A 144,179-nucleotide genomic window follows, 5' to 3' on the forward strand; every position below is an offset into this window, starting at 1 on the left:
CTTTACCCCCACATTACCGCCTAATTGCGGTAGTGCTTATATTTTCCCCAGCACCCATGTTGTGTGCGTACAGGTGTGAGAGACAGTGTACAAATTGTTATTCAATTTCCACCACCAGGAAGAAAGGAAACACCAGGGTGGCCAGTGACAAGCAGTGCCCTTCTCAGAGGGCATTGCTGCGTGATCAAACAGTGAAGGGGTGGGCAGGGATTAAATCAAAATAGAGTTGGAGAAGGAAATAATATACTCCACTCCCTGGGATGCCCACCTCTTCCTGAAAATCTTTCAGGGTGTTGGTGGAGACCACGTGCTCCTTCGCCAGGGACGCCTGTGCTCTAACATAACCACAGAAGAGGGACAGGCAATTGGCCATAACTACCCCTCCACTGCCCGCTGCCTGGAACTGTCTATGGCCAGACCCACGAGGTCCTCTGACCTAGCCTTCCTCCTCCGCATGGGGTGCTCAAAGATCAGGAGCGTGGGATTGAAGTGCAACCAAAAACAGAAGGATTTAAGGCAAATCAGAAAGGGACTGTAAATATCCACATGTAAATACCCTGTAAATATACATGATCCACGGACTCCACAGCACCACAGAACAAGCCATTTGGCTGAGAGTCGGTAAACCATCGCAATCTGCGGTTGCAGGGGACCGCTGCATGCAGCACCTTCCACCCCATATCCCTGAGAGAGAGGGAGAGGACTCCCGCGGAGAGAGCCCTCCACTGAGGGAGCATTTTGCTTTTATTGTGCTTGGTAGTTCACCCTCACTCCTACTTTACAATAAATGTTATTTTGCTTCCGGATGAATGACACTTGACAGTGTTTTCTTTCGTTTGAAATAACTGTTGCGACAAACTCTCAGTACCTGCTGCCATGATTAGCTAAACAGCACCTTTTGTTTTCTTTTAGTCAGTGGAAAGCTAATCGTGCTGGTTGCCAGCTTGTTCCGCAGCTGCGGTATCAGCTTCTACTTCCTGCTCGCGGCCCCCGGGCTCGGGTTCCATTCCCCTCCAGCGCTCGCGGCCCCCGGGCTCGGGTTCCATTCCCCTCCAGCGCTCGCGGCCCTCGGGCTCGGGTTCCATTCCCCTCCAGCGCTCGCGACCCCCGAGGGCTCGGGTTCCATTCCCCTCCAGCGCTCGCGGCCCCCGGGCTCGGGTTCCATTCCCCTCCAGCGCTCGCGACCCCCGAGGGCTCGGGTTCCATTCCCCTCCAGCGCTCGCGGCCCCCGGGCTCGGGTTCCATTCCCCTCCAGCGCTCGCGGCCCCCGGGCTCGGGTCCCATTCCCCTCCAGCGCTCGCGGCCCCCGGGCTCGGGTCCCATTCCCCTCCAGCGCTCGCGGCCCCCGGGCTCGGGTCCCATTCCCCTCCAGCGCTCGCGGCCCCCGAAGGCTCGGGCTTCACAACATTTCCGGGTAAGCGCATCATGCGGCCTTCTGTCCAGGGCGTCTAGTCTCCTCCCCTTCCGCAGGTCAAGGGCCTGGAGAGATGGAGTAGGAATTCCGTGGCTGACGACTAACTTTGGACAGTTCATCGTGAGAATGGTGGACAGTGCCTTAGTTAAAACCTTCCGGGTGCCTGCACGACACGGTTATGCCGTGGAGCTCTCTCCTTATTTCCCCTCCAGGCTGGCCTGCGCTACCTCTCAATACTATGGAATAGCAGGTACTGTGCTGGGCAGTGTATGGGAGAACGAGCTCGTTTGTGTCTTAACTCAACTGTCAGGGAAATGCTCGATGCGTCTGTGACCTACGCTGTCTCACGTCGTTTAGTAGGTGGAATTGTAAGTTAAGAGTTGAGGAAACGTTCAAACACAGATGACATTTTCACATCAAGAATGAGCAGTCAATTCAGAAGTACCATAATGGAATTTGATAGGCCATATTAATTGGCAATATTAATGCACTGCCGAAGAATATTATTTTGCATTTTTGCATACTATGTCATTATTAGAGATGAAAATAGTAATGAGTTTCTCCAGCGTTTTCTGTTTTGTTTCAGTTTTCAGCATCTGCAGTTCTGTGTTTTATTTCGCTTTCAAATAATTCTGTTACAAACGTTTGATTAAAACGGCATTAAACGAATAACAGGGTTCATTTTGGGAACACAGCTATGTGAATTTCTTTATTAAATTACTGATTCCAACAAGTCAGCGTGTTTTACTCAGATGTTGGAGCTTTATGAGGTGTTTCTTGTTACTCGCCATGGGGATGGTGGACGAATAGATTGACATTGTTACTCGGCAGCGCTCAGAAAGCTAGTACTTCCAAATAAACCTGTTGGAGTATAAACTGGTGTTGTGTGATTTTCAACTTTGTACACCCCAGTCGAACATCGGCACCTCCAAACCATGAGGATATAGACCATTCCTAGCTCTTTAGAAATAATATTGCACGATGAAAGACATTTTTATGCCTCTTTAACTAAAGTTATTCAAATTATTATTTTTTCTGAAACTAAATATTAACTATCTCCTTTTGTAAATGAAGAGACTTTTACAGTGTATTTTCTTTAGGAATTAGGACTGTACACTAAACCCCAGAGTAATGAAACTCTGGTAGAATAATCTCGTTTACTAATTCAGAATGCAAAGTAAAGATTTTTTTGTGGCAAAAAAGATTAATACTAGACATTTCACTGACCAAACATATGGCATGATATACAAGTTCAGCACATTTTGGTTTTAACTTTCCATTCATTCTAGATCTTCTGGGGTCTTTTGTTTTGGTTCCATGAACTTGGTTTCTTGACGTACAATGTCTTTTGAAATATTAGGTTAGCCGATTGAACTGTAAGTGCATATAATCCCCAACCTGTGACAGTCATTTTAGTCACTTTTGGATTCTTATGGCAACCCCAAGTCCAGACCAAAAAAACATTCATTGGCAATGTCATATGTAAATACTGACTACCAAATGTGCATACCTAATTTGGATTCCCCTCACAAATTTGCCTGAACAAAACTGTAAACAATTTTGTTGGAGAACTGAAATAACTTCACGGAGTCCAGTATCTCTTCATTAAGTTACCCTTGGGGCGGCACTGTGGCTCAGTATATAGCACTGCTGCCTCATAGCACCAGGGACCTGGGTTCGATTCCAGCCAGCCTGCATGGAGTTTGCACATTCTCCCTGTGTCTATGTGGGTTTCTTCTGGGTGCTCCAGTTTCCTCCCACAGTGCAAAGATATACAGGTTAGGTGAATTGGTTGTGCTAAATTACCCATACTGTTCAGGAATGTGTAGGTTAGATGCGTTAGTCAGGAGTAAATATAGGGTAGGGGAATGGTTCTGGGTGGGTTATTCCTTGGAGGGTTGGTGTGGACTTGTTGGGCTGAATGGCTTGTTTCCACAACGTAGGGTTTGTATGATCTATTTACATGTGGGAAGTCCTTGATGCTGGCAAAGCCTCATCAGAATCAGCACCCAGTGTCAGAATCTCTGGCACTGTTTTTATTTGTCAGCCACGGCTCCTTGATTGGATCAGATTAACAGCCCCAATCAGGGAACTCTTATTCTGTAAAGTCCAACTGGCTGACTTTGTTACAATCATGACAATAAATTCTAAATAAACAGTACTTCAGAAGTTTGATTTAATGGAAATAAATGGAGTGACAAATGTCTAAAGAGAACAGTGATTTAGATGTGCAGCAGTTATGAAGCCATTTGTTCTTTAAGACAAAGCAAGATTTCACAAATGTATGCAAACTCCTGAAATAACGTTTCAGAAACCTCACGCTTTTGTGAAAAAGCTGAGTTGATAATACTGAGACACTATATTTTGAGAGCACTGTCTATATAGTAGACTTTATTTCAAAACCTTGTCTTTTAAAGGTAGCTTCCAACATTAAGTAGGTTTCGGCCTTGATTCAGTTACAGCATCTTTGTGTCTTGATCTAAGGTTGCTGGTTCAAGTCTCACTCTAGGTTTCAAGTGACAGTGATGGGCAGTTGATGGAGAAGATCCGTCATTGGCAATGAGGTTAAGTTGTTGAGAGGACAATTTGGAAAGGTCATGTGGAGGAGGTGGGGAGCGGCGGGGGCAGTGGTGGGGAGGTGGCGGGGGAGGGGGGGGCGGGGCGGTGGTGGTGGCGGGGGGGTGCGGGTGGGCGGGGGAGTATGCAGTAAATGGTGGAACCCTTAGCAGCATTGACAAACAGAGGGATCATGGCCTAGGAATCCAGAGTTTCCTGAAAGTGGCAACACCAGTGGAAAAGACGGGCAAGAAGGTGTGGGTACATTTACAACATTTAAAGGCATCTGGTTGTGTATATAAATAGGAAGGGTTTAGAGGGTTATGGGCCAGATCCTGTCAAATGCAACCAGGTTAAATTTGGATGTCTAGTTGATGCAGATGGGTTGGATGGGAGGGTCTGTTTTCCTGGTGTATGACTCTATAACTTTTCAACCCTTCATCACAGTTTTGGTACTTAAAGAGACAAAACGCTTTTCGTCACTAAACGCATGCACAATATAATTTGATAATCTTAAACCTTATTAATTACAAAAATAAATCAATAAGTGAACTCTTAACATTTTTCTTAGAATATTGTTCACAGCATTGCTTGGTTTTTAGAACATAATGTTTTCAATTTATAGACTTGGGGCTCGCTGCTGTCAGTGGTGACATATCCCACTACACTGGTATTATGGGCATTGGTTCTGGTATTGGAACAGTCATGCTTGATGTTGATGTTGTGTCACTAGTTGGTGACCATGTTGGTGTTGCTGGTATTGTTGATGATCTTTTCTGCTTTCCCAGCTCAGGTTTGGGTGGGTTATGGGCTCTGTTCCTTCTAATTTGGTTACCAGTTTCAATTTCAACAACTTATGGGCTTGGAGTTGAGACTTCACTGACGATGTTTGTTGGGTGTTCAGATTTTTGTGACTGGAACTTGAACACTTAACGTTTGTCCTTTTCAACAACTCAGGTAGGGCTTAGGCATACCTGTTGAAGCTTTGACCACCCTCTCTTGTGTATCTGTGAGTTGTTGCCTTTATTCCTTCGACTCATTTAGAGGGGGTATCTTGCTCCATGAAGTTGTCATACTTTATTCCAGTGAACAGCTCTGTAGGCAATTTTCATGATGGCCATGAAAGATATAGATCCGAATGACAATAGACAACGATGTTCCTTTACCCCTTGGCATTTTGTGAAAGTTCTCTTGACCATCTGGACATACCTTTCTGTAACTCGTGTACCCAAAGGTAATGTGCTGACATTGGACCCATACTGTTCATTGAATTCCTTAAACTCTCTGTCACTTATTGGGCCATATAGACTGTAGAAGAGAGATCTGCATTTCTCCGAGGAGATTCCGCCGAGGGCTCTCTCTGAAATGCAGAGTTGTACTTCCATCCTGACAGTTCTTTCCTAGTGCAGAACTGTCCGAGAAAGGCAAACCACACCCCCTATTCACAGCAGTCAGTTACTTTATTCTGAAATTTCAAACTGCTGTCAAAGGTTAAGTGTACAATGTAAGTATAGTATGCACAAAATCATGAGGGGCATGGATAGGGTAAATATACAAGGTCTTTTCCCTGTGATGAGGGAGTCCAGTACTAGAGGAAATAGGTTTAGGATGAGAGAAAAAATTTAAAAGGGAGTTAAGGGGCAATGTTTTCACGCGAATGGTGGTGCTTGTATGGAATGAGCTGACAGTGGAAGTGGTGGAGACTGGTACAATTACAACATTTAAGAGGCATCTGGATGGGTATATGAATAGGAAGGGTTTAGAGGAATATGGGCCAAAGGCTGCCAAATGGGACTAGATTAGTTTAGAATATCTGGTTGGCATGGATGAGTTGGAATGAAGGGTCTGTTTGCATGCTGTATACCTCTGAGTCTATGACAGCGAGTATAAGGATCTTGTGGTACAGTGATGGTGTCCCTACCTTTGGGCTAGAAGATCCAGGTTCAATCCTCTCTGATCCAGATATGTTATAATACTATATATCAGAAGGTTGATTAAAAAATATCTGCACTCCTATTATTTTTCCAGGCACCCCTTGCTGAGCAAATAATACTCAAACTACTGAGGTGATCTTTGTCATTTTCATATGTTACACCTTTTGAATAAAAGACATGGACAGGTACATGAATAGGAAAGGTTTCGAGGGATATGGGCCAAATGCAGTCAAATGGGACAACTCCAGTTAGGAAACCTGGATGGCATGGACAAGTTGGGCTGAAGGGTCTGTTCCTGTGCTGTATGCCTCTGTAACTCTACAAAAGAAGATTTGGGCAGTAGTCTGCAATATAGAGACACCATTTTTGATTATATGTGAATACATTGGATTCGCTGAGCTGCAGTTTTGAAGCATAAGCACTTCTGCTCCCCAGTGATGCTGATAAAGACATCTGAGCAGAGCATCTTCAGTGGAAGTACTAATAGTTGTTGTGATATTCTACCAGGTGGTATCTGGAAAGGATGAAGTGGACAGTATCCCGTAGTAACAAATAAAGGAAAAATATCCAAGAAAAATGGGATCTAAAAGAGAATCTAAACTAGGCAGTTGAAGTCATAAAGCACAGCTACCTAATATTTTGGGTATTTATGCCGAAAACTAACTCTCCCCAGAAGGGTGAAATTGGATGAAATGTTCAGTCCTACCCAATTCATTTAACTGAGTCGGGTTAATATGGAGTTTATTTTCTGAATGGTTTTGTTTGAAAAATGGATGTAACACCGAGATATCTGTGAGTCTATCAATGTAGTTGAAATTCATCCCATCCCATTACTATGCAAGTGTCTTTCATCTTGGTGACTTCTGATAGCTAAGGCTCATCTCTTTGCAGGTGATATCTTTGTGGCATGCATTGGTGGAGACTCTGAAGGAATAGCTGAGCAAACATTTTTACATTCTTAGTTGTGAGTGTGCTGCAGCTGAAAGAAACTAAGATGCAGTTTTCAGAAAATCCTATTTTGAAGAGAGAGGAATTACTCTGTTTGGTGTTGAAGTTATGGTAGAGCAGCTGCCTGAAATGAAACTAGTCAATACTATTTGAGGGTTTTATGGATTTGGCTGTAACATACTGATAACTTGGGTAGATTGCAGTAAATTCTGCTGTTTTTCATAAATGTGCATGCCTGATCTGCATTTAGTTACTTATCATATGAAATGATTCTGAAAATGTTTTGTTACTATCTTTTGAACTATAGAATAACTCCAAATTGGCTGTATAATGCAATTGTATAATTCCTGCAAATTTGAATTTAAGTTATTTTATCAAGATTTCAGTGATTATGTGATCACTTTGATTCTGCCCTTGTAATTAGTTGTGCTGTATGTGAAGTGCTGCTGTCCTGCTAATAAAAAAGAACATGGAATTAAGTGAATGAAATTAATAGAGCAGATTAACATCTTCGAGTAACAAATAACCTCTTGGAATTTGTGCATTTGCTAACTGCTTAAAAAAAAGATTTTCTTGACTTTTATTGCTTGATACGTTTTGTATGCATTACTTTTCAGGCTGTGGAACGTTAGTAGTGCTGGAACAGACAGAGGCTGGAATTATCCCTTTCAGGAGGTACTGTAAAATGAACAAGCAGCCTTTTGTTTTCTCTAATATCAAATATTGTCATGAAGTATTAGCAGAAAAAAGCTGAGTAAAGTTGGGCTTTTGAAATGTGCAGGGTATGGTAATTTGATTTTTTATTGTATGTATTCTGTTCCTTTTTTAAAAAAAAATCTAATTCTAATACTAAGTTTGTGATGCTAATAATGACAAGTGGTATGAAAATGAATAAAGCATCTATTTATTTATAACTGTCATTTAATCCTTAGATTTCGAGCAGCAGAAAGTCTCCCTATCCATTATGCAGTGGACATTATGCACTCATTTTAGAAAATAGATTTGTAAATTAATTTTAAAAAAGTTTTTCTCCTGTCTAGTTTTGACTGGAATGATAGCCTTTTTGACGTTACTTGGAGTGAGAACAATGAGCATGTCCTGGTCACTGGTAGTGGAGATGGGTCTCTGCAGATCTGGGACACTGCAAACCCTACTGGACCATTACAGGTCTTCAAAGAGCACTCTCAAGAGGTAAACAAAAGTTGCTTGTCAAATTTATATAGTAAATTCCCTTTCTGAATGAATTGTAGCCTTAATTCGGCAAATTTAATTGATTCAGATTTTTGATTGCCAACCGTTTGACTTGTTATTCAGAAGTTTTATGTTATTTGTCAGAGTTTACTGGACCAGATATTGCATCAATGGCAAGCTTGGCCATGAATGATGTTAGTTGGACTTTTCTGCTCAATATTGACTTTGCAGTATTTATGAATTGCAAACGGCTGAATGTGATCCAATAATGGTGCACTGTTTGGGATCTTGTGGTGACATTTTGCAAAACTGGTTATCTTCTAACCAGTTAAATAATATGATATATAAACAATAAGTAATGTCAAAAGAACTGGCTATATGCACTTTAAATGAAATATATATAGATTTGGAGATGCTAGTGTTGGATTGGGGTGGACAAAATTAAAAATCACACAACGCCAGGTTATAGTCCAACAAGTTTATTTGGAGGCACTAGCTTTCGAAGTGCTGTTGCTTCATCCGGTGGTTGTGGAGTATATATAGAGTTAGAGAGTAAAGAGGAACAAACGAGAGGAGAATAAATGGGATTTAGTAAATAGACAAAAGTAAATGCATTTTAAAAAGAACAAACAGAGACAATAGTAACTCAGAATCGTTGAATAGTTACGCACTGAAAGAGGCTACTCAGCCTGTTGTGTCCATGATGACCCTCTACAGGGAACAGTCTAACTCACGCCACTGCCCCAACCTTTACCAGTAGCCCTACACATTCTTCCTTCATAGATAACGATCCTGTTCCCTTTTGGTTGCTGCCTCCATTATTCTTTGAGTTAGTGTATTCCAGATCCTGATCTCTCTCTGCGTAAAAATATTTTTTCTTGCTGTTGTCATTGATTCTTTTGCTAATAAGTTTAAATCTGTGGGTCTCAATTCTTTGACCAAGGGAAACAGTGTTTTTCTATGTTCTCTGTCAAGATCTCTCATGATTTGAATACCTCGATCACTTCTCCTCTCAAGCTTTTATTCAACAAGGAAAACGGTTCCAGCTTCTCCAATCTGTAACTGAAGTCCTTCATCTCTGCAATGATTCCTGGGAATAATTTCTGGATCCTCTTTAATACCTTCATATTTTTCCAAATATATGGTGCCCAAAACTGCATGTAATACTCTGAGACTTAATCTCATACAGGTTTAACATCATTTCCTTGCTTTTGTGTTCTATGCCGCAATTTATAAAATTTAGAACGTCTTTTTATTCTATATAGTCTAATTTTGCTGAAACTTCTATTGAACAGTTCTTTATCAAATGACTGTTGGAGGTCCATGTTGGATAAGTAGGTGCCGAAAGGCGAGGAGTCTAGGATTAAATTGCACATCTTTCGTTGAAGGGTTAACATAAACTTGGGTATGAGGAATCCAAAGGCTGCTATTTGTGATATAAATTATCCACTTTCCCTTCAAACCTGCTGCTATCTTTGGGCGGCATGGTGGCTCAGTGGTTAGCACTGCTGCCTCACAGCGCCAGGGACCCGGGTTCAATTCCCGCCTTGGGCAACTGTCTGTGCGGAGTTTGCACATTCTCCCCGTGTCTGCATGGGTTTCCTCCGGGTGCTCCGGTTTCCTCCCACAGTCCAAAGATGTGCAGGTTAGGTGAATTGGACATGCTCATTTGCCTGTAGTGTTAGGTGCATTAGTCAGGGGTGAACGTAGGGGAATGGGTCTGGGTGGGTTGTTCTTCAGAGGGTCGGTGTGGACTTGTTGGGCCTGTTTCCACACTGTAGGGAATCTAATCTAATCTAATGTACATCAATGCCCTCATTTCTGTAAACTCATCAGAAAACCTCAAGTCAATTCGATAGGATTTATCCTTTCTAAAATGTTAACATATTTTTCAAATCAACCTGTTCAGAGATACACCTCTGGAACAGATGGGACTTCAAGCCAGGGCTCTCAGTCCAGGGGTAGGGACATTGCCAGTGTGCTACAAGAGGGCCCTCAGGTTTTGTCCTTTATTAATTGTTCTTCCAACCTGTTCAGCTGTCTTCAATGATATGCACTCTGATTAAGCAAGGATTCTTATGGCGCAGTGGTATCACCAAATGTTAATTTCTGAAGGAAGTCTACTTAATTTAATTTGTATTTAAATGAGTGACCCACTTTTGACTGTCAGAATATCTCCTCCTGGCACAATGACACACAGAGAAAATCTTAACTCGGGGGTAGTGTGTGAAACTGCTCAGCAATGCAAAGCAGAAAAATTATACTGTGATTTGCTGAGGAAACTATAAAATAGAATTTGCTAATAACTCTGAGATTTTCCCAGCACTGTAATATAAAGCCCTATGAAAAAAAGTCTAAAGAATTCACACTGTAGGTTAGATTCCTTGGGATATTTACATGTATATAATTATTGACATATTGTAAACTGTGGACAAACCATGGGGCCCCTATTTAAAAATCAGGGGTTTCTTATTCAAAACATAAGGAAAAATATTTTCTCCGTTATTTGGGAGTCTTTGGAACTCCCTTCCTTCATGATCAAGTGTTTGAAGCTGAGTCCTTGAATATTTTTAAGACAAAGGTAGATTGAGTCTTGCTCAACAATGAGGTGAAAAATTAGCAGGGGTAGGTGGAAATGAGGATTTGAGGGCACAATTAGATCAGCCATGATTTTACTGTGTGTTGGAGCAGTCTTACTCCTGTTCCTTGTTCATATGTGAGAGACATGATAAACAAATTATATGCATCCTGCTGATGCTGATATGGTTTTCAAATTAAGTGTGTGTAAATAGAGTTGTAAACTAATCTTTCTCCCTTCCAAAATGGCAGTGTCTGTTGACATCTTCAACTGTGGCTCGCGGTGCATGCACACAAATCTGGAAATGTGCATGTGCACAATTCCAGACCCAAAACCTTATGTCTTTTGCAAAGGCCACACCTTTCATGTGCACAGAAGAAACATAATTTTGAAACTAGGTTCCATGGTGAAGTGAAGACAGGATGGGGAGCAGGCATGGGAGGTTCCCAGCTCCCATCACTTCCTCCATATCGTCTCCATCCCGCTGTTTTGTCAACTACTCTCCTGGATCTGTGTGTGTTTTTCTCCACCCCCCCAACACCCCCACTCCATCTCCATTCCAACTCCTGTTTCCTCATTCTCCTGCCATCTCTCTTTTCTCTTGAAAAAAGTCTTCCATGTTCTATTTTCATCCATCCACAGGTAAATTCTCTGATTAATAACTGAGCATTTTCTCTGCTATGGTAGGTTTACAGTGTTGATTGGAGTCAGACACGAGGAGAACATCTGATTGTATCTGGTTCGTGGGATCAAACAATAAAAATAGTAAGTTTATTTTTCTTGCAAGTTAAATAACGGATAAACAACAGTCTTGCTATAGGCTCTTTTTTAAGCACCAGAAAATTGGAAATATAATCAAGTGATTCCTTTTTTAAAAATACTGCATTAAAGCTGAGTGGTAGACATTTTTTATGGAGTGCAGAGATAGCATCACTGTAGGATAGCACATTGAATTTTCACTAGATACATTTTTTCACATAAAAGTCAGTTTAAAGACTACTGTTGTGGCTCAAGCCACTCGCCTGCAACTATAATAACTGGATAATAATTATTGATGATTAAGTACAAGAGAATACTCATGAATGTGATTTTTTGGTGAAAAGTGCATTTTATTTTGCTTACATTGTCCTGTGATTGACTTCAGTTCAAAACATGATTAAAGTGATAATTATACCACAGTCGAGAGTGTGGTGCTGGAAAAGCACAGCAGATCAGGCAGCATCCAAGGAGCAGGAAAATTATACCACAGTATAGCTCTCCTTGCTCCATGCCTTGTAAAGAAAAGAAAAGTAAGCAGTAGCTCAAGATAGATTTATTTGGATGCTTACTGTTATAAAGAATCATAATTATAAAGAAAGTGTTGAAAAATTGATATTTTTGTGGCCATTTTTTATCCCTCAGTCAGTATCACATGGACAGTTATCTGGTCCCTATCATGTTGCTATTTGTGGAAGTTTGCTGTGATCATGTTGCTTGCTATGTTTCCTACATTACAACTGTTACTATACTTCAAAAGTATTTCATTCACTTTCAAATGATTTGAAATGTCCTGTGGTTGTGAACGATAATATAAAAATGCAATGTCATTTTTTATTTCTATTTGATAAAGTTATTTAAAATTATGATGTCATGAGGCTGATACATAAAATTGAGTGATTGCAAAGAAGGAAGTCTAAATGTAAGTTATTTTGTTTTGCAAGCTATAGAAGTCTTTTTAAACAGTATTGCGAGGCTTTGAAACGCACTGTTAGTGGTTGAAACAGTGAAGACGTTAACATTTAAAACAGTTTATACAGGTAGCTGAAGGGAAGAGATAGATATGAAAAAGGAAGGTACATAGCGTTGGGACTACTCCCAATATAAAGGTTAAATGCTAATGTGGATAAGTTGATCAACTGGTCTGTTTCAGTGTCCTACCAGGTTTATAATTCTGTGAACTAGGTTCTCTTAACAAAAGAAATGTCAATTATGCAGCCTTTGTTTATCTTCCTACCACAATTGGGCCTGTGTGGTATTTACATTTGCAAAGACAGAGTGTTGACATTTGGATGTGATTCACATTCATCCCCAGACCCTTTCGGTGCAAAAACAATGGGAAGTTGTTTCTGAAATTTGGAAGACTGCTTGAATTTCTCTTAACTAGTTCACAACCCAAAACAGTTCTGTCATTACCAGTAAAAGCTTCTACAAAGCAGTTTTTAATCCTATGTGATAATGAATTGCTCTGGCTGCTCTACTGTTACAGGCACGTAGATGACAATTCAGTAATATTTCCGTGCAGGACAGCAAGGAAGCATTCAATGCATTACAAGCACTGAGAATCTGACAGAGTTGCTTACTCAGTACATAGTTTTATGTTTAAATAAACTGGCAAACTAATGGAAAGAGTTTTGAGCAGTGTGCATTTAGAACAATTGTTATTTTCCTGTAAAGGTGTGGAAATTCTACAGAAAAGTACCATGCCTCTTTGATCGATCATAACACACTTCAAAAAATTTTTTTTTCAACTTCTTAGAGACTTGTGCTTTCATTTTCATCGACACATTTTGTTCTGATGAAACATTTGGGTTCTTGCCAGAATAATAACAAACTAAAATCTTAACATCACTGAACCCTTTACATAGGGCAAGTGTTCCAATATCTACTTGGGATTGCTTTTTAAAGAAGGATGTTGGTTTGCCTGATTTTTCTGAGCCTATGGGGAACAAGCAGAAAGCTGAAATTCTTCTGGTACAGTAAGTCCTTTCATCCTGCAGACCAGCAGGAGGCATCAATGCAATAACCAGACTGCCACATTTGGCAATCTGACATGCTTTCTGGGGGAAAAATATAGAGTAAAGATGAATGGAAATGCAGAATTGCCATTACCTTTGCATTCAAGAAGCCATCTCAGAGCCTGTTCAAATTGAACTTTTTTAAATTTAAAAAAAAAAGTCCCAGCAACACATTTACAAAAATGTCAGTGAACAAACTGTGTCAGTTAACCTTGAATATGGCAGTGAATTCTGAGTTTGGATACCAATTCTCTTCACCTTTGTTGAACAAGAGGTCAGTGATCCAACAGTAAATCGTACATCTGATACAGCAGTTTTCAAGAGAGTTGAAATTAAGACAGTAAGGTAACAAGAGAAAGTAATTGGAGAATATGAAAAGAGAACGAGACAAAGTGATGTTAAGAAACTTTTTTTAAAATTGATTAGAACTTTTAAAAAAAAGTGTATGTGGCAAACATTAATTGGATCAAGGAGAAAGGAAAATGAAGCACAAATATAGGAGATGTTAGGTAGAGACAAAGAGTTTAAGTTATCTGTAACTTGAAGCTTTGACAAACAATAGAGTCCTTTTACTAATGAGGAACTTACTAGGGCAGAAGTGACAACTTTATCATTAATCTTTTGAATTTTGTTTCTATAAACTCTTAGCTAATGACTGAGTCGCTATCCAAGCAAATAATTTAAATAATTAGTAGTCAACTGGATTTATTTAAAAAACTTAAATAGATAAAGAGTTGAGCACTTGGAAATGCATGAAGTTTCAACCCTAGATGAAGAATTAATTAATTTTTTGATTTCATTACTTTATAAAGTATTTTGTAATGTTTCACAGCAATGTGTCAATTTTATTTTCTCAAAGTTCACCATCAGTAATCAAGTGGTCCGAAATCCAGCCTGATATTCATGAAAAGGGGGATTGTGAAATGCAAGGGATCTTAAAAACAGAATTTATATTCTACACAGTCTGCCTGAGTATGCTGTGTGCTGTCATATGAATTTCCTGTGATTTCTGACAGGAAGTTGCATAAATACTCATACCAAATCAAGACTGTGGCTTTGGACCAATAACTTACAATATAGAAAAAAGTGGGAACTGCAGATGCTGGAGATTAGAGTCAGAAAGTGTGGTGCTGGAAAAGTACAGCAGGTCAGACAGCATCCGAGGAGCAAGAGTCAACATTCTGGGCATAAGCCCTTCATCATGAATGTGGGAGAGGAGGTCCATGGGGCTGAGACATAAATAGGAGGGGGGTGGGTGGAGCTGGGGGGAGGGTACCTAGGAAGGTGATAGATAGATGGATGGAGATGGGGTGGGGGGGGGTGATGGTGATAGATCGGAGCAGAGGGTAGAGCGGATAGGTGGGAAGGAAGATGGACAGGTGGGACGACATTGTACATACAATAAGCGTGACACAATGGATTTTATAATTTACTATTCTCTTGGATGCAGTGACTTGATTTTTCCCTAAAATCATAATTTCCAAGCCAGAATCTATCTTTATTACCCTTTCCAAAGCTATTTTTCATAGTTCAGAACTCCTAGCTTTCTGGTGAAAATTTACATTCACAATAATGCCTTGAAAACTCCCTGTGGATTCTCATATAATTCCTATAAGATGAAATCTCTATCTCCAAAAACTGTTTGCAATGAAGGCTCTTTCCAATCAATGAACCTAGATTATTCTCAAAAGATATTGAAACAACTGTCAAATTCAGTGTATCAATTTGAAGCTTATTATTTAAATAATGGTCGTTTGTGAGTAGCTCAACAGGTTGCCTGACAGAAACTATTTATTTGAAGTACCAACTACATTTGTTATGGGCATGGCGTTATCTGTAGAGACATTTATCAGTATTATATCTATGTTTCTCATAGTGGGATCCGATGGTTAACAATTCAGTGTCTACGTTCCATGGCCATGCAAGTGTCATTTACAGCACAATCTGGTCACCACACATCCCAGGTTGCTTTGCCTCAGCCTCAGGTACATTTTTTATTCTTCCAAGTTGATACATTAAAATAATATTTTGCGTCACATTTTGCTAGTAAGGGCAGGAATAATTGAATAAAAAGACATTTGGCACATTTAGCTTAATTGCTCAGTCCTTTGAGAAAGGAGTTGGAAAATTATGTTGAGGTTGTACAGTGCATTGGTGAGGCCTTTTCTATTATACTCTCTCTAGTTTTGGATGCCCAGTTATAGGGAAAATACTATTAAACTAGAGAGAGTTCAGAAGAGATTTACCAGGATGTTGCTGGCTAGGTTTGAATTATAAAGAAATACTGGATAGTCTGGGACCTTTTTCTCTGGAACATAGGACATTGAGAGGCCACCTTATAAAATAATGGGGGGTATAGATACAGTTAATGGTAGTTGTCCTTTCCCTAGAATAGGGGATTTAAAGACTAGGTGGGACATTTTTAAGGTGAGAAGAGAGAGACTTAGAAAAGATGTGAAAGGCATATTTTTTACACAGAAGGTGGTTCGCGTGTGGAATGCACTTCCTGAGAAAGTGGTTGATGTGGGAACAATTACAACATTTAAAAGATATTTGGATAAGTACATGAATAGGAAAGGTTTGGAGGGGTATGGGCCAGGAGCAGGCAGGAGGGACTAGTTTAGTTTGGGATTATGTTCAGCAATGTACGGGATATTGGATTCTCACAGGAATGTAGCACGAACAGCCAAGTTTCTGGTATTGAGACTGGCTCTAATGCCATGAGGAGTACGTCGGGTTCCAAAAGATCAATTATGTTAGGGACTGTTTAGTCTGAAGTACTGACAGATGTTTCTGTAGCCAGCAATGAAAAATCAGAATTGTGTGTTGCTTCCCTGGTGCCAGGATCAAGGATATCTCAGAGGGTACAGAATGTTTTCAAGGGGGAGAGGGGCTAGCAGGAGGTTATTGTACACATTGGAACCAATGACATATGGAAGGAAAAGGTTGAGAGACTGAAGGGAGATTACAGAGACTTAGGTAGGAATTTAAAAAGGAGGTTCTTGAGAGTAGTAATATCTGGATTATTCCAGATGCTGGTAAGGTGCTATGAGCTAGTGAGGGCAGGAATAGGAGGATAGAGCAGATGAATGCATGGCTGAGAAGCTGGTATATGGGAGAGGGATTCACATTTTTGGATCATTGGAAACTCTTTTGGGTTGGAAGTGACCTCTACAAGAAGGATGGGTTGCACCAAAATTGGAAGGGGACAAATATACTGCCTGACAGATTTGCTAGAGCTGCTCAGGAGGAATTAAACTTGTAATGTTGGGGTGGGGGGAGAGATGTGATGAGGAAGACCCAGGGAGATAGTGAGGAAGGCGATCAATCTGAGACTTGTACAGTTGAGAACAAAGGCGAGTCAAACAGTCAGGGCAGGCAGAGACAAAGCAGAAAACAAAGTAGGACTGATAAATTAAACTGCATTTATTTCAATGCAAGAGGCCTAACAGGGAAGGCAGATGAACTCAGGGCAAGGCTAGGAACAGGGGACTGGGATATCATAGCAATTACAGAAACATGGCTCAGGGATGGACAGGACTGGCAGCTGAATGTTCCAGGATACAAATGCTACAGGAAGGACAGAAAGGGAGGCAAGACAGGAGGGGGAGTGGCGTTTTTGATAAGGGATAGCATTACAGGTGTACTGAGGGAGGATATTCCTGGAAATACATCCATAGAAGTTATTTATGTGGAACTGAGAAATAAGAAAGGGATGATCACCTTATTGGGATTGTATTATAGACCTCCTAATAGCCAGAGGGAATTTGAGAAACAAACTTGTAAGGAGATCTCAGTTATCTATAAGAATAACTTTCCGAGCATAGCCATAGTGTTAAGGGTTTAGATGGAGAAGAATTTGTGAAGTGTGTACAAGAAAATTTTCAGATTCAGTATGTGGATGTACCAACAGAGAACGTGCAAAACTTGACCTACTCTTGGGAAATAAGGCACGGCAGGTGACTGAGGTGTCAGTGGGGGAGCACTTTGGGGCCAGCGACCATAATTCTATTAGTTTTAAAATAGTGATGGAAAAGAATAGATCGGATCTCAAAGTTGAAGTTCTAAATTGGAAAAAGGCCAATTTGACAGTTTTAGGCAAGAACTTTCAAAAGCTGATTGGAGGCAGATGTTCGCAGGTAAAGGGACAGCTGGAAAATGGGAAGCCTTCAGAAATGAGGTAACAAGAATCCAGAGAAAATATATTCCTGTAAGAGTGAAAGGAAAGGCTGGTAAGCATCAAGAATGCTGGATGAGTAAAGAAATTGAGGGTTTGGTTAAGAAAAAGAAGGAAGTATAAGTCAGGTGTAGACAGGATAGATCGAGTCAATCCTTAGAGTAAAAAGACAGTAGGAGTATACTTAAGAGGGAAATCAGGAGGGCAAAAGCGGACATGAGATAGCTTTGGCAAATAGAGTTAAGGAGAATCCAAAGGGTTTTTACAAATACATTAAGGACAAAAGGGTAACTAGGGAGAGAAGAGGGCCCCTCCAAGATCAGCAAGGCAGCCTTTGTGTGGAGCCACAGGAGATCAGGGAGATACTAAACGAGTATTTTGCATCAGTGTTTACTGTGGAAAAGGACATGGAAGATATAGAATGTAGGGAAATGTAGGCATCTTGAAAAATGTCCATATTACAGGAAGTGCTGGATCTCTTGAAATGCATAAAGGTAGATAAGTCTCCAGGACTTGATCAGGTATGCCCTAGGACTCTGTGGGAAGCTAGGGAAGTGATTGCTGGGCCTCTTACTGAAATATTTGCATCATCGATAGTCACAGGTGAGGTGCCGCAAGACTGGAGGCTAACATGGTGCAGCTGTTTAAGAAGGGTGGTAAGGACAAGCCAGTGAGCCTGATGTTGGTGGTGTTCAAGTTGTTGGAAGGAATCCTGAGGGACAGGATTTCGAAAGGCAAGGACTGATTAGGGATAGTCAACATGGCTTTGTGCATTGGAAATCATGTATCAGAAACTTGATTGAGTTTTTTGAAGAAGTAACAAAGAAGATTGATGAGGGCAGAGCAGTAGATGTGATCTATAGACGTTTGACAAGGTTCCCCATGGGACACTGGTTAGCAAGGGTAGATCTCATGGAAGGTAAAAACAATGACTGCAGATACTGAAAACCAAATACTGGATTAGTGGTGCTGGAAGAGCACAGCAGTTCAGGCAGCATCCAACGAGCAGCGAAATCGACGTTTCGGGCAAAAGCCCTTCATCAGGATCTAATCCAGTAGATCTCATGGAATACAGGTAGAACTAGCCATTTGAATACAGAACTGGCTCAAAGGTAGAAGACAGAGGGTGGTGGTGGTGGAGGGTTGTTTTTCAGACTGGAGGCCTGTGACCAGTGGAGTGCCACAAGGATCCGTGCTGGGTCCACCACTATTCATCATTTACATAAATGATTTGGATGTGAGCATAAGAGGTACAGTTAGTAAGTTTGCTAATGACACCAAAATTGGAGGTGTCGTGGACAGCGAAGAAGGTTACCTCCGATTACAACAGGATCTGGACCAGATCGGCCAATGGGCTGAGAAGTGGCAGATGGAATTTAATTTAGGTAAGTGTGAGATGCTGCATTTTGGGAAAGCAAATCTTAGCGGGACTTATACACTTAACGGTAAGGTCCTAGAGAGTGTTGCTGAACAAAGAGAGCTTGGAGTGCAGGTTCATAGTTCCTTGAAAGTAGAGTCGCAGGTAGATAGGATAGTGAAGAAAAGGATATAGTATGGTCCTTTATTGGTCAGAGTATTGAGTACAGGAGTTGGGAGGACATGTTGCAGCTGTACAGGACATTGGTTAGGCCATTGTTGGAATATTGCGTGCAATTCTGGTCTCCTTCCTGTTGGAAAGATGTTGTGAAACTTGAAAGGGTTCAGAAAAGATTTACAAGGATGTGCCAGGTTTGGAGCTATAGGGAGAGGTTGAATAGGCTGGGGCTGTTTTCCCTGGAGCATTGGAGGCTGAGGGGTGACCTAATAGAGGTTTCTAAAATCGTGAGGGGCATGGATAGGATAAATAGGTAAAGTCTTTTCCCTGGGGCAGGGGAGTCCAGAAGTAGAAAGCATAGGTTTAGGGTGAGAGGGGAAAGCCAAGAAAAAGACCAAAGGGACAACATTTTCACGCAGAGGGTGGTACGTGTATGGAATGAGCTGCCAGAGGAAGTGGTGGAGACTGGTACAATTGCAACATTTAAAAGGCATTTGGATGGGTATATGAATAGGAAGGGTTTGGAGGGATATGAGCCGGGTGCTGGCAGATGGGACTAGATTGGGTTGGGATATGTGGTTGGCATGGATGAGTTGAACCGAAGGGTCCGTCTTTGCGGTACAGCTCTATGACTCTGTGACTGGTTTGACAAAAGGGTCTGTTTCCGTGCTGTATGACTCTATATCAAGTGATCCTTGATCCTTTCACTGCACAATGATTTTTTTTTTGAAGCATTTATAAAATTTCCAGATAAGATATATTTGCAGTTTGTTTTCTAAAATGATATTTTACAGTTTCCCTGTAATGTACAGTAAATATTGCTCTATGGATTGCATTATGTTGTCACCCCAGTATGAACTTACAATATTCAGTAATGCATAATTGGAATGAAACTTTGAACGCTTAAAGGTTTTATTGAACTGCTAAGAAATCCCTAAATCTGCTTGAGGTTTGGCTGAGTTCGTGATGCCTCTGAGCTCTTTGAAGATTATTTTGCACTTTTGGAAATGTAATCATTAAGCAATTATGGTCACATATGTCAAATTAAACCATTTCATGTTTTGATACTGCTTTACTTTTGTGAGATAGTTGGGTGCTATGTGGAAGACTACTTCATCACAGTACACTTTTAAACATATTCACATGAGCTATCTTTGGGTCAATCCTATAGATTGAAGATTGATTAGAAGTGGATAATTTCTTTGAAAATAGTAAACTTTTATTCATAGTTTAGTTAATTCTGAATTTTCATATTGGAGAACATCACCACTTCTCACTACCAGATGTATTATGCTCCACGATCAGAATTAATACATTCGTCGTTAGCGTGAAACCTGATTTATTCTCGGTGTTCTTTGGTAGAAATCCTTTTTTTAAAAAAAGGTTCTGTTTCTACTTATTTTACGCTCCACCATTCAATATAATTATGGCTGATCTTGTGTTTTAGCTTCACTCCCGCACGCTCACCATAATTGACCAAAGATCTTTCTATTCCAACACGGGTGAATCTCCATCTGTCTGGGGTAGAAAATTCCAAAGATTCACAATCCTTTGAGTAAAGGCATTTCTTCCCACTTTCATCCTAAATGATCAAGGTTTTATCTTGAAACTCTGCCTCCTTGTTCTAGATTCTTCAGCCAAGGGGAGCACGTCTTCAGTACCTGTCCTGACAATCCACTTTAGAATCTTTGTTGTTTCTATGAAATTGCCTTTTGTCTTCTCAACTCCAGTGAATACAGGGACCAGGTTACTCTGCTTCATCATATAGCCCAATTGAGTAAACCTTAACTTTTTTTTTAAGCTAATTAACTGGGAAAGAATCCAGAAAACTGCAGCACAGAAGGATTTGGGACTCCTCGTGCGTGAATCACAAAAAGCTAGCATCCAAGTTCATCAGGTTATAGGGAAGGCCTTTATTTCAAATCAACTGAAGTATAAAAATAGGGAAGGCTTACTAAAACAATGCTTAATGCTAGTCAGACCACATCAAGAACATGGAATAATTTTAGTCCTCTTGTCGAAGGAAAGATCTTCTGCATTGAGGGCAGACTATAGAAGGTTCACTAGGTTAATCATGTAAGTAGAAACATTTTCTTATGATAAGAGGCTAAATAGACTGGGCTTGTACACAGTGGAGTTTAGATAAGTATGAGGAATACCTTACTGAAACATAGATTTTTAGGGGCTGGGCAGGATAGACGAGGGAAATAATTTTCTCCTTGTGGAAGAGTGTAAGACCTGAAGTCATAATCTAAAAGTGAGAGGTCATCCATTTAAGATAGAGATGAAGTGGATTTATTTTTCCTCTGAGGGTAGTGAATCTGTGGAATTCTATACTGCAAAGAACTGTTGACGTTGAGCTGTTAAGTACCTTCAAGACTGCGATAGACAAATTTCGAATTATTAAGGGTATCAAATGTTTTGGGATAAAGCAGGAAAGTGGAATTGAAGATGATCAGATCAGCCATGATCTCATTGAATGTCAATTAGATTTTATGGGCTGAATGGCCTACTTCTGCTCCTGTGTCCTATGGTCTTATCTGTTATATCTCAAATGCAAGTGTATCCTGCCTACATATGGAAACTAAAACTGCAAACTGTATTGCTGTTGTATAGCTGTAGTAAACTTTCTCATTCTTGAATTCTAAACCGCTTACAATGATGGCTAAAATGCCATTTTCCCTAGTTTTCACTGCAAGCTAGCTTTCTCAATAACTTTATACCAGGTGTAAGTAACAGGTTTGGTAACGAGAAACCAATAGATGTCACTTCTTCCTTTCCTGCCTTACCAACCAGTACCCTTCCACTGACTCCCTTCTTCGACTGACTGAACTGGTCCTCACTCTGAACAACTTCTCTTTCCAATCCTCCCACTTCCTCCAAACCAAAGGAGTAGCCATGGGCACCCGCATGGGCCCCAGCTATGCCTGCCTCTTCATGGGATATGTGGAAACAGTCCATCTTCCGCAGCTACACTGGCACCACCCCCGATCTTTTTCCTCCGCTACATCGATGACTGTATCGGCACTGCCTCGTGCTCCCACGAGGAGGTTGAACTGTTCATCCACTTTACCAACACCTTCCACCCCTGACCTCAAATTTACCTGGACCATCTCAGACTCCTACCTCCCCTTCCAAGACCTCTCCATTTCTATCTCGGGCGACCGAATCAACACGGACATTTACTATAAACCTACCGACTCACACAGCTACCTAGACTACACCTCCTCCCACCCTTCCCTCTGTAAAAACGCCATTCCATATTCCCAATTACTTCGTCTCCGCCGCATCTGCTCCCAGGAGGACCAGTTCCAATACTGTATAACCCAGATGGCCTCCTTCTTCAAAGACCGCAATTTCCCCCTAGACGTGATCGACGATGCTCTCCACCGCATCTCCTCCACTTCCTGCTCCTCCGCCCTTGAGCCCCGCCCCTCCAATCGCCACCAGGACAGAACCCCACTGGTCCTCACCTACCACCCCACCAACCTCGATATACATCGTATCATCTGTCGTCATTTCGGCCATGTCCAAACGGACCCCACCACCAGGGATATATTTCCCTCCCCTCCCCTATCAGCGTCCCGAAAAGACCACTCCCTCCGTGACACCCTCGTCAGGTCCACACCCCCCACCAACCCAACCTCCACTCCCAGCACCTTCCCCTGCAACCGCAAGAAATGCAAAACTTACGCCCACCCCTCCCCCCCTTACTTCCCTCCAAGGCACCAAGGGATCCTTCCATATCCGCCACAAATTCACCTGCACCTCGACACACATCATTTACTGCATCCGCTGCACCGATGTGGCCTTCTCTATATTGGGGAGAAAGGCCGCCTACTTGCGGAACATTTCAGAGAACACCTCTGGGACACCCGGACCAACCAACCCAACCACCCTGTGGTTCAACACTTCAACTCCCCCCTCCCACTCCACCAAGGACATGCAGGTCCTTGGACTCCTCCATCGCCAGACCATAGCAACACGACGGCTGGAGGAAGAGCGCCTCATCTTCCGCCTAGGAACCCTCCAACCACAAGGGATGAACTCAGATTTCTCCAGTTTCCTCATTTCCCCTCCCCCCACCTTGTCTCAGTCCCAACCCTCGAATTCAGCACCACCTTCCTAACCTGCAATCTTCTTTCTGACCTCTCCGCCCCCACCCCCACTCCAGCCTATCACCCTCACCTTTACGTCAATCCACCTATCGCATTTCCAACGCCCCTCCCCCAAGTCCCTCCTCCCTACCTTTTATCTTAGCCTGCTTGGCACACCCTCCTCATTCCTGAAGAAGGGCTCATGCCTGAAACGTCGATTCTCATGCTCCTTGGATGTTGCCTGACCTGCTGCGCTTTTCCAGCAACACATTTTCAGCAATAGATATTGTGTGCCTAGATTTGAAAAACACATTTGATAAGTCACCATGCCAAAATTTAATAGGCAGAACAAGATCTCATGGAGTTGGGGCTAATATATTGACATGGATAGAAGATTAATTAACAGAAAAGAAAAGATACTGCATAAATGGTACTCTAAACTTGGCAGACTATAACTAGTGGAATACATCAAGGGTCAGTGCTGGAGCTTCAGTTATTTTCAACTTATGTAATTAACTTGGAACAATAGTAATACATCTATGCTTACTGACATTACAAAGGTAGGTTGGAATGTAAGCTGTGAGGTGGAAACAGCAAGGCAGTAAGGAGGGATTGCAAGTGAGTATGCAACAAGATGACATGGATTATAAATGTGGTATAAAATTTAAAGCATGCAACTTTGATACTTTCTTTTGCATTAATTTTGAAGAACAAAATATTCATTGTATTTGTTTCATTAATGTTAATTTGGTCATGAATTTGTCTTGATTATCTTCTATTCAATAAATAGCAAATGTAATTTTAGGGGGTTAAGGTTAAGAATTCTATATCGGTTTTCCAAACTCATTGATTTGAAGAGCATCTTAAATTATGCAAAGTGAAATTTTTTTGGTTGAATTGAATTTTTCATTGAATTGTCCCATATGGGGCTCTGCAAACCATGACATCTCCCACCCCTCAGAACCTCACGTAGGTACCATCGACGTATCTAGGACTAAGCAAGAATTGAATTGAATTGAGTTTATTGTCACGTGTACCGAAGCACAGTGAAAAGCATTGTCTTGTGAGCAATACAGGCAGATTACGTATTTAAGCAGCATCGATACGTAAATAATAGGTAAACAGCGGCAAAAACAAAAACACAGGTACAGGCGAATGTTAAGAGTTTGTGAGTTCATTCAGTATTCCAACAACAGTAGGGTAGAAACTGTTTTGAAACCGGCTGGTGCGTGTGTTCAGGCTTCTGTACCTTCTCCCCGATGGTAGAGGTTGTAGAAAAACATTGCCATGATGGGATGGATCTTTGAGAATGCTGGCGGCCTTTCCTTGACAGTGGGCCTGGTAGATGGATTCTATAGATGGGAGGTTGGCCTTTGGGACTGTCCAGGCTGAGTTCACCACTCTCTGTCACTGTCTCTGATCTTGAATGGTACAGTTGCCATACCAGGTAGTGATATATCCAGACAGAATGCTCTTGATGGTGCACCTATAAAAGTAGGCAAGGGTATTCACCATCATGCTAAATTTCCTCAGCTGCCTGAGGAAGAAGAGATGTTCTTAGGCCTCTGTAACCAATGCGTCTACATGAAGAGTCCAAGAAAGCTTGTTGTGGATGACCACTCCCAGGAGCATGACACTCTCAACTTGTTCCACCATCTGTGCTGTTAATGTATAGGGGGGCATGAGTAACATCCTGCCGAAAGTCTTGGTTTTGCCAGCATTGAGAGCTAGATTGTTCTCATTGCATCATTTTTCCAGATCTTCCATCCCTCATCTGTAGTCTGTTTTGTCAGCATCTGAGATTCGACCAACTATGGTGGTGTCATCAGTGAACTTGTAGATGGCTTTAGTCTGGTATTTGGTGACACAGTCATGGGTATACAGTGAGTACAGTAGGGGGCTGAGTACGCACCCCTGGGGGGCTCCAATGTTAGTGAGGATGAAACATTGACCCCAATCTTCACTGATTGTGGCCTGTGGGTCAGGAAACTGAGGATCCAGTTGCGGAGAGTGGGGCTTAGAGGTTCTGTTGATGGATTATGAGCAGTACAGAGTTAAATAAGAAAAAAACGCATAGAATAAGAATCTCTAGATTGGCACAAGGTAAATTGTCTTTTACCACCTTCATCAAAATGCTGTAAATGCTCAAAATCAGGTTAAAATGGGAAAATGTCCAAGTTGTAGGCATAGCTTTCAGCAGAACTGTAAGAGGTTGTTAATAAAGAAATAGTGAGATAATGGTTCGGAAAGGTAAACAAAAGAAAGAAAAAATGAACTGTGAATAGCATAACTGGTAAAGTAGATTAGAAACATAAGAAACATATAAAAGTTCAAAGAATGTGCAAATAATGAAAGCAGGTTGTTAAGTTTCAAAAAGTTCAAAGGTCATGTAAGCAGAGCATCTGTTTTGTGCTGTGATTATGTTGGGAATAGACAATTATCTGTCAAATATAGGGACTGATGCAGTGGGAATTTTTTTGATTTCAAAAATATACTTTATTCATAAAATTATTTGGATCTCTATACAATTGGTCATGCCATTCTTGTGCACACATTACATTGCTCCACATACAGACATCGCAATTTATTTTTCCTATATACAAGTCTGTACATTTACTATCCAGCTCTTCTGCTGAGGCGTCAGCGGAGCCCAAATGACTGGGTGGGCCCCCTGTTCTTTAGGCAGGCAGACATTACACGGTGGTCTTTCCCCACCGCGCCTTGGCGGCAGCTGCCCCAAGCTTCAGCGCGTCTCTCAACACGTAGTCCTGGACCTTGGAATGTGCCAGTCTGCAACACTCAGGCAGGGTCAACTCCTTCAGCTGGAAGATCAACAGGTTTTGGACCGCCCAAAGAGCGTCTTTCACCGAGTTGATGATCCTCCAGGCACAGTTGATGTTCGTCTCGGTGTGCATAGAGCACGGAGTCCCGCGTCATAGAGCTGCTCGGGATGAACCTCGACAAGCACCACTGCATTCCTCTCCAGACTTCCTCTGCATAGGCACATTCCAGAAGGAGGTGTGTGACAGTCTCGTTCCCCCCCCCGCAGCCGCGTTGAGGGCAGCGTGCGGTGCGGCGGAGGGTCCGGGCGTGCATAAAGGATCTCACAGGCAGAGCCCTTCTCACCACCAGCCAAGCCATGTCTTCGTGCTTGCTGCAAAGTTCTGGCGATGAGGCATTCTGCCAAATGACTTTGACAGTCTGCTCAGGGAACCGCTTGATAGGATCTGCCCTCTCCTTTTCCTGAAGGGTCTCAAGGACACTACGTGCTGACCACTTCCCGATGGACTTGTGGTCAAAGGTGTTTTTCTTCGTAAACTTCTCCACGAAGGACAGGTGGTACGGAACGGTCCAACTACTTGGAGCGTTCCGCGGCAGCGAGGCCAGACCCATCCTTCGCAACACTGGGGACAGGTAGAACCTCAGTATGTAGTGACACTTGATGTTTGCGTACTGGAGATCCACGCATAGCTTGATGCAGCCACGCACAAAGGTGGCCATCAAGGTGAGGATGGCATTGGGTGTGTTTTTTCCCTCATTGCCCAGATCGAGACCCTTCGGACCTGGTCCATCTTTGATCTCCATATAAAATGGAAGATGGCCCAGGTGACTGTAGCGCCACAGGTTCTGGGAATAGGCCAGACCTGTTCCACGTACGACAGCAATGACAGTGCCTCACACCTGATTACCAGGTTTTTTCCCGTGATGGAGAGCGACCGTAGCTTCCATCTGCCCAGTTTCTGTCTCACTTTGCTGATACGCTCCTCTCAAGACTTGGCGCACGCCCCAGCCCCCCCATACCAAATACTCAGCACGTTCAGGTGGTCGGTCCTGACGGTGAAGGGAATCGAAGATTGGTCGGCCCAGTTCCCGAAGAGCGTGGCCTCATTCTTGCCTCGGTTTACCTTGGCCCCTGAGAACTGGTCACATATGCACATAAGTGTGCACGGATAGCGGATCCGAGCAGAAAATGGTGACGTCATCCATGTACAGGGAGGCCTTAACTTGTAGGCCCCAGCTGCCAGGAATAGTCACCCCTCTCAGGCTCTCATTCTTCCTGATGGACTTGGCAAATGGCTCTATGTAGCGCACACACAAGGCAGGAGAGAGAGGGCAGCCCTGCCTGACTCCAGATCTGACTGGGAAGCTATCTGATTCCCACCCATTGATTGAGACTGCACTGACAATGTTGGTGTAGAGCAGTCTGATCCAATTGTAGACTCCCTCCCCAAAGCCCATTTTGGAGAGAACATCTCTCATATACGTGTGTGATATCCTGTCAAAGGCTTTCTCCTCGTCCAGGCTGATGAGGCAGGTGTCCAGCCCCCTGTCCTGCATGGAGGCGATCGTATCCCTGAGGAGTGCGAGACTCTCATCAATCTTCCTGCCCGGTACAGCACAGGTTTGGTCAGGGTGAATCACTGACCCCAGATCAGATCTGACCCAGTTGGCGATAACCTTTGACAAAATTTTGTAATCCGCATTCAATAGTGAGATTGGTCTCCTCCAATTTCTGAGTTCCTCCCTCTCCCCCTTCCGCTTGTAGATGAGGGTGATGATGCCTTTCCTCATGGATTCACTCATGGTACCTGCCAGAAGCATATTGACATACACCTCCAGCAGGTCCTGGCCAATCAAGTCCCACAGAGCGGAATAGAGCTCGACTGGTAAGCTGTTGTGGGAAATTAATAATTGTGACGTTGGAAGAGGAAAGAACAGTTTGAGAATCGAAGTATGGAAATGAGAGACCAAGTCGAGCTTCTTGTCTATCACAGTGATACAAGCTCCTAGCTTTCCCATTGTTCTGGTATAGGAGGTAATACTTTATGAGGAGAGGTGACAGAAAGAGTTGAGAAAATGGAAGAAGTGAATGTTGTCCCTCCATAAAATGGGTCTCTGCCTTAAGCATTCCAGAAGGACCTCTCCTTTGTGATTCACTATTGCACTCTGCCAGAATCTCCAACAGCTTCCTTGATTGCCTGCAAGTGCTGTTGTTGTAACATTTGTTCATTTGCTTCATCCCATGGCTTGACCAGTGTTCTAAGCATTTCTTTGAAGATAGCAATTAAGTTGTATCTCTGTCAACTTAGTGGATTGGGTTTGGTGCTCAAGATGCAGTTTTCTCTGTATTGTGAAGGCCAGACACATATAGATGTTTTATATATATACAAATTAGATGATTTGATTTGTTCCATATCTTTGTGCTGTATGCAGATGTAATTCTGAAAATGTTACAATTTTAATCTTCCATCACACTCTCACTCTGAACTTGATGACCTCTGGTGAAAGTCAGTGTTGGCTTGTATTTCTAGTATTCATATAATTGACTTTATCAACACAAAATATCAATTTAAAGCTTGCTGTCTATTTCTGACAAAAGTGCGAACAAAGTAGGTTGTGTTTCCAGGTATGGCAGAAGGAAGGTTGATGCTCATGATGTGTATTCCTCTGCTGCAGCATCCATCAGGATGGTTTGAACTCCGATCTTAAGAGACATTTTTTCTTCCATCAAGCAAATGGGCCACTAGCACCTACTTTGCTTTGCAAGGTTTCAACACTGAGATATTGATAGGTTAGGTGAGTGGGCAAAAAGTTGACAAATGAAGCACAAATGTGGGAAATGTGAAGTTCATTTTGGAAGGGAGAACAAAAGAACGAAGCATTATTCAAATAGAGAAAAACTGCACAACGTTGCACCCGGAGGGACTTATGCACAAAACACAGAGAGCTAGCATACAAGGTTTCTGTGTTTTGGAGGCAAAACACAGGTAATCAGGAAGGCCAATGGAATGTTGGCCCTTATTTCAAGAGAGCTGGGGTGAAAGAGTGAGGAAGTTGTATTGTAACTTAACAAGGTGCTGGTGGGACCACATCTGTAGTACTGTGAATGGGTTTGGTCCCCTTATTTAAAGAGAGACACAATTTCATTGGAGGCAGTTTGGAAAAGGTTTACTCGGATGATCCCTGCTCCGGAGGGATTGTCTCATGAGCAAAAGCTAAGGATTCTACTCACTGGAAGTTTGAAGAGTGAGAGGTGATTTCATTAAAATATACAGTATTTTTAAGGGGCTTGACGGTGTAAATGCTTGACAGAGGATTGTTTCCTGTCGTGGGAGAGTCTGGGAGCAAAGGGCATGAATTAAGGGGCACCTGTTTAAGATTGCCATGGGGAGGGATTTCTTCTCTTTGAGAGTTGAGATTCTTTGGAATTCCCTTGCGACAGAGTGTTGTGGAGGCAAAGACATTGTGTATATTTGTAACTAAGGTAGGTAGATTCTTGTCAATTAGTAAATCAAGGGTTACAGGAAAATGCAGGAACTGATTGACTGTGGTAGAAATGGTGGGATGCCAGCTTACACAAAAGGAGCAAATTGGGAGATGAAGTTGATAAGCAAGATCCTGGCAAATACAAATAGGTTCAAAAGCTACTAAGGCTCGATTAGCGTTCATCCTCTTCACTTCCTTTTCCGATTAGACCCCAGTTGATCACCTAAATAGTTTTCCACCTTTCCTCAGCACAAGGGTGTTCTCCCCTAAGTGCTTCCAAACTTGTGGAATGACCTTTCAGTGCTTCCAGATGCTCAGATATCTTCACTTTGACCCAACCCTCCTACTGGGACACCCTCAGAGCCCATTTTCTCTTGATGTACTGCTAAATGTTGAAATCCTTTCTCAACTGTAAACCATCTTTATAGGTCCCAAAGCTGTGTGTAATGTTTTGATTATAAATTCTCTAGCTCAATATGATCATCATTTTCCTTTTCTGTTGGCTTCTTCCACTTTACTTGGGGTCGCCAGACATCCTTTTGATCACTCATCTCCATCTGTACCTGTCAGTAATCCATTCTTTTTTTTATATAACTGTTTATTTAAAATCTTTTAAAGTCTTTTACAAAACATTTAATACAAAGAAAAGATAACACCATCAAAACAGAAAAAAAAGCAGTACAATAAAAGCCATAACACAGTACTATTGTTAATAAATGACCTACTATTCTACCAGAACAAACATATCTACTTAAATTAAACTAAACTGCAAATATATTAAATAAATACTAACCTAAACTAAATTCAAATAAATTAAATAATATCTCACTACTTTATTCTATCTCACTCATCACACCTCCACTGAGGCTCCCATTTCTGGGAGCACCATCTACAGTACCAGTCTTCCTTTTACCCCAGTCTCCTCTTCCCAGGGCCCCACAGGCACCCATACTAATTCCCATGGCTATACCACGGCCGTAATTAATATTGCTGATAAGTCAGCATGAATATAAATTAAAAAGGGCTGCCACATCTTGTAAAACTATTCCGTTTTGTGATGCACCATATTTGTGAGGTAGTCTTGGGATTGATGCTCTGTCACCAGCCTACACCACCCCATAAGATCTGGTGGCTTTTCTGACGTCCAATGCTCCAGAATTTTATTCCTCGCAAAGTGGGTCAGAATGTTACACAATCCCTTCCCATGTTCCTCCAGAGAGGGCAAATTTGGCAATCCCAAAAGCAGAAAACCAGAAACATGTTAATTTCAATCCCCAGTATGTCCTTTAGCTCCCTAACTATACCACTCCAGTATCTTCTGGATGTTACAGTAGGGCCAGTAGCAGTGTGTAAGAGTGCCTATGCTAATTTTACATTTGGGATACCCTGATGATTCTTCTTTCTGGACTTAAGCCTTTCTCTTCTCTTCCATCATTCACCTCCTTACTTTTCCCTTCTGTTTGCAACAGATGACCAAGCCATTTTGGTTTCTTCTTTGTTATTTTCTCCAATGTTCCCACAATCTTTATAGGCCCACTAATGTTCTGGATCTTGAGTTTCTCCTTTTCCTGTTATTGCCACACATCCATCTGGCTCAGCACAAGCAGCAGCACAAAATATTATCTCGAGTGTAATGATTGGACATTTGCTCTGGGATTGGATGTGCAGAAGCCAGGCAAAATCCCGGCTCTGGGATCCTTCCCTTTAAGAATGGCTACCCAGCTGAGGCTGCTGGATTAGAAATTGTGGTAGGTTGGTGAACCGTGAAGAAGTTACCAGGAGGAGACTGCCAAGCACAGAAGTTGGCTTGGCAGAACGTCAACTTCAGTGATCAGCTCCACAGTTTAAAAGTAAAGAATAAAATGTGATACATCCTTCGAGCCCTTACCCAATCACCTTGTCTCTATGCACTTCTCATGCCCCTTCCAAGTCAACCCACATTATTTCCTGTTCCTTACACACCCCCATACTACCCTATGCTCTTCTATCCACCTGTAATGCCCCAATCATCTACATGGTCCTTTGTAGTCCCTATGCCAACTCATGCTGAACCATGCCTAACACACACCACCCTTTGCTTTTACCCACTCTTTGTAAACGTACCTAGTATCCACCATAGGAATACCTCAGGGTCCATTCCGATGTAAAATAAAGTCATGTGTCTATTGATGTTATCACTTTTAAAGTGATACTTTATTTAAAAGCATAAGTATGGTGAAATACCTTTTAAACAATTTCTAATATGAACAAGCATTTCATTAATTCCCTTCCCAAAGGGATTTAGTGAAGACAAATGTTTCTATTCTATGCTAAAGCTATCAATCAAACCATTCACTTAACAAATACCCAAAGTGGCAAAGTCTGCAAATCCATATTAGACTTATCATCGCAGAACCAATGCAACCAGAGGGGAAACAAGTAATTCTCAGTTCTCAGGGATAGATAAAATTAGCATTTTTTTCTCAACAAAACTCATCTCTAAGCTGAACATTTTCTGCAACTGTGTACAATAGTGACAGGTCTGGTGAATGGATTATTGTTTATAATGGGAGGCTGCTGTAGCACAAATACTGTCACGAAGAGCATGTTAACATGGTTAATTGTGATACCTTATTTAATAAGAGAAGACAATATGGAAAACATGCAGAAGCAGTAAATGTAGGTTTGTGTCTTAATGGCGTGGATGTTGTGAAATTTAACATTTTCTATGTTTTCCATGACTAATGAATTATCCTCAAATAACTAGTATACTGCAGAAAAATAATTTTGGAAATATATAGTTGAACTTGCTTTAAAAATTGATTGTGTTAAAGCTGGGCGCACGTAAGCACTAACCTGCAGATACTTAGAGCCTGCTGCAGGCGATGCATTTCACTCCCATCTGCTTTTCATCATACTGTAGATAAAGTACTTTTTCTATGGGACTCAGTTTCAGATTTCAGTCATTGCCAAATAAGCTTAATAAAGTACTTCATCTCAAATGGGAACATGAGTTTTTTTTTGTCTTGATGGTGTCATAAGCAGGTTAACAGCAATAAGCCCAAACTCTAACTTTAAATTTGGACTGTGATTGGACTGTGAATCATTAGAATGTGATTAATGTTGGCTCTGCAAAGTTTATTCCTAGAGGCTGGTATAGTAATAGGAGAAAGTGAGGACTGCAGATGCTGGAGATCAGAGCTGAAAATGTGCTCCTGAAGAAGGGCTCATGCCCGAAACGTCGATTCTCCTGCTAACCTTGGATGCTGCCTGATCTGCTGCGCTTTTCCAGCAACACAATTTCAGCTGGTATAGTAATGGCTTCTTTAAAAAAAAATCTACATACACAGGAGAGAACCGCCAGGAATAAAGCTACATTTTAAGCCGACTTGGCAAACTACATGAGGCAAAATATATTGCACATGTTTACAAACTCTTACGTCATGAGTTATTACGATTATCAGATGTTTATCTGGGTTTGCCATGAACATTTTGTCTTAAATGTTCAGATACAGTTAAGGGAATAGGTGAGGTATGCACACACGCAATGGATGATGTGAATAGTCTTTTGTATTTCTTTAAGCGAATTTGCCAATAGTTTCAGAAAGATCCGTAAAGAAAAGTTTAAAAATATTGCATAATAAAATACAATATTGTCTCTGTCTCACTTGTCCCTATCTCTTTGAAGAGAAAACTCATTCAACTTCTAGCCTGAAACTTTGCTATGGGCTGACGGTCAAGACTGACCTTTGGATGGTGCAGAAATATCTTTGTGAGTCAAAATTTGGTTTTGAAAAATGTCAGTCTAATCTCAAATTAGACCTGTGGAAGGCACAGCAATGGCACTTGGGACAGCATATTCTGATACTAGAGAGCATGAGAAATAAGGTGGGACAAGGGAGCTTAATTAGGGACAAAGCCAAAATTTAGATTCCCGAAAGATATGATGTCACTAAGGCCCTGTACACCTCCAGTAAAACTTCCTTCCTCCTATATTCAAACCCTTTTGAAATGAAAGCCAACACCCTATTTGCTCTCCTGCCTGCTTACTGCACCTGCATGCTTATATTCAATGACCAGTATACAAGGACACACAGATCCCTATGTACATCAATATTTCCTAATCTATAATTATTTAAATAAAACTCTGTCACTCTGTTTTGCCCACCAAATTGTACAACTTCATACTTAATCCATGTAATAATGCGTATGCCAAATATTTGTTCGCTCACTTGTCTAAAACTTTTACTTGTTTAAATTGCCTTGAAATCTCTTTAAATCCTGTTCGCTACTCCCAGTCCCACTTAGCATTGTGATGTCAGCAAACATTTGATTCACTCATCTACATTTTCCGTTCTATTAAAGCTCCGATCCAGTAGCTTTAATGAGATGTGCACATCTTTTTAGCAAACGTAACGCGTGAAGGTGTAGTGTTAACGTCACTGCTGTAGTAGTACTGAGGTCCAGCTTCATGTTCTGGCGTGGGTTCAAATCCCAACATGTCAGCTGATTGGTGCAATTTAAATAAGCATAACGTAAATATTGTCAGTACCTACCTCCTTGAAGATGGATAAAAGAAAGCCAGGAGGAAATAGTAGGTGATCTGAGGATCATTTTGCATCCTCACTTGATACAGGTGAGGTGCCAGAGGATTGGAGGTATGTTAACGTCTTAACGTTATTCAAAAAAGGTGTGAAGATTCATGAGGATAGTGCAGTGGATGTTGTTTGAATTGAATTTTAACAGATTTTACCCTGGAGATGGGGATCATTCAGAGTCATTCTTTATGTATAAATTAGGATAGGGAGCCTGGCCATTCTCTTGTGTTTGTTTTTATGTGATTCACTAATTTCTCTCTGAATATGTGATAAAATCACACTTACTCTGACCATACAAAGACAACATAATTTAATCAACTAATGAGTGATAAATGGACATTATTATCTGAAATATTAATTTAAACTACTATTAACTGTACAAATATTTAGGAGGTAAAAACAATGGCTGCAGATGTTGGAAACCAGATTCTGGATTAGTGGTGCTGGAAGAGCACAGCAGTTCAGGCAGCATCCAAGGAGCAGCGAAATCGACGTTTCAATATTTATATCTTGCACTGTTTGGAGAGAATACCACCACCTTCAGTCTAATGCAAAGTTGCATTCTAAAGATGATCCATTGGTCTTCTAGAAATACAAAAATCAAAACTTAAAAAGAAATTGGAGATCCAATTCAATAGAACACAGAAAGTTATGATTTGATTGTGTTGAACAAAGTCGATAGAAACAGACTGTTCCTAGTTGTTGACGGGTCCGGTTGGAATAGGCTTTGATCAGATTTATTGCGAAATTCATCAGAGTGATGGAGAAACTTTGGCGGTGACACAGGATTGCAAGAATAGAAGCAGGTGTAAACCGTACAACCCACTGAGCCAGTTCCTCCATTTGATGAGAATCAGCTGAATTTCTGCATGAGCTCCACTGTCCCACTGTGTCCCCCTTATTCATGTTAAAAACATCGCACAACTCCCAAACTGGAGCTAGTCACTGGGCTCATCACATTGTGCAGAATTAGCAAACCGTTCCTGAAAATGTCATTCATGTGCATTTTACATTTTTAAGTTTTGCAGAGTATTTTGTTTTGAATATGACAGAAAGATTAAAAAGAACAGTAAGCCAGAAATTAACATTGTTAATAAAAGCAGGTAAGTTCTGATCTCTCAAATGACTTTCCTCTATTTGCTATTTTTTTGTAATAGCACAAATCCACTTTAGGTTAACCCCTGAATTCATAATGTGGACAAATAAATATAATATAATTTGATTCAGCACTTGTTGACAGTTGTCACCAGTAATAACTTCTAGTTTCATGTTGGAAAGTGTTTGAAATATGAACATACAAATATACAAATAGCTGCAGAAGTAGACCATTTGACCCCTCAAGCTCTGCCTTTCAATAAGGTTGATCTGTCTGTGTTTGGAATTCTACATTCCCAACAACTCCTGATAAGTTTTGATTCCCTTGCCTAACAAGAATCTATTCACCTATAATAAAAATATTTAATGATCTACCTTGATTGCCATCTGAGGCAGAGATTCCAAAATCTCTCAACCCTCGGAGTGAAAGAATTCCTCCTCTGACTTGAAAGGGTGATCCCTAATTTTAAAACAGTGCCCCCTTATTTGGGATTGACCTAGAAGAGGAAATGTCCTTACCACAACCATTTTATCAAGGCCCTTCAGGATCGTATACACATTGATTGAGTTGATCCTTACTTTTCTAACCTCCGGTGGAAACAAGCCCAGACTTTCAATCTAACATCATAAGACAACCCAATCATTCCAGTAAATCTGGGAAACCAATGCAGAACATTCCTGAAATAAGCAAATCAAATCTGCACGCAGATTTGAGATATTGTCTCACCAATGCCTATTTAACTGAATTGTAACATCCTTACTTTTATGTTCAATTCAACTCATAATAAAGGTGAGCATCCCATGGAGTTCTTGATTATGTGCTGTGCCTGCATACTAATGTCTTGTGACTCATACTAGAACAATATACTCAATATGACAGATTTTTATACACTCACTTGACCTGTCTATGTCCAGCCACGATCTCCTTATGTCTTCTTTACAAAATCTTTTTTTTCCTATCTTTGTGTCATCTGTACACTTTGCTTACACGACTTTGCTCCACTCATCTAAGTCATTGATGTAAATTGTAAAACATTTAAGCTTCAGCAATAACCACAGCAGGATTCCACTTGTCAAACACCGCCAATCAGTCAAAGAACCATTTAGAGTACAACATGGAATCAGACCCTTTGATCCAACTCATCCATACCAACCAGATATCCTAAATTAATCTAGTTGTCAGCATTTGGCCCATATCCCTTTTAAAGCCTGCCTATTCATATCCCCATCCAGATGCCTTTTAAGTATTGTAATTGCACCAGCCTCCACCACTTTCTTACTCATTATGAAAGATTTGCTCCTGAGGTCCTTTTTAAATCTTTCCCCTCTCACCATAAACCCATGCCCTCTCGTTTTGAATTCCCCCACCTTGGGGAAAAGACCTTGGTATTTACCCTATCCATGCCCATCACAATTTTATAAACCTCTATAATTTTATAAACCTCAGCCTCTGCCGCTCCAGGGAAAATAGCCCCAGCCTATTCAGTCTCTCCCTATAGCTCAAACTTTCCAACCCTGGCAACATCCATGTAAATCTTTTATGAACCCTTTCAAGTTTCACAACATCCTTCCAATAAGAGGGAGACCGGAATTACACACAATATTCTAAAAGTGACTTAACCAATGTCTTGTGCAGCTGCAACAAAACCTCCCAATTCCTATACTCTGTGCACTGACCAATGAAGGCAAGCATACCAAATGCCATCTTCACTATCCTGTCTACCTGCAACTCCACTTTCAAGGAGCTATGAACCTGCACTCCAAGGTCTCTTTGTTCAGCAACACTCCCCAGGATCTTACCATTTAAGTGTATAAGTCCTGCTCTCATTTTCTTTTCCAAAACGCAATACCTCCCAATTATCTAAATTAAACTCCATCTCCTACTCCTCTGCCCATTGGCCCATCTGATCAAGATCCTGTTGTACCTGAGGTAACCTTTGCTGTCCACTACACCTCCAATTTTTGTGTCATTTGCACATTTACTAACCATACCTCCTATGTTCACATCCAAATCCTTAACAGAGGAACCTTGATTATGTGGCATTTAATTATCCGTATTTTGGATTATCTGGCAAGATTGCAAAGTCCAGATGTTTGGCTTCACTATGACACCTGGCATTTGATTAACCAAACGAAATATTTCCCGCCATTGTCCTTCGGATAATCAAGATTCCACTGTATATAAATGACAAAGCAGTGGACCTAGCACTGATCCTTGTGACACATCGCTGGTCACGCTGGCCTCCAGTATGAAAAGCAATCCTCCACTACCACTCTTTATCCTCTACCTTTGAGCCAGTTCTGTATCCAAATGGCTTATTCTGCCTGTACTCCATGTAATCTAACCTTGTTAACCAGCCTACCATGAGGAACCTTGTTGAACGTCTTACCGAGGTCCACATAAATTATGTCCACTGCTCTGTTTTCATCAAGCCTGTTTGTTACTATAAAAAACTCAATCAAGTTGTGTTTCTTCCTGCCAGCCAGCCAATCTTCAATCCATGCTAATATGTTACCCTCTATACCTTGAATATTTCATTTTCTGCATGATCTTTGATGAAACAAATGCCTTTTGGAAATCTGCTCCCTTTTATCCATCACAGAACACCAATAAATTGGTGCAACATGATTTCCCTTTGACAAAACCATGCTGACTCTTCCCAATTACCTTGAGGTTTTCTAAGTGCACAGCAGTAATCTCATTAGTAATAATTAAGCACTTCAACCATGACAGATGTCAGGCTAACTGGTTTATAGTTTCCTTGCTTTTCTATCTTCATTCCCTATTAACTAAAGGAGTTAACTTTGCTACCTTCCCTAAGGAAGTTTAGAAAATTAATGAGAATGCATGTACCACCCCAATCGCAATCTCTTTGAAGACCTTCGGATCAAGTCCATTTGGACCTGGAGATTTGTTAGCTCACAGCTCCATCAGTTTATTTAGTGCCACTTTCCTCATGGTAGAATTAACACAAAGTTCTTCTCTCCCTTCCTCCTGATTGACACCTATGTAAGTTCAGTGGTGATGACAGAAGCAAAATATTTGTTAGTTTTATCTGCCATTTCTTTATTATCTAATATTGATTCCTTATTTTCACTCCCTAGAGGATGAGCACTGACTCGACTCACTCTTTTCCTTTTTAAGTACCTGTAGAATCAGTTGGTTTGGACATTTTGTACTTCTAGTTAGCTTTGTCCCATACTCTTATTAGTTGCTCTCAATTAACCTTTCAGTCATTTCTGGCTGTTCTCTGTTTTCTGACCAGTCATCTGACCTGCTACTCATCATTGCATAATTATATGCTTTTTTCCTTAAGTTTGATTCTTTCATAGTCACAGATCATGAGTCCACCTTTAGAATTTTTCTTTAGAATAGGAATAGACTTATTCTGAGTATTCTGAAATATCCCCTTAAATATCTGCCATTGCTTATCTAGTCAGTATCCCCTAGTCTAGTATCCCAGAATACTTAATCAAACTCAGTTTTCATTCTTACATGGTTGCCCTTATCTAGGATTAAAATACGAGTTCAGATTCAATCTTTGCCTTTTCAAATTGGATATAAAATTTAATCACATTGCAATTGCTTTTACCTAAGGGTGTCTTTGCTCTGACATCACTAATTAATCCTGCCACATCACACAATGCTAAGTCTAACACAGACTGCTCTCTCTGGCTGCTTTCAGAATGAGCTACTGTAAACTACCTCAAGTTTCTTCTATCACTCCTTATCTAGACCATTGCCAATCTGATTTTTCCCATTCATATGTAGGTAAAAAATATCCATTATTTTAGGTGCCCCTTTATCATAAATACCTAATATATCTTCTTGTATACTTTGTTCCAGATTGTGGTTGCTATTCAGGGCCCTGTAGATCACTCCCACTAGTAATTTATTTCCCTTATTATTCTTTATCACTACACCAGCCAATTATATGTCATGATCTACTAAAACAATGTTATCTGTATATATTGCAGAAATGTAATATTGACAGTGCTACCCTTCCACCTTTGCTAGCTTTCTATTCTTCTTGAATGTCTGTTTGTGTTCCAAATTCCACATTCCCAACTACCTGATAACCTTTGATTCCCTTGTCTAACGTGAATCTATCTCTTTAAAAATATTCAATGAACATGCTCCCACTGCCTTCTGAAGCAGAGTTCAAGGTTTCACAGTATTTTTAGTGAAAAAAATCTTTTTGTCTCTGGCTTTGTTCGCTTGATTGGTACCTACCTAATATTGTCCACATTCACCCTGTTCAACATGGGTGCCCAGTGGCAGCAGAGTGTTCCCTCTACAAGATGCACTGCAACAACTTATCAAAGCTCCATAGACACCACCTTCCAAGCCTGTGGCCTCTACTGCCTAGAAAGACACAGGCAACAGAACAAAGGAAGGTCACTGTTTTTCACCTCACTGTTAGCTGGCAGCAGTTTTCTTCTAGAGTTGTGTTTGGTAGCCATGAGGTCTTGAGGCGCAGTCATAGTGACCCTATCTCTGGGGCAGAAGCTCAGAGTTCAACTCCCACTTCAGGGCTTGCTAATCAAGGAAGAAATATCATAACATAGTCAACCAGCTTGATTATTAATCTGTAAATTTTTCAAGATATGCCTCTAGCAGGTAGTAAGATCAGGAGAATTTCCTGGTCAATCAGAACTGTGTGGTAGCAGTAGCACAATGGTTTGCCCACATTAAAAGACTGTGCTCTCAAGTTCTTGCTATGCACGAATGTTATACTTGTTCCAAGGGACCGACACACGCAATTGTTTAATGCTTTGTGCTTCTAGAGGTGATCTGTAAGCAAGCAATACCAAAAGGATCCAACCAATCACATTGGAGAATCTTTACTAAGCCATGCAAAGTTCAAATTGGGAGTTTTGAGGCACTAATTATCAATTAGATTTTGTTGTGTGGACAACAAAATAAGGATGATTATCTCAGGGCATTGTAACATGAGACAGTATAATATGAAGTGCATATATTTAACAAGTTAAATAAGGGAAAGATATTCACAATGAATAGTAGGTTTCTGAGGAGTACTGAGGAACAAAGGGACTTTAGTGTAAAAATCCATAGATTCCTGAAGATGTCAGCAAAGGTACACAGGGTGGGGAAGAAAGTATTTGAGATGCTTGCCTTCATTAGCTGAGGCATATAATATAGGAACGAGAAAGTCTTGTTGCAACTTTATAAACATTGGTTCGGCCACAGATGGGCTACTGTTCGCAGTTTTGGTTGCCACACTATCAGAAGGAAGTGATTGCACTGTCCAGGGTGCTGAGGAGATTAATCAGGATGCTGCCTCTAGTGAAAAGTGTCAGTTACGAGGAGAGACTGGATAGGTTGGTTGTGTTGTTTGGAGCAGAAGAGGCTGAGGAGGGGTCTGATTGAGGTATAGAGAGACAAAGTAGATTATGAGAATGGTGGAGACAGGTAGACGAGAGACATTTAAGAAACATCTGGATGAATACCTAAAATACTGGGACATAGTAAACTGTGGTAAAAACAATGACTGCAGATGCTGGAAACCAAATACTGGATTAGTGGTGCTGGAAGAGCACAGCAGTTCAGGCAGCATCCAACGAGCAGCAAAATCGACGTTTCGGGCAAAAGCCCTTCATCAGGAATAAAGGCAGTGAGCCTGAAGCGTGGAGAGATAAGCTAGAGGAGGGTGGGGGTGGGGAGAGAGTAGGATAGAGTACAATGGGTGAGTTGGGGAGGAGATGAAGGTGATAGGTCAAGGAGGAGAGGGTGGAGTGGATAGGTGGAAAAGAAGATATGCAGGTCGGACAAGTCAAGGAGACAGTAACTGAGCTGGAAGTTTGAAACTAGGATGAGGTGGGGGAAGGGGAAATGAGGAAACTGTTGAAGTCCACATTGATGCCCTGGGGTTGAAGTGTTCCGAGGCGGGAGATGAGGCGTTCTTCCTCCAGGTGTCTGGTGGTGAGGGAGTGGCGGTGAAGGAGGCCCAGGACCTCCATGTCCTCGGCAGAGTGGGAGGGGGAGTTGAAATGTTGGGCCACGGGGCGGTTTGGTTGATTGGTGCGGGTGTCTCGGAGATGTTCCCTAAAGCGCTCTGCTAGGAGGCGCCCAGTCTCCCCAATGTAGAGGAGACCACATCGGGAGCAACGGATACAATAAATGATATTGGTGGATGTGCAGGTGAAACTTTGATGGATGTGGAAGGCTCCTTTAGGGACTTGGATAGAGGTGAGGGAGGAGGTGTGGGCACAGGTTTTACAGTTCCTGCGGTGGCAGGGGAAAAGTGCCAGAATGGGAGGGTGGGTCGTAGGGGGGTGTGGACCTGACCAGGTAGTCACGGAGGGAACGGTCTTTGCGGAAGGCGGAAAGGGGTTGGGAGGGAAATATATCCCTGGTGGTGGGGTCTTTTTGGAGGTGGCGGAAATGTCGGTGGATGATTTGGTTGATGCGAAGGTTTGTAGGGTGGAAGGTGAGCACCAGGGGCGTTCTGTCCTTGTTACGGTTGGAGGGGTGGGGTCTGAGGGCGGAGGTGCGGGATGTGGACGAGATGCGTTGGAGGGCATCTTTAACCACGTGGGAAGGGAAATTGCGGTCTCTAAAGAAGGAAGCCATCTGGTGTGTCCTATGGCGGAACTGGTCCTCCTGGGAGCAGATACAGCGGAGGCGGAGAAATTGGGAATACGGGATGGCATTTTTGCAAGAGATAGGGTGGGAAGAGGTGTAATCCAGGTAGCTATGGGAGTCAGTGGGTTTGTAAAAAATGTCAGTGTCAAGTCGGTCGTCACTAATGGAGATGGAGAGGTCCAGGAAGGGGAGCGAGGTGTCAGAGATAGTCCAGGTAAATTTAAGGTCGGGGTGGAATGTGTTGGTGAAGTTGATGAATTGCTCAACCTCCTCGCGGGAGCACGAGGTGGCGCCAATGCAGTCATCAATGTAGCGGAGGAAGAGGTGGGGAGTGGTGCCGGTGTAATTACGGAAGATCAACTGTTCTACATAGCCAACAAAGAGACAGGCATAGCTGGGGCCCATATGTGTGCCCATGGCTATGCCTTTGGTCTGGAGGAATTGGGAGGATTCAAAGGAGAAATTGTTAAGGGTGAGGACCAGTTCGGCCAAACGAATGAGAGTGTCAGTGGAAGGGTACTATTGGGGACGTCTGGAGAGGAAAAAATGGAGGGCTTGGAGGCCCTGGTCATGGCGAATGGAGGTGCAGAGGGATTGGATATCCATGGTGAAGATGAGGCGTTGGGGGCCGGGGAAACTGAAGTCTTGGAGGAGGTGGAGGGCGTGGGTGGTGTCTCGAACGTATGTGGGGAGTTCCTGGACTAGGGGATATAGGACAGTGTCAAGGTAGGTAGAGATGAGTTCAGTGGGGCAGGAGCATGCTGAGACAATGGGTCGGCCAGGGTGGTCAGGCTTGTGGATCTTGGGAAGGAGGTAGAACCGGGCAGTGCGGGGTTCCCGGACTCTGAGGTTGGAAGCTGTGGGTGGGAGATCTCCTGAGGTGATGAGGTTCTGTATGGTCTGGGAGATGATGGTTTGGTGATGGGGGGTGGGCTCATGGTCGAGGGAGCAGTAGGAAGAGGTGTCCTCGAGTTGGCGTTTGGCTTCAGCGGTGTAGAGGTCAGTGCGCCAGACTACCACTGCGCCCCCTTTTATCCGCTGGCTTGATGGTGAGGTTGGGATTGGAGCAGAGGGATTGGAGGGCTGCGCGTTTTGAGGGTGAGAGGTTGGAGTGGGGGAGGGGGGACGACAGGTTGAGGCGGTTAATGTCCCGGCGGCAGTTGGAAATGAAGAGGTCGAGGGCAGGTAATAGGCCAGCGCAGGGTATCCAGGTGGATGCAGTGTGTTGGAGATGGGCGAAGGGGTCCTCGGAAGGTGGGCGGGAGTCCTGATTGTGAAAGTAAGCTCGGAGGCGGAGGCAACGGAAGAATTGTTCGATGTCACGTCGTGTATTAAATTCATTGATGCATGGACGGAGGGGGATGAAGGTGAGTCCTTTGCTGAGGACTGATCGTTCGTCCTCAGTGAGTGGGAGGTCTGGAGGGATGGTGAAAACTCGGCAGGGCCGGGACCTGGGATCTGGTGCGGGTGTGGAGCTGGGAGTGGGATCGGAGCCAGTACCTGGAGTGGGTGTGATGGTGGGGGGAATGGGGGTGGAGGCATGAGCAGGGGTAATATCGCCCTCGGGGTTCTGGGGTGTGGGGATAGTGACAGTGGGGTCTGTGGGGGGCGTGTCAGCAGAATGCAGGTGAGTGGCGCTGGTGGAGGCGGAAGTGGTGGTGATCATGGCAGTAGGGGAAGTCACTGAGTGTGTGGCATCAGCGATGATGTGAGGGCTGGAAGTGGCTGTGGGAGTGACCATGATCGGGGCGGAAGTGACATCATCACTCAGCGTGGGGGTGGTAGCTGCATCAGCCACATGGCTAATGGCGTTTCCGAGGCCAGGGGAATCTTCTGGAATGTTTGAGGAGCGCTGGTTAGGGAGGTGGGTGGATAAAAGTTTGTTGTACTTACAGTTTTAAACTGTGACCAAGTAAAGTAAATGGGATTAGTAAAGCTTGGTGTTTGTTAGTTGACATAGACATGGTGGGCTGAAGGCTCTTGTTTTGATGCTGCATAACTCTAAGTTGATTTGATTTACTAATTTCAAAAAAAGGAAAGCAAGATGTGAAATTGTACATATTACAATGAAATAAAGAAAGGTTTTGGATAAGAAACTTCACCTGGATCTTCCATTGCAGGACAATGAGCCAATAAGCATCAATAACACAATAACTCCACCTTAGCAATATGGAAATTTGCTACTTCTAGCTTTTTAATGAAGGCTATTGCAGAAGATATTCAAAAATTAATCCCTTTGTACTGAGCACATTAAACTCCTTATTTCTAGTTAATGTTAAACCTGGAAGTTAGACTTGTAAGTGCCCTCAGCCTGTGTTCATTCTGTTGTCAAAACATTACAGTAGTGTCAATGGAGCTAAATCAGCAGAAACAAGCAGGTCAAGGAAAATGCCAAAACTGCGCCATATTTTCCTAATTGTGAAAATTAATATTTCAACAATTCATCCATCATTTATGTACATTAGGCACAGTGTGTTTAAGTACCTCTAATAATTAAACTTTTTAATTTTTAATGTAAGTTATACATCTATTATAAAGATTAAATGAAGCTGAAAATACAGTACAAATATCAGCGTGGCTAATAAATAAATTTGAAAAAATTGAAACATAACAAAAGTAAACTACTCTTTTCATTTATATATCTGAAAACCTGGTTGCAGTTTCAAGAGATCCTCCAAATACTTATAAGAATCTTACATACTAAAGCTTTCTGAGATGAAACCGTTATTATGGACAGAGATATGTTTAGCCAACGGAAGCAATTATAAATGATCATTGAGACTTCAGTATAGTTCATAACCAAGAATCGTCAATGTTTAAGCCATGCATGTGATTTATATCCGGATTAAGCATAAAGGATAAGATGAAGGATATTCTAGGCCTAGAATTTCAAATTTACAAATGTCATTTGATATGCATTATAGAGAACCAGGTTCATAAGACTGTAAGGTGTAAGTTCATGTGGGTTAGAAGCAGAGTTGTTGGTGAATTAGCTTGGCAATGGAAAGTAGATATGACTTCACATTTTTAGACCTTATAATAAAGATGAAACAAATTTCAGTTGTACTCTAGTGCTGTGCAACTCCAGTATCATTACACAAACTCTCTCAGGCATATACTCCGTCAAATTCGTGCACACACTCTACCAAGCATGTGCACGCATGCACACACATAATCACACTTACACATACTATCCCCCCACATACACACACGTCCCTCCCTCCCTCTTTCTCTCGCCCACCCCCCCCACACACACCCTCCCCTCCTCTCTCCTGAACACGCGCACGCACACACCCTTCTCTTTCTCTCTCCCAAGCACACACACACTCCCTCCCCCTTTCTCTCTCTCACACGCGCGTGCATGCACACACGCACACACACACTTACCCTCTCTCTCTTTCTCACACACACACATATAAGGCCTATGGGGTGAATTTGCATTTGCAGATACATTCTATTGTATTCAAAAAGCACACAATCTGTAGACAGTCAGTCAATGTGACATTTTATAAATTCCTACATATTATAAACCAATTTGACTCCAGGTTGGGATATAGATAGACTCTAACCTCACACCTTTAATTCATTGTCTGAGCAGAGATGTCACTTTTTTTCATCCACTGATAAAACTTTAAGTTATCTTGGGGCTGTGGCTTAAAATAAATTCTCGAATTTACATATTAATTAATCAATACCTGCGATCCATTCTGAGTGATTAAGATTTAGGTTTGTCTAATATGTTGTGTCAGTTGTATGTCACATTTTGATTTTTAAGAATAAATTCTGTGTCCTACGTACCTGCCCCAGTAGCTACCTGATGAAGAAGCATCACTGTGAAAGCTTGTACTTCCAAATAAACCTGTTGGACTATAACCTGGTGTTGTATGATTTGTAATTTTGTATACCCCAGTCCAATACCGGCATCTCCACATCATATAAACAGTTTAGTATTTATAAAGTTAATTATATTGAACATGTTCCCACAGCAAAAATTTCCAAATGTTACAATTTATTGTTTTACATTCAATCATCCTATATATCATAATTAATCTAAACCTCACCTTGCCTGTAATTTAGAAGGTGCATAACAGTGCCTCCAATGATAAAGGAATTATTTCCCATTAAACAAGTTCTAAACACTACAGGAATGGATTGATTTTTTAAAAAAAAGTCATGCTTATTGAAAAGCAGCATTTTAAAACAACCACATGTAACCTGGATACCGAGATTTAACAATATTCAATTTAAACGTAACTAAATAGAAGCAATAATAAACTTTCCTGTTCCCCACATGCTGTAGCTGTTGCTGCCGTGAAGAAGGCAATTTTTGTTTAGTGTGGACACGGGCCCTTCAGCCCAACTAGTCCACACCGACCCTCCCAAGAGTACTCCACCCAGACCCATTCCCCTACACCTAACACTATGGGCAATTTAGCATGGCCATTTCACCTAACCTGCACATTTTTGGACTGTGGGAGGAAACCCACGCAGACACTGGGAGAATGTGCAAACTCCACACAGACAGTTGCCCGAGACGGGAATTGAACCCAGGTCCCTGGCGCTGTGAGGCAGCAGTGCTAACCACTGAGCCACCGTGCCGCCCTATTCTCTTGTTCAGTGCATGATTAAGAAAATAAGTTATCTTAATCCTTTGAAGAAGATGCTAGCAACATTGTAAGTATGTTATTAAAACAATCCAATAAATGATCATCTTCACTGTGTGTGCCCTGGGTTTTCAACCTCATTATGCTGTGTTTTTCAAGAATTCTTGTATAAAAAATTATGTACAACATAATAATTTTACAGAAAATATTAAAAGTTCTCAGATGATTTAAAATCATTCCATCTGAATTGGAAGGTAGCTGCTGTTCTACAATTAGGTTAATTTGCACTTTATCTGAGTGAATGTTAATTTTTTTATGTATGTTGGCCCACCAAATAGGTGATCCCAAAATCGAATTGTATCAAAAGTAAATATTTACCCATAAGGACAAAGTTTTGGTATTGGGTATGTTTGTCTCATTTTACTGCATATAATGTACCTGCATTCTGCCAAGGCTAAATAAAAATTATTGCAACAATCCAGCAAATGGGTTTTGGTTGTCACTGCAGTGATGCTGGTTGTATACAGTGGGTATACTGTAGCAGAGAAGTGTTTCTGCTGACTAGGAAACAGACTGCATCATCCCCACAAGAATTATATATAGTCTTTGATGTGGTTCATGGAGAAGTTCCAGTTAGATTTATTAAAGATCTCTTTCTTTCCCTTGTCCAATTTAATCTGCTGTACGGTTAACAAAATGCTTAAAATGTAACATAATATTTATTTAATTATGCAATTTGCTTTGAACATTCACAATAACCAATACTTTGTCAACATTTTTTTAAAGAACCTGTAGTAAGGAAATTCTTTTCCAAATAATGATCTGAACCAGAATTAATTCTAATAATATACTTCTTTCGCAGAGTAATTGGAGTATGGGAAATGGGTCCTTTATGTCAGTACTTCTGGGTGAAATGTGATGAGATCTTACCATCCCTCTCAAATTACCCATTCCCTTAAAAGTCTATCTGATTCCCTTTCATTTTTTCTGAATTAATTGGCCTTCACTTCTTAGGACATCCATTGTGCACAGACTCCAATTTGCACTTCTAGCAGAGTATATGGTGCTGGTCAAGAGCAGAAATCCAACCATATTATTCCCTTTCTCATGGCAAATGTTTCTGGAGCCAGTTGGAAACACTGTTTCTTGGTCAACAGTGGCTAACTCAGTACAAGTTATCTGAGATCTCCAGAACTTAAACTCTTGGGGAAATATTTACAATTTTTACAAAGTCTTACTTGCCTAAATGAATTTGTTTATCTTCCTAAAACTTTCTTCTCCATCAAGGCAAAAATGTGCCAGATGAGTCTGAAAATGGCATTTCCACGCTGAGCATGGCTTTTCTCATTCTCATTGGTATAGATTGGGGTGGAGACTTGCATGTCGTTGATTCATCTAAGTGGTTGGCCATTTACATGATCAGTAGCCTCCACTGAAGTGAAACTTTGATAGACTTGGTGTGCGGAACATGAATTGTGCACTGTAGATCTGATAAGCATAGTTCTGAACTTTGTACCTTTCTTTGAATATCTAGGGTTCCCTTTTAGGTGTGGTCCCAGGACACATTTGGAGAAGTAAGGTGCCCTTAGGTGGAGGTCAGGTAGCTTTTAGTGAAGGTTAGTTGACCGTTGAAATAGTTAAAAATCACCATAAGTATATAAAAAGTGCATAAACACATTATTGTCAATCTCATTACAATGGTCAAAATTGACTGTCAATACAATTAAAAGCACCTATGAAGATTAATCAAGTTGATTGGACGAGACTGACCAGAGGCAAAAGGATGTGTGACAAGTGGGAGGCATTCAAGAGTGTGATGATGAGAGTCCAGAAGCATTTTGTTCCTGTTGGAGTGAAGGAAAAAGCTGCTAAGATTAAGAAACAATGGGTGAATAAAGATATTGAGGTTTTAGTCATGAATAAAAGAGAATCTTATTTTGGATGGAGACAACTTGGTTCAATCCAATCTCTTAATCAATATAAAGAGTGTAGGAGCATTGTTTAAAGCGAAATCAGGAAGTTAGAGAAGGAATTTGAGATAGTATTGGCAGATAAAGTTAAGGATAATCTGAAGAGATTCTACGAATACATTAAGAACAAGAGGGTAACGAGAGACAGTAGGGTCTCTTAAAGGTCAAGGAGGTCATCTTTGTTTTGGACCTCAGGAAATGGGAGAGATACTAAATGAATATTTTGCATCAGTTTTTATTGTGGACAAAGAAATGGAGTCTAGAGAATGCAGAAAAATAAACTTTGTTTTAAAAACAGTTCACATTACAATAGAAGATGTTTGGGAAGTCTTAGAGAATATAAAAGTGGATAAATCTCTGGGACCTGATCTAATGTATCCCAAAATGTGTGAGAAGTAAGGGAGGAAATTACGAGACCCCTTACAGAAATATTTGCAACATCTACAACTACGGGTGAGGTGCCTGATGTCTAAACGGTGGCTAATGATGTACCTTTCTTCAAGAAAGGTTGTAAGGAGAAACTGGGGAGCTATAGACCTGTGAATCTGACTTGCGTAAATGCATAAATTGTTGGAGGTGATTATAAAAGATAGGATTCTCGGACATTTAGAGAAGCAAAAATTGATTAGGGATAGTCAGCATGGTTTTGTGCAAGTGTCTCAGAAACTTGATTGAGGTTTTTGAGGAAGTTACCAAAAATATTGATGATGACAGAGCAGTAGGCATTGTTTATTTAGATTTTAGTAAAGCCTTTGATAAGGTTCTACCTGGTAGACTAATTAGTAAAGTTAGATCATGTGGGATTCAGGATGAGCTTGCTAATTGGATATATAATTGGTTTAACAGCAGGAGATAGAAGATTGCTTTTCAGACTGGAGGCCTGTGACCAGCGGTGTTCCACAGTGATCTGTTTTGGGTCCTCTTTTGTTTGTTATTTATATAAATGTCTTGGATGAGAATATAGAAAGTATGATTAGTAGGTTTGTGGATGGTGCCAAAATTGGCAGCATAGTAGACATGAAGAAGGTTTTCTAAGATTACAAAAGATCTTGATCAAATGGGTCAATGGGCTGAAAAATGGCAGATGAAATTCAATCTGGATAAATGCATTTTAGTACAACAAAAAAGGATAGGGCCTTGGGGGTAGTGCTGTAGAACAGATGGACTTAGGGGTGCACTTATATAATTCTTTGAAGTTTGCATCACATAGATAGGGTGGTTAAGAAGACATTTGGCATGTTTGCCTTCATTTGCTCAGACCTTTTGAGTATAGGAGTTGGGAAGCCATGTTCAGGTTGGACAGGACATTGGTAAGGCCTCTTCTGTGTCTAGTTCTGATCATCTAATTATAGGTAGGATATTCTTAAGCTGGAGAGGGTTCAGAAGAGAATTACCAAGATGTTGCTGGGTATGGAAGGTTTGAGTTATAAAGAAAGGTTGGATAGGCTAGGACTTTTTTCACTGGAATGTATGATGTTGAGATGCAACCTGATAGCAGTCTATAAAATAATGAGAGGTATAGATAGAGTTAATGTTTGTTGTCTTTTCCCTAGAATGGTGGATTTCAAGACTAGGGGACACATTTTCAAGAAGAGAGGAGAAAGTTTTGAAAAAGACATGAGGGGCAAATATTTTACAAAGAGGGTGGTTCGTGTGTGGAATGAATTTCCTGAGGAACTAGTGAACTGGGTACAATTACAACATTTAAGAGACACTTGGATAGATACATGAATAGAAAATGTTTGAAGGGATATATAGGCCAGGAGCAGGTGGGTGGGACTAGTTTAGTTTGGGATTATGTTCAGCATGAACTAGTTGGACCAAAGGGTCTGTTTCCGTGCTATGTGACTGGACGACCCTAGGAGAGCCTTCGTAAAGACTGTTTCTTGTCAAAGGGTGCAGTCAGGCGTGTTAGTAGGATCTATTAAAGGCAGCTGGTCACAAGTAATCTGTCGAAGTGAGCTGTCAGAAGTATCAGGAGGACCTATCAAATGCACTTTTCAAAGGAAGTTATAAAGTTGCCATGATATTTAAATTTTTTTTAAAAATGTCTGGAATATGTGAAAAAATATTGTTTGCTAATTTACTCTGTTGACATAAGCTTAAGAGTCATCTAACACAGAATTAGTGCTGCAAGACTGATTCCACAACAATCCATTATCATAATAGGCTATCTGTCATTTCACAGTTTGATTGACAGTTGCAAATTTATATACATTTTTGATGTGGTCTGTGAATTCAAATTTTTATAAGGGATTATGCACTTGAATGAAATATTTGTATTAAGATGTTTTATTTAGTTGAAGGAATGTAAATGTAGTCAATGGTTTTTTTTATTAATTAGAGTATTTGGTCTATTACAGTGAAGTCTGCCGTATATATTCAGAGCTTTATTTAATAGGACTTTATCATATCTCTGCTATATTAGCTCCTAAGGAATGCTGATGGTGGATACTACTGGATGAATTAGAATACAGCGCAACCTCAATTATCTGAACGAGACGGGCGGGGAGTATTTTGTTCGGACAACTAAGAGTTTGGATAACAGATTGTTCGGATAATGGATAGCATTTTTACAATACCTTGAGATCTTATTCATTGGCCAGGATATATGGGTTGGCATGAAATGGCGCTAAGTTGACATTATATAGAATTCTATATAAGTTGGCACGATATAGAACCATGTGGGATGTACTGTGGCATAAAGAATATGATGAACCGTGGGAGATAGTGTCGAAGCTTAACTTGCCAAGGAGGATTTTAGGACTATAGGGATGGGTAGAGAGTAATACCTTTGCACAGGAATTTTAGAGGAGCCATAATGGTTTGTGTATAGCATAACCTGACATGATAGGCCATAGGGGTTGTTTAAAGAGCGTGCCTCAACATTGGGAACACAAAGGGCCAGCGAAGTTTTTGGGTGGCATACATTGGCATCTGTAGCATGATTGGCCATAAAATAGATGGAAAGTATGAAGTGACATGGGTTGGCATGAACCATGTGACTGTAAGGGATGAGGACTGGAGAGATGGTTCATGTTTAATTCTTGGTTTTTAAACTTTGGACAGTGCTGTTTCCCTGAGGTTAGCCGTTTGCTCAGCTTACTTCTACAGCTGGCAGCCTCTTTAGATTTTCTGGGATCATCTTTCCTGACTTTGGGCGGCAGGGTGACACAGTGGTTAGCACTGCTGCCTCTCAGGACCAGGGGCCCAGGTTTGAACCCAACCTTCAGTGACTGTGCAGACTTCACACAGACATTCTTCCCGTGTCTGCGTGAGTTTCTGCCGGGTGCTTCGGTTTCCTCCCACAGTCCAAAAATATGCAGATTAGGTGGATTGGCCATGATAAATAGACCTGTGGTGTCCAGGGTTGTGCAGACTAGTTGGATTAGCCATGATAAATATAGAGTTCTGGGGATAGGGTGGGATGCTTTTCAGAGGGTCAGTGCAGACTCAAATGAGCCAAATGGCCTCTTTCTGCACTCTAGCCATTCTGTGACTTCTAGTCCCTATGCTTCCATTCAGACCAGAAATCCAAATGGCAGAAAAGCCATTTTAAAAGATGGATTTTATGCACCTGAGTATTCTGCCACCTCTGCACACTGAATCCATGAGTGAAAATTGGGACCATTACTTTTGGCTTCAGATTTCCTATTGGCAAATCAAAACCAAATGCAGAAGTTAAAGACGGTGTTGTGTTCTCAAGGTAGACCACTTGTTTTAAAAAAGAAATTCAAGTGTCTAGTTAGTAGCTGATAAATCTATAACACAAAATTTCACATTTTAAACATAAAAAAATTTGCTTGACAAGATTCAAACTAAACAAGAACTGCTAATTTAACCTTGTGTTTCAAATCCTTATTCATTAAGCCTCAAAATATTAACAAATCATTTTCTGTTTTTATTAATTCAATTCAAGAGTTTCCCTGTACTGTCCAGAATATCGAGAGCTATTTCAGTTCTCCTGGAGCCAACATAAGATATGCCATTGATCTTCAGAATTTACTTTAATTCTCCTCATGCTTTTATTATCCTCCAGGACATGAGATTACTTTAGGAGTCTTTTCTCCAGTATTCAGTCAGGAAACTCTCCATTTCTCTTTAAGCTGTCATGATTGTAGACATCCTTGCTCAACCACAGACTAAAATCAGAAAATAACTCTTTCAGATGACTCTTTGTAATTGATTTAATCTGTTCCAATGCACCCATCAGTAACACATTTTTCTCTGTCTTGTTGTCTCAAATATCCTTCTGTGAAGTGTCATCAGTACATGGTAGCCTTTTGTTTCCTTTGGTATGATGTTTCCATTTGTAATTTGTTAAGAGACATTGAGTTAACTTCAGATTTTTAGTTGATGTAGGTTTTTACTTTGAGTTTTTTGTTATTTTGCAACCCGTCCTTTATATGTGATCCTTTTTAGGACATGGAAGCTGAAAAATCCAGTTTGCTATTTGACTGTACGTTTAGTTTCAGGTGGGAAGAAATAGATGTTGGGTAGAACAGAAGTGAGTAGATCTGATTATTCCAGATATTCTGTGAGACTCACCTGCAACAATTCTAGCAAATGCATCAGGATTGCATTCTTCAGTGCCCTCTCAAGCTGGCCACACTGAAATTTGAGAGCCCTTTGATGGAGAACCTATTTAGGTAAAATATGTATATCTGCCACTTCATGACTCACCTTTGCCTCCTATCTGCCACCATGCCAATGGAAATTCATCGGCTGGTCTGAGGGATGGGAGAGAGTGATCTGCCCAGGTATACCCAACTCTTGATAATGCTTCGATCAGCTGCGGAGTGGGTGGGACTGATAAAGAATACTATTAATTTTAAATCTTTTTCAGTTATTTGGATTGATCTCGAGGTGTGAATTCTGTTGGGACAATTCATATATACCATTATGCTTCATGACACCTTATCTTTCTCAATATTTCATCGTGAATAAACCATCAATACAGCATGAGTATCGCTGGGATCTAGTTAGATTGCATAGATAGAACATAGAACATAGAACATAGAAGAATACAGCGCAGTACAGGCCCTTTGGCCCTCGATGTTGCGCCGATCAAAGCCCACCTAACCTACACTAACCCACTATCCTCCATATACCTATCCAATGCCCGCTTAAATACCCATAAAGAGGGAGAGTCCACTACTGCTACTGGCAGGGCATTCCATGAACTTACGACTCGCTGAGTGAAGAACCTACCCCTAACATCAGTCCTATATCTACCCCCCCTTAATTTAAAGCTATGCCCCCTTGTAATAGCTGACTCCATACATGGAAAAAGGTTCTCACTGTCAACCCTATCTAACCCCCGAATCATCTTGTACACCTCTATCAAGTCACCCCTAAACCTTCTTTTCTCCAATGAAAACAACCCCAAGTGCCTCAGCCTTTCCTCATAGGATCTTCCTACCATACCAGGCAACATCCTGGTAAACTTCCTCTGCACCCGTTCCAGTGCCTCCACATCCTTCCTATAGTATGGCGACCAAAACTGCACACAATATTCCAGATGCGGCCGCACCAGAGTCTTATACAACTGCAGCATGACCTCAGGACTCCGGAACTCAATTCCTCTACCAATAAAAGCCAGTACGCCATATGCCTTCTTCACTGCACTATTTACCTGGGTGGCAACTTTCAGAGATCTGTGTACATGGACACCAAGATCCCTCTGCTCTTCCACACTACCAAGTAGTCTACCATTAGCCCAGTAATCCATCTTTTTATTACTCCTACCAAAGTGAATCACCTCACACTTAGCTACATTGAACTCCATTTGCCACCTTTCTGCCCAGCTCTGCAGCTTCTCGAGATCCCGCTGTAACCTGCCATATCCTTCCTCACTGTCTACAACTCCTCCGACTTTCGTATCATCCGCAAACTTGCTCACCCAACCTTCTAACCCTTCCTCCAGGTCATTTATAAAAATGACAAACAGCAATGGTCCCAAAACAGATCCTTGCGGAACACCGCTAGTGACGACACTCCAAGATGAACCTTTGCCATCAACTACTACCCTCTGTCTTCTTCCAGCCAGCCAATTCCTAATCCAAACCTCCAACTCACCCTCAATGCCATATCTCTGTATTTTCTGCAGTAGCCTACCATGGGGGACCTTATCAAACGCCTTACTAAAATCCATATATACCACATCTACCGCTTTCCCCTCATCTACCTCCTTAGTCACCTTCTCAAAGAATTCAATAAGGTTTGTGAGGCATGACCTGCCCTTCACAAAACCATGCTGACTATCCTTGATCACATCATTCTTATCCAGATGTGCATAAATCCTATCCCTTACAATTCTCTCTAAGACTTTGCCCACAACAGAAGTGAGACTCACTGGCCTATAGTTACTAGGATTATCCCTACTCCCCTTCTTGAACAAGGGAACCACGTTTGCTAGCCTCCAGTCCTCTGGCACTACTCCTGTAGACAAAGAGGACACAAAAGTCAAGGCCAATGGCTCTGCAATCTCCTCCCTTGCTTCCCAGAGAATCCTAGGATAAATGCCATCAGGCCCAGGGGACTTATCTATTTTCACCCTTGCCAGAATTTCCAACACCTCTTCTCTACATATCTTAAAGCCATCCATTCTACTTATTCGTGCCTCAGTATTCATATTGACAACAATGTCCTGTTCCTGAGTGAATACTGACGAAAAGTGTTCATTCAGTGCCTCCCCAATCTCTTCAGCCTCCACACGCAACTTCCCATTACTATCCTTGATTGGACTTATTCCTTCCCTAGTCATTCTTTTATTCTTAACATACCTATAGAAAGCCTTAGGGTTTTCCCTAATCCTACCAACTAAGGACCTATCATGTCCCCTCCTTGCTGCTCTTAGCTCTCTCTTCAGGTCCTTCCGGGCTACCTTATAACTCTCAATCGCCCCTATTGAACCTTCACGCCTCATCTTTACAAAGGCCGCCCTCTTCCATTTAACAAGGGATTCCAATTCCTTATTAAACCACGGCTCCCTCACACGACCCTTTCCTCCCTGCCTGATAGGTACGTACTTATCAAGGACACTCAATAGTTGCTCCTTGAACAAATTCCACATATCAATTACGCTCTTGCCTTGGAATCTACTTTTCCAATCCACACATCCTAAGTCATGTCTCAACGTATCATAATTTCCCTGCCCCCAGCTATAACTCTTGCCCTGTAGTACACACTTATCCCTCTCCATCACTAGAGTAAAAATCACCGAATTGTGGTTACTGTCCCCAAAGTGGTCACCTACCTCTAGTTCTAATACCTGGCCTGGTTCGTTACCCAGAACCAAATCCAGTATGGCCTCACCTCTTGTTGGCTTATCTACATATTGTGTCAGGAAACTCTCCTGCACACATTGCACAAACACTGACCCATCTAACGAACTCGAGCTATAGCTTTCCCAATCAATATCAGGAAAGTTAAAGTCTCCCATAACAATCACCCTATTACTGTCACTCTTCTCCTGAATCATCTTCGCAATCCTTTCTTCAACGATTCTAGGACTATTAGGAGGCCTGTAAAAGACTCCTAACAGGGTGACCTCACCTCTCCTATTCCTAACCTCAACCCAAACTACCTCAGATGGCAAATCTTCGTCCATCTTCCTTTCCACCGCTGTAATACTATCTTTGACAAGCAAAGCCACACCCCCCCCTCTTTTACCCCCACCTCTGGCCCTACTAAAACATTTAAACCCTGGAACCTGCAACAGCCAATCCTGTCCCTGATCTAGCCATGTCTCCGTAATAGCCACAACATTGAAGTCCCAGGTACCAACCCACGCTGCAAGTTCACCTACCTTATTACGTATAATGAAAGTTTTGCCAGATGTATTTTTGGAAACTGACTTGAATGCACAAAAGTAAAAGAGTCAAGTGTGTTGTTAATATAATTTCAGGAGATAACACTCTAAGAGTCTGGGATGTAAAAGCAGGAGGAGCCAGGATAACAATTCCTGCTCATCAAGCAGAGGTACTGAGCTGCGACTGGAGTAAATATGATCAGGTAAGGAGATAAAAATCAATTAAATAAATCCATTTCAATTTGGTGATTGATTGTATTGCGATTCTAAATAAAATGGAAAAATGGTATAAAGAATAAATGTCCACTATATTTAATCCAGAATATGCTTGTTACTGGAGCAGTTGACTGTAGTTTAAAGTGCTGGGACCTAAGAAATATCCGACTGCCAGTACATCATCTCGTTGGCCACACTTATGCTATACGGAGAGTTAAAGTAAGTTAATTTACTGTTTCTGCCAATTAGCTTGTCACTGACAATTCATTAAATTTGTTTTAGTGTTTAGATTGTTTAAGCTTGTGATTCTGTGCACGTGTTTTGAGAAGCATTAGCTCAGGAGATTTAGCTTATTTAAACCTGCAAATCTCATGTAATGAGTGACATTTTTCATTTCAAGATTTCACCAATTCCATTTGTACAACAGTTAGGCTGCCCAGTTGGTAGTTTACTGGCAATTATACATTTTTAATTTTTAAAAAATGTGGACCTCTATATGAAGATGTTCAGATAGGAAGCATTACATTTTATTACTTTATATAAGCAATGAGATCTGGCAGTTCTTGATGGTTGATAATGGTTTTCAGCTTGGTTATTCCACTGGTGACATATCTATCATGTTGTTGCAGTTTATTGTTATTATTCATCCGTATACTTGACTGCTTTGATGATTCACTTCAGATCACCTTGACCTCTCCAATGTCTTTGTCAGGGTCAAACCTTTCTCAACACCTAAAGGGGGTGATGACAGTTAAGTCTCCTGACCCTGAAGCCTTGATTCCTAGTCTTCTATAAAATGTAGCTGCAGCGATAGTGGATCCACTGGTTGTAATTTTCCAAAAGTCACTGGATTCTGGAGAAATACCAGAAGATTGGAAAACTCCTAAAGTGGCACCCCCATTCAAAAAGAGAGGGAGGCAAAAACAAGTAACTGTAGGCTGATTAACCTAACATCTGTATTGGAAATGTATTGATGTGGAAAAATGCTGGAAGTGATAGCAGAACATTTGTAGAAACATAATTTAGTGAAGCAGAATCAACATAGTTTTATGAAAGGAAAAAGATGTCTGAATAATTTGAGGGTTTTTGGAGGAAGCTTCAATCAGATTGGATAGAAGGGAACCAGTAGACATGTTGTATTTGGACAAATGAAGTATAATGTGGGAAAATGTGAAGTTGTTCATTTTGGAAGGAAGCACAAAAGGACAGAGTATTTTTAAATGGTGAAAAACTGTAGAAAGCTGCATCGCAAAGGACTTGGGGGTGCTTGTGCATGGAACACAGAAAGCTACCACAGAGGTGCAGCAGGTAATCAGGACAGCCAATGAAATGTTGGCCCTTATTTCACGGGGTTTGGAGTATAACAGCTAGGAAGTCTCACTGCAACTGTGCAAGATGCTAGTGAGACCACATCTGGAACACTGCTGTGAGCAGTTTTCGTACCCTTATTTAAGGAAACATGTTATTTCATTGGAGGCAGTTCAGAGAATGCTCACTAGGATGATCCCTGGTATGGAGGGATTGTCTTCTGGAGTTTAGAAGAATGAACGATAATCTCATTGAAATATATAGGATTCTTGGAGGCTTGACAGGGTAAGTATTGAGAGGATGGTTTCCCCTCATGTGAAAGTCTAGGACCAAGGACATAGTCTCACAATAAAAGGACGCCAATTTAAGATTGGGATGAGGAGGTTTTTTTCTCTCAAGTGATCATGAATATTTGGAGCTCCTTGTCACAGAGAGCTGTGGGGGCAGAATCCTTGTTATATTTAAGACTGATATAGATGGTGTATTCTTGTTCTGTTGGGGAATCATGGGTTTTGGGAAGTGGCAGGAAGGTGGACATGAGGAATGTTGGGTCAATCACGTAGAGCAGGGATGAGGGACCATGAGCATCCAGAGCCTTTAAAGTACCAATTTCAGAAACTGCAAACATTTGAAACTTCCTCATTTTGCATAATTACTGTTGTGGAATTGACAGGACAAGCTCTCTAAACTATACTAACAGTTGAGCAACGTTTTTCTCTTGGCTGAGAGCGTTGACAGCCAAGAAACGTTGACAGCGTTTTTTGCAATTATTGACCCCCAGAGAAAATGTTGCTTGATTGACTGACTCTGCTGGCTGACTAATTTGTGCTATCAATTTGTGTTAATTTATGGAAGACAGATATTTTAAATGTTTGCAGTTTCTACCTTTACCTTAGGAGTACATCAAAAATAAGCCGGAGTATGATATTCAGCCCCTTGACTCCACTCCATCATTCAGGATCGTGGATGATCCACATCAACACCCTGCACAATCCATATATTTCTTGATGCCTTTAATATCAAGAAATCAATCAATTTCTGTCTTAAGCATGTTCAATGAATTAATTTCCACAGCCTTTTGGGGTAGACAATTACAAAGATTCCTTAGTCTTGGTGTGAATAAATTCCTTTTCATCTCAGTCCTAAATAGCCTGCCTCTTAGACTGAGACTTTCTTGGTCTAGACCATAGCCAAGGATCATATCCTGTCTGCATCCACCCTGTAAACTTGTATGAATATTATATGATTCAAAGAAATCACCTTTCATTCTTCTAAATTCTACAGAATGCAGGTTTCTCATACGACAATCTCACCATTCCAAGAGTCAGTATAGTGTACCTTTGTTATACTTCTTCTGTGGCCAGTATAAACTTCCTTGGGTAGGGAGACCAAAACTGTACACAGTTCTCTAGGTGTGGTCTCATTAAGGCTGTATACAGATTGATCTTTTTATGGGTTTTGGTGTAAATTTTATTTAAAGAAAGTAGGAAGTTATGACTGAATGATTATTTCCTTTGAGCATTTGTAACACATACTACTGTCATTCTAAGATTTATTGGTTCAATACAGTGTTTGAATGGACGTGAAAGTATGATAGCTTGACATGGAGCTTCTGAGGGGGTTTATAGGGACTGGGTAGAATCTGGAATTGAAAGAATGGGTAAGACCTTGCAAAAGGTTCTCTTAAACAGGCTCTGTTTTATGACAGCTGTGAGGTGCCATGAACCTTTACTCTTTCATAAGCCTGCCCGACTCCATGGAAATTGCAGGGGACTGGAACATGCCTTTCCCTGCAATCGAATCAGCCAGGTCTGAAATGTAGGGTGGTGGTTTGTGACCCAAATCAATCAGCACCTTAACGTGGTACTGTTGAGAGTTGGAAAACCTGAGAGTGGATTCAGAAATCCTGGAATCCCAGTCACTTATTATACCAGTCCAAGCAGCCCCTCTAGTTCTGTGCACATCCTGACCAATGTGACCCAGCCTGAACTTAAGACAGAAATTTCCTATTCTGCAGTTCTTACACTAATGAAGTAGGATGTCAAGAATTTCAACAGGAACATACCCCTCACTGATAACATAATGTGTCATGAATTTGATAGACACCATGATGGACCTAAGGTATGGCTTAAAAGGAAAGAGAGATGTAAGTACAGTATTTCAAAGCATCAGAGCACCATAGAATCTCAACAGAGTGGAAGCAGGCCATTCGGCGTATCAAACCCACAGCGACTTTCCGAAGAGCGTCTCACCCCAGACTCACCCCTTTCCCAATCCCTGTAACCCACATGTCCCATGGCCAATCCATCTAAATCTGCAAATCTTTGGACTGTAGGAGGAAACCAGAGCACCCAAAGGAAACCCTCTCGGGCATGGGGAGAATGTGCAAACACCACACAGTTGACCAAAGGTGGAATTGAACCCAAGTCCCTGGCACTGTGAAGCAGCAGTGCTAACCACTAAGCCATCGTGCTACCCTGCATTGAACATTTGAATATGATTTTCAGAAAAGTGCTTGTCTCCTGACACTTTCTTGAGCATTTTTGCTGTCCAGCAGTTTTACTGTCTGAATTTTTTCAAAAAACGAAATCTCTTTTTTTTTAATATTACGCTTTTAATTCTGAAAAATTAAAAGTACCCCAGAAATAATACACATACGAAAATAGTTTGGATGTATCAAGCTTAAATATAATGGATTGTAGTATAATTGAAGTATCAATCTGTTTAAATACATCATATCAGAAATGTCACATTCATAATATAAGCTAATGCTACTATTCTTCTCTGCAGTTTTCTCCATTTCATGCATCTATGTTGGCCTCTTGTTCATATGATTTCAGTGTCAGGTAAGCAACACATTTTTTCTTCACCTATTTTGCCTCGTTCGTTTCTCAGTTGAAGGCATTGAATACCGTTCCGTTGTTACTAAATATCATTTGACACTTTGTGCATCCTTGAGATTTCAGATAGGCTGATGAATATTTCTTGTAGAAATTAAATCCAGGAGAGTTTTACACAAAATTACTGCAAACAATGTTTGTTATTATTTTGGTCCTTCCAAGATTCATTCATTTTACTGACACCTGGACTTCAGGGATTAATTTATGAGGAGAGATGATACAAATTAGACCTGTTTTCTCTAGAATTTAGGAGATTGACATGCAATTTGATTTAAGTCTTCATTGTATTAACAGGAAAATATAGGGTAGATGAAGATAAACTATTCCCATTAGTTGGAGATTCTAGAACTATTTCGACCATTTAGGAGAGCTGTTCGGAAGCACTTCTGCACCATACAGGATGGTAGACGTTTGGAACTGACTTCACAAACAGCAATGGATGCTAGATCAGTTGTTAATTCTAAATCTGAGATGGGTTTTTTTTTCGTAAGCAAAGGTATTAAGGAATATGGGCCAAAGGAAAATTTATGAAGTTGAGACACAGATCAGTCATTGAATGGTGGAACAGGCATGAGGGATTGAATAGCCTTGTCCTATTCCTATGTCCCTATATGCTGAATGAAAGTCAACAAATAATCTAAATTTTTCACCCTTGAATATGCCAATCTTTGTTCCTCCATACTGAATATATTGCAGTATTTATGTATATTGTGTTTTTCACAGTAACACTTCGCAGCACTGCATTTCAATTTTTATGGAAACCACAAGGTTAGTAAATGCTATTTACAAGCAAGCAAAGTTCTCAAATTGAGCTGGGTTCTTTCAGAAGTAAGCTCACATGCTCTGGCATTCTATTTTTGTTATCGAAAGATAAAAGTATTTAATTACATCATGTCCATAAAGATATTTCCAACTTTTCCCACTCCATTATCTTTGGGGAACATTCTGAGAAGCTAGGCAAGAAATTGTTTGAGCTAGAAATAGTCAGTGACAACTGCTGTCCCTTTCATGATCATCTGAAACTTATTAGTAGTTTTGTAAATGTGAGGACGGAGTAGTGTCATGGGAACAGATTTTTAAAATTTCTTGGTTCTGTCTCAAATGTACTCGTGAATAAATGGATTGAAGTCTTTTCTGTCTTCTAGTTTAGGCAGTCACTTCTGAGAGTTGTTGCAAATCTTATGAAGCAAAAGTGTCCTCAGTTCATTTCTAGTTGGTTCCTAAATTGATGGAGAGTTGACATAAGAACCAGGATGTATGTCACTGGTGCATTTGTGATGGAGAACACTTTTTCTTGTGAGAAAGGCAAAGTCGGTGAGAGTTTTATCCAATTGTCTACTCCAGTCCAGAATGAGGGTACTAAAATTTCTTTAAAATTCTTCTGAGTGTGAAGTGTATGTTTTGAATGTGCCCCACAATCCGTATCATCCCTCAAAACATTCATGTCAAGCTATGACATTTCCATATCCATACAACCACTGTATTGAACCATAGTGGCAGTACTGTGTGTTTAAAAAAAAGGTTCATTCATAACTTGCTACTTACTTTTAAAAAAAAGCATTCACTTTAACTCAGTAAAAATGTCAGTCTGTATACAACCTTGATGAGATCACTCCTAGAAAATTGAGGTAGATATTGCTTTAAAAAAAAGCTTTTCAGTTATATATGCCACATGATGACTCAGAAATGTTCCTTAGTTCTACACATACAGTAAATTCATTTGAAGTCATTTCATTGTTATTATGCAGGCAAATGTAGCAGCTGCACAACAACTCCTCCATACTGCTTGCTGTTCTACTGTGCGATAGCTTATGTCCATGTCCATGTCCATGTCCATGTCAATTCTACATATCCTTTTTAGTCTATAACTCTTCATACCTTTGCCTAACAAAAATCTGTATCTTTGCGCTTTTCTAATGGTCAGCATGAGTCAGTAATCTGGATTTTCGCCACAATGGAAAGCCGCTCTGCTATTGTGAAAATGGAAGAGTAGGCCAAAATTTGGAAATCCTGTCTCGGATATGGCATCTCACATTTTCCTGGGGCTGGGTTGCATTTCACACACATTTTTCAGCAAAAGCTGCAGGTTGAAACTTTGGGGAATTCTTTGGGGGTAGTGGCTCACCTTCTGGAGAAATAAGGCTACTTTTTGGAAAAGCTGCAGTGACCTTTGAGAGAGGTAAGCTGGCCTTTGGAATTATTGCAAGTAGACATTAATGTGTGTTAATAGAAAAACAGCTATCAAAAGGAACAATCAAGTTGTCAAGGCTTTTAATGCTACTGCTTTTGAAACATTTGAAAAAAAAAACTGGTGTGCTAGAGAAATCATAGCTCACTAATTTACTCAGTCTGATTTTTATTTCAAGGGATTCATAGGTATTGCTGACCATGTTAGTATTTATTCCATATCTCTAACTGCCTAATTGTGAGCTGCTTTCTTGTAAGCTACAGCCCATGTGGTGTAGGTACATCTGCATTGCTGTTTGAGAAGATCGAGGATTATGAACCAGTGACAGTGAAGGAACAACAATATGGCTCCGAGTCAGCGTGCTGTGTAGAATGAAGGGAACTTTCAGGTGATGGTGTTCCCACATATCTGCTGTCCCTATTCTTTTAGGTAGTAGATGTCACAGTTTGGAAAGTGCTGTCTAAGGAGCTTTGGTGAATTGTCAAGCATCTTGTAGATGGTACACAAGTGCTGCCATGTTGGTAACAAAGGAAATGACTGTTGGAAGTGTTGAATGGGATGCCAGTCAAGAATGCTGTTTTGTCCTGGATAGTGTTGAACTTCTTGAGCATTGTTGGACCTTCACTTATGCAGGTTAGTGAACAGTATTCCATCACACTCCTGACTTGCACGGTGTAGATGTTGTCAGACTTTAGGGGTCAGGAAGTTAATTTGTCATCACAGAAATCCTAGCCTCTGACCTGCTTTTACAATCACAGTATTTATGTGGCTAATCCACTTCAATTTCGGGTCAATGGTAGCCCCCAGGCTGTTGATTGTAAAGGGGTTATTAATAGCATTTTTGAATATCAAGGGATGATTATTGAATTCTCATTTGTTAGAGATGGTCATTGCCTTGCACTTGAGTGGTGTGAATGTTATTTACCATTTAATAGCCCTGATCTGAGTGTTGTCCAGATCTTGCAGCATTTGGACAAAGTGGTTGTTTCAGTATTTGAGGAGTCGTAAATGGTGCTGAACATTGTGGAATTGTCAGTGCACATCCTCCTTTCTGATAGAGGGGCGCTCATTGTTGCAGTAGATAACGGTGGTTGGGCTGACGACATTGTCCTGAGGAAGCCCTGAATTGATCTCCTGGAATGGGGATGCTTGAAACCCAACAACCTAAGTACCTTCCTTTGTGCTAAGTCTAATTTAAACCAGTAAAGAATTTCCCCCTGGTTCCCATTGACTCCACTTTTGCTGGGTTTGCTTGATCACTTACAAGGTCAAATGATGCCTTGTTCTCAAAGTAGTCAAGCTCAAGCGGAGGAAAATGTTAACAGTTCATTGAAGGTTATATGTGGATAGGATCAGATTTAGATGTGATTCTGCTCTGGGAGCTGAGTTTGACAACAGTCATTGGTTAGGATTTCCCATGAAGAGTGTGTTAAAAGTGATCAGCTGCATCAGCTGAACTGCAGCACAAGTAAACACAATGCCTCAAAAAGACGGGTGGTGGATTTGAAACTTTTAAATTACTCCATTTGCAAAAAGGAAGTAATTTTTGGCCCCCTTATATAGACTTTGAACAGCGAAGCAGATATTCAACCTGTTGTACTCATATAGATTCTTTCTCTAATTTAATCCAGCACTAGTTTTGTACCCTTAACCCTACAAGTTAGTCTGCTTCACACACATGGCCAGTCTGTCCTGAAAGCTCCTAAACAATGAATTCTGATTTCAGGCCTTCAGTTGTGCATTCCAGATCGATAGAACTGGTGACAGAAAAACAATCCTAATGTCCTCTCTCGTCCTTTTGCCAGTTATTCCAAATTGGGCTAATGGCCTACTTGCTGGAGGAAACCGCTTCTCTCTACTTTTTCCAATCTAATCTGTTGGTATCTTTTCTATGATCTTTTGTTATTGTGCCTAATCTATTGTCATAACTTTACATGATCTGTTTATTGTTTGATTTTGTTTTTGGATATGTTTTTATAGCTAGTTATCTTGTTTGCGTCCTTCCATCTTTCTCAAATGGGCAGTCAACATTGCAGCATTGTAGCTACGGGAAGTTCCAGACATTTCAAAATGCTGTCATTTTTAGCTGCTATCTCAGTTTCAGTGTCAAATGTCCAAATATAATGTTTGTAAGTCGAACTTTAGCAAAAGTTTATTATTTTTATGTAACAATCTCAATAGGCCAGCATAAAGACATACTGCACCTTTTAAACAGAACAAGATTCTGCCAGTAAGTAGTGAGTGCACATTTTACCATGTCTCATGCTGCATGGAATGAAGAACTTTTCCTGCTGCAATGCAAAATCTGAATTGTTGCCATTTCATCAGTATGCCTTCATTGTGATGTACAACCAGACTGCATTAATAAAGAAAATCAATATAGGCTATCATTAAGAGCCGCCCAAAGTATACTGAATTATATTAGCTGATTATGTTTTCCATGATTTGAACTTTCTTTAAAATGCTTAAAATAATTGTGTCGTTAGAGTGCCAATCAAACTGACATGATTCATTGTTCTTTACTGAAGCTTGTTAAAATTTCTCTGGTGACTGTAAGCCAGCCTAATTGATTCGTTTATTAAATTAAGTTATAAAATCAAAATCCTTTATATCATTCAATTATTTTGAATTTCTTCTAAAGTTTTCAAGCCAAAATGCACTCTTGAGATCTAGTAACAACATTATAATTACAACATTTAAGCGGATTCATTTTTAAAGTGAAAGTTGGAAACAAATGAAACATGAATAGTTTCATTTTTCAGAGTCAATAGATGTGAAGTTGGAAAAGCACAGCAGGTCAGACAGCATCCGAGGAGCAGGAAAGTCAACATTTTGTGTTGAAACCCTTTGTCAGGACTGGAGGTGGGAGGAATTGCTGGCGTATGTAGAGGGAAAGGAGTGGGTCTAGAGGAAGAGTAGGTGGGATGGTGATAGGTGGATGTAAGTAGGGGGTTATTGTGATTGGTCAGTGGGAAGGGTGGAGTGGATAGGTGAGTAGGAAGATGGGCTGATCAGGTATGGAGGAGGGCTGGGGTGGAAGGACTTTGAAGCTGGTTAAGTCTACATTGAGGCATTGAGCTTCCCAAATGAAATATCAGGTGTTGTTCCTCCATTTTGGGTTTGACCTCACTCTGATAGTGGAGGAGGCCAAGGATGGGCATGTCGCTAGGAGAGTGGGAATGGGAGGGGGTGTTAAAATAGAAAGCAATCAAAAGTTTGAGTTAGTTGATGCGTGCAGAGCTCAGATGCTCTGTGAACCAATCTTCGAGTCTGCGTCTGGTCTCCAGGTTCGAGGGGACCACATCGGGAGCAATGGATGTAATAGATAAGGTTGGATGAAGTGCAGGTGAATCTTTGTCAAATTTTTCAGAGTTTTGTTCTGTTTAAATAAGCCATGAGTGCAATGTTATGGAAGATTTTGTACTTGGCAATCAAACTCTTTGCAAACCCTATTGCAGTTAAAGATGAGCTTGACTGTACGGGAACATCTTGTTTTAGTATCGCCAGACAGACTGAAATTTGTAATGATGTCAGCTTTGGCTTGACCTTAACTTTTTGTTGTTGAAAACTCCATACTTAAGCTAATGTTCTGGGGACATGGGTTCAAATCCCACCATAGCAAAGGGTGAAATTTGAATACAATAAAATATCTGGAATTTTAAAAAAATAGCTAGCCAAATGGCATCCATGCAACCATTGTCAACTGTTGTAAATGCCCTTCTAGTTTGCTGGTGTCTGTTAGGGGACTACTGTCTTTCTACTGTCCTTTCTTGGTCTAGCCTTCATGTGACTCCAGAGCACATGACTCTGAACTGTCCTCTGTAATGTTCCACAGAATCAATCAGTTGAAGGGAAATAAAGGATAGATAACACGTGCTGGCCTTGCTGGCAATATCCATATCCCTTACATGAAAAAAAATGTTTGTCTGCTTCAGCCTAATTCAATGTGAATAAAGCACTGCCAGAAATTTCTGAGATATAAGGAAGAGGTCATCCAGCCTCTAAGACACCTGCCTTGATGTAAAATATCATTTTTAAAAAGTGTCTTTTTTAATGCATGCGTTTTTAAATATGAATTGTAGCAAAGGTAGGCCAATGAACTTCTTAAAATGAAAATGGATTATAATTTCCTATCTCCCTTTTGTTTGAGAATCTATGGGCAGAGGAAAGTTGTACTCATTGCTGGCAACATTATAGACTGCACAGCTCAAGTCCCTTGATTTGGGTTGGAAAGACTATTTACAATGCTGATTGGAAAATAAAAAGCCACACACCTTAAGGGGCATTCTCTGCACAGTCTAGTCTGGACCGGAATGTGCACATCCAGCAGTGGAATGGATTAACATTGAAACCATGCCTCTTTACTGAACACTAACTGCTGTATTCCAAGCTTTAAAGATTCTGCAGCCACTTTACAGATTTGGAGAGAAGTTAAGTGTTTATGGTAAGTGGTATAGCGAATGAATTGGTAGGTGGAGTGATATACTGCCAGCTGGGTGAGGGGGTTGGGATGCCAGTTGGCTGAGATGGCAGGTAATGCGTCAGCTCAATAGTGAGCAGTCAGCTTAATGGAGGGGCATTGAGGGGTGGTCAGGCCATATCTGGGCTGAGGGAATGATCTTGGGGATCTGATGGCCCATGAATTGGGTAGGTTTGGTTGGGGTCAGGAGAATTGGGTCTGTGGTGAGTCAGGTCTAGTTGTGGGTTGAGGGGAGAGGGGATTGTGTCCAACAACCAGGAGGTGAGAGAGTTATTAGGTTTGGTCCTAAGCTAGAGCAGAGAGGTATTGGGTCTGAAAGAGGGGCAGTCAGGTGTTCAAATTGAGCAATTTTGCATTGGGTCAGGTTCAAAAGTTTGGGGGTGATGTTGGTGGGATCCGGAGGATGTTTGCAGTGGGTAGGGAAAACAAATGATGTGAGTAAGAGTGGCTGTGGATTGAGTGATTTTTATATTTATCCAAGAGTTAGACTGATGTTTCCACACTAACTGTTCAGTAACGTCATTTGGAACCCTTACCTTCCAAAGTTTCTGACTTTAACTTCAACTTTCTTGGAGAATTCCAGACTGGGTAATTGACTATCGGATGTTTCAACTTCCTAAGTAATTCCCATGCAGCTAGCACTTTGGGACTTCTGCATGGTCTTGGCATTGATCTTCCATTGTTTGGAGAAATGGAAGGGGAGTCCAGACTCAGGAGTCACAGTCTAAGGAAATGGATTATTCCATTTAGGACTGAGATGTGGAGAAGTTTCAGAGAGTGATGAGCCTGTGGAATTCTCTGCCACGAAAGCGATTGGGGCCAAAACATTGAATGCTTTAAGAAGGGGGCACGTATAGTTCTGCTCAGTGTTCTAGCACCTCTTTACTTTAAGGAAGAGATGTTAATATAAGTTGTATCTCATGTCATGTTGTGCACCAATGTAAAGATTTTTTAAAAAATCCAAATCAGCTCGATAGTGGGGTAACATGTTGAATATTGCATAGAATTACCAAGATGTTTCCAAAACAAAGCTTCCAAATTGACGACAAATTTGTAGGACTGAACTATTTCCATTGTAAAAGGGATTTAAGCCACAGATTTGACCACATGACTAGAGTTACAATTCTATTGGTCTACCAATGCAAAACCAATAGCTTTAGAGTGTAAAACATAATGTGTGGCACTCTTTATATTGCAGACATTCCCCAATCATGACCTTCATTCTTCAGAACAAGTGCAACCCGTATGTTGTATGGAAAATTCACATCAGCATTTTGACTTTTAGTTTTGGATATTCTCTCTGATGAGGATTTCCTCGGCATTGTTGTCAAGCTATATCAACCTGTAAGGGATAATATGGAGGAGTTTTTCTTCTCATTTTTAATGCTGCAGACTCATTGTGCTCTCTCCAATTCTAACAAACATTAATGAAACAACAGTGTACCAGAATTAATTTTCAACCAAGAGAATATTGTTTCCAGTGCACTCTTGGTTACTCAGAAATGTAAACATACTGCATTGAAGACATTGAATGCAAAATGATTTAGTTACCAGCTCAGTTACTAGTCACTTCAGTAGTATATTTAGCTTGATGCTATAAATACTACATTTAAAATTTACCAATAAAGTAATTTTCAAGTTGAATATGATGACCTAAATAAACTTCAGCATTTATTACATAGGCAGAATTATACTTGCATTATAATCAAAATGTAAAATATACTAAATTTCAGAGCGAGTATAGTATAGTGACTGCACTTCAGGGAGATGTGTGAAGTCTGTTGTTGCTATCTTTGTTTGCTGTGTATCTTTGCTGTGTCCAGAAATGATCAGGAATAAAAATAAAAGGAAAGTCAACTTGGTTTGTTAGCCCACATTATATGCTATGTAATTAACAGGGACATTGTGGCATAATTTTCTGAATATGTACATTGGTCACTTTTTTTCATTTCATATATTCATTTAATGAGTAACTGTATCATATTTGATGGTGACAATGAATGAGCAAGCAGACTAAATATTTGCCATAAGGATCACTTAAACTTTGTTTAAACCAACTCCAATTAATAAAAATTCAAATTGTCTTTCAATTTCCCTTGGCAGAGGTGGGGTGTACTAAGACTTGGTACCATTGTAAAGAGAGAATCATGATTTGTCAATTCTGGATCGGGTGTTTCTTATCTAATAGATCTTGGTGGGTCAGTTAGGCTGTGGCAATACTGAAGGAAGATACAGGGGAAAATGTAAGGATTCTATTTTCTGTATCTTTAGTTTGTCCTCTCTACTTATCCCAATTTCTGTCAAAATAACACAATGACTACTGTTTATAAGTGGTAGATATGACATGGAATTTCCAGTGTACAAACAGACCATTCAGCCTAACCTATCCATGCTGACATTTATGATCTGCTTGAGCTTTCACCTAACTTTCCTCTTAAATCTATTATCACAACCTCAATTCCCTTCTCCCTCTCACATCGGATGTGGATAAAGTGGTTAAAAAGACTTATGGGATATTTGCCTTTATTAGTTAGTGAATTCAAGAGCAAGGAGGTTAGGGATTCAGCCAAATCTAAAATTAGTCAGCCATAGCTGGAGAGCTGTGTGCAGTTCTTATCACCATATTATAGGATTTATATGATTGCGTGAGTGTGTGTAGAATAGATTCACCTGGATGTTGCCTGGATTGGAGTGATTCAGCTATTAAGAGATAGTGGTTAGGCTGGAGTTGTCGTCTTTAGAGCAGAAAAGGCTGAAGGGGAACCTAGGAAAAAGTGAGGACTGCAGATGCTGGAGATCAGAGTCGAGAGTCTGGTGCTGGGAAAGCACAGCAGGTCAGGCAGCATTGGAGGAGCAAGAGAATCGATGTTTTGGGCAAGAGCCCCATCATCAGGAAAGGAACCTGACTGAGATATACAAAGTTCTGAGGGGCAGAGACATGATAGATAAGGAGAAAGTTTTCCCTTGATAGAGGGTTTAAAAAAAACAAAGAGGCACAGTTTGATGGTAAGGAATGTGACGTTTAGAAGGGATTTCAAGAAAAGTATTTTCACCCAGAGGTTGTGGGTATCTGATGTGGTCTTCTCTGGCTTGGTCAGTGTTTGTTGTCCATCCCTAATTGCCTTGAGAAGATGATAGTGATTTTGTGTGTGCGTGTGTGTGTGTGTCTATCTGTCAATAAAAGTCTGGATTCTAATCCTGACCATAAATCGATTGTCAGTAAAACCTAAATGGTTCATTAATGTCCTTTAGGTAAGGAAACTGCCATCCTTACCTGGTCTGTCCTACATGTGACTCCAGACCATAGCAATGATGGACACTATATGTGAGCTATAGCCAGCGAAATCCGTCATCCAGTGAATGAAAAAGCCTAACCTCTGACCTTTTTTAGCCACCGTATTTATAGAGCTGGTACTGTTTAAATTCTGGTCAATAGTAACTCCAGTGATGTTGATAATGAAGGATTAAAAAATAATTGGGTTCTTTCTTGTACTCACTTTCTCTTTCTTGCTTGTTATAAATGGTTATTGCCTGGCACTTATATGGCATTATTTTTATTTGTCAGTTAACATCCCAAGCCTGAATGTTGTTGATACCTTGTGTATGGGCATGGATTGCTTCAATACTTAAGTTGTGAATGGTACCAATCATTTTGCAGTCATCAGCAAACATCTCTATTTGTGGTGTTGTAATGAAGGGAAGGTCATTGATGAGCAGCTGAAGATGGTTGGGTCTGCTACACTACACTGAGGTACCACACCAATACCCATTGTCTCCAGTTTTACTAAGGCTGCTTAATATCTCACTCAGTTAAATGCAAACTTGATATCACTCACACACTCTCCCTCCCCTCTGGAGCTCAGTTTGTGTTTGGACCAAGACTGGAATGAGATTTGGAGCTGAGAGTTCCTGGCAGAACCCAAACTGAGCATCATTGCTGACCTAGTGTATTTGATAGGACCACTTTAAAGAATCATAGAATTCCTAGAAGCAGGCCTTTAGCCAATTGAGCCCATACCAGCTGTCCTAAGAGATCCCATGCACCCCCAACCCCCTACCCTGTCCCTTTAAACCTGCATTTCCCATGGCTAATCCACCTAGCCTGCACATCCCTGAATACTATGAGGCAATTTAGCAGCCAATTCAGCTAACCTGCCTCGGATTGTGGGAGGAAACCCACACAGACTGGAGGTTGGAATCGAACTCTGGTTCCTGGTGCTGTGAGGCAGCAGTGCTAACCGCTGAACCACCCTAAATACAGCAGTGATCAGAGCTACATTGCATATTACTAAGTAAATGTTCGAATCAAGGTTCAATCTAGATTTAGCATAAATTTCCGACTTTACAATCCTGGGTCAGATCTCTTTTCAACTCACTGAAGTTACCCCTCTTGCAGTTAAATTATTTTAAGCTTGATTATTTGTCATTTTCCAGGACTATTCTAAATCTGATGTCATTTTGATGGCTGTCCTCCAAATGCTTCTGTACGTATGGTATTTCATTCAGATGCGCTTCTCAGAGAGCATGAAGAATTTTACTTAAATGTACATTTCTTCTGGAAGTATCACCAAGATCATTGATCTCTATCTCCACATTATTTCCCACCACTGCCCTTCTTCAGTTTCTCCATCAACAAAACCTTATCCATGGAGTGTATAACTTATTGAGCTTAAATAATTTAAATACCTGCCTTGCTAACTTCCTGCCTCCCATTTTCCATAAACTCAAACAGATATGTATAATTATTACCCTGCAAATCAAAGAATTGATGCTGACAGTGCACAGATCAAAAGTATGAGAAATTCTGGAGGGTTTTGGTTATTCTGCTTCAAAAGAGAAACCAATATATAGGAAAGGATTCGAGTTGATTGACCAGGATCACAGAATTGTTGTGGAATTGAAAGAGACCATTCAGCCCATCAGGTGTGCACCTGCTCTACTTAGTGCCATTCTTCTGCCTTTCCTCTGAATCTCTGCATTTGTTTATATTCAAATAATTACTTAATGCATTCTTGAATTCCCTGACTGATCCTGCCTCCACTACACTTTCAGGCACTGCATTCCAGAGCCTATCTAATTGCTGTGTGGAAAAGATTTTTTTTGCAATGCATTTGCTTCTTTTCAAATCACTTTAAATCTGTGCCTTCGCATTCTTGACCCTTTAAAGAGTGGCAGCAGTTTCTCCCTATCTATTCTGTTCTCATCCACTTTCCTGTCGAATTCTAAATACAGACAATAGAATTGATGAAAAATCAATGTTAATAAATTACATGTTTTTATGCAATTATAGTTCAACATTGATTGATTTTTTGATTCCACTCAACATCTGCCTTGCCCTGTTTTTAGGAACATCAGTCAATCCAAAATTCAGGACTTAGTTCCTCTCTTCCAAATAGTCAATCCCATTTGTCATTCTCAGCATTACCAATCTCCATTCCACTGCAGTGCATTGATTTCATAATCTTTATCTTCATTTTCAAAGTCTCTACTTTATTTCCTGCTTACTGAATGACCTCCAGTTAGAGGTTTAACTTCTATCCGTCGCTTAATAATTTTCATTGATCGTTGAGTCAGGCACTGAAAGTAGCATAAACTTACAGTAGATTTTAAAAGGGGGGGTGGATAAATATTTGAAAATGAAAAGTCAAAAGATGTAGGTGTACTTAAGGAAATAACCATGTAAAATTTATTCTGAAAGAACAGGACTAGGAGTAAAATAATATGTCTCAAATGGAGCAATGTAAGTGTCATGAGCTGAATGGCTTCCTTCTCGGCCTTATCACATCATAGGCGGCATGGTGGATCAGTAGTTAGCACTGCTCCCTCACAGCACCAGGGTCCCAGGTTCGATTCCAGCCTTGGGCGAATGTCTGTGTGGAATTTGCACACTCTCCCCGTGTCTGCGTGGGTTTCCTCTGGGTGCTCCGGTTTCCTCCCACAGTCACAAAGATGTGCAGGTCAAGTGAATTGGCCATGCTAAATTGCCCGTAGTATTAGGTGCATTAGTCAGAGGGAAGTGGGTCTGGGTGGATTACTCTTCGGAGGGTTGGTATGGACTTGTTGGGCTGAAGGGCCTGTTTCCACACTGTAGGGAATCTAATCTAATCTAATATCACTCCTTGATTCTTGATCAGAGGATTGTTCTCCAGTGGCTCAAGTAGAGGATGCAACGCAAAACTTAGTTAATTTCACCTTTCGGATGGCTTGAAAGTATCTGGAAAATACTTTTCTGGGTAGCATTTCACCAATGGATCTGAGTGACAAAGTACAATATCACTGTAATTCAGCATGTGCTGACGGGCAAAATTCTGTCAAGAGAAAAGCACAAAAGAATGTGGATGCTGTAAATCAGAAACAAAAACAGAAATGGCTGAAAAAAGATCAGCAGGTTTGGCAGCATTGGTGAAGAGAAATTAGCGTTAACATTTCAGTTGGAGTGACCCTTCCTCAGGACATTGAGGATCTACCTAAGTACATGGATTGCGATTCAAGAAGGTAACTCACTACTGCCTTTGCAAGGTCAATTAGGGATGGACAGTAAACGCTGGCCAGCCAGGGCTTTTGCCTGAAACACGATTTTCCTGCTCCTCTGATGTTGCCTGATCTGCTGTGCTTTTCCAGCACCTCACTCTGGACTCTGGACTCTAATCTCCAACATCTGCAGTCCTCACTTTCACCTTGGAGGTTATTGGCTTCTGAGTTACTCAGATTTCTGATGCGATAATTAGACTTGCTGTGGACCATCTTGAACCACATTTTGCTTTGCTGTTGCATTTTACTACTCTTGCTAGTGCTTTGAATAAAAGATGTCAACCTAAATCTTCTGAATAGAAGCTGGTCGTCTTGTTTTTATTCTTCATTCGTAAAACATGGGTATCCCTGGCTCGCCAGCGTTTTACTGTCCATCCCTAATTGTTCTTGAGATGGTGGTAGTGAGCTACCTTCTTGAATCGCTGCAATCCATGTTCTGTAGGTAGACCTTCAACGCCCTGAGGAAGGAAATTCCAGGATTTTGACCTAGTGACTGTGAAGAACGCGGGATAATTTCAAGTCAGGATGGTGAATGGGAGCTTGCAGGTTGTGTTCCTATGTATCTGTGGCTCTTATACTTCTAGAGAGAAGTGGTTGTAGACTTCAAAGATGTTGTCTGAGGATTGCTGGTGAATTTCTGCATCTTGCAGAGGGTGCACACTGCTGCTCGTGAGCATGAGTAATGGAAGGAGTGAGTGTTAGCATATGTGGTGCCAATCAAGTAGGCTGTTTTGTTCTGGATGCCGTTAAGCTGCTTGAGTGTTGTTGGAGCTGTGCCCATTCAGGCAAGTGGGGAGTATTCCATCAGATTCCTGACTTGTGCCTTACAGATGATGGACAGGCTTTGGGGAGTCAAGAGGTGAGTTATGTGCTGCAGGATTCCTAGCCTCTGACCTGCTGTTGTAGCCTCTGCATTCACCTGGTAAGTCCAACTGAGTTACTGATGAATGGAAACTCCCAACGTGTTGATTGTGGGGATTGGAGCAATGGCACCTCTTGGAATTCCTATATACCAGGTACTTGGAAATTGTCCAGGACATTTAATTTCTGATGGGCAATTTTCCTCCACCTTTTTTTAATTCACTCATGGAAGACAGGCAATGCTGGTTGAGAATGTGGTAGTGAGCTGCCTTCTTGAACCACTACAGTCCATGTGCTGTAGATAGAATCTGGAACTCTCTGAGAAAGTCTACAACACCCAGTTATTTAGACATTGGAGGGTTGTGACTCACTTGCATGACTAGTTACCCAGAAGCAACTGGAGGGAATAAAACCTGCTCTGACTCCTGGATAACTGTACAACTATATCCCCAACTCACCACTGACACCACACTCCCAGCATTCCCTGTCCTGCTAACCTACTGCCCTAACACAACAGCCCATATACCTCTCTTCCAAGACTATCACCATCCCCACTTATTGATAAGCTTACTCTCTCACCCCACTGCCACCCTTGCCCCCCCCCCCCAACTATAAAGTAACTTCATCAATCAGACTATATATTTTTAATTCTTAATGTCAGATTATATGATAAAATGTAATGAGGCCAAAGGGGCAAGAATCCACACAAATTGATGAGGATTGTAGTCGGATGGTAAATGCATGTAAGTCCTTAGCCGTTGAACTTTCGAATTTCAGTGGTGACAGGTGCTCTGATATCTACCAGTTATTCAGTCTTCATTCAGGGAGCTGTGACAAAGCTGCCTGTCCCACTCTGTAAAGCAAATTGTTTTTTTTTGGATCTGGTCCATGTAAGAAAGTGCACCATATACTTTTGTACTTAGCAGAATTGAAAAAAAGTGCTTATCCATCTGGTATATAATGTAAATGAATCAAAGAGAAAAAGAAAGTAAATTAGCCAAATGCAAACAGGGAAAGAAAAGTCGTCATGAATCTTAGCGATGAGTCAAGATTTTGAACTTCCAGTCTTTGGTTCAGAAAAGCTCAAAGCAGACTGTACTATTTAGTCACAAACTGGATAATAAAGGAAGGACCACCCAGCATCAACCAAGGCACCAAAAGTGACAAATGGATACCCTGTACTGTCAACTCTTCAAGGCAGTCCACACCAATGTCTGAGGACTTATGCCAACCCCACAAAATGATCAAGCAACAACCTAATATAGTTATACATATTAAATTGTATCTTAAATCCAATGTGTCAGCCTTCTCCGTCACCATTCTTGGTTAGTTCCAGTCCCAACGCAGCAAAGGGCAGTGACACAATGGTGTGCAGTTGAGAGGTTGTTGCTCTGGGAGTTCTGAACATTTGCTGTGGACCCATGAAGTCCCATAGCATCAGGTCAAATATGGGCATGGATGCCTCATAGCCCACTGCGCTCCCTCGACTGATGAATCACTTTTCAATACTTGGAAAACGCACCAAAGGCACAGAGTGTAACCTGTATGGGGTACTTCAAGATCATTGCTAAGAGTGGTTCGGTTGTACTATCACTGACCAAGCTGGCTGCATCTCTGAGCCCTGTCAGATTGGGCCTGTGATAGGTAATGAGCAAATCAGTAGGAAGGTACAACACATTTTGCCCTGTTTTCACCAACCTGTGTATCACAAACCCATCTGTCTGTGATAGTATAGGTAGGAGTGACCACTTGTGAAGGTGTAATGTGAGGCTAGATCGATGTTAAATAGCAGAAGTAATTTGATATTGGATCTGAGAAAGGGTCAATCGTCCTGAAACATTAACTTTGATTTCTCTCCACAGAAGCTGCAAGACCTGCTGAACTTTTCCAGCAATTTTTGTCTTTAATTTGCAGCAGCCACAGTCCTTTTGGTTTTAACTTCAATGAATTTTTTGCTATACAAACTATTTTGTTAATTGCTACATTACTTTGAAATACTTAAAGTACTGTACTATTTATTTTCTTCGCCAAACTGAAGTACTTGGTTCTTTTGTACATGTATGCCTCCTTTGGGTATCTATACCAGTATTAAAGCTCCAACTGGAAGAATTAGTATTGCATAGGTCAGATTCTTCATTGGAGTACTGTATCATAACATTAAACTGCAATTTTACGTCCATTCAATTGCTTTAATTGCATTTGTTTGCTTTCCTTCATAGGTTTTGGGATGTTTCCAAGCCTGATTCGGTTCTTGAAACAGTGGAACACCATACAGAATTTGTATGTGGCCTTGATTTCAGCTTGCATATTCCCGGTCAGGTATGTGACTAACTATTTCCACAGTTGATTGAAATGAGTTAATACAAAAGCTATAAACATGTTCCAGATCCATGGTTTGGAACAAATAACAGACCAGGAATGCTTAGAAAAATCCCATTGTGAAATGCTATCAAGCAGCTATTTTATTCTAGCTTCCCCTTCTAGTACTCCACAGCTAACTGTAATGTTCTTCAGATTTTGCCTAATTAGTGTCATCAACATAAAACAACAGGGGATAAAATGAATTAAATGTCTTGCTGCAGAGGTTGCTCTTGCATGTTTGATTTACTGAAAAACCATCAAAGCTTTTTTTGCTAAGACAAGCTGTTTTGTTGTGAAATATTGTTAGTTGCTTCATCAGCTTAACGGTAATTGCACTGCCTGATGTGGCACAATGCCATGCAGACCAGAACAGTTGAAGGCTTGATTTTTAGTTGGTGATGAGATAACCGACCTCAGTTGGAGTAGCATATTGAATTGGTCGAGGAATGAGCCCTGGTTTCTACTCTGGACATCATTCATCAACTTCTGCTGGAAAATAAGCAAGAAAAAACTATTGTATTTGACTGTGGTGCATGCCACAATCAAACAACCTGCCAGCATTTGCCAACTGGGCTCTTGTGAAAAATTGCTATTTAGGCTATGCAGTAAGGTTTGCTGCATTTAGGCTTGCACTGCGGCAAGACCCTTCAGAAGAGAAGCAAAGCCACCTGGCCAAAAAAAGGATCCTTTTGTAGTGTGTTTGTCAATAGCATTTTTCTGACTGATAACCATATGAGCTTTTTAAAAGGGAATGTTTAGAATAAACAATCTGTTCAGTTTAGAGCAGGTGCACAACAATAATCAGCCATGCTTCATCTCAACTGGATCACAATGAATACAAAGATATGAATAGGTGTCAGGCCAGTGTATGTACTTGACAGGTGAAATATGACTGTATGCAAAAGAGTAACACTGTTGCTGTAAAGAAAGTGCAGCTATACTGTTGATTTTGTTTTATCAGTTGTACGTGAATATGGATTACATAAGATTTTCATGCTTAGTTGGAAAATTAGTCTTTTCATGCACTGAAAGCAGAAATAACACTTCTACCTGTACACAAACTCTCTTGTTTAACCAGGAAGAAATAAAAGTTAATGAATTATTGCTTTAATCGATGCTTGATTTATAGATTGTCTCAAGGGTGCTGTGAAAGGTCCCTTGCGGCTGATGCTAAAGTGCTGTGATGAATTGGAGACAGCAGCCATGGAATCAGAATTGAATCAGTTAATGGATCAGATGTAGTGCCTTAATGAATTAATGGAGATCTTACAGTTGGCAACATTCACTTGAGACTTATCAAAATGAACAAACGTGATTAAGAAAGCGTGGGTGGTTAGATTTCATCGCCTGTATTTCATTCAGTCTAAAAAAGCAGGCAAAAGGGTAGTGAGCTGCTGCAATAGTCAGGAAACTAATGAAGAATGCAAATAATGAAAGGATGCCGTTATTTTGTTTTTTTTTAAATTTGCTTATTTCTAAGGTTTTTTAAAAATTCATTTTATGATGAGAGGGAGATGGGTGTAAGATTGAGTCAGTTTATTGAAAGCCTACTCTCTGGCAGGTGAAAATTAGTTGTTTGAACTTAAATCAGACATTTAACATGTTCCAACTTGAACATTCATCTGAGCTAACATTTAAGAGGGGCATCAGCATCTCGGTGTTTCCAGTTTCTTCACATCTGAACAAGAGATTTGATTAGATTGCGTAAATATTTGGACTTCAAGGAACTTAATTCAGAAGTGTATACAATATTTATGCTCCTCTCATTCTCAAGTAAATGTAAAAAACTTGTCGGATTAGAAATTATAGTAACCAAAGCTATTGTGAAGATGAGGCAACTCCGCTTTGGTGATAAAATATTAATTACCTATTGGCAGGGGTGGTGGTGGTGGCTGGACTATCTCCCATCCTTATCTAATTCCAGACTTACACTAACTGTCCTCTGAAATGGGAAGCCACTCACTTCAAGTGTAATTAGGGATTGACGAGAAACGTTAGCCTTGCCAACGATGCCCATATCCTGTGATAGAATAGAGAAAATTGCTTCTATTGGGGTGATTAAAGTTAGTTCTCTGCAGGAATACAATATTGAAATATGATGCAGTAACCAGGGAGCAGACTGATGAAACTTGCCCCCGTGTAAGAGGGACAATCTTGGATATATTCAGTCTTGCTGTAGAAAGAGTGCTGTAGATGAGCAGGCTAATAATCATTCCTTCCGTGGTTGTTTAGATTAGATTAGATTAGATTATTTACAGTGTGGAAACAGGCCCTTCGGCCCAACAAGTCCACACCGCCTCACCGAAGCGCAACCCACCCATACCCCTACATCTACCCCTTACCCTTACTACGGGCAATTTAGGATAGCCAATTCACCTGACCTGCACATCTTTGGACTGTGGGAGGAAACCGGAGCACCCGGAGGAAACCCACGCAGACACGGGGAGAACGTGCAAACTCCACACAGTCAGTCACCTGAGGCGGGAATTGAACCCAGGTCTCTGGCGCTGTGAGGCAGCAGTGCTAGCCACCGTGCCGCCCACTATTTTGTATTTTTATATTAGCTGATAAGATGTTTAATCAGATTATAGAGCTCCCATAACCCATGTAAAGATAAACGTGCTGCTGAGCCAGTATTTTGGCCTCTGTTCACAGTGACTGTTTGAAATTGGGATTTCAATCCCGCACCCTCTAACGTAGAGGTAAGAATTCTACCATTAAAACAAAGGCTTGCCACTTCACCCTTAGCAAGGAAAGATCGTTTACATTTTAGTCAGACCCAAGAGTCTGACAAACTGTTTTAAACATAAGTTCCCTTGGAAGTTCTTCAGAGTTATAGACTTTAGAGGGCAGAGTTTCAACAGCAAGAATGGAGAGCATTTCCATCCAGTCTCCTCTTAATCCTGTTTACACAATTTATTTAGTCTTTGCTCATAACTAAAGTTTCGAATCTCTTATATCTGCTCAGTGTATCTTTTATGCACCATGTTCACGCTCTTGACTCATTCCAAAAGTAAGATGCCATAAACCCCAATTCTGTCTTATAATCCACTCATGGATGTGCATTGATTTAGCATTCTGTTTTTATCTTTGATATAAAATTATCCTTTAGAAAATTTGTGATCCAATCAATTTTTTTTTCAGCTTCATTAATTGAGCACTCATACTTTTAAAGATTCTGGTAGCAAGCCCTAAGTTTCTGTGTTTCTATGTCTAGTGCATTTCACCACCACCAATATAAGCAATCTTTGCAATTCTACCTCTCAAAATGTGTCACCTTACAATTTTCATGTTCAATTTGATTGGAGATCTATCTGCTCAATCTACACTGACTCCCAAGGATTGTTTACACATCCCTCCAATTTATCTTTTACTGAGGGCAGCCTGATCATCAGATTTTTTCAATTCATTATGTGTATAAGTAATATAGAGTCATAGAGATGTACAGCATGGAAACAGACCCTTTGGTCCAACCCGTCCATGCCGACTAGATATCCCAACCCAATCTAGTCCCACCTGCCAGCACCCGGCCCATATCCCTCCAAACTCTTCCTATTCATATACACATCCAAATGCCTTTTAAATGTTGCAATTGTACCAGCCTCCACCACATCCTCTGGCAGCTCATTCCATACAGGTATCACCCTCTGCGTGAAAAAGTTGCCCGTTAGGTCTCTTTTATATCTTTCCCCTCTCACCCTAAATCTATGTCCTCTAGTTCTGGACTCCCCAACCCCAGGGAAAAGACTTTGCCTATTTATCCTATCCATGCCCCTCATAATTTTGTAAACCTCTATAAGGTCACCCCTCAGCCTCCGACACTCCAGGGAAAACAGCCCCAGCCTGTTCAGCCTCTCCCTGTAGCTCAGATCCTCCAAACCTGGCAACATCCTTGTAAATCTTTTCTGAACCCTTTCAAGTTTCACAACATCTTTCCGATAGGAAGGAGACCAGAATTGCAGGCAATATTCCAACAGTGGCCTAACCAATGTCCTGTACAGCTGCAACATGACCTCCCAACTCCTGTACTCAATACTCTGACCAATAAAGGAAAGCATACCAAACACCTTCTGCACTATCCTACTTACTTGCGACTCCACTTTCAAGGAGCTATGAACCTGCACTCCAAGGTCTCTTTGTTTGGCAACACTCCCTAGGACCTTACCATTAAGTGTATAAGTCCTGCTAAAATTTGCTTTCCCAAAATGCAGCACCTCTCATTTATCTGAATTAAACTCCATCTGCCACTTCTCAGCCCATTGTCCCATCTGGTCAAGATCCTGTTGTAATCTGAGGTAACCCTCTTCGCTGGAGAAAGTGACGACTGCAGATGCTGGAAATCAGAGCTGAAAATGTCACCTGCTGCGCTGTTCCAGCAACACGTTTTCAGCTCTAACCCTCTTTGCTGTCCACTACACCTCCAATTTTGGTGTCATCTGCAAACTTATTAACTGTACCTGTTATGCTCGCATCCAAATAATTTATGTAAATGACAAAAAGTAGAGGGTCCAGCACCGATCCTTGTGGCACTCCACTGGTCACAGGCCTCCAGTCTGAAAAACAACCCTCCACCACCACCCTCTGTCTTCTACCTTTGAGCCAGTTCTGTATCCAACTGGCTAGTTCTCCCTGTATTCAATGAGATCTAACCTTGCTAATCATTCTCCCATGGGGAACCTTATTGAATGCTTTACTGAAGTCCATATAGATCACATCTACTGATCTGCCCTCATCAATCTTCTTTGTTACTTCATCAAAAAACTCAATCAAGTTTGTGAGACATGATTTCCCACGCACAAAACCATGTTGACTATCCCGAATCAGTCCTTGCCTTTTCAAATACATGTACATCCTGCCTCTCAGGATTCCCTCCAACAACTTGCCCACCACCGAGGTCAGGCTCATGGTCTATAGTTCCCTGGCTTGTCCTTACCACCCTTCTTAAACACTGGCACCACGTTTGCCAGCCTCCAGTCTTCCGGCACCTTACCTGTGACTTTCAATGATACAAATATCTTAGCAAGAGGCCCAGCAATCACTTATCTAGCTTCCCACAGAGTTCTCAGGTACACCTGATCAGGTCCTGGGGATTTATCTACCTTTAACCATTTCAAGACATCCAGCTCTTCCTCCTCTGTAATGTGGACATTTTGCAAGATGTCACCATCTATTTCCCTACAGTCTATATCTTCCATATCCTTTTCCACAGTAAATACTGATGCAAAATATTCATTTAGTATCTCCCCCCTCTCCCCCCCCCCCCCCCCCCCCCACAGTGGCTCCACACAAAGGCCGTCTTGCTGATCTTTGAGGGGCCCTATTCTCTCCCTAGTTACCCTTTTGTCCTTAATATATTTGTAAAACCACTTTGGATTCTACTTAATTCTATTTGCCAAAGCTATCTCATGTCCCCGTTTTGCCCTCCTGATTTCCCTCTGAAGTATACTCCTGCTTTCGTTTTACTCTTTCCAAGGATTCACTTGATCTATCCTGTCTGTACCTGACATATGCTTCCTTCTTTTTCTTAACCAAACCCTCAATTTCTTTAGTCATCCAGCATTCCCTATACCTACCAGCCTTCCCTTTCACCCTGACAGGAATATACTTTCTCTAGATTCTTGTTACCTCATTTCTGAAGGCTTCCCATTTTCCAGCCGTCCCTTTACCTGCGAACATCTGCCTCCAATCAGCTTTTGAAAGTTCTTGCCTAATCCCATCAAAATTGGCCTTTCTCCAATTTAGAACTTCAACTTTTAGATCTGGTCTATCCTTTTCCATCATTATTTTAAAACGAATAGAATTATGTCACTGGCCCCAAAGTGCTCCCCCACTGACACCTCAGTCACCTGCCCTGCCTTATTTCCCAAGAGTAGGTCAAGTTTTGCACCTTCTCTAGTAGGTACATCCGCATACTGAATCAGAAAATTGTCTTGTACACACTTAACAAATTCCTCTCCACCTAAACCTTTAACACTGTGGCAGTCCCAGTGGATGTTTGGAAAGTTAAAATCCCCTACCATAACCACCCTATTATTCTTACAGATAGCTGAAATCTCCTTACAAGTTTGTTTCTCAATTTCCCTCTGACTATTGGGGGGGTCTATTATACAATCCCAATAAGGTGATCATCCCTTTCTTATTTCTCAGTTCCACCCAAATAACTTCCCTGGATGTATTTCCGGGAATATCCTCCCTTATCACAGCTGTAATGCTATCCCTTATCAAAAATGCCACTCCCCTCCTCTTTTGCCTCCCTTTCTATCCTTCCTGTAGCATTTGTATCCTGGAACATTCAGCTGCCAGTCCTGCCCATCCCTGAGCCATGTTTCCGTAATTGCTATGATATCCCAGTCCCATGTTCCTAACCATGCCCTGAGTTCATCTGCCTTCCCTGTTAGGCCCCTTGCATTGAAATAAATGCAGTTTAATTTATTAGTCCTACCTTGTCCCTGTCTGCCCTGACTGTTTGACTCGCTTCTGTTCTCAGTTGTACCCGTCTCAGATCGATCTCTTTCCTCACTATCTTCCTGGGTCCCCCCCCGCCCCCCCCCCCCCCCCCCCCCACCTTACTAGTTTAAATCCTCCCAAGCAGTTCTAGCAAATTTCCCTGCCAGTATATTAGTCCCCTTCCAATTTAGGTGCAATCCGTCCTTCTTGTACTGGTCACTTCTACCCCAAAAGAGATTCCAATGATCCAAAAACGTGAATCCTTCTCCCATACACCAGCTCCTCAGCCAAGCATTCATCTGCTCTATCCTCCGATTCCTGCCCTCACTAGCTCGTAGCGCTGGGAGTAATCCAGATATTACTACCCTTGAGGACCTCCTTTTTAAATTTCTGCCTAACTCTCTGTAATCTCCCTTCAGAGTCTGAGCCTTTTCCCTTTCAATGTCGTTGGTTCCAATCTGGACATTGACCTCCTGCTGGCCCCTCTCCCCCGTGAGAACATTCTGCACCCTCTCTGAGATATCCTTGCTCCTGGCACCAGGGAAACAACACACCACTCTGCTTTTTCTGTGCTGGTCACAGAAACGTCTGTCTGTACCTCGGACTACAGAATCCCCGAACACAGTTGATCTCTTGGAAGCCGTCGTACCCCTCGTTGGATTAGAGCCAGTCTCAATACTAGAAACTTGGTTGTTCGTGCTACGTTCCCCTGAGAATCCATCACCCCCTTCATTTTCCAAAACAGCATACCTGTTTGAAATGGGTATATCCACAAAAGACTCCTGCTCTAGCTGCCTACCTCTCTTACCCTTCTTGGAGTTAACTCATCTATGTGACTGTATCTGAGACTTTCCCTCTTCCTATAACTGCCATCCATCACATACTGTTGCTGTTGTAAATTCCTCATTCCTTCTATTTGTCTCTCCAACTGATCCACTCGATCTGATGAGATTTGCATCCAACAGCATTTATGGCAGATATAATCTGTAGTAACCCTTACAGTCTCTTTAAACTCCCACATCTGACAAGAAGTACATATCACTGCAAAGGCCATTGTTGCTCCTTTGCAATCTACAGACCCAGAAAATAACACCATCTTATTCCTCTACAAACACTGCCCCAGGTTAAATTAATAGCTATGGCTTATATTTTAAGTTTAATCAAGAGACTTATCTCCAAAAAAAATATAATCAAGAAAGAATCCACTGTACCCACTACTGCAGACTTAAAACAACAAATAACTTAGCTGATTCTGTGTTGTGAACTTCGCCCAACAGTTCCTCCAAGATTAGTTGTGAATTTCACTGTTTGTTAATTTTCCCAGATGCACTCCGATGTCCAGCGATATACGAATTCAAACAAATTATAATGCAATGAGGAATCACTTCTGAAATGCTTAGTATTGCTTCTCCATTGATAGGCTTACCCAATAGAGAGCATTACACATGGCATCATGAAGGATTGAAATTAAATGGATTTTTTTTTCAGTTTTGTTTACATTTCTTTTAGCATTCCAAACAATAATGTAATTTTTACTTAATTCTTCTAGTTTTTTTTAAACCAATCTAATAGTGAATTCTGTTTTTTGCCATCTTCATGGCCTGATTTGGTGTTTCATTGAATGTTTTTAGTTGTGTAGTATCTGGAGATCTGCTAACTCCTGGTGTCTGTAATGCTTTCAGGTTGCAGACTGTGCTTGGGATGAGACAGTGAAGATCTATACGCCAGCTTGCCTTACAGTTTAGAGATTAAACTTGGCATCACTGGAAGAGTTAGGACAGCAGCTCCTGAATGAAGTGCTCTCGGTTACTGTTTGATTCATTTGTGTATATATGCAACATTTTAGAAGTCATATAAAATGAACAGGTATATATGGTGAACTTGTAAGCTCTTCACCAACTTAATATAAAGTGAAATGTACAGTTGGAAATTTTTTTATTGTTGCCTTTCATTTGAAGGTGACGAATAATTGAAAGTTGTTGTATTACAGGACTGGCTAAAACAATGCAGCAATACTATTTTATCCCCTCATTTGACAGACTGCTTGGAAAAGTGGGTGCAGTTCAAAGTTGGTAGTTAATACATCTATTTTTAATCATAATTTATGTGATTTATGACCTTGTGCCTAACCATTGAGAAGTTTGGAAATGAAACAGTTGGACTATGCATTGGGAAAATGTTTGAACGCAAGATGATGTTTCATTCATACGTTTCACCTCCTGTTTGGGTTTTGACTCTTATCTGCTCAAGGTATATTTATATTCCTCCCCTTCCCTGGGGACTGGATACTACAATGGACTAGAATTTGGCTTTTCAGCCTTGTGAATTGTTTAATGGGAATCTTCTCTTTTCTGACTGCAAGGACCTGAAGCGAGTTTCAACAGATTTACTCCAGACCTTGATGGGTTAGGGCTGTAAGATAAAACCCTGACACACATTGGTACTTTCATGACAACTACACTTTTGATATAAGAAATTGAAGAATTCTGGTGAAGTGGAAAGTGCCTTTGTGGCTGGAGCTGAACCACATTGTGAAATGGATGACCAATTAATCTGTTTTTTGACAATATTGGCTGAAGGAGGAGCTTTGACCAATAGGCCAGGAGACCCTTGAAAAGTAATGTCAGAAGGTCCACTGAAAGACAGAGACAGGTTTAACTTTCTGAAAAATATTCCTGGAACAATTTAAAAATTATAATTAAATCTATTTACTGGAATAGACAGGAACTTGAACAAAGTAGAATTTCTGAACACTTTTTGAAACTTTAAAATAATGAAATTAATTTTAACTCTGTTGTAGAAAGAGCTGTTCATTTTTCAGAATATTTGGATTATTTTTGACTTACTGGAATTACATATATTGTCTTTAATTGTTCATCGTGTCATTATGAAGTATGTTTATATGTTTTAATAAACATGCTAAAGTTACTCTCTTTTTCAAGCCAACTAGCCCTTGTTATATGTCATAAACAAAAACAATTTGTATTTGTTCTAATGTTTAATTTATGTAAAAAGATGTATAGGCAAAAGAGGGCATATTGGCCTAGCTATAGCTGGATTGAAGCATCCCATGGTAAGTTGTGTTGGTTAGGCTTTTTCCATGCTTTTCAAAACCTTCAAAGGTTTTGCCCTGCAAATTGCTGATCTTGCATGTTTCAATTAAGTCACCTCTGATTCTTCTAAACTCTAAAGGATTCAGAACTGGCCTGTGTAGCCTTTCCTCATTAGGCAATCCATTTATTCCAGGTATTTGTCCCATGAACCTTCTCTGATCTGCTTCTAACTGATTGATCAATAAAGGACCAGGAATATAGGAGAGGAAATGGAGTGAAAATTAATCAAGTCGGGTACAGAAAGGAAATTGAAAGGAGGGCAGGAATGTCTTGGGAGAAAAAGTGAAACAAGGAAAACTGGAAAAGAAAATTAAGTCATTCTAAATTTGTTGAACCTCTAGCAATTAATGACTTCCAACAGGAATGAGACTCCAGTTTAAGTTGTCCATGTCTTGCAATGGATGACTCAGTTGGTGTTTTAGCAACATAAAGGCTACTTGCATTGTTACAAACTCACCCTAATTGTTCTGTAGTAAACTTAATTGGTGTTTCTTGAAACCCACTAGGCAAGTTGAAGGTAAGCTAATGTTTTTAGAGGGAAGGAGAAGAGTAATGTAAATTATCCAGAAGCTTACATTTTGAAATTCAGTGAGTTCTTGTCATATTAATAACTCACTGTTATTTTGGCAATGATAACTGGGGCATTAGAAAGGGTAAATGAAGAGAAAGAAAAGTTTGCATTTTATGAAGGGCCTTTCATAACCTCAGGACATCACAAAATGTTCAAACAGCATTGCATTCTTTTGGAAATGCAGTCACAGTTGTAATATAGATATCATGACAGTTGGCTTGCAACAGCAAATTCTCACAAATAACCATGCGATAATGACTAGATAATCTGCTTTTGTGCTATTTATTGAGGAATAATTATTAGCCAGGAAATTGAGAATACCAAATTCCTCTTTGAAGTGTTCCAATGGGATCTTTCACATCCACCTGAGAAGGCTGTGTCATTAATTAAAAGTGAAGAGTACGTTGACGGTTGTGTCCCACCATTTCCCACGCCACCACAAATGTATAAGTTCTCAAGTGAACCACTAGGATGTCCAATTTATATGACTGGCTGTTATGCAGTACAAAAGCAGTTCAGACCAGGTTTCAGTATTAATAGAAAATAACCATGTTAGTAAATTGCAGAGAAGAGAAAGTACTTCTCCTGTACAATTATGTGACTTAAATGACTTCAAAAGCATCAAATACACATATTCATCATGCTAAGATAGACAAATTATGGATGGAAATGAATACAGACAGGTAAAGCAAAATTCCAAATGACAGAAGTTCAGAATTCAAGGATGGGTTAAATTGTGTCCCACAGTTCAGCTTGATTTTTAGCATTGATGACATGCAACTGTCTATAAAGCAATGATTGTTCTTCATTTCCATAATGAATCCTGTGAACATAGGTCATTTCTTTGTTAGTATATTTCATTTTAATATTTCTTGGTTTTTCTGTCTTGTTCCTCACACTGGGGGAGAAATGTATAAGCTGTAGCTCAACAAATCAGAGGGCTGTCATCAAGCAGAATTCCCTTCACTCAAAGTGCAGCTCAATCTCAAAAAGTGCCTCTTACTGCTTCAAAATTGTCTTGAACAGCTAAAATATACATTATATTATCCTTTTTTTTAAGTAGTAGAACTCCTGGCATTTAATCTAAGTGGCAGTACAAATTCAGTTTCACTGTATAGTCCGCAGAAAAGAAAAATGTGTGGTCTATTACTTGCTTCCATCATTAAAGAAATGTACTGCTACTTTTAAATACATTTCATCAGGTAAATATAACACAAAAACAATACAACACAAATGAAAATATGTTAATTCACCTCTTAAGGGATTGGGGAGCTGAGGGGTTTGGGACATAGGGCCAATAAAATGAAGACACAGCCACCAATAATTCAGTTTAGAAATGAATGGCACAAGAGACCAGATTTAGAGCTGGGGTGGAGTAAGGACAGAATGAACATGGATTTATGACTTTGCTTCTCTCTAACTCTGCATGTTCTTCAATGTCATGTAGGGATTTGAACATGATCAATGCTTAAAACCTGAGGTTCGTGAGCATGCAAGGTAGGTCTGCAAAAACATAGGAGATGGGTAAACAGGGTTTGGTGCAGAATAATGTGTCTAAGGATTTGAATGGATGAGGATAGGCAGTCAGCCAGCACAGCATTGAATTTACTGGGTTTATTTTTGATAAAGGCTTAGAACACAGGACTGAATACAACACAGGTTGTGAATAGTCTGTGCAGCCTGGTCATGGAGAGGGTCTGTGAATTTGATTGTAACATGAATTGATGATTATGATGGCTTAAATCTTCCAAATGATTAACTGGAGAATCTTAAAACTCATCCAGGACTAAAAGTTGCAAAGTTATCTTGGCAGGATTGAAATAGTGAAATATTTATGTGAATTAATGGAAAGATGCCAACCATGTCAACAATGACTGCATGGGAACCTTACTTTGTGCATTGGAATGAAATAAAGAAATGGCAAAAATGGAAAGTCTGGATAAATCGTTGTGTTCTCTAGAGGTGACAATTCAGAAAGTCGTTGCTGGAGATGTTGGATAGGCAATAGTGTTATTAAGATGTAGGGGTACTGCACCTTTAAGGTGGTTGAAAGCTAGCAAGGACTTAGAGAGGCACATACTGTAAATTCTCCAGTATTCTGTAACATTTGGTCCAACAGCTAGCAGTACTTGGGTTGCTATGAGACAAAAACAAATTCAAGTTTGGCTAATCAGTTTAAATTATTCCCCAAAATACCAAACTCCAATCAAGTTTGAATTTGGTATTTTGACAATATTAACACCAATGAAATGATCCGATGCTTTGCGGTATAAAACTGATAAAAGTTGAACAATTTGGGGGAAATCTGCCAAGTCTCCAACACATACAGAATGCCACTTAAAGGTACCTTTACCTATCAACAACCTGTGACAGAGAAACCCTAAGAAGACAAAGGAAGACTCAAAGAGAATATTTGACAGCTGGCTGGTTTTGAAATTTGAATTTTTTAGTAAACCTTAATCGGTGGTTTTATCAGGCTAGTATTATAGAAGGGAAAGTAAAAGATAGGTTAGAGAAAGGAGTTGTAAATAGTTGTTAGTTAACATTCTATGTTAGACTTAAAGAATAAAGTTCTTAAATTTTTTAGACTTTAAATAGTGACTTTTGGGATAGTTCTTGGCCTCTCGAATTTTCAGATTACCGCACAGGATAAATCTTTCCTGTGTGGCTGGCCTAAATTAGCAGGGGGCTTTAACTCATGTCGTAATAACAGTGAAACAAAGCAATGTGAAACCCATTGACCTGGCCAATGTGTAAAAGCTAAGAAATACTGGGAATACTCATTAGGTCTGTCAGCATTCTTGGAGAAGCAACAGTTAACATTGAGCGTTTTGTCAGAGCTGACTGATTACCTTAAATTGTTTAGTAGTATAACTGCACACACTTAAGATGGTTTAAGAATGCTGCTCAATTGTGGAATCACATCTTAGGGTCACTAGAGATGTACAGAACAGGGACAGACCCTTCAGTCCAACTTGTCCACGCCAACCAGATATCTGAAATTAATATAGTCCCGTTTGCAAGCCTTTGGCTTATATCCCTCTAAACCCTTCCTATTCATCTATCAACCCAGATGCCTTTTAAATGTTGTAATTATATCAGCCTCCACCGCTTCCACTAGCAGCTAATTTCATACAAGCTCTGCCCTCTGCATAAAAAAGTTGCCCCTTAGGTCTTACAGTAGATGCTTTCTTTTGAGCTTTGCTTGAATGGGCTGGTGACTACAGTCAGTATTCTGACTGTTATGAACAACTGAATGAATTTGCTGTTGGATATGATCAGCCAGTTGCTGAGTTGTAAAGCCTGTGTAAGTGGTATCATAACCCACACTAATATTAATACACAATATTGCCCAATAGCATGGTGAATAGAGTGTCTTTTTGGACTTCTGCTTGTGGAAAATAACACTCACATAGCCACTGCATGGGATTAATGTGAAACAGCTTGCTTAACTTGTTCAAAACTTTTGAGGTACTTTGCCCTCCATAATAATTTGCGGTAAACCTTTCAGGTTCAAAGATGGCAGATCATTTGGCTTACAGTAGGCAGTAGTGGAAAACTCATAAGTGGATTTCTCTACCAGCATGTCAACGATAGGGAGCATATCAAGTTTCTCGTATTGAGACTGGCGCTAATGCAATGAGGGGTACGTCGGTTTCTAAGAGATCAATTGTATTCGGGGATTCTGTAGTCTGAGGTACAGACGGACATTTCTGTGGCTAGCAGCGAAAAAGCAGAATGGTGTGTTGTTTCCCTGGTGCCAGGATCAAGGATGTCTCAGAGAGGGTGCAGAATGTTCTCACAGGGACAGAGGGGCCAGCAAGAGGTCATTGTCCACATTGGAACCAACGACATAGGAAAAGAAAAGGTTGAGATTTTGACGGGAGATTGCAGAGAGTTAGACAGGAATTTAAAAAGGAGGTCCTCGAGAGTAGTAACATCTGGATTATTCCCGGTGCTGCTAGTTAGTGAGGGCAGGAATAGGAGGATAGAGCAGATGAATGCATGGCTGAGGAGCTGGTGTATGGGGGAAGGATTCACATTTTTGGATCATTGGAATCTCTTTTGGGGTAGAAGTGACCAGTACAAGAAGGGCGGATTGCACCTAAATTGGAAGGGTACTAATATACTGGCAGGGAAATTTGCTAGAGCTGCTCAGGAGGATTTAAACTAGTAAGGTGGGGGGGGGGGGGAACCCAGGGGGAGAGTGAGGAAAGAGATCGATCTGACACTGGTACAGTTGGGAACAGAAGCGAGTCAAACAGTCAGGACAGACAGGGAAAAGGTAGGAATAATACATTAAACTGCATTTATTTCAATGCAAGGGGCCTAACAGGGAAGGCAGATGGACTCAGGGCATGGTTAGGAACATGGGACTGGGATATCATAGCAATTACGGAAACATGGCTCAGGGATGGGCAGGACTGGCAGCTGAATGTTCCAGGATACAGATGCTACAGGAAGGATAGGAAGGGAGGCAAGAGAGGAGGGGGAGTGGCATTTTTGATAAGGGATAGCATTACAGTTGTGCTGAGGGAGGGTATTCCCAGAAAATACATCCAGGGAAGTTATTTAGGTGGAACTGAAAAATAAGAAAGGGATGATCACCTTTTGGGATTGTATTATAGACCCCCCAATAGAGGGGAATTGAGAAACAAACTTGTAAAGGGATCTCCGCTATCTGTAAGAAAAATAGGGTGGTTATGATAGGGGATTTTATCTTTTGGTAGGGGATTTTATCTTTCCAAACATCGACTGGGACTGCCATAGTGTTAAGGGTTTAGATGGAGAGGAATTTGTTAAGTGTGTACAAGAAAATTTTCTGATTCAGTATGTGGATGTACCTACTAAAGAAGGTGCTTTTCCAGCACCACACTAATCTAGAATCTGGTTTCTAGCATCTGCAGTCATTGTTGTGGTTCTGTTCACCGAGCTGGGAATTTGTGTTGCAGACGTTTTGTTCCCTGTCTAGGTGACATCCTCAGTGCTTGGGAGCCTCCAGTGAAGCGCTTCCCAGCTCGGCAAACAGAACCACAACAACGAGCACCCGAGCTACAAATCTTCTCACAAACTTTGAATCTGCAGCATTGTTTTTACCTACTAGAGAAGGTGCAAAACTTGACGTACTCTTGGGAAATAAGGCAGGGCAGGTGACTAAGGTGTCAGTGGGGGTGGCACTTTGAGGCTAGTGACCATAATTCTATTAGATTTTAAATAATGATGGAAAAGGATGGACCAGATCTAAAAGTTGAAGTTCTTCATTGGAGGAAGGCCAATTTTGACGGTATTAGGCAAGAACTTTCGAAAGCTGATTGGGGGCAGATGTTTGTAGGTAAAGGGACGGCTGGAAAATGGTAAGCCTTCAGAAATGAGATAACGAGAATCCAGAGAAAGTATATTCCTGTTAGGGTGAAATGAAATGCTGGTAGGTATAGGGAATGCTGGATGGCTAAAGAAATTGAGGGTTTGGTTAAGAAAAAGAAGGAAGCATATGTAAGGTATAGACAGGATAGATTGAATCCTTAGAGTATAAAGGCAGTAGGAGTATACTTAAGAGGGAAATCAGGAGGGCAATATGGGGACATGAGATAGCTTTGGCAAATAGAATTAAGGAGAATCCAAAGAGTTTTTACAAATATATTAAGGACAAAAGGGTAACTAGGGAGAGAATAGGGCCCCTCAAAGATCAGCAAGGCGGCCTTTGTGTGGAGCTACAGGAGATGGGGGAGATACTAAACAAGTATTTTGCATCAGTATTTACTATGGAAAAGGACATGGAAGATATAGACTGTAGGGAAATAGATGGTGACATCTTGCAAAATGTCTATATTACAGAAGAGGAAGTGCTGAATGTCTTGAAATGCATAAGAGTGGATAAGTCCCCAGGACCTGATCAGATGTACCCTAGAACTCTGTGGGAAACTAGAGAAGTGATTGTTGGGCCTCTTGCTGAGATATTTGTATCATCGATAATCACAGGTGAGGTGCCGGAAGACTGGATGTTGGCTAAAGCAGTGCCACTGTTTAAGAAAGGTGGTAAGGAAAAGCCAGGGAACTATAGATCAGTGAGCCTGACGTCGGTGGTGGGCATGTTGTTGGAGGGAATCCTGAGGGACAAGATGTACATGTATTTGGGAAGGCAAGGACTGATTAGGAGTAGTCAACATGGTTTTGTGCGTGGGAAATCATGTCTCACCAAGTTGATTGAGTTTTTTGAGGAAGTAACAAAGAGGATTGATGAGGGCAGAGCAGTAGATGTGATCTATATGGACTTCAATAAAGCGTTCGACAAGGTTCCCCATGGGAGACTGATTAGCAAGGTTAGATCTCACGGAATATAGAGAGAACTAGCCATTTGGATATAGAATTGGCTCAAAGGTAGAAGATGGAGGGTGTGGTGGAGGATTGTTTTTCAGAATGGAGGTATGTGACCAGTGGAGTGCCACAAGGATCGGTGCCAGGTCCTCTACTTTTTGTCATTTACATAAATGATTTGGAAGCGAGCATAAGAAGTACAGTTAGTAAGTTTGCAGATGACACCAAAATTGGAGGTGTAGTGGACAGCGAAGAGGGTTACCTCAGATTGCAACAGGATCTTGACCAGATGGGCCAATGGGCTGAGAAGGGCAGATGGAGTTTAATTCAGATAAATGCAAGGTGCTGCATTTTAGGAAAGCAAATCTTAGCAGGATTTATACACTTAATGGCAAGGTTCCAGGTCCCTTTATATCACCTGTCTGCTGATCCAGACTGAGACCTGCTGGATCCTAGCGATTAATTCCAGAGCAGCCAACTGTCTCCTCTTTCCTGTGCGCTCAAATGCGTACTCAGGCCACCAAAGATCCTCAGGACCTCTCAAATGGATCTTGGTCTGTTTCCCTTTCTTATATGTTTATATAAATTTGTCTTTACCCAGCAGAGGCAACAGCCACGAGGTGAACGTGTCTAACACATGGCTTCCACACTTCTGCGTCCATATTTTACCATATGTTTCAAGACCCTGGAGAGAGGTCCTGGTACAGGATGTGGGTCTCTGCATAGGGTTCCTGTAGGAACATGAGGAACTCCTCCAAGAATTATTAGCACTGCTCACCCACAGTAGTCAGAGATCAAACCCAAATAGAAATCCTGACACACTCTCTAACCTGTCTGGAATGTGTGGCAAAGAACTATTTGGGAATGGGATTGTTTCTTAAAGAGTACCCTGATATCTCTTAATGTTCATCAGGACAACAATTATTCAGTATGTTCAGATAACACAGGATGTTTACTGAGGATTTGAGCCTCACATGACCCCCTTTGTATTCATTTTCTATGAAAGGCATTCTCAGGGAGTGGAGGCTCTTGCAGGAACAATTCATGCTACAGGTGTAAAGAGGATATCATTAAATATACCGAGGTAATCCTTCTCCATGGAAGTAGGTTCCAACAATGTATTATTTTTCAGGAAAGGCAAGGGTCATGGATTCTCACACTTAACAATTACAGAATGGTGTAAAATGCATGGGAACGATACCTACCAGCTACATACTGAGGCACTGGCTGTACAAGGTTGTACTAGGTCATAGAGGTTGCAAGTTTGGGAAGATGCTATCTAAGGAACCTTAGAGCATTGTTGTGGTGCACCTACCTTATGGATGGTTTTCATTGCTGTTGATGTGCTTTGTCCTGGCTGGTGTCAAACTGCTTGAGTGTTCTTGGAGCTGCATCCATCCAGGCAAGTGGGGAGTGTTCCATCACATTTCTGACTTGTGTCTTGTAGATGGTGGACAGACTCTGGGGAGGCAAGAGGTAAGTTACTCACCGCAGAATCCCTAGCCTCTGACCTGATCTTGTAGTCACAATATTTATGTGGTTGGTTCAGTTCAGTTTCCAGTGAATGCACACTCATGGGATGTTGATAGTGACAGATTCAATCATGGTATCCCAGAGACTCCATAGCCAAATGAGAGTGAAATGCTGATGAATTGGCCAGAAGTTTTCAAGAGAATGGGCAGCTGTGACCATGGTTCAGGTTTCTGTTTGTCCACAATAACTCACCTATCAGAATACCCTGACTGAAAATGCAGAGGGAGCACCTTTGGATTCAAGGAATGAAGCCATGGATTCCTTCCAGCATGTCCCCAAAACAACGAAGACATCATGTGGGTACATGACTAATTACTGCAGTTCCAAAACCATTTGGAATCCCAGACTCTCAATCAGTTATAATTTTACAAGGAATACTGGATGTCAGAGGGGAAATGGTCTAACATAGAGAACAGTGTGATAACCTGACATAACAGAACTACAGGATTGAAGAGATGGATCACTAAATTGGCTGTGCACAGTACAATCCAAGCTCAAAAATTAATGTCCCACCAGAGTCCCACATAAAGGAAACAAGTGGTCCATGCAAGACCTCCAAATTGATCACATTGGATCCTGCTTTCCACCTCCAAAAGCAATGAGTTAGCACCAGTAGTAATAGATAGTAAGCAAAACTCCTGCAAATCAACTGCAAGGGCTGGATGAAAACAGTTTCACTGATCAGTCAGTGAATGGGGAATGATTAGATTAGATTCCCTACACTGTAGAAACAGCCCCTTTGGCCCAACAAGTTCACACTGACCCTTAGAACAGCAACCCATCCAGACCTATTCCCTTACATTCACCCCTGACTAATGCACCTGCCACTACGGGCAATTTAGCATGGCCAATTTACTTAACTTGCACATCTTTAGACTGTGGGAGGAAACCGGAGTGCCCGGAGGAAACCCACGCAGGCACAGGGAGAATGTGCAAACTCCACACAGACCTTTATCCGAGGCAGAAATTGAACCCGGGTCCCTAGCGCTGTGAGGCAGCAGTGCTAACCACTGAGCCACCATGTTGAATCTTCTTGAAATTGTTATTATCCCACAACAACCAATTTAACATTATCTGCCATGCTTGTATTATGGCTCTCCAATGCTTGCTAGAAGCTATTCTATATATATATTTGCAGAATACGCCAATCTGCAAATGGAAAGAATATGTTCAGGCATTGCACCTTCCATATTTGTAGTAAAAATACAGTGGTGCATTCCTCTTGGCAATGTCTCAACTAATCAGATCGTACTTGCCAACCAAACAGCATCCTTTTTGTCTGTTGTATAAATTGCTATTCCCTTTGAAATTTGGTCTTCTTACGCCTGCCATGATAAATGTGAGACTAAAACTTCAACACTGTGTCTCTTTTTCAGTAATACTCAAGAATACGGTGATGTAGTGAAATTATCATCTAAAATTAATTCACTACTGTTTGATGTTGCCAGCCAGATTGGAGGTGGAGATTAGTGGTCAATTATGCAGATTTAAATAAGGTAATATACAGAGTACAACCACAAAATTTCACAGCCGTTCCCTCTAGTATCAAGTGAGTGAAATACAAATCTTGTACTAATCTAGCAAATGGCTTTTGGTCATTTCCAATTAAGGAGACTGACAAAAACAAACAAATAAAACTGGATTTGATCGATATCATTACTGCTGGAACAGATTCCCCTGAGATTTCAAAACTGCCTTGCTTCTTTTTCTCTCATGTCTCTGATATTTTAGAAGACCTGCCTCACGTTAATATGTGGGTACACGTGTATTTTTAACATGGCGATTCCCAAGAGCTCTGATATTAATGCATGTTTATTCAGACTTAGTTTGAAGCTACTTAACTAACATTACACCTTTCTTTTCCTTGCCCGATCAGTATTCTGAAAGGATAATTTCCTCATGATGCCCTAATCCATTCTTCAGTCATTCCCATATTCCAACTCCTTCCCTAGGCAGCTTCCTAAGCAAACCTCGAAGGTGAGCCATCATTTACCCCTCAGTATCGCCTGTCTTTTATTGTATCATAGACCATCCTTTGTCCTTTGTCTCCTCCCCTCTTACTCAAAAGCCAATTTTATCTCTAAATTTTCTCAGTTCTGACAGAAGGTCACAGGTTTTAAATCTTAACTTTGTTTCGCGTTTGTAAGTTGTTGCTTCACTTGCTGAGTATTTCCAGCATTTTATTTATTTGAAACCATGTATTAGTTTGAAAAGAGGTGGTATTTGTCAGCACACAAATAACTTGAAAGAGTGAAGGTTTAACTCAATCCTATAAAGAGAATTTAGCCACCATTCAATACCCAGCACTCTAAAAACCTATCTTTCTGTTTAAAACTGCTGAATTTTGCTGGGTCCTTTCGGACAACCATTGAGACCTCTCATCACCTTTGCATTCTAAGATAGGCAAAGTGAGAATCAGATTTATGTTCTCATCACTTCATTATTTAAAATTGTGAATAGTTTCAAATGTTTACAGCACTGTAGGAGGCCACACCGCCCATGAAATTCACACCAGTCAACAAAGACCTGACTGCACTAATCCCCCCCCTTTCCAGCTTTTGGCCTATAGCCCTGGAGTCATGACAAAGAAAGTGAATATCTAAACACTGTTTCAATATTACAAGAGTTTCCAACTCAACCATTTTATAGGTAGTGAGTTCTATACTGTCATCACCCTCTGCATCAAAAATATTATCCTTAAACTTTCTCCTTAGCTATTATCTCTTACCATAAATCTATGACCCCTGATTATAGACCCTCCATTCATGGAAAAAGTGCCTTTATGCTTCAGAAACCCACATTAATCTGTGCAGTTAGTGATCCTGTACAACAAGTTACAACACTGACTCAAGCAACAAACAGGACTTACTACTCATGAAGGGAAATTCCATAAAATCTAAGCTGCTATGGGGAACATCCTCCATTTGAGAATGGTCAGGTTATTCATGCAAGCAGACATGACACTGGGACATTTGAAGAGTTTAACAATCTTGCAGAGTAGCAGGCAAAATGTTCAGTTTATATGACATCCCAGTTGAGATAGATCTGCAAGAATTAGTGTTATCACAAGGTAGACAGAGCTGCTACTTTTTTTTTATCCATTTCTGGGACTTGGGCATCGTTGGCTGGCCAACATTGATTGCCCATCCCTACTTGCCTTTCAGAAGATGGTGGTGAGCTGCATTCTTCAATCGCTACAGTCCACTTGCTGTGGAATGACCCACAATGCTGGTAGGGAGGGAATTGCAGGATTTTGACCCAACAACTGTGAAGGAACTGATGTGTATTTCCAAGTCAGCGTAGTGAGTGGCTTGGAAGGGAACTTGCAGATGGTGGTGTTCTCAAGTACCTGCTGCCCTCGTCCTTCTAGATGGAAGTGGTCATGTGTTTGGAATGTGCTGTCTAAGGATCTTTGGTGATTTTCTGCCGTGCATTTTCTAGATAGTACACTCTGCTGCAATTGAGCGCCGGTGGTGGAGGGATTGCATGTTTACAGATAATGCGCCAATCAAGCGGGTTGATTTATTCTTAATGGTGTCAAGCTTCTTGAGATTATTGGAGCTGCACCCATCCAGGCAAGTGGAGACTATTCCATCACACTCCTGATGAAGAACTGTTTTGGCTACATGACCCAAGAAAAGAGAATCCACCAGGATAGCCATCACAGTACTTTTACTTAAAGAACGCTATACTAACAATATCTAGTGAACTGCCTAATGGAAGATCAGTGCAGCAAATAAGGACAACTTGCAAAGGAAGCTTATGAGACTGAGGATAGACACCTTGTGTTTCCAGAACACCATTGTGTAAATTAACAATGATTAGACGTAGTTTAAACATCGTGAGTAATTGTGAGCAATGTAATTTATCTGATGAGTCATCACTTATGCAAATCCCTAAGCTTGGCCAATTAACCAATTAAAAGAACTTTATTGATTTCATTATTTCTGTAGCTAATGATCCAGAATGCTACACTTCAATTACGATGGAGCTTTTGTCTCCAACACCTTAGACAATTGTGAGCAAAGATAATAGGGTCAGAACACAGTGATTCATAATCATTGGGATTGCTGAAACCAAGAAAGAGGAAGTAGATAATCTACTAATCAAACTTTTGTGAACCATGTGAATAAGTGGTTCCTAACAAACAGGAAATCCAACTATCACTCAATAATCCACCATAGCTTAATAATGTACCTTCATTCGCATCAGGAACAGCATCTCCTAAAAATCCATGTTATTTAATCAAAGATGCATACACAACTCAACCCTTATTCTTTTATTGCCTCTACGCTTCCTGACTCCTGATCCGATAGCAGCAATTACATATAAAACAAGAAGTAATGGACTAGATACATAAGATTAATCAAAGAATAAGTGAGACAAACTTTTAAAACATTCACCAACAAAACATGTACCGCTCTCAGCAGAAGAGTGATTTCAGGAAATAATGGCAAAGACCTAATTTGCAGCATAAAGGGATTAAAAACCTGATCAATTTCAATGGATGTCCAAGATAATATGGATCAATGTACCAGAGAAGCAGATTCTGAGAAAGCGTCATTAACTCTGCTTCCCTCTCCAGAGTTGCTGATCGACCTGCTAAGTTACTCCAGCACTTTCTGTTTTTATTTCAATAAACTGTCATTTCACATACAGCACAGAGATCTCATGATTATCAAGTCCTCTCCTTGGCCAGACCCACTGTCCTCCTTGGTCTGATCTGACGCTCAAACTGCTCCGATTCCCTCTCTGGGCCATGGTTCAAACCCAACCCAGCTTCAGCCTCAACCACAGCCACTTACTCAGTCTTGGTGCCCAGTGCTCAAGCCCTGACTCTCTCATCTGCCCATGATTCTTGACAGCTTCTCAGCCCCCATTCTCCCCTCTGCTTACTTCTCTGACTTTTTTATTGCTGGTGCAAGTAATCATATATCACTTCAGTTCAGCATCGTCTCATTTCTTTGGACCCGTTGACAACATTATAATGGATTTTCACATTACATTCAGGCTATTTTAATTCATTCATGGGATGTGGGTGTCACTGGTGAGCCCATCCCTAATTGCCCTTGAGAAAGCAGTGGTAAGCTGTCTTTTTGAACCTCATAATCCATTTGGTGTTGGTAGATCCACAAAGCCATTAGGGAGGGAGTTCCAAGATTTTGATACAATGACACAAAAGGAAGGGTGATATACTTACCAGTCGGGTCTGTGTTGCTGGGAAAGCACAGCAGGTCAAACAGCATCTGAGGAGCAGGAGAATCGACATTTCGGGCATAAACTCTTCATCTGGAATGAGGCTGGTGAGTCAGGGCTGAGAGATGAATGGGAAGAGGGTGTGGAGTTGGGGGCAAGGTAGCTGAGAAAATGTTAGGTGGATGAAGGTGAGGGAGAAGGTGATAGGTCAGAGGGGGGAGTGATGGTTGGGTCTAGAGGGTGGTGCCGAGTTGGAGGATATGGACTGGGATAATGTGGGGGGGGTGGGGGGGTTGGGGGGGGGGGGGGGGGAGAATGAGGAAACTGTCAAAATCCACATTTATCATGTGTGGTTGTAGGGTCCCAAGGTGGAATATGAGGCGTTCTTCCTCCAGGCATCGGGTGGTAATCGTTTGGCGGTGGAGGTGGCCCAGGACCTGCATGACCTTGAAGGAGTGGGACGGGGAGTTGAAATGTTCAGCCACGGGCCGGTGGGGTTGGTGGGTACGGGTGTCCCAGAAATGTTCTCTGAAATGATCTGCAAGAAGGCGTCCTGTCTCCCTGATGTAGGGGAGACCACACCGGGTGCAACGGATGCAGTAGATGACATTTCTGGTGGATGTGGAAGGATCCTTTGGGGCCTTGGACGGAGGTGAGAGGGGCGCAGGTTTTGCACTTCCTGCAGTGGCAGGGAAAGCTGCCAGTAGTGGGGTGTGGGCTGGTGGGGGATAACAAGGGAGTCGCAGATGGAATAGTCTCTCTGGAACGCTGATCAGGGTGGGGAGGGAAATATATCTTTAGTGGTGGGGTCCGGAACGTTGAATGGGGTGGGGATAGAAATATATCTTTGGTGGTGGGGTCTGGAACGCTGATAGAGGTGTGGAGGGAAATTTATCTTTGGTGGTGGAGTCCACAACACCTCCACTTCACGCATTGCCACCCTTGAACCCCACCCCTCCCAACACAGCAAGGACAGAACCCCCCTGGTCCTCACCTTTCACCTCACCAACCTCCACATACATCCCATCATCCTCCATCACTTCCGCCACCTTCAAACGGACCCGACCACCAAATACATATTTCTTCGCGGAGAGAATGGTCTTTCCTGAATGCTTATAGGGATGGGGAGAGAAACATATTTTTGGTGGTGGGGTCCATTTGGAGGTGGCACAAGTGATGAAGGATGATGTGATGTCCATGTAGGTTGGTGGGGTGGGAGGTGAGGACCAGGGGGTTTCTGTCCTTGTTGCATTGGGAGGGGTGAGTTTCAAGGGCGGTGGTGCATGAAGTGGAGGCATTCTGGACCTCACCACCAAAGATATATTTCTGTCCCCACCCCTATCAGTGTTCTAGTCTTCCATTTCCTCCATGACTCCCTTGTCTGGTCCACACTCCCCCACCAGCCCACACCCCCACTCCTGACAGCTTTCCCTGCTACTGCAGGAAGTGCAAAACCTGTGCCAACACCTCCCCCATAACCTCCATCCAAGGCCCCAAAGGATCCTTCCACGCCCACCAGAAATTTATCTGTACCTCTACCAATGTCATCTACATCCGTTTCACCCATGTGGGTCTCCTCAACATCAAAGAGACAGGATGCCTTCCTGCGGATCATTTCAGAGAACACCTCTGGGACACCCACACCAACCAACCCCACCGGCCCGTGGCTAAATACTTCAACTCCTCCCCTCACTCGGTCAAGGTCATGCAGGTCCTGGGCCACCTCCACCGCCAAACTATTACCACCCGATGCCTGGAGGAGGAACGCCTCATATTTCCTCTTGGCACCCTGCAACCACACAAGATAAATGTGGATTTCAACAGCTTCCTCATTTCCCCTCCCCCTGCATTATCCCAGTCCCAAGCCTCCAATTTGGCACCGCCCTCTAGACCTGTCCATCACTCCCCCCTCTGACCTATTGCCTTCCCCCTCACCTACATCCACCTACCGCTTCCTCAGCTACGCCACCCCACCCCCTTCCCATTCTTGTCTCAGCCTTGGCCCATAAGCCTCATTCCTGATGAAGGGCTTATGCCTGAAACATCAATTCTTTGCCTCCTCGGATGCTGCCTGACCTGCTGTGCCTCTCCAGCACCACATTCTTGACTCTGAGCATCTGCAGTCCTCACTTTCTGCTGATATACTTCCCAGTCAGGATGGTGAGTGGCTTGGAGGAAACCTGAAGATTGTGGTGTCCCCATGTATCTGCTGTCCTTGTCTTTCTAGATAGAAGTAATCTTGGGTTTCAAAGGTGCTATCGAAGGATCTTTGGTAAATTTCTACAGTACATCTTATAGATGATAGCACACTGCTGCTACTGCATGTAGGTTTTGGATGGACTGAATATTAATGAATGCAGTGCCAACTGAGCATACTGTTTTACCTTGAATACTATTAAGTTTCTTGCATGTTATTGGAATTGCACTCATCCAGGCATCTGACAGAATACTATCAGATTCCTTACTTGCAGACAGACTGGCTTTGGGGAGTTAGGAAAAGAGTTACTCACGTCAGGTCTCCAAACCTCTGACCTGCTCTTGTGGGCACAGTTTTTATTTGACCAGGTAAGCTTAGTTTCTGATCAATGCTAACACTCAGGATATTGATGATTCAGCATTCAGTGCAATGTTTCGATTCTCTTTTGTTGAAAATGGTCATTGTGAGCACTTATGTGGGTCAAATGTTACTTGCTACTTGTTAACCCAAACCTGGATATTTTCCAGATCCTGCTGCATTTGGACATGCAGTATCTGAGATGTCACAAATATTGGTGAACTTGTGCAATCATCAGCAAATGTCCCCACTTCTGACCAGAGGGAAGATGAGTGATGGAGCAGCAGTTATTAATGAAAAAACCTGATAAGTAACTCCGTTTTGAGTCAAGTGGAAAGAAATTTCTTAAACGGTCTCCCAGACAACTTGAAAAGTGGCCTGGCGAATAAAATAAAAATTGAGGAAGAGTGCAAAATGTAATCTTACATTGTCATCTGGGATCCAACTTGGAAATTAGAGATGGAATGTGATAAACTACTGACACTAATGTCACCCGATCAACAGCACATGGCAATGCCTTTGAAGCGACTGGGACCATTCAGGCAAAGACCAACAGATTGTCCAACCAAGGAAATAAATGCTCCAGAAAAAGCAAATAAAATCCCACAAGGTTTTAAGCAAAGCATGAAAGGAACAAAAGGAAACCAAAGCTTCCAAATGAGGAAGCCATCATTTGGCTGTGATATTTTTGCCTTTCCTTTATGTAATTTTTCCTATGCTCATGTCATAAACGACTTTCCCACAGATTGTGTTTAAATATGGGGTATACATCCAAATTCAAGAGAGAGAGGCATTGCTTCAATCATCATCCTTCCCATAATTCCGGTCAAACTCAACCTTGAATTCTAGATATTTTCTAATCAGTCTTTTCAGAGATGTTACCTCTGGAGCAGATGGGACTTGAACCCAAGCCCCTTAGTCCAGAGGTAGGGACACTACCACTACACCACAAGAGCCCCTATACATCATAAGCCCTTGTTCTTATTTTTAACAAAAACAGTCTTGACATATTATGACAAATATCTGGGATAGATAGGACTTGAAGACAGACATTCTGGCAGAGAGATAGGGACATAACTACTATACCGCAACACCTCTAATAAATATTTTCTAATCAACTGGATCAGAGATTTTATTACACATCACTGGACGAGGTGTGCCTTGAATGCTGGTCTCTTGACTCAGAGGTAAGGACACTGCCACTACACCAAAGCAGCTCTTTCGCAATTGAAAGTTCTTTGATTGTTCCTGGAAAATGTTGTGTTATGACACCTCATGACAATACTACCATTTCCAAGGTTCCACTTCCTTTTGGCATTATTTCAATATCTCAACCTCAACCTCAACTATTTGTGTAATCACACAGCTCAATTTACTATCCCACAAAAGACAAACTGGACACAACAATTTAGCTAAGACATTTTCAAACTAAATTAGTTCAAAAAGAAAATGACTCCTCATTAATAGACTCAATACAATTATGATGCGTCTTTGAAAAGAAAACACAACATTTCAGATGTCAGCTGGTGATGCTGGTGATAAAAACAAAAATGAGCAATGCTGTGACTAGTTAGGACATAATGTATAAGTTCGTTGGCTGGTAAGAAATTGCCATTAGCGACTATTTATAAATTGGAGAAATGTATTAAGCACCAGAAGCAAGTGGGAGTTAGGACCAATATAGTAGAGTATTATCTATAAGCCAAAGTAGAATAAGGGAAGGAGAATAAAGTTAAAATAAAGGAAGTAAATTTAAGACTAAGACAAGGGATGGCAGTGGGTTTAACATAAATTGTAGGGAAACTATTTGAAAAAAATTCTCAGTAATAGAATTAATCTCAACCTTAATAAAGGATTAACCAAGGATAGTCATAATGACTTTGTCAGGGGAATATCATGTCAAACAAATTTGATTGAATATTTTGAGGAGGTGACTATGTGAGTAGATGAGGGTAATGTAGTTGATGTGATCTATGTGGACTTCAGTAAGGATTTTGACAATGTCTCACATGGCAGACTGGTTAAGAAGCTAAAAGCCCATGGGATCGGGACAAAATTGAATCCAAAATTTGCTTTGTGGCAGGGAACAACAGGTGATGGTCGAAGGGTGTTTTTTGCGACTGGAAGCCCGTGACCACACCACAGGATTGTGACTATCTGGAACTCACTATCTGAATGAATGGTTGAGGCAAGAACCCTTGAGATATTTAATAACTATTTAAATGAACACTTGAAATGCCATAGCATTCTAGACTATGGGCCAGGGTTTTACTCTATGACATTGCTACCTCTTCAGAAGTAAGCAGAAAAATTTGAAAAACATCCATCTTGACAATACTGTTCACTGTTGTCCCCACAGTTACAGAATCTTCACTAAAGAGAGATGGATGAGATTATGATCAAATTCTCATTAATGATGTAAGGCAAAAATTCCAATCCATCAAGCAATAAGTATTATCTTGATGAATCCTTCCTGCCCCAAGATTGCAAAACAGGGGTACCAGGCATTCCCTTGTTAACAATCTTCTACGTTTGGACAATGTATGCTATGTGATGTCCTCGAAATATAAAGAGATTAAATATTTCTCTACACAATCATGTTCAGCAGAACAAAGAATGTTTAATGTAAAATAGTAGCCACAGCAGTGAATTGCAATGATAAAATACATAAAAATGCAAATGTTTTGACATTGGCACACAACATGAAATAAAAGAGAACAGATTAACCTTTTTGAGTACTGAATGCCTTGCATGGTGGGTAACACATGGATGGGTAGTAACAATTAAAGTGGGGTCATTCACTCTAACCTAGGTCAAGTATGATGGTGGATATGTTTGTAGCTTGCAAAATTTGGGGTCCCAACATCCACTGGAAAATCCAGCCCTATAACTCTTTTTGCACATTTTATACCTTTTTCATTTTCTAATTTGCCTCTCTTTCTCCATAGTCCTCAAATGCGTTGCTCTTTATGGTGTCTAAGTGTTTTCCTACCCCTCAGTCTATAACTCCAACTTTATTTCTCTGCTTCTCCCTAAGTCTCTTGATTAGCTCCTATTTATGCCTTCTTTGTCAATACAGATGGTATGAACGTAGATACCAGTAAACATTACATGTTGAGATTATTAGGACGAGTTGTCTAGAAGTAAAGGAATATCTGAGTAAGAGATAAGCTTGAGAGAACAGTTTGGGGTTTGGAGGTTTGATTTGCTGTAGCTGTGAGCAGTGAGGAAGAGGCATCAGCAAATATCAAGTACACAGGGAAGCAACGGAAACTAAGATGTGTGGAGGAAACCAAATATACAACTGATTTCAGTGACATGGCTATAACTGGGAACAAGTAAGGGCTGAAACACTGGAATGGGATGAAAGGTACATCTTCACGAAGTATCAAAGTTTTATGCTCATGGTTGAGAGAATAGGAGAAGACCTGTTCTCAAGGGACCTGAATTTTTTTTTCCCAAACAGAGGAAGCAGGAGAGATCAGGAATTTAGCAATTGTATCAGGGAGTTTGCAGTAGGATCAAAAGTGGTGAAGCAGGAAACAAATGATAGAAATGAAGTGGCTGGAATGTGTAGTGGAGAATGACCGGGAAGTTACAGATCTCTATTTCCAAGTATAGCTATTATAAGAATTCCTATCTCCTAAATGTTTACTGAGAGAGGAAGGAAGGATTTTACCAATGTTAGATAAGCTTGAAGATAACAAGAAGTGATAAGATGCTTTTCAGTGGGCTGTTAGGTGAGTGGAATTAGGCTGAGTCATTCAGGTCTGCTAAGAGTTAAAACTGCAGGAATTCAGGAACTGCTGGCTCTACCAAATAAGGCATTTGGATGAAATATTCAGCATTGCTCATGTGTTTGAGCAATTGCTCATAAGGAATTAATATGACTTATTAATTCCAAATAAGGCATACACTTGGCACATATACCTGTGTGTAAAGCTGCCCAGAAAACCCCTGATTGTTCAGCATAACTTCGAAGATTCATGCTGCAAGAGGTACCCTACATCAGGAGGCATGGTGAAGATGTCAGGTGGAATTTCAGCCTGGCCAGCTGCCAATTCTCTTGAGTATTAACATTTGGGGTTAGTTACAGAAATCAGGGTAGTGAAAGACAGTGATAGATATATCTCTTGTAGTTAAATGTGTGTTGTTTGTTTAAGTCCTTAATAAATTAATTACATTTTTATAGAGCTCTAAGTCCCCTCTGTATCTTTGTTGATATATATACTGTGTCTCTCAGAGATGGGTTAACAGAATTTAGTGTCCCTGGGTGAGAGCGACAAGAAGTAGCTTAAATTTACTTTGATGCTGGACCAGGTAACCTCTACCTTTTTCCAATACCCTATCTGAACCTGATTTAAGAGGGCAACTGCCCCATGTGATAGCCAGGATTAAGTGGGTACAGAAAGGAGGAGGTGGAAATTTGGCAGTGAGAAAGACACAAAAAGAACAGTTGGCACATTGAAAAAAAGTTTATGCAGACAGGGAAAGGAGACTCTGACTGGAGAGGATTTCTCCAACAATACACGGCTGGGAAATTCCTGAAGTACTGTGAGTGTACCAGTAGGAGCAGTATGAGAATGAGAACACTCTCTGGAGTATGACAAAAGATGTTAGGGGGAAAAAGAAACTTTAAGAAAATGCAGAAAGCTGTAGCAATAGGCTACATATTGGAAGGTGGGAAGGTGAAAAGGTAGCAGTGAGAGCTGAAGCTGCGAACAAAGATAACTGAGCTTAGAGAAGAGATAGAGAGACTGACTGAGAAAGTCAGGAATTTACAAAGCCAGAGAGATGTAGATCTCATCCATATGAACCAGTATCAAATGCAATGTGAGAAAATGATGAGGGAAAAGGAGCAAAGTGAAGAGGAAACTAAAAGGGCTCAAATGCAGACAGAAGAATTAAAGAAACAGTGCAGAGATTTGAAACCAGCTATGAATGTAGTGCATTAGTCAGCACAGGAGTGAAAGGGGACCTCAGGTGATCAAGTAAAGTGTATGAAGCAGATAGAGAAGTTACAGGGTCAGATATCAGCATAAAGAGGGATAATATATGCATTTGTGACCCCACCCTTTGAGGAAGGCTGAAAGGAAGCTAGTGACATCGACTGGGGAGGGCTAGGAGATGAAGCAGCCAGATATGAGGAGGAAGACCTGGGGAATGGGGTCCCCTTCTGGAGGGAGGGGCAAGAGAAAGGCCCACTATCCCTATGGCTCCCCAATCACTAAGAGACAACAGCCCACAGCACTAGGAGGGCAACAGAAACCACCCGACATTACCTGTACTACCCCGTGTATATTCAACTACTAAGAGATATAGCCAAGTGCATCGGGGATTGTCAGCCTCGGGACGACCCCCAGGAATTGTTCCAAGAGTCACACAAGCAGCATACCATGCACAGGGTAGAAAACAAGGAGGAGAAAAAAACTAAAACTGATGTGTCTCCATCCCACTATACATTCAGCTTTGCCCAAGCTAGGAAATACGGCAGGGGGACCTTTGGATGAGTTAAAGAAGGCTGTATTGATTGCTTTGAGAGCTAATAAAAGGGACCCAGTGGAAGTCCTGATTAAGTGTAGACAGGAGAAAGGGGAGCACCCAACTGGATTTGCCACAAGGCTGCGGCTAGTGTTCCAGAGAGTATACGGCCCAGGGCTAGGCTGGTAAAATTTGGCTGCACCTTCTGAGAATCGGTGGATCTACACACTGGTGTCTTATGGGACAGAGGAGTTGTGAAAGGCGTGTGACCCCTCCTGACAACATACACACTGAGGTGTGGATGTTGTGGAAAATGGTGAGAGCTTAGGAGAAGGGCATAAATCTCAGGGAGGACCAAGGGCACCTCTTGGAGATCTAAGGGCAGCAAGGAGAAGTGAAGGAAAGTGATTAGTTCCAAGGGGACCACCAGCACCCTATCAAATGGTAAGAAAGGAATGTGAGTGTGGGCGAGGATCCCTGCCTACAGCAGCAGGGACTGGTAAGACCCTCGAGGTCTCATGGAAGTGTTTTAATTGTGGTGAGGAAGTGCACTGTGCCAGAGATTGTCCAAATCCCGGAGGTGCGGGACGAATCAGATGCAGGTTCAATCCTTGCCACTTGCGGCATCCCAGTCCGAACAATGTGCAACCAATTGAGGCAACAAGTGAATTGTACCCCAACCTTTACTAATGGTCTCAGGTCTCTCCAATCTGGATGTGTGGTGAAACATGGGATGGGACATGAAGACCCTCAGTGGAGGCAACCCTATCACTTTCCTTGGGACACAGGTAGCAATCTCGCAGCACCCTGAGCATGTCTATTGTAAATAGTGACAATTGGAAAATAAAGTAGTTTTACAGGGCATTCTCATAGGACAGGTGATTATCCCTTTAAATATACAAATAGGAGAGATGCAGTTGATGCATCCGATAGTGTTAATAAAACTCTCAGCAAAGAAAAAGCAGATCCTGGAAAGTCATTACATGGAGAAAGTGAGGGCTGCAGATGCTGGAAATCAGAGTCAAAAAGTGTGGTGCTGGAAAAGTGCAGTTAGGCAGCATCCGAGGAGCAGGAGAGTCGACGTTTCGAGCATGAGCTCTTCATCAGGATGACATGGCCAGAGCAGGACTGTGCTTTGATCCAGTGAACTGTATGATATGGCAAATGCCAGGAAGAAGTGAGGAGGAGTATTTTGCTGAAATCCCTGTAGGACTGTGCAAAGAGAGGGTGCTTATGGTGGGAAAAATGTGGATCAGTCCTACTGACATGAATGAGGGTTAAATAGTGCTAGGAATTATTGGGCAAAAACAGGAAGTGTGTGCCAAACATAAGCTTGACTGTGGACAGGTGAAAAGACAGGTATCCAGGACCCAAATCCAAGCCCCAAATGCAGAATTGATTCCCCAAGCAGGCTGAGGGTGATGTAAAAAAGGTAGTGCAAAGTCTGGTAGCACATTAGAGAAGCCGGATGGGAATTGGTGACTGACTATGGATTATCCAGAACTAAATAAGGTAACATCCTTAATGGCATCCACTTTGTCTCCTAGCCCTGAGGTCATGACTAATCAGAGTGAATCTGAACTGTGGTTTATGGTAACGGATATAAGTAATGGATTTTGGTAAATCCCCTTGAGTGTCAGTATAAATTTGCATTTACCTTTAAGTGACAGCAATATACCTGGACAGCTTTGCCATGGGGATTTCACAACTCCCCATCAATATTTCATCAATGGTTAAGCAATGGTTTTTCTCGGCCAGGCTGCCTGATGCAATATGTTGATGATTTGCTTCAGCAAGCAGGAGCCAAACAGGAGCATTACCAGCTCCTGCATGAGTTGTTGCAACTGCTAAAGGAGCTTGGGTTAAACGTGAATCTGAAAAAGGCTCAGATAATGAGATAGGAAGTGGATTACTGTGAAATGGTATTAACACCAGGAAAAGAGATAAACAAACAAAGAATTCAAACAGGAGCTAGATTTCCTATCCCAACAGATGTGAAGGAATTGAGATAATTGATTGGGTATTGGAGAGACCATATTGATGGTTTTGCCACAAGGGCAGCACCATAGAGTCATAGAGATGTACAGCACGGAAACAGACCCTTTGGTCCAACTCGTCCATGCCGACCAGATATCCCAACACAATCTAGTCCCACCTGTCAGCACCTGGTCCATATCCCTCCAAACCCTTCCTATTCATAAACACATCCAGATCCTTTTAAATGTTGCAATCCACCACTTCATCTGGCAGCTCATTTCATACACGTATCACCCTCTGAGAGAAAAAGTTGCCCCTTAGGTCTCTTTTATATCTTTTCCCTCTCACTTTACACCTATGCCCTTTAATTCTGGACTCCCCCACCCCAGGGAAAAGACTTCACCTATTTATCCTATCCATGCCCCTCATGAATTTTATAAACCTCTATTACATCAACCCTCAGCCTGCATCGCTCCAGGGAAAGCAGCCCCAGCCTATTCAACCTCTCCCTATAGCTCAAATCCTCCAACCCTGGCAACATCCTTGTAAATCTTTTCTGAACCCTTTCAAATTTCACAACTTATTTCTGATAATAAGGAGACCAGAATTGCACACAATATTCCAACAGGAGTCTAACCAATGTCCTGTACAGCTGCAACATGACCTCCCAATTCCTGTATTCAATACTCAATATTAGTGATGTTACTGAAGAAAAATACCTCATGGGGATGGAAGCCAGAATAGTAGCCTTAAAACAGGGCTTGGTGAGCACTCCTGCCCTAAAATCCGCAAAGCCAGCTAAACCATTCTCGAGATGGCTGTGACAAGTTTCACAATATCAGTGGTCTTATTGCAAGAGGTGCATAGTTATGCCAGTAGAGCAATGGTACATGGCATGTGAAAAGCATTTACTGGCAGTTTTCTGGGGAGCGCAGCATTTTACCTACATTATAGGGTTGAACTCATTGACAATGTTAACAGAACATACACCCATTCAGATGCTGCTGGATGGACATACTAATGCTGGCACAGTGAGTCAAAACAGAATTGCCTAATGGACACTTATTATAAAGAAAAATCATGCAAGTAAAAAGGGGTAAAAGTACTAACATGTTAGCAGATAACTTAATTTATCAGGAGACTCCCCATGAATGTCAGATGGGTGATAGAAAATGGTCCCCGGCATCATTTATATCGAAGCAAAAAGAGGGGAGGGAAATGGTAAAGAGAAGACAGGGAATACCCAAGTCAAAAAGTGTGGTGCAGAAAAAGCACAGCCAGTCAGGCAGCACCCGAGGAGCAGGAGAGTCAATGTTTCAAGCATAAACTCTTCATTGGGAATTTTGGGGAGTTGGGTGAGGTGGGTGGGGGGAGAAGAGATAACTGGGGGGGGGGGGGGGGGGTGGGGCTGGGGGCAATGTAGTTGGGAATATGACAGGTAGATGAAGGTGGAGTGTGATGATGATGATAAGTCAGAGTGGAGGGTGGAGTGGATAGGTCATAAGGAAGATGGACAGGTAGGACATTGCAAGAGGGCAGTGTTGAGTTGGAGGGTTGGATCTTGGATAAGGTGAGGGGGGAGAGGGGAGATCAGGAAACTGGTGATATCGACATTGATCCCATATGTTTGGAGAGTCCCAAGGCAGAAGATAAGGTGTTCTTCCTCCAGGCGTTGGGTGGCTAGAATCTGGTGGAGAAAGAGGCCCAGAACTTCATTAGTACCTTCCACCTTGACCTCAAGTTCACCTGGACCATCTCGGACACCTCCCTCCCCTTCCTAGACCTCTCCATTTCCACTTCTGGTGACTGATTCAATATAGACATCTATTACAAACCCACCCACTCCCACAGCTGCCTGCACTACACCTCCTCCAAATGTGCCTCCTGTAAAAACACTATTCCCTACTCTCAATTCCTATGCCTCTGCAGCATCTGCTCCAGGAGGACCAATTCTACTCCAAGATATCCCAGATGGCTTCCTACTTCAAGGATTGCAATTTCCCCTCCCATGTGATCAACAATGCCCTCCAGCAAATCTCCTCCACTTCCTGCAGCTCCACCCTTGAACCCCATCCCTCCAATCGCAACAAGGACAGAACACCCCTGGTCCTCACCTTCCACCCCACCAAGATCTGGATGAAATGCATCATCCTCCAACATTTCCACCACCTACAGTCAGACCCTACCACTAGAGATATATTTCACTCCCCACTCCTTTGAGCATTCCGTAGAGACCATTTCCTTCACAACTCCCTTGTCAGATCCACGTCCCTCCAACCAGTCCACATCCCACTCCCGGCACCTTCCCCAGCCACTGCAAGAGGTATAAAACCTGCGTCAACACTTACCCCCTCACCTCCATCCATGTCCCCAAAGGATCCTTTCACAGTCAGCAGAGACCTTTCTGCATATCAAAACACCTCATCTGTTAGTTGTTCTCAATGTGGTCTCCTCTACATTGGAGAGGCAGAATGCCAACTTGCGGAATGCTTCAGAGAACATTTCCAGGACACACGCACCAATCAACCCCACCGTCCTGTGGCTGAACACTTCAACACCCCCTCCTATGCCACCAAGGGCATGCAAGTCCTAGCCACCCACCACCTGGAGGAAGAACACCTCATCTTCTGCCTTGGGACCCTCCAACCACATGGGGTCCATGTTGATTTCACCAGTTTTCTGATCTCCCCTCGCTCCATCTTATCCCAGATCCAACCCTCCAACTCGGCATCACCATCTTGAACTGTCCTATCTGTCCATCTTCCTTCCCACCTATCTGCTCCGCCCTCCGCTCTGATTTATCACCATTACCCCCACTTTCATCTACCTATCGCAATCTCAGCTACCTTGCCCCCAGTTCCACCCCCCATTTACCTCTCAGCTCCCTTGCACACATCTCCACCTACATTCCTGATGACAAGCTTATGCTCAAAATGTCAACTCTCCTGCTCCTCAGATACTGCCTGACCTGCTGTGCTTTTCCAGCACCACTCTTTTTGACTCTGATCTCCAGCATCTACAGTCCTCACTTCCTCCTAGGTAATATCCAAGGCAAGAGACAGACAGAGTGGACAAACAGGAGGCTGGAAGAACACAGCAAGCCAGGCAGCATCAGGAGGTAGGGAAGTCAATGTTTCAGGTGTGACCTTCTTCAGTCCTGAAAGGTTGACTTCTCCATCTCCTATTGCTGCCTGGCTTGCTGTGTTCTTCCAGCCTCCTGTTTATCTACATTGGATTTCAGCATCTGCAATTGTTTTGCCTCTAATGAAGGGACAGACAGAGACAGAAATAGGAGAACAGCAAAGGAATAGCAAATCACCCTTCAAAGGTTTTGTTGACAGCTCTTCATCTGTACAGGATGGAGAATGGAGAACTGGCTGTGGGAGCTATATGGGAGATGAACAAGGATGGGAAGTGGATAATTTAGCCTTTAATCTGTCAAAGACCATTAATGCTCAAACAGCTGAGTTGGCAGCAGTGGCATATAGAGTGGGCCACCCAGATAAACTCCCCCCAGAATCGACTATCTATTCAGATAGTATGTACGTGTACAACAAGGTAAAAACAATGACTGCAGATGTTGGAAACCAGATCCTGGATTGGTGGTGCTGGAAGAGCACCAAGGAGCATCTGGCAGCATCCAAGGAGCAGCGAAATCGACGTTTCGGGCAAAAGCCCTTCATCAGGAATACAACAGCCTGACGGAGTACTTACCGTGTGGGAGATGAAAGGCTTTGTGTCAGCAGATGAGAAGGTCCTACCGTCCGCCCAATTGCTGAGGTACATCTTTGAAAAGGCAAAAGAATATGGAGTGTTCAAAGTAAAAGTACATTCTAAGTTATCACCAGAGAGAAATAGACAGATGAATTAGCCAAACAAGCGGCAATAGCTGGAGAAAAAATGGCAGCCACAGATCAAGGAAATAGGAGCGCCCGAAGAGAAAGAAGTGGTCCCGATTGATTTATCAGGAGAATAAAGAAAGGATAAAGAATTACAAAAAAGTTTTGTGAAGGAAGGAGTCAGAGGAATATAAGGAACGAAAAGGCATATATGTAAAGGAGGGTGCGGTACAGTGCGAAGGGAAATGTGTAGTACCCGAGGGAGAAAGGGATCCGATGATTTATTAGCATCATGAAGATAATCTGGGTCCAGCAGCTTCCCCATTGTCTTCCAACCTCTTCAGGGTCAGATTGACTCCTCAGGCTCAGCAGTAGAAATGAAAATGAAGGAAAAAGGAAACCGGAAACAAAGTGGCTGAAACATCACGCTCCAACTGAAATGGATGAGGGGACAGGGTAGGAGGCTGGAGCCAGCTCTTTTTGTACATGAATTGACTGAGGGGGTGAAGAGATTAGCACTATAAATACAATAAAAGGAATGCAATCCGATTGACTGCACGTAAGAGCAGAAACTACATTTGTTTTGGGGGAGGAAGAATCGTTATGAGAATGTGAAAGATCATTATTGTTATTATCCTTGGATTGAGGGTTCCTTCCACAGTGAATACTTTTACTGATTTTTTTATGAACTGGAGGAAAAACACTGGCTGATTGTGAGAAATGCACATTATATATTCGATCAAATCTCACGGTAATAGGCGTGTGTTGGGAGGAGGTGTTTTTGTATCGCCATGGTGTGTCCTTGGGTGTTTCTGAGCCCAAACTCCAATCTTTGCCCGAGTGGCCAAGAAAGCAGGAATATCTGTTACATGGTCTGCAACAAAATTAGTGCTTAGGGAATCTTTCTTGGTTCAAGGTAAAAATTTCCCGAGAGTCCGAAACTGCGTGTAATTCCCAGTCCAGTAGATTGGATCAGCGTGGAATGTAGGTCTCAGGTTATCCCAAGGTTCAGCGAGGAAAATTAGGCATGTGTCGAGCAACAGGATCAGCTTTCGTGTTTTTAGGGGGATCCCGCCCACTACTACAGCTCAACCCACTATCACAATGACCCTTGGATCTACCTCAGAACCACGGTGCAGCGAATCCCGGAGAGATAGTGGAAGTAGGGTTGGTTTTAAAAGAAATGGAAGAGACTGCTGTTGTAGTACCAGGATATAGACACGTTCAGGTAGTATTTAACCTATCGGATATACAAGTGCCATCCTGGTGTGATAGCACAATACAGCCAGCTCTTCGACCACCTTACTCCAGAGCCAACTTAGTCGAGGTGAAAAAAAATAAGAAAAGGAGGACGAGAGGGTTAGGAGAGTTAGCGAGAGCAGACTATGCCTCAGGGGTAGCCACTGTTAACACCCTTGGAATAGCAGAATTGGAGGCTCAGCTTATAAGTTCCCTCCAGGCAAGGATAATAGAATCAAGAAAAGACGGGTGGGATAGAACGACAAATGGCACAGGTAACGCTGAGCACCATCAACATGTTGAAACGCCTTCAGAATATTACCAATGAGATTATAAACAGGGTTGCTTACGAGGCAACCCACAGTAATAAAGCGGCATTTTGTTCATCATGGACCAGCTGGCTCCTGTCAATGATTAGCACAAATATGTTGCAGTTCCATGCTCAGAGAGCACCAGACTGGGTGTCGGATGAGCAACTAAGGACATGAGGGTGGGGAAGAAGATGCCCCCATGTCACCTCAGAAGCCTCACTCTCACCAACCAGGCCTTAAGTACCAATGATGATAATAAAGGTGCATTGGTGCGGTGCTTCATATACCCAAACATGGGGACAATCTGACACATCCCCTAATGCAAATTCATAATGTGGCAAATACCATGTAGGACCTTGGATATCATTAAGTAAGCCACCAGTCCATGCTATAGTTCTAGATGGAATCAAAGGGGTGGGGGTGGGGGGGGGGGGGGGGGGGTGGGGGGATTTGTCCCAGTGCCATCAAGAGGAAAACCACTGAGCATATCCGGAAAAAAAATTATTCAAGAGCTAACTCAGGGTGGATTTGCTTCTTGTAAAAACTGCTCATTGTCTATCCTGCCAGTGAATACCTAAACCTTTCTTAAGAATGCCTTAGTAGGAAAAACATACTATGTCACCACGGCAGCCTCAGGATACCAAAAAAAGGAGGGACCGGGCGTGCCTTAGATGGACAGAATGTGGTAATCAGTAATAAGTCTTCTGATTAAACCAGGAGCCAGCAAATTTTGTTTAAGCCAGAGTCCCATGAGAAACTGTGCATAACTCGTACCCGTCCACGCAAGTGATACAGACAATGATTTACAACGTTTCATAACTACTGAATCTATTCCACACTTCACTACACACTGAGTGAAGATCAGTTTTGAAGTAAAGGGGGTAAGGACTTGCAGGCTGCAGGTTTCTGGAGCAAAATTTGGAATTGGAGACTGGGGATCCGAACAATGTCTCGTGATTGTTTTACTACAATTTGCTATACTTACTGTTGCAATAATCTTATTTTGTTTGTTAAAACGAGAAGTTGAGAAATGGAAGGGACTAACAACAGGGCTTGGTCTCAGATGCCAAAGGTTACTTGTATGGGAGAGGTTCGTAATGGTTGCTTATTATCGAGTAGGAGTAATGTAAACGTAACTAATTCAAGTATTTCCTACTATTCGTTCGTTATTTGTATTAATATCTTGCGTATCTTACAAGATGTGGAAAGGATATAATAATGTATTTGCTGTAGAGCAAAATGAACTTGTAACTTTTTAACATCTGTGACTATCGTTTTGATAAGTACAATAATCTAAATGGCATTTCAAATAACACAAGTGAGGCAATGTTTTGTTGAGAATACATTGCTGCAAGAAAGTAATGCGCACCACTGCCTGGAGGTACCTTGGAAGATGTAACAAACCCAATAGGGATGATCCTCAGATATATGTTTGGATCAAAGGAGGGAGATGTTGGATAAGGCTGAAGATAACAGGAACTAATAAAGTTAAAAATCACACTACACCAGGTTATCGTTCAACAGCTTTATTTGGCAGCACTAGCTTTCGAAGCGTCAGGTGGTTCTGGAGCAGGACCAGAAGACACTGAATTTATAGCAACAGGATTGCAGTGTCCACGGAATGTAATATTAAACCAATTTAGCTCAAGTCTTTCATCTTTTAGAATGATCATGTTAGTTTTGGTACTTCATATGTAAATGGCAGAACCTTTTTTTAAAGTTACATTCCCAAGGTAGCTTTAACAATAGCTGCCATCTCAGCTCAGGTAATGTATTGAAGGTGTGAGGTTAACGTCTGTCTGTGTCTCAAGTGTTAGGTCAGACTGATTCTATTTCTAAAGTGGGATTTACATCAGACTTTAACCTTCCACCTTCAATGCATCTGAGCTGAGATGGCACCTATTGCTGAAGCTACCTTGGGAATGTAACTTAAAAAACGTTCTGTGTTTTACATATGATGTACCAAAACTAACATGATCATTTTAAAAGATGAAAGACTTAAACTAAATTGGTTTAATATTACATTCCATGGACACTGCAATCCGGTTGCTATAAATTCTGTGTGGTATGGTCCTGCTCCACAACCACCTGATGAAGATAAAAATCACACAACACCAGGTTATAGTCCAACAGGTTTAATTGGAAGCACTAGCGTTCGGAGCGACGCTCTTTCATCAGGTGATAGTGGTCACTATCACCTGCTAAAGGAGCGACGCTCCGAAAGCTAGTGTGCTTCCAATTAAACCTGTTGGACTATAACCTGGTGTTGTGTGATTTTTAACTTTGTCCACCCCAGTCCAACACCGGCATCTCCAAATCATGACCTGATGAAGAAGTACTGCTTTGAAAGCTATTTCTTCCAAATAAATCTGTTGGACTATAACCTGGTGTTGTGTGATTTTTAACTTTGTCCACCCAGGACAACACCGGCACCTCCAAATCCAAACCTTCGATGGGTTGGTATGTGAATAGAATTATGCTGAGTTATTCAGGTCTGCCAAGAGACAAAACTGCAGGAATTCAGTAGCTGCTGTCTCTACCAAATAAGGCATACATTTGGACGAAATATTTCGGGTTACTCATTTACATGGATAATTGCAAATAAGGCATACACTTGGCACATAAACCTGTGTATAAAGCTGCCCAGAAAACCCCTGATTGTTCGCCGTCATTTCGAAGACTCACATTGTAAGAAGCACACTACGTCAAGAGGCGTGGTGAAGACAGCGAGCAGAGTTTTAGCCTGGCCAGCTGCCACCTCTTCTAAGTAAAAACGTTTTGGCTAAGTTGCAGAAATCAGAGTAGTGAAAGGCAGTGATTCAAAATATCTCCAGTAGTTAAAGGTGTGTTATTTGTTTAATACTTAATAAATTAATAGCATTTCAACAGCTCGAAGTGTCTCTGCTGTATCTTTGTCTATGTATATACTGTTGTCTCTCAGAGACGGGCTAACACCAAGAACTAAAGCCTTCCAATTGTCACAAACAATATACAGTAGGTTCAGAGCTCAGTAAATTGCAATACCGCAAGAACTGGAAAACTGGTGGAACTCAAGCTGTGGACCTAGATAAAGGGAGAGGATTTGCAGAAGACATTGTCACAGACACATCAAAATGCAATACATATATGACTTGAGTGAGTCATCATTTCCATAGTTATTTGTGTGTCCATTGGTTAATAATTTAGATATTTTACAAGGTTCCAAAAGAATCAAGAGAGAACTGGAAACTCCTTCAAAAATACGAGAAATTTCATATTTCCTTCTCTTGCTTGGCAGTTAGCTATTAATGCATTTTGCTGTTTAATAGTTGTTCAAATCTATTAGGATATGGAAGGAATTTATGGCTTTTCAAGAGATGAAGCAGCTTTGTGCAGATTTTTGCCGGTCCGTAATAATTCTAAGGTAATGCTACTTCTCAATACTAAACCCACTGTGTATCTATTGATACCATATTTTTCATCCTTTCAAGGCAGCCCCTTGGAACTGAAGGTGAGCAGCTCTGCTTTGTTTCAATTAACTTAGCATTAGTGATAAATCCAGTGAACAATCCATAACCTCCACCAAATATAGGACTGATGGTGTTTGAGTTGTTGGGAGGTTTGCATCCACTCTCCATTGCCTTGAGATGTTCCAGTGACTCTTGGTACACTTGGTGCCTTCCTGAATGAACTTTCTCCATTTTGATCAGTCATAAACAAGGGATTTCAATAAGTTGGTAGGGATGTTTGGCCACTTCAGAGATGCTTTAGATTAGATTAGATTAGATTAGATTAGATTAGATTAGATTAGATTAGATTACTTACAGTGTGGAAACAGGCCCTTCGGCCCAACAAGTCCACACCGCCCCGCTGAAGCGCAACCCACCCATACCCCTACATCAACCCCTTACCTAACACTACGGACAATTTAGCATGGTCAATTCACCTGCCCTGCACATCTATTCAAGTCTCCAAACACAATGTAGTTCTGTGTAGAGCAGTTGCTTTGGAGTCTGATGTCAGGCATAGAAATTACATATCCAACCCAAACAACTCTAATTGAGTGGATACGCTGGGACATTTTTCACCAGAGTGTAGGAGGTTGACAGATGACCTTATAGAGGTTTATAAAATATTCGGGGCATAGATAAGGTGAATGGCAAGTGTAATTTCTCTATCTGAGGGATTCCAAGACTAGGGGGCATACTTTTATGGTGAGAGGAGAAAGATTTATAAAAGCCTTCGGGGCAATTTTTTTACACAGAGAGTGGTTTGTGTTTGGAATGAACTTCCAGAGGAAGTAATGGATGTGGGTACAATTACAATGTCTAAACAGCATTTAGATAAGTACATGAATAAGAAATGTTTGGAGGGTCATGGTAAGTGCAGGTAGGTGGGACTAGTTTAGTTTGGGATTTTGGTCGGTACACATTGGTTGGACCTGTATGACTCTATGACTCTATGCGTGATTATTGCCTCAATATTGAGCATGTTGGCTTGGAGATGACATTGTTGCTGGACCATCTTTCTTGGATGACTGTGTAAAAGCACCATTGGTGGTTTTTCTCTTGTACTTCAATGTGTTTTTAATCAACCAGTTCAGAACATGTTCTGAATCACCTCCAAGGCTGGTGGACATGAAACTTTCAGCAGAGGAAGGGACCCTACACTATGCAGTCAGATCCCTCTCTCTCAGGTTTTCATACAAAACTTGCAAGCTGCTATTCTAGCATATCGTAAATTAGTAAATGTAGGGGAGTGGGTCTGGTTGGGTTACTCTTCAGAGGGTCGGTGTGGACTTGTTGGGCCGAAGGGCCTGTTTCCATACCATATGGAATCTAATCATATCGTTTTTAAATTTGGTATTTGTGCTTAAGCCTGTTTTAGGGTGTGGATGACAGCCCAGAATTACTTGAGTTGAATATATTGGCCAGGCACACCCAAGTGGTGGATTGATATAGATAGGAAGATTGATAGGTTAAGATAATATTTCACTCAGCATAGCAGGAAAATATAGGCTGGGATCATGAAAACATTTTCCACATTTAACAGCAGGTTGCAACAAGTCATATACAAGTCATATTCTCTAGGTCTGGCTTTAATTCTCTCATAATTGATAAATCTATCTCCGTCATGTCATTTCATAGTCTCACGCATTATTTTTCTTGCTTACGTGAACTCTGGCACTCATGCACACACTCACACTTTCCATTGCTGTGGGGTTCAGGAGCCTAACTCACAGGGCAAACCGACAGCCAAGCCCTGTATTTTTCCAGCAGCACTTCCTTTGCAATTGTAACTGGCTGCCTCTGTGCTCAGTGCTCTCTGAAGAATGGCAGTTGGGATCCAGTAACTACAGGCACTGGAGCCTCAACTGCCACATCAGAAGAGATGGACTCTGCTGAGGAGGCGGGGGGCTTTAAGGGCACCTTAACACGGAGGCAAATCATTCTATTAAAAATAATGAGAGGCAAAGCCTTACCTCCCTGCAACATGCTGATTGGACCACTTTGCCCCTGTCTTCACTGTCTTTTTAGACTATTGCATGGAAGTTGTCTCCATGGAGGTAGCATGTGGCATGGCAGTGGGGCTGGTGCACTGAATCTCCCTCACTGGACACCGCGATGTTGCCATGGTGTTAGCATCATGATCCCGGTGAGTGAAAAGTGTGGATTCCATGCACTGTTGGGACTGAACGGTTTTGAAGTTAAAACATCTCAGAATGACCTTTTCAGGTATCTCATTCCCTTCTCTGGCAAATCCATAGGAACCTCCAGCTGGTAAAGCCATGAGAAGTCGGAGTCTTAATCCAATGTTAATTTTGAGTCTTCTAGACTTTGAAAGTTTTCAACAGTTGGAATGACTTCATGCTCCTGATGCTGTCTGGAGTGAGGAGTGTCTGGGGCAAGGGTTCCATTTTGGGTTCCCACCTCCTGGATTAGTATCATTTCAGGATGGTAAGCAAATGGCGTAAAATGTGTCAGTGGGTGAAACTGCGTGGCCACCTTCACGGTGTAGGCTAGGTAGAGTACTATGGGTGTGCATGGTGCCTCAGTGTTCTTACACACTTCTGGAGGAAATGGGACTTGAATCCAGGCCTCCTGGCCCAATACTAGGAACACTACTATTGCACCACAAGAGCCCCATGGTGTCTTGGTCACTGTTGGTGTGTGGTGGGGTAAGGTGGGCAGGGTAAGTGCCGGGTATGGTGCTGAACTTGGATGAGAAACTGAAGGAGTCGTCTCTCTGTATTAGATCAGGGTCTCCTGGCCTGGGGGGTGCAAAGCCAGATCCAGTAACTACAGGCACTGGAGCCTCAGCTGCCACATCAGAAGAGATGGACTCTGCTAGGTAGGCGGGAGGGGGGGGGGGGTGTGGGGACTGTGAGGGCACCTTAACACGGAGGCAAAGCATGGAGCAGCAGTAAGAAGAAGTCTGCGTTGAAGTGACACCCGTCTCTGACAGTGCTGTTCCTTCAGCCTGAGACACATGAGGGCCCAGCTTGGGGGGTGGGCTGGGGGCTGCACAAACTCGGGGACTGAGACGGCTGGAGACAGCGGCCACTCGACACTGTTCCTTTCTGCAGTCCCAGGCAGATCGGGAAGAAATTTCTAAGCCTTTGTCGGGCTTCGATCTTAAGCGACTGGCATCTTTAAGGTGGGGGGTGGAGCTAATTTGGATGGCGCCCTTGGCTCCTCTCTAACCTGAGGAGATGCTGACTGCGCGTTGGCTTGCTGTAGCCACACTGAACCCACCGCCGGGACTGGGCATCAGGCAAAACCCTCTTCCAACACCATGATCTGGGCCTTCCCACCCACAGAGAGATCTCGGTGGCCCCCTGAGAACGCTTCCCCTGGGGGCTTCCCTGCACTGCTCACCTCCACCTGGCTCGCGAAGCCTCACTCTGAGAAATCCAATTCGGGAGTGGCAGGAATGACTGCAGATGGATTTTCCCAGTCAATCTGTAGCGACAGCAGAGCTGGGACTGGAGAGTTGCCCAGAAATAAAATGCAAATAAAAAAGGATTTTTTGGAAAGGAGCACAATTGCAAGCGAAGAAATAACTGAAAAGTTAGCATTTGTATAAAAAAGAACAGAAAGGGGCGGAAATGATAGTTGGCAGAGAATATTTTATTTCTATACTGATATTAAATAATGTTCAGTCAAGTGTCGACAATTTCTATTGTATTTTTGGTAAAAGTATCAGTGGCAATTTCCATCTTGTGATCTGCTCGTAATCTTTGGAAATATAAACAGAAAGGGTTGGAGAAACTCAGCAGTTAACCTTTCGACTTTTGGTTTTGCTGATTTTCTGACATGAAAATTCTGGACATCTTAAATCTTTGTCCTTTAATTATCAAAATAGAACTAACTATTTGAGACAGAGAGAGAGAGAGAGAAAGACTGGGCATTTCCAAGCAGTTGTCTCCATTGTAGCATTTTATAGAGTTAGAACCAGATGTGGGAGGTCACTGTGATATCTCTATTGCACAGTTGTATCTATTCAATTTGCTCTTGGATCCGCCGGTCGGCACGGGAAATATTTTACCCTGGATTAGTGGTGCTGGAAGAGCACAGCAGTTCAAGCAGCGTCCAAGGAGCTTCGAAATCGACGTTTCGGGCAAAAGCCCATATTCCTGATGAAGGGCTTTTGCCCGAAACGTGGATTTTACTGCTCCTCGGGTGCTGCCTGAACTGCTGTGCTCTTCCAGCACCACTAATCCAGAATCTGGTTTCCAGCATCTGCAGTCATTGTTTTTACCTCAAATATTTTACCCTGAGCACTTTTTATACTTTGCATCAAACAAGGGGAAAAGCTGCACTCAGCTCAGTGACCAGTTTTGGTGAATTTTGCGTCAGATTTCATTCAGCCAGTAAACCTCTTGGTGGTTGTGACCGCCAGGGTGTTTGCTGTTAACTGAATCCTGCAGGGTTTTTATTTTTGACGACTGAGGACCCCAGGGCACTGACTCACCGCAAGGTTTACAGTACAGCTGTGAACAAGAGATTCGTTTTAAAAGGAACTAAGTACTTACATAATTAAGTAAATGTAAAAGTGCAGATTCAACTGGTTCCCGTGCGTCAGTAGCCCCCGGATCTTGCACATTTGACTTTGCAGCAATTGGAACCATCAATAAAACATTCAATTCGGAGAATTGATGTCCCACCCCTCCTCAACCCCCGACACACACACACACACACACATACCCCGCCTCCCTCTAGTTTAATGAATGGAAGTTGAACGCTGATCGCGGTAGTGTGTTGGTGACAGCCGGTACTGTGGGACTGCACGGATGCTGAGACCGTCTCCATCCAGTCTCACCTCGGCGGAAGGATGCAGTGCTGCAAGGGCCGCCTGCTGGGCATCTCGGTGGCCGTAGCCCACGGTGTGTTCTCCGGCTCCCTGAACATCTTGCTGAAGCTGCTGATCTCTCGCTACAACTTTCACTTCCTGACGCTGGTGCAGTGCCTGACCAGCAGCACCGCCGCTCTGACCCTGGAGCTGCTCCGCAGGCTCGGCGGGATCGACGTGCCCCCCTTCAGCCTGAGTCTGGCCAAAGTGTTCGCCGGGGTCACGCTGCTGTCCACGCTGCAGTCCTGCTTGACCCTGTGGTCCCTCCGGGGCCTCAGCCTACCCATGTACGTTGTTTTCAAGCGCTGCCTACCTCTGGTCACTTTAACCATTGGGGTGTTTGTCCTGAAGAATGGTGTTCCCTCCATCGGTGTGTGTGCAGCGGTCTTACTAACGACCTGTGGAGCTGCTTTAGCAGGTCAGTATCAGTCCGTATTCTCTCCTGCCACCCCATCCCCACCCAATGGCCACTGCAGTTTGCCCATTGTTTTGGTTTTTACTCGTGTGAGTGAATTAAAAATGAAGCAAAGATTTATTGGCAACCGGCGCTAGGGCAGAGGATGAATTGCACCAAACTTTCCCATTGGTTACACAATGTGTCGGAAAATGCCAGCGATTGCACTTCGCTATTATCCCCCGGTGTTCAATAACCGGGAGCAGTGTGACCTGAAACCGGACAATGCAGATTGTGTTCCAAGAGGAATGTTACTATTTCCAAACTCTTAGAGTTTTAAAAGTCAACATCATCTTTAAAAAAAGAGTTTCCAAATCAACCCGTTCCGAGATGTTATAAAGATACAGGGGCCCTAGTCCCACCGGGCTTTAGGGATATCTCACTGGGGAGAAATGTCTGCTAGTGATTTCACCTTAAGGTTATCACTCCTCAGGCCAGGGGAGAGGTTCAGGAAGGCAGTCCTTCCACTGGGATGGGAATTGAACCCACCCATTAGCTGTCCAGTCATCTGCCCACTAGATATGTTACTGCACACCTCGGGAGCAGATGGGATGAGAAACTCGGTGTCCTGGCTCAGAGGTGGGGACACTAGCAGTCAGCCTTAAGGACCTATACTATAGACTGTCCATCAAGAACCTATACTATAGACTAGGGTCTAGGTTAGAGTGGTGCTGGAAAAGTACAGCAGGTCAGGCAGTATCCGAGGAGCAGGAAAATCGACGTTTCGGGCAAAAGCCCTTCATCAGGAATAAAGGCAGGGTGCCTGCAGGGTGGAGAGATAAATGAGAGGGGTGGGGTTGGGGAGAAAGTAGCATAGAGTACAATAGGTGAATGGGAGCTGGACTCTGGTTTCCAGCATCTGCAGTCCTTGTTTTTACCTATACTGTAGACTGCCCATCAATAACCTATACTATAGACTCTCCATCAATCTAGTCCCTCACTGTGATCAAAGGTTTGAATATATGACAAACCGCTTCCTAACGTTCTCTCGTTCCGGTTTTGCTTCTCTCCAAGTCCCTGGCGCCCACATGCATGCTGTTGGTTCTCAGGAGTTGGTGTGTTGTGTTTTCCAGGAGTTGGTGATCTCTCGGGGGATCCGGTGGGTTATGTGACCGGGATCCTGGCAGTGCTGGTGCATGCTGCCTACCTGGTGGTGATCCAGAAGACCGGCCATGAGCATCCCTATGGCCCCCTGACTGCCCAGTACACCATCGCCGTCAGCGCCTCGCCCGTGCTGCTGCTCTGCAGCTTTGCCAGCCTGGATGCCATCAAGATCTGGTCGTACCCGCCTTGGCACGATGCCACCTTCAGCTGTGTGTTCGTCTCCTGCATTCTGATTGGCTGCCTCATGAACTTCACCACCCTGCACTGCACTTACATCAACTCGGCGGTGACCACCAGCTTCGTCGGCGTGGTCAAGAGCATCGTCACCATCACGGTGGGCATGCTGGCATTCCGGGACGTGGTGCCCACCTCCCTGTTCATTGCCGGCGTGGTAGTCAACACTGTGGGCTCAGTCACCTATTGCATCGTCAAGTTCTTCGAGACGAGGCAACAAGCCAAGTATGAGAACCTGGAGGCGCTGACCAAGGAGGACGAGGAAGGTTTGACCGAGTCTCCCAGCGTCACCCCTCAAATGCATGAACTGCAGGAAGATGCCAACGCACGGGCAATGCCCAGTGGAAGCCTGCAGGCTGACCATAACCCACTGACTGAAAATTATATCGGGGTCTGGAGGCTATTGAGACGCCTGCAACTTTTCAGGAAGGATCCTCCAGTTCAGGAATCTCAATAAATCCCAACCTCTCCTTAGATTTGGGAATAGCCGAGGCAGGTTAATATAGTGTAACAGTTCTCACCCCTACTCCCCACCAGACCTGTTTAAGGATTACATTGCCAGAATTTCGCTTTCAGGAGTGAAAATGGATTTGTGGGGAATCTGTCGTCCTCAGTGTGTGCTGTTTCTTTTTCTGGTAACACGGTAAACCCGGGGGTGGTTAAAATTCTGCAAAGCGGGTGTCACCCCAAACAGCGAGGAATCTTTCCTGCTGCTCTCTATCTCGAGAGCTGCTCAAAGCAAAACTAACAAAGATAAAAAAAAAAGGTGCATATACGGCACCTACACCACACAGACTGAACAGGAAGGAAGGGGAGCAACTAACCGTGGGTGGTAAATATAGCCTATCCAGCGCCCCCTGAAAACAATAGAAAACAGATATTAGTGAATTGTGGGTGCACAGGAATGATTATAAACCCACTCCCTCATTCTGAGATTCGGTGATGATTACAATATCGGTGCAATCTGAACTCCGATGTGACGAGAGTCTGGCCATCTCATGACAGACTCTCCAAGCTGTCATTAATATTTCAAACTCCCTCTAGAAATTACTTTAGAGGCAGATTAAAAGCGTTCATTCAAATAAAAACAAAGTAGTCCTTTTGCTCATTTGCTGTACCCTCTCATCTGGTTGAAAATACCTGGAAATCACCTTTAAGATTTGCCCTTTGAAGGAGAAAGGTTAACCTGATGTTCTCACTTTACAAGTAATTGGCACGTGCTTTCCCGCCATGTCCACATCGTTGCCACAACGTCCTGGCGGTCACTGTGCCTCACCTTTTGTAGACCTGGTTGGGGAGGAAAAGAGCCAGAGATTATCTAGAAGCAGCTGAAGTACTCCCTTCTGACTGCAATCTCTCCCTGTCTCTAATCGAGTGTCAAATCCACCTCAATCGACCAAATAAACCTCCTGACCAAATCTGTCCTGAATTTGGCGAGATGCTATTTTGGAGATTATCAGGTCCAAGTAAAGTAAGTTTGAAGAAAAAAGTCGAAGAGATTTCATTCATAAACACGCCCATGCTGTAGCCTGCATGCAGACGTGAATGAATGAACGAATGACTACGTGGCAAGTGAGTGAGGCTGAGATCTTCACATATTGAGTTCCTTATACACCTGAGTTTAGTCAAGTGGAAATGGAAGCGATATCAGGCCTGAGAGAGACCTAAGCAAAAGTACTCTGGGTGTCACTGTGCACGATATTAATATTAAGGTCAGCTTTTACCAAATGGTGTGATTAATATGTGGGTTCTAAATTGTATTTTTTCAACCGTCAATTTCATGTCAATCTGAGAGATTGAGACCTGTGCCGCGATGCTGTTAGCAATTCGCAAGTTACCTCTGGTGCTAGGTTATTGCACTCAGATGAGAATGTTCTCTTTTTAAATGCGATATTATTGAAGAATTTTTTAAATACATGTTTTCGTTCTTTTTTTCTAATACTTTCTGTCGGATGTTGGTGTACCTTAGCCTTGACGTGCGCGGTAAAATAAATCGAATCTGGGCCACAGCTGAAATCTCCTGTCACTGGCTGCGTCAGATTCATTGGTCTTTGTGGAAAGGAATAAAATCTATTGATGTTTTGCCCATCCACTTTTTGGGTCAGGCTTTCTCTGTCAACAATTTTGTGAAAAAGTCGCAGTCATTACATTTTTTTTTCTATCTTTAATCTTTTGAGATTCTTTGACTAGCTAATATCCTAGATTCCCGCTGTTACGTGCTATCCTTGAATTTCGGGCTCTGAGATTGAAAAATTCTCTCGGAACCTGCCACATTATTGCAGACTTCCACATTTGATAAGATTTTGAAGATCCAAATTCGGGAGTAGGACACAACAGCACAGGAATGAATAAAGTTGTGAAGGGAAGTCTGTTTATTTAAACTTGTTGCAGGGATATGAGTTTTGCTACCAAAGCCAACATTACTTTTGAGAAGGTGATGGTCAGCTTGGGCTGTGGGGACACCCATACTGCTGCTTCAGAAGGAGTTCCAGGATTTTCGACCCAGTGATAATCAAAGAACGGTTCTAAGAAAAGATGGTTTGTGTCTCAAAGGGATACTTGCAGATGGTTGTGTTTTTATATTGTCCTTTTATTTGGCATAGACCATGAATTGACACATGCTGTCAATGGAAAGTTGCAAGGTCTCTGCTGTGCATGTTGTAGAGGGGGCTATGGTGCATAATGGTCACTTCAGTGGCCTTGTAATCCAGAGGCCAAAGCTAATGAATTCAAATCCCATCATGGCAGATGGTAAATTTAATTTCAATTAATAATCTAGGATGTAAAGCAAGTCTCAGCTATAATACATGAAACTATTACCACTTGATGCAAAAATCCATCTGATTCATTAATACCTTTAAGAAAGAAAATTGGTTAACCTTACCAAGTCTAGCATGCATATGATTCTAAACTCAAAGCAATGTGCTTGTCTCTTCCCTCTGAAATATCCTAGCAAACCATTCCATCAAACCAAAAGGATGTCTTAAAGGAATTCAACTAGATTGGCCACTCAGCATCAACCAGGACAGAAGAAACAACAAGGGAAAATCAGAAACAACCCTAGCCATTTCTGAATATTTCCTGTCCCACTCAGACAGACAGGCTTGGTAGCAGCACTATTGACCAGATTGACCAGGTCGTAAAGTAAATAACCGGTAGAGCAGGGGAGTAAAAAACATTGATTCATCCTTGCAACCTAACAGTTGCAAATGCATCTGTCCATGATAATAATTGAGGGAGTGGCAACCACACAATTCTTGTGGAGATGAAGGCCTGCTCTCAGACTGAGAACACATCCCCATGTGTGTCACCATCATGATTTTAGATGCGACAAACCTCTCACAGATGCTGGGCATCTCATTATTGGCTGTAGGCCATCAGTAACAGCAGAATTGTATTCAGCCACTGTCTGCACCTTCGCAGCCTGGGGTATTCCTGCTCCACAATTACCAACAATCCAAAGGGATGAATCCTTATTCAAGGAAGAGAACATACCTAAAAATGAGAATCAACCTGGTAAAGGAACAACACAGGATTACCTGCACGCCATACTGCAGAGGCAGCACTCATAAAGCTAAGTGATCTGACAAACAATGAATCATGTCTAAGTTCCACAAAAGTTGTGGCCATTGTAAATTGTTAGGAGGATGGTGTTGAACTTCAAGAGGACTTTGACAAATTGATGGATTGATGGAATGGGTGAATCATATGAATGAAATAAAATGCAAAACAGTGTGCAACTCTAATGGGAGTATGGGAGCAGAATGACCTTGATGCATATATGTATAAATCATTAAAGCTGGCAGGATAGGATGAGAGAGCAGCCAATAAAGTATGCTATATTCTAAGCTTTATTATTGGGCAAAGGAAGTAGCACTTACATTATACTACATACAAATTCAGTCTCAATGGAATATTGTGTCCATTTACAGGCACAGCGCTTCAGAAAGGATGTGAATGCGGTTGGAAGAATACAGAAAAGACTGAAGAAAATACTTAAGTTATTCATGTCAACAGACATGACACTGGGACATTAAAGTCATAGATATTGTGTCATAGAGCTGTACAGCATGGAAACAGACCCTTCGGTCCAACTCATCCATGTAGACCAGATATCCCAACCCAATCTAGTCCCACCTGCCAGCATCTGGCCCATATCCCTCCAAAACCTTCCTATTCATATAACCATCCAAATGCCTTTTAAATGTTGCAATTGTACCAGCCTCCATCACTTCCTCTGGCAGCTCATTCCATACACGTACCACACTCTGAGTGAAAAAGTAGCCCGTTAGGTCTCTTTTATATCTTTCCCCTCTCACCCTAAACCTATGCCGTCTAGTTCTGGACTCCCCCACCCCAGGGAAAAGACTTTGTCTTTGTCTATTTATCCTGTCCATGCCCCTCATGATTTTATAAACCTCTATAAGGTCACTCCTCAACCTCCGACGCTCCAGGGAAAACAGCCCTAGCCTATTTAACCTCTCCCTATAGCTCAAATCCTCCAACCCTGGCAACATCCTTGTAAATCTTTTCTGAACCCTTTCAAGTTTCACAACATCTTTCTGATAGGAAGGAGACCAGAACTGCACATGATATTACAACAGTGGCCTAACTAATGCCCTGTGCAGCCGCAACATGGCCTCCCAACTCCTGTACTCAGTACTCTAACCAATAAAGGAAAGCATACCACTATCCTATTTACTTGAGACTCCACTTTCAAGGAGCTATGAACCTGCACTCCAACGTCTCTTTGTTCAGCAACACTCCCTAGGACTTTACCATTAAGGTGTACAAGTCCTGCTAAGATTTGCTTTCCCAAAATGCAGCACCTCATATTTATCTAAATTAAACACCATCTGCCATTTCTCAGCCCATTGGCCATCTGATCAAGATCCTGTTGTAATCTGAGCTAACTTTCTTCGCTGTCCAATTTTGGAGTCATCAGCAAACTTACTAATTATACCTCTTATGCTCGCATCCAAATCATTTATATAAATGATGAAAAGTAGTGGACCCAGCACCGATCCTTGTGGTACTCCACTGGTCACAGGCCTCTAGTCTGAAAAACAACCCTCCAAGACCACCCTCTGTCTTCTACCTTTGAGGCAATTCTGTATTCAAATGGCTAGTTCTCCCTGCGTTCCTTACTAACCAGCCTCCCATGGGGACCTTGTCAAATGCCTAACTGAAGTCCATACACATCATGTCCACCGCTCTGCCCTCATCAATCCTATTTGTTACTTCTTCAAATAACTCAAATCAAGTTCATAAGATATGATTTCCCACGCTTATAGCCATGTTGACTATCCCTAATCAGTCCTTGCCTTTGCAAATAAATGCACATCCTGTCCCTCAGGATTCCCTCCAACTACTTGCCCACCACCGACGTCTGGCTCACTGGACTATAGTTCCCTGGTTTGTGCTTACCACCCTTCTTAACCAGTGGCACCACATTAGCCAATGTCCTGTCTTCCGGAACCTCACCTGTGACTATCAATGATACAAGTATCTCAGCAAGAGGCCCAGCAATCACTTCTGTAGCTTCCCCCAGAGTTCTAGGGTACATTTGATCATGTCCTGGGGATTTATCCACTTTTGTGCATTTCACTTAAAGAGTTTAACAGATCTTCTCTTATCAAAAGAATAGTCCTAACAACTTCACTCTGTCTTCGAAGTGAGGCTTCTCATCACCGGAATTTGTATAAATCTTCAGTCAGAAGTCCGAAGCTGATGATTAATCTCAGCTTTCTTCTAATGTTATCAGTATCACAAATGTCAGTTTTAAACTAATTCATTCCACATGTTATCATGAAATACTTGGAAGCACTGGATACTGCAGTCTATAGGCCTTACAACATCTTGCCAACAGTACTCGAGTCTGGTGCTTTGGAACTAGCAGTTTCCCTAGTTAAACTATTGCAGCACAGCTATAACACTGGCATCTACTCAACATTAAGGAATATTACCCAGGAATGTCCAGTGCTCAAAAAGCAGATAATCTAAGTAAATTAATGCCCCACAGCAAAGTAATAGAAAAGGTCATTTACAGTGCTATCATTAGGCATTTGCTAAGCAATAATCTAGTCACTAACAATTAGGTTGGGTTCTGCCAGGGTCAATCAGCTCTTGACTTCATTACAGCCTTGGTTCAAATATGAAGAAAAGAGCTTAACTCCAGCGGTGAGGTGACAGTGATTGTGTTTGACAACAAGGGAACTTCTTTTATTCATTCTGGGGTTGCAGTCATTGTGAACTAGATCAGCATTTATTGCCTGTCTGTAGTTGCCCTTGCGAATGCGATGGTGAGCTGCCTTCTTGAACTGCTGCAATCCATTTGGGAGGAGTTCAAGCATTTTGAGCCAGCAACATATTTCCAAGTCAGGATGGTGAGTGGCTTTCAGGAGAACTTGCAAGTGATGGCGTTAATAAGAATCTGCTGCCCATGTCCCTCTACGAGCCTTGGTGACTGTAATATGGAGGAAGGTAAGATAATGGGAGCAGGAGGCAGTTTAACAGGATTGTGACCGGGGCTATCAGTCTTGTCTGGAAAGGGCACATACCTCTGTCTGGGGCTACAGGAGAAATCCACATGTGTGGCTCCACTAGGCTCCATTTCTGAGATACAGTCAGCCTCCCCCCCACTGAGATGTTCTGTCTGTATCGTAAGAGTACAGGCTTTCAGTTGATACTGCAGTAAGTCCTTTGGAAGTGGAAGGTGTGACCCTTGAGTCTCCAATGTGTCCTGAAAGAGAAGCAACACATGCCCCCTGTGACATTTTAACTTCCTTATTCCATCCTTTTGATAATTTGATGATCAACCAGGTCTCCTCAGAGCTTATTCTGAAAATATTTGGACAACAGGGGCCATAAGCACCGAAGCGTTAGGATGCAGGAGATCAGAATTAGTGTTGTAATTCCAATATGTGCCAGCAGGCCTCCCAATCCTCCAAGAATGCCCCCTAGTGACCCTTGTTGATAGTTTGGAGAGTCTGGATTTCTTGTGTGATGTGTTTAGAGAAGTCAGTGATGTTAATGGACTCGTCAGGGATGTAGGTCCAGCTCTCTGCCCCAACAATAGCACAGGTACCACCCTCCTTGCCTCGCAGGAAGTCCAGTGCCAAACGATTCTAGAGAGCTACAGTTCTAACTGCAGGTAGTTTTGTGTTAATTTCAGTTAGGGCACTAGCTGTAACATTGGCAACACTTACCCATACAGTCTTGAGCAAAATCAGTACTTAGGAGTGTAAATAGATTCCTATCGGGGTGGAAGAACATTCCCACCCAGGTGAGGAACCTGGTGAGGGACCTTCTGGATCTTGGGGATGAGGGCAGGTTACCCAAAACTTGAATGTGAGGTACAACATACCCCATGCAGCACAACCCCTCCAATCTGAGGGAAACCAAGGGTAGGCTTTTAACCCGCAAATCAAGTATGTGCCATTGTAAGCTCTCAGGGTGGAAACAGTGGGCCCGCTGGGAGCGGGGGTGGGGGGGGGAGCAGAAGTGGCCTGAGGATCTGTTGGGGACCGTGGACCAATCTAATATAAAGTACCCATAACCTGTTAAGCGCTGAATAGGTTCGATCCAGGGGATAGTAGAGGAGCACTCACTCATTCCCACGTAAGTCCCTTTGGTGGGCTTTCCTTCCCACCTGGAACAAATGGTGTTGAGAATTACAAGGGAGGGGGCCCTATGCGATTGATTGTAATTAGGGTGATACCAGCCCCTTAATGAGGTCAGGTTATACCCTGCTGACTGCCATTCCTGTGCGTCATTGGTGTTAGTAAGGTCACTGGAAAGGCTTTGACATAGTAGCCATTCGGCCAGTTCGTGCCAATGAAAAGATACGGGCCGCAAAGGGATTCCTCTCACCGAGTGGGGTGGCATGTGGGCACATATCCAGCAGTGGGTGTCTCTCCCTGGTATGTGGGCCTGTCTGATAGGCCAGGTGCAAAAAAAGGTATTATGCTGAGGGTTGTCGATTTGGGATCCATCTATTCTCAAGGTCCCCTCTCCCAAAGTCACCAAGGTCACAATTATGGAAAACATTCTTGTCCCTTAGTTGTCTTCTTCCACGCTGACGCTTTTGCAGTCGGTTCTATATAAATGCCAGGAATGGCCTTGTATTTTCAGAGCCGTAGGCGTGGCTAGCAGCACCTGAAACGGTCCTCTCAATCGCGGACCCAGCTTCTTTCATTCCCAGTCCTTTATCAGGACTAAGTCCCTTGTTCGGGGTAGTCTCCTTCAGGCAGATCGTCACTTTCTCTGTAAGCCTGGAGTACCTGCAAATGCAAACTTTGGAGAGTTTTGGTTAGCCCCTGGAGATACTCTCCCAGGGTGTTCATATCTAGTCTCTCGGGGAGGGGGTGGTGTCGGACTATCCCAGGTCCCCACAGGGTCCTCATGGGCTTCCTGTAAACCACCTCAGCAGGAGACAGGCCAGTCTTGCTAGAAGGGGTAACCCTCATGTGGAACAGGGCTAGAGGGAGGACCCAAGGAGCAAGAAAATCGATGTTTTGGGCAGGAGCCCTTCATCAGGAATGGATGAAGGGTTCCTGCCTGAAACGTTGATTTTCCTGCTCCTCAGATGCTGCCTGACCTGCTATGCTTTTCCAGCACCACTCTAATCTTGACTCTAATTTCCAGTATCTAGTCCTCCTTTCACCAAGAGGGATGACCTTCAACCAACTTAGGCATGTTTCCTGTTTTAGCTTCGCCAGCTTGTTTTTTTAGGGTACCGTTTGCCCGTTCCACCACTCCAGCTGCCTTTGGGTGGTGGGTACAGTGGAATTGTTGTTTTATCACTAGTTCCCTGGTTAATTTTGGCCACAAGGTGCAGCCCGTTATCTGAGCTAATAGTCTCCAGGAGTCCATATCAGGGAATTATTTCCCTCAGCAGTATTTTCACTACCATTGCAGCCGTGTTGTCCGTCAGTGGGATTGCCTCAATCCATCTGCTGAAGGCATCAACTATTCCCAAGCAATACGTATAACATTGTACTCTGGGTAGTTCTATAAAATCTAATTGTAAACAATTAAAAGCGCTACCCCCTACCCACCAGGCATGTGGGTAATCCCAGAACTGCAAGGCATCCCCTTTCCAGCATTTGTCCTTTTACAGATCAAACATCTTCGTTTCTCAGCTGTCTTCTGGAGGTCGGGGTGCCACCAGGTCTGTAACAAAGTGATGACCATTCCATCCTTGCCTAGGTGTGTACAGTTATGTACATAGTCTACTGGGATTGGTAAAAGCAAGGATAGAACACAGATCTGTTCCTCAGGGGTCATCCACAGTTTGGTATGGGCATCTATGGTGCATTCCATCTGTGACCACAGTGTGTGTTCCTCTGCAGGGGAGTTCCCCTGTAAGTTACATATCTTACCCAAATCTGGCATTCCTGTCCTCATATGTTTTGTTACCAGGTGTTGCTTTGAGCCCAAAGGAACTAGGAGAGCAGTGGCATCTACCTCCGCATTGCGCTTAGAGACTGTCAATTGCACCAGTGTGGGCTGAGCATTTGACCACTGTTAGGCTGTAAGGTGACTGTAAGGCCTGTAAGAGATTACATACAAAAACAGTGTTACTAATGGGTTGCCCCGTGGAGGTTAAAAATCCCCTATGTTCTCATTGGGTGCTGTAGTCATCGGCGACGCCAAAAGCATAGCGAGAGTCTCTGTAAATATTGGCCATACTCCCCTGTGCCAGGATGCAAGCCCGTGTGAGGGCAAACAACTCAGCCTTTTGTGCTGATCGTGGATTTTCGAAGCCTGCGCATTCAACCACCTCATCACCAGTAGCAACTGCATATCGCTGACTGGCAGGTGAAATATAGGAGCTGCCATCCACGTAGAAGGTAAAGCTTATGGGGCAAGTCGGCATAAGCAGAGGTGAAAAGGTGATTCTGTAGCAGGCAGTTGTGTTATGCAGTAGCTGGGAAGTCCTATGGGGGTTCCTTTAGGAAGGTTGCCGGATTCAGGGTAGTGCAATGGGAGAAGGTTAGTAGTGGGTTGTTGAGCAGGGCTGCTTCATATTTGTTCTGGTGTGCCTATTTTAAATTCCTGATGAAGGGCTCTTGCCCAAAACATTGATTTTTCCTGCTTCTTGGATGCTGCCTGACCTGCTGTGCTTTTCCAGCACCACTCTAGTCTTGACTATAATCTCCAGCATCTGGGGAGCAATGGCTGCCCAGGGTTGCAATGTCCATGCACCACAAGTTATTGATTAAACAGCAAACCCCTCCACCCTTTGTCTTACCTGAGGATGTCATACGATCCATTAGATAGAGGGAAAAACCATCAGCCTGAAGTACGCAGTCGGGAATGGACGGGTTGAGCCAGGTTTCTGTGAAGCAGAGTACGCAGCAGTCCCACAGTTCACACTGGAAACTGAGCTGTGATCTGAGGTCATCCATCCTGTTCTCCAGACATTGTACATTTGCTAGGAGTAAGCTTGGAAGGCGGTGGGAGGGTGGGGTGGGGGGGGTGGGAGGTTCTTGAAACCATGTAGTCTCAGTCCTACTAATAGGCTGGCACGCTTCCCCCCCTCCCCCCCCTTTTCTTTACAGGTTTCTTACATTTGAGTGGTCTGGTGGTCTGGTGGAGTGGATTGTGACGGCTTCCAGTTAGGTGATCCTTCCTAGGACCCTGTGGAGCAGGGAAGTTGCAGTTTAGTGTATTTTTGCAGAGGGTCTGCTTAGGACCCAGTGTAACAGGTAATTTACTGTGTAGTTTTTTACTGGAGGGAGTTTGGTTAGAACCCAGTGAAGAAGTTCCTGGTTTCAGTTGCTGCCGATTTGCAGCTCCAGGTCCAGCCATGTTTTTTGCAGAAGTGTTTGGGCTGCTGTCCAGGTAAGGAATGTATGGAATGAGCTGCTAGAGGAAGTGGTGGAGGCTGGTACAACCGCAACATTTAAATGAGTACATGAATAGGAAGGGTTTGGAGGGATATGGGCTGCATGCTGGCAAGTTGGACTAGATTAGGGTGGCATATCTGGTCAGCATGAATGAGTTGGACAGAAGGGTCTGTTTCTGTGCTGTAGATCTCTATGACTCTATGACTATCTGCAGTCCTCACTTTCGCCTAGTTGATTTTAACCTTACTGCGAATCCTCTTGCAAGGATGCCTACTTTGAAGAAGTTCTCCTCATCTCTACAAAGATCTCAGTGAGTGTCTCTCACTGCAACCCCCCAGGTCATCTCCTCTGACTTGAAGCTCTTCAACCATGTCCTGAAACAGTCTCGCTACCACAGCCACATCTCCTTCCTCAGTGTCTGCCTCCGCAACCAATTAATCCCACATGTACTCCTGACGACATTCAGACCAGCACAGTTTGGATCTGAACAGGACAATCAGAAGAGACTACAAATTCAAAACCACCAGAAATGGTTCTCCTTCTGGATTCCCCGCTCCACACTCACTGCAATGTGCTGCCACCTCACCTCTCTACAGTCAGCTATGCCTCAATGGAAGGCCACAGTCTCTCAGAACTACACGGGACGCCTTCTGTACTATATCCTAAGAAGAATTCACACTCTCAACAAACAGTATTTCTGCACTATTTCAAACATCAAAATCTGTAAGTACAACAAACTTCTATACACCCACCTTAATAACCAGTAGTCCATGAACATTCCAGAAGCTTCCCCCGGCCTTAGGAACTGCTTGGCTGCCATTAGCTACGAACCCATCCCCGCGGCGGTCAATGACATCGCTTCCGCCCCCACCAACCAGCAGCTTGCAGCCACAGCTGCTCATGCCAGCCAGACAACCGCCACCGAAACCACCAGGCTACCAACCGTTGCCACAATCGCCATAAAGGCCCAACCGAGAATACACTTCCGCACTCACCCCCAGTTGCCACTGCCGTAGCCACATCCGACCCTAATGTCACCCCCGATGCCATGTGTTCTGCAACTTCTGCACCCATTGCGGCTGCTTCCAGCCCTAATGACTTCACCCACACTACACGTTTCATCACTTCCGCCCCCTACATCACCACTGAGGTCACGTGTTCTGCGACTTCTGCACCCTCCCCACTGCCGACATCGTCACCACTTCTGCCCCCATCAACACCACTTACCTGCACACTGCCAGCACACACCCCCCACCCACCATGGATCCCATTGTCACAGTTCCTGCCCCCCAGAACCCTGAGGGGAACGCTACCTCTGCAAATGACTCCATCCCTAGTCCCCCTACCACCATGCCTATTCCAGTTACAGACTCTGCCCCCACTCCCAGCTACAACAGGTCCCATCTCCCAGCCCTGCCGAGTTTTCACCATCCCCCCAGACCCCCCCCTCGCTGAAGATGAATGATCAGTCCTCAGCAAAGGACTCACCTTCATCCCCCTCCGTCCATGTATCAATGAATTCAATACGTGATGTGATGTCGAACACTTCTTCCACCGCCTCTGCCTCTGAGTTTACTTTTGCAATCAAGACTCCTGCCCACTTTCTGAGGACCTCTTCACCCACCTTCAACAAACTCCATCCACCTGGGCACCCCATGCCAGTCTATTACCCACCCTCAATCTCTTCATTTCCAACTGCTGCTGGGACATTAACCACCTCAATTTATCTACCCCCACTCCAATCTGTCACCCTTACAACGTGCAGCCCTCCAATCCCTCTGCTCCGATTCCAACCTCACCATCAAACCAGCAGATATAGGAGATGCAGTGGTAGTCTGGTGCACTGACCTCTACATCGCTGAAGCCAGACGCCAACTGGAAGACACCTCGTATCGTCCCCTCGACCATGACCCTACCCCCCCATCACCAAACCATCATCTCTCAGACCATACACAACCGCATCACCTCAGGGGATCTCCCACCCACAGCTTCCAACCTCATAGTTCAGGTATCCCGCACCGCCCGATTCTATCTCCTTCCCAAGGTTCACAAGCCTGACCATCCCAGCCGACCCATTGTCTCAGCCTTCTCCTGCCAAATCGAACTCATTTCCACCTACCTCGATACTGTTCTATTCCCCCCAAGTCCAGGAACTCCCCACATACATTCGGGATACCACCCACGTCCTCCAAGGCTTCCATTTCCCCAGCCCCCAAAGCCTCATCTTCACCATGGACATCCAATCCCTCTACACCTCATTCCTGATGAAGGGCTTCTGCCCGAAACATCAATTTTTCTGCTCCTTGGATGCTGCCTGACCTGCTGTGCATTTCCAGCACCACTCTAATCTCTAGTCCTCAGTTTCGCCTGCCTGTGTTAAATGTTGAATCTGCCGGGAGGTGAGGAGGTCAACAATGGAGTGTGTGGTTAAAACCCCCACCGGCTGGTGCAGGGTGATGTTTGAGGCGGCTGATATGAGGACATGTCTAGCAGGAAGTACCTGTGAGCAGGGCGGGAGGCCGGCTGCTACCGGCTCCAGTTTAGTTGAAAAGTATGCCACCGGGCACTTCCTGTGTCTGTGAGTTTGGGTGAGGACAGCGGTGGCACATTCATTGTTTATGGTGACATACAGTTGGAATGGTCGATGGTAAAGGGGTCGGCCTAGGGCTGGGGCTTAGAGAAGGCTATTCTTTAATTTGATAAATGCCGGCTGTAAGGGTGAAGTCTGGGGTGGGGGGGGAGGGGGGGGGGGAATTGGTTGATGCCAGTGGGGTCAATAGGCAAGTGTGAAGGGTGACAATCAGAATCCATTGCCTACAGAAATTTAGAAGGCTGAGGAAGGCCTGCATTTGTTTAGGGCTCATAGGTGGCAGGGTTTCTGCAATGGGCTGAATGCATTCTTCTGTCAATTTCCTGTGGAGAGGCGATGCCCCAGAAATATCACCGGAACCACAAACCCGAGGGAGTGTAAAATGTTCAGTAGTACTGTGGTATCAGCCTCACCGTTAGACAGCCTGTTACTGGTGGCAAGCAGGTCATCTACATATTGGACAATGGTAGTTCCTTATGGGAGTTTCAGGATCCATAACTGACTGTGGAGGGTTTGTGAGAATAGGGTGGGAGAGTGGACAAATCCCTGGGGCAGACGTGAGCAAGTATATTGCTGGCCCCAGTAGGCAAAGGCAAATAAATATTGAGATTCCGGGTGTAGCAGGATGGAAATGAAGGCATGCTGTAGATCAATGATGGTACAAATGCAGGCATCAGCAGGTATGCAGCTTAATATGGTAGCTAGGTTTGGGATGAGGGGGTGTAATGGCGCCACAATTTCATTGATCTTCCTCAGATCCTGCACAAGCCTCCAGTCCTGTCAGCCTGATTTGGGCACTAGAAAGATCGGGGTGTTGCAAGGTGATTTGCATGGGACCAGGATACTTTGTGCCAGGAGAGAGTCAATGAGGGTCTGGTTTAATGGGATACTGTGGGATTGAAGGCAGGCTCTGGTTCCCCTTTAGTTGTATTTGTACGGGAGGGCAAGGGGTGCAGCCGACTTTGTGGTTAGAGGCAGCTCACAGCTGGCATTCAATGTCCCGGGTTGGGTTCACTGAGGATGCGTGGCAGGTCAGGATGCTGACCTTCTGTTGTGGGAATTCCCAGAATTTCAAACGGCCCTCTGTGAAGTGTTGCCACAGTCCCCTGGTGTCGGAAGTGAGTTGTGTCACGCTGTAGGCAAGGTGGCCCACATCTTTAGGTTTAAACTGTGGGCTGACATTTTGGGTGATGTGTGGGACTACCAACCCCATTTGCCACCACAGGTAATGTAGGATTCAAACAAGATACGCAGAGCCTTCCTTACCTTCAACCTCACCGATAACCGAACCGGAGAATTCCATGCCCTCAAATGGCGTGCAGTATCGGCTTTGTTCTGTGAAGCATCCAGTAGAGTCATAGCAAACCATTACATGGGGTCCAGGACCGGGAACGGTGGTGTAAAGGCAGTTTGTTCAATGCTGAGCCTCCCACCACTAGGGGACTGCAAACTGGGGGAATTGCATCTAACGATGCAGTCCCACCGCAATGCCCTCATCCGGAAAGGTGATCTCGACTCCTAGGGGACATATTCTGGATTCGAATGGTGCTGGAAGAGCACAGCAGTTCAGGCAGCATCCAAGGAGCAGTAAAATCAATATTTCGGGAAAAAGCTGGGGTGAGGTGGGGGACGTGGAAATGAAGAAACTGTTGAAGTCCACATTGATGCCCGGGGTTGAAGTGTTCCGAGGCGGAAGATAAGACATTCTTCCTCCAGGCGTCGGGTGGTGAGGGAGCGGCGGTGAAGGAGGCCCAGGACCTCCATGTCCTCGGCAGAGTGGGAGGGGGAGTTGAAATGTTGGGCCATGGGGCGGTTTGGTTAATTGGTGCGGGGTGTCTCGGAGATGTTCCCTAAAGCGCTCTGCTAGGAGGCGTCCAGTCTCCCCAATGTAGAGGAGACCACATCAGGAGCAACGGATACAATAAATGATAGTGATGGATGTGCAGGTAAAACTTTGATGGATGTGGAAGGCGCCTTTAGGGCCTTGGATAGAGGTGAGGGAGGAGGTGTGGGCATAGGTTTTGCAATTCCTGTGGTGGCAGGGGAAAGTGCCAAGACGGGAGGGTGGGTTGTAGGAGGGCGTGGACCTGACCAGATAGTCATGGAGGGAACGTTCTTTGCGGAAGGTGGAAAGGGGTGGGGAGGGAAATAGGGAAATATATTCCTGGTGGTGGGGTCCGTTTGGAGGTGGCGGAAATGTCGGCGGATGATTTGGTTTATGCGAAGGTTGGTAGGGTGGAAGGTGAGCACCAGGGGCGTTCTGTCCTTGTTACGATTGGAGGGGTGGGGTCTGAGGGCAGAGGTGCGGGATGTGGACAAGATGTGTTGGAAGGGAAAAAGCAGTCTCTAAAGAAAGAGGCCATCTGGTGTGTTCTGTGGTGGAACTGGTCCTCCTGGGAGCGGATATGGCGGAGGCGGAGGAATAGGGAATACGGGATGGCATTTTTGCAGGAGGTAGGGTGGGAAGAGGTGTAATCCAGGTAGCTTTGGGAGCCGGTGGGTTTGTAAAAAATGTCGGTGTCAAGTCGGTCGTCATTAATGGAGATGGAGAAGTCCAGGAAGGGGAGGGAGGTGTCAGAGATGGTACAGGTAAATTTAAGGTCTGGGTGGAATGTGTTGGTGAAATTGATTAATTGCTCGACCTCCTCGCGGGAGCACAAGGTGGCACCAATGCAGTCATCATTGTAGTGGAGGAAGAGGTGGGGAGTGGTGCCGGTTATGGAATTATGGAAGATGGACTGTTCTACGTAGCCAACAAAGAGATAGGCATAGCTGGGGCCCATATGGGTGCCCATGCCTCCAAGCCCTCCGTTTCTTTCTCTCCCAACGTCCCCAACAGTACCCTTCCACCGACACTCCCATTCGTTTGGCCGAACTCCTTTGAATCCTCCCACCTCCTCCAAACCAAAGGGGTAGCCATGGCCTCCTTCTTTAGAGACCGCAATTTCCCTTCCCACGTGGTTAAAGATGCCCTCCAACGCATCCAACAGTTTCCTCATTTCCCCTTCCCCCACCTCACCCCAGTTCCAAACTTCCAGCTCAGCACTGTTCCCATGACTTGTCCTACCTGCCTATCTTCTTTTCCACCTATCCACTCCACCCTCCTCCTTGACCTATAACCTTCATCCCCTCCCCCACTCACCTATTGTACTCTATGCTACTTTCTCCCCAAACCCCACCCTCCTCTCATTTATCTCCCCACCCTTCAGGCACTCTGTCTGATGAAGGGCTTTCGCCCGAAACGTCGATTTTAATGCCTGAACTGCTGTGCTCTTCCAGCATCATTCGAATCCAGAATCTGGTTTCCAACATCTGCAGTCATTGTTTTTTCCGAGGGGACAAAGCAGATCCCTGCCTGCCAGGTTCCATCCGGTCTGAACTGTTACTGTGAAAGAAATTGAGCAGCTCGTCTGCAGAACTCAGCCTCCAGCGGAACAGTTTTAGAATAAACGGTGCTTCCCCTTCAAACCCGGCGAGTGCCGCGGTCTTGCCTGATAGCTGAAATCCCTTATTCCTCACAATTTCCTGATCGAGGGTGGAATTGGTTGCCCCCGTATTTGTCATAAATGGGATTGACATTCCAGCTGTCTGCAGGGTAATGTTGGGTTCCTGCTGAGGGGACGTGCTGACAGCTGGGAGGTTACCATTTGGGAAGCCGGCGAATGGGTTGTTAATGGGCAAACGAGTCTGAGGTGGCACGTCCGGGCCTGGACAGTTGGGTTCCGGCTGAATGGGGCATTCAGCCTTCCAGTGACCGGGCCTTGCACAGTTGAAACACTGGCCTGACCGCCTGACTGGGAATCGGCCCCATCTCCCTCTTATCCAAACTGCATCAGGGGATGCCCCCTTGTATCCCCCTCCAAGGTCGCCGTGGGGAGTGGTGGTTTGCTGGGTGTCACTGGTCCGGCATCTGGGGGAGAGTTTGTGCCCAGGGGGTATCCTGGTTCTCCTAGAATGCGTTAGTACTGACTGGGAGTGCACAGCGCTCAGGGGGGCGGGGGGGCAGCTGAACAAACTCCGTCTTTGGGTGAGATTTGGAGCATGGTTTGGGCTCATTCTTGACTTCCCAATAATACATAAAGGCTCTTCTCATTTGGGACCCAGTGTTTTCAGACCAGTCCACGTTGTTCGTGCATATCATGTGGGCAGCACGGTGGCACAGTGGTTAGCGCTGCCTCACAGCGCCAGAGAGCCGGGTTCCATTCCCGCTTTAGGTGACGGTCTGTGTGGAGTTTGCAAATTCTCCCCGTGTCTGTGTGGGTTTCCTCCGGGTGCCCCGGTTTCCTCCCACAGTCCAAAGGTGAATTGGCCATGCTAAATTGCCCGTAGTGTTAGATGCATTAGTCAGGGGTGAATGTAGGGGAATGAGTCTGGGTGGGTTGTGCTTCGGCGGGTTGGTGTGGACTTGTTGGGCCGAAGGGCCGGTTTCCACACTGTAAGTAATCTAATCTGTAAGTAATCATGTTGGCAAGACTTGAGGGGACACATTGTAGAACCATTGAGTTAAACAATGGTGAGTCCTTCCCAGAGTTAAAAACTTGATCCCCAGCAAAGGTCCCATAGCAGGCAACAAATCTCTCCCAGAAGTCTCCCTGTGGATTCTCCCACCTTGGGTCTGCACTTTCGGATCTTGCTAATGTTAACAGACTGTTGCAGGGTACGTTCTAACGACTGGTCAATTTGATTCACTTGGGTGTTATCTTTGAACCTGTCGTTTAAATCCTCATAGGTGAGGACCGGCCCCTTTCGGTCACTCTCACCCATCTGCTTCTGCCATTTCGTTACTTCTTCTGGTGACACAAAGTCATGCAGCAAAAGGCAAACAGATCCTGGGGTGTTGTATTACACAGTTGAATGGTGCGCCGGCCGTACTGAGCGAATTGAGCGGGCTTATCTATACAGTCTGGCACCTGGTTCATAATCAGAATCATTTCTTGGGGTTTCCGCGGGACATAAACTCCGATAGTGGACGGCTCATCTTCCTCATCTATTTTAGGGTTCGGATACTGGCTGATGGGGAATATAGTTTTGGGGGTGACATGAAGATGGTGAACTC

General features: G+C 42.6%; 2 protein-coding genes across 2 annotated transcripts; both read left to right on the top strand.

Annotated features, from left to right (window-relative positions):
* Positions 1-1,520: 1,520 nt before the first annotated feature.
* On the top strand, positions 1,521-86,337 carry pex7 (peroxisomal biogenesis factor 7). The gene is made up of 10 exons (XM_072554382.1): positions 1,521-1,664; positions 7,470-7,527; positions 7,893-8,043; positions 11,309-11,386; positions 15,272-15,380; positions 56,233-56,339; positions 56,458-56,571; positions 60,451-60,506; positions 76,840-76,939; positions 85,111-86,337. Exons 1-10 carry the CDS (start codon positions 1,541-1,543, stop codon positions 85,171-85,173), a joined length of 960 nt encoding a protein of 319 aa, XP_072410483.1. The 5' UTR covers positions 1,521-1,540; the 3' UTR covers positions 85,174-86,337.
* A 37,476-nt stretch (positions 86,338-123,813) lies between these two features.
* Positions 123,814-127,709, top strand: slc35d3 (solute carrier family 35 member D3). Its single transcript, XM_072554381.1, has 2 exons — positions 123,814-124,306; positions 125,416-127,709. The coding sequence occupies exons 1-2, from the start codon at positions 123,871-123,873 to the stop codon at positions 126,135-126,137; spliced, it is 1,158 nt and encodes a 385-aa protein (XP_072410482.1). The 5' UTR covers positions 123,814-123,870; the 3' UTR covers positions 126,138-127,709.
* Positions 127,710-144,179: the final 16,470 nt, after the last annotated feature.

The sequence above is a fragment of the Chiloscyllium punctatum genome, chromosome 3 (genome assembly GCF_047496795.1).
Source record: "Chiloscyllium punctatum isolate Juve2018m chromosome 3, sChiPun1.3, whole genome shotgun sequence".
NCBI lineage: Eukaryota > Metazoa > Chordata > Chondrichthyes > Orectolobiformes > Hemiscylliidae > Chiloscyllium > Chiloscyllium punctatum.

What these genes read in the sequence shown, in the direction of transcription:
- slc35d3 (XM_072554381.1), top strand. Translation starts at nt 123,871, where the DNA reads ATGCAGTGCTGCAAGGGCCGCCTGCTGGGCATCTCGGTGGCCGTAGCC. An exon ending in CTGTGGAGCTGCTTTAGCAG is followed by an intron (nt 124,307 to 125,415) that starts GTCAGTATCAGT and finishes TGTGTTTTCCAG; the next exon opens with GAGTTGGTGATCTCTCGGGG.
- pex7 (XM_072554382.1), top strand. Translation starts at nt 1,541, where the DNA reads ATGGTGGACAGTGCCTTAGTTAAAACCTTCCGGGTGCCTGCACGACAC. An exon ending in TCAAAGAGCACTCTCAAGAG is followed by an intron (nt 8,044 to 11,308) that starts GTAAACAAAAGT and finishes CTGCTATGGTAG; the next exon opens with GTTTACAGTGTTGATTGGAG. An exon ending in TCATATGATTTCAGTGTCAG is followed by an intron (nt 60,507 to 76,839) that starts GTAAGCAACACA and finishes TTTCCTTCATAG; the next exon opens with GTTTTGGGATGTTTCCAAGC.